Source organism: Lepisosteus oculatus, chromosome 2, assembly GCF_040954835.1.
Source record: "Lepisosteus oculatus isolate fLepOcu1 chromosome 2, fLepOcu1.hap2, whole genome shotgun sequence".
NCBI classification, from domain to species: domain Eukaryota; kingdom Metazoa; phylum Chordata; class Actinopteri; order Semionotiformes; family Lepisosteidae; genus Lepisosteus; species Lepisosteus oculatus.
In genome coordinates, this window is record NC_090697.1 from 71,334,172 (window position 1) to 71,457,160 (window position 122,989).

General features: G+C 38.3%; 4 protein-coding genes across 8 annotated transcripts; 1 reads left to right on the forward strand and 3 right to left on the reverse strand.

Moving 5' to 3' along the window:
• The first annotated feature begins 41,228 nt into the window (after positions 1 to 41,228).
• On the forward strand, positions 41,229 to 59,292 carry htra4 (HtrA serine peptidase 4). Of its 2 annotated transcripts, XM_006625319.3 has the most exons (9): positions 41,230 to 42,115; positions 47,087 to 47,186; positions 48,209 to 48,413; positions 49,837 to 50,031; positions 51,168 to 51,200; positions 55,443 to 55,557; positions 56,437 to 56,494; positions 56,662 to 56,757; positions 58,521 to 59,292. In XM_006625319.3, the coding sequence occupies exons 1-9, from the start codon at positions 41,695 to 41,697 to the stop codon at positions 58,684 to 58,686; spliced, it is 1,389 nt and encodes a 462-aa protein (XP_006625382.1). In that variant the 5' UTR covers positions 41,230 to 41,694; the 3' UTR covers positions 58,687 to 59,292. The 2 variants fall into 2 exon arrangements, with proteins under 2 accessions (XP_069038685.1, XP_006625382.1); XM_069182584.1 differs by lacking the exon at positions 56,662 to 56,757 and having other exon boundaries at positions 41,229 to 42,115.
• A 675-nt stretch (positions 59,293 to 59,967) lies between these two features.
• On the reverse strand, positions 59,968 to 66,553 carry tm2d2 (TM2 domain containing 2). The gene is made up of 4 exons (XM_006625318.3): positions 66,050 to 66,553; positions 65,728 to 65,815; positions 64,932 to 65,047; positions 59,968 to 62,940 (listed from the first exon to the last, which is right to left on the reverse strand). Exons 1-4 carry the CDS (start codon positions 66,259 to 66,261, stop codon positions 62,727 to 62,729), a joined length of 630 nt encoding a protein of 209 aa, XP_006625381.1. The 5' UTR covers positions 66,262 to 66,553; the 3' UTR covers positions 59,968 to 62,726.
• Positions 66,554 to 67,130: 577 nt separating this feature from the next.
• Positions 67,131 to 108,572, reverse strand: plekha2 (pleckstrin homology domain containing A2). 3 transcript variants are annotated; one of them, XM_015341296.2, is made up of 12 exons: positions 108,553 to 108,572; positions 94,681 to 94,844; positions 93,238 to 93,294; positions 92,622 to 92,670; positions 92,212 to 92,309; positions 79,049 to 79,180; positions 77,659 to 77,787; positions 76,937 to 77,005; positions 74,574 to 74,644; positions 73,941 to 74,004; positions 70,602 to 70,679; positions 67,131 to 69,890 (listed from the first exon to the last, which is right to left on the reverse strand). In XM_015341296.2, the coding sequence occupies exons 2-12, from the start codon at positions 94,819 to 94,821 to the stop codon at positions 69,537 to 69,539; spliced, it is 1,242 nt and encodes a 413-aa protein (XP_015196782.1). In that variant the 5' UTR covers positions 94,822 to 94,844; positions 108,553 to 108,572; the 3' UTR covers positions 67,131 to 69,536. The 3 variants fall into 3 exon arrangements, with proteins under 3 accessions (XP_015196782.1, XP_015196781.1, XP_006625563.1); XM_015341295.2 differs by lacking the exon at positions 108,553 to 108,572 and adding an exon at positions 107,547 to 107,623; XM_006625500.3 differs by lacking the exon at positions 108,553 to 108,572 and adding an exon at positions 106,072 to 106,430.
• Positions 108,573 to 112,968: 4,396 nt separating this feature from the next.
• On the reverse strand, positions 112,969 to 120,892 carry LOC102695119 (activin receptor type-1C). Of its 2 annotated transcripts, none has more exons than XM_015346763.2 (3): positions 120,735 to 120,892; positions 117,210 to 117,350; positions 112,969 to 113,732 (listed from the first exon to the last, which is right to left on the reverse strand). In XM_015346763.2, the coding sequence occupies exons 1-3, from the start codon at positions 120,781 to 120,783 to the stop codon at positions 113,512 to 113,514; spliced, it is 411 nt and encodes a 136-aa protein (XP_015202249.2). In that variant the 5' UTR covers positions 120,784 to 120,892; the 3' UTR covers positions 112,969 to 113,511. The 2 variants fall into 2 exon arrangements, with proteins under 2 accessions (XP_015202249.2, XP_006625562.2); XM_006625499.3 differs by having other exon boundaries at positions 117,210 to 117,323; positions 120,735 to 120,889.
• Between the last annotated feature and the right edge of the window lie 2,097 nt (positions 120,893 to 122,989).

Consider the following 122,989-nt stretch of genomic DNA (forward strand, 5'->3'; position numbering starts at 1 on the left):
CTACAACATTTAAAAAATGACTTGTATGTACTTGATATCTCTAATCAATCCACGGGTCCCAGCACAAAACGAAAGTAAAACGCATACCGTTTCGCGCTTCTTATTGCTCAAAAGTAATTTGACCGTATGAAATGCATAATATAAACCTAGAAACATATACGTGAGCAGTACTTAAGCACTGTAGTATCGGTGTTAAGACATACCTCTCAAATACTGTAAATCAAGTTAAAAATATCTCAAGACCGATTCTGGTCGTAATGAAACCATGCAAGGGAGTTTTTATGTCCGTTGCAGTTCTTTTGCAACATGAATATAATTATATCGTTATTAATTTCTTAATAGTTGAAATCTGAGCCTTAATAAAAAGAAAAAGCAAGTGATTAGGTTTATGAGCAATCTAATTACTTATTCGTTTAAAACGCTATATAAAATAAAGTTTATTATTAATTTGCTGGACAGAGCGGTGAACATTATTATGCATAAGACAAAGATAACGATCCTGATCAGTTTAGAAATCTGTGTACGCTGTAAGGTTTTTACTTCTTAAACTTTTAAAATACACGTTTTGAATAGAAAGAAATCCTCTTCCTAGTAGTGTGTATAGCACACCAGCACGTCTTTTTTCTCCAATCAGAGGGGTGTCAGATAGTGTCAGCCAATCACCATTCTGCGTTGGGTTGCAACGGGTGACTGTTCTCAGGCGGAAGATGTAAACAGCTTAATGTTCGTGTTAAATAATTTTTTTTTAATTCAATTAAACGGGCACAGTTAAGACATTAAATATACATATACATATTGTATACAGTACAGTTTGCATACGGTAATATGTTTATGTTACGCGATTAAAAAATAAATAAAAATGAAAAGTCCAGCACCAGCTGGATTCGAACACACAACCTGCCAGTTGGCAGTCACGCACCTAGACCAGTAGGCTACAAGACAGCTCGCATGATCAGGTAGGCGAAACAGCCCTACACAGTCCTGCCGCAGTACACGGATATAATCATACCGTTATTAAATTCTTTAGATACGCGATTCCATATTATATTCCCTTTTAATCAAATTCTAAAAGTATGCTTGTTGACTCCGGTATCACGTTAGTTAAAGACTTCGAAGCTTACAATGTTTAGGGAGAAATGGAATACTGGTGTGTATTTTTTTCTTTAAAGTACCAAGACCAGCCATATACTGTATGTTTACATTCCAAAATTAATATCATTTATGGCCTTCACACGCGTTACAGTATGCTCCTATTCTTTTTATGCTCAGCTACTAAGATTTCCCTTCAGTGGTAAAATTCAATATCTACAACGGGCACAGTAAAGACGTTTACAGTAAGTCTTTCTACGACAGACCAACGGACCACGAGTGCCCCTGTCGGTCAACCAATAACGCACCGCGGTATCGCGTGTCATCATACCTGCGGTATCTGTACTGCGGTGTCTGTACCGCACACTTTGAATGGCTGCATCTGTATCAAACAATGTATTGAGCATCAAAAGAAGCAGAACAGTTTTTACACTGTGGTTAGTTGAAACAGACAGCCATGGTTACCAACAGGCAGGAATGCATTTGCAGGGGCTATTCTGACAGGTCGCAGAGAAAGATGAAGGTACTCAGAACTCGTTGGAAACAGCCAAAGACGAGCAGGATCGTAGTTGAGTCATGGTGGACAGAGGGAAGGAATTAGAAGGACAGGGAAGGACAGAGGGAAGGAATCTGTAGACTGGCAGGTGGTTGCATGAAAGACGCCAGTCTTTTACAGACATACAGTAGTTGTCAGGAATTCAGGCGGGTTTCGGGTTTCAGGTACCAAGTCTCAGGTTTTAGGTCTCAGAATCTTTTGCGTTTTCTGGTGTTCAGACTGACGCATCTCACAGAGCAGAATGGAGTGCAGTACTTTCTGGGAAAGCTCAATGACAGAGCACAGATCTAGTGTGTTATCGATATTCATTTGGGAAAATTACATTGGATGAGAATTAAGTGGATAGATTGGATCCCTGTGAGATCAGGGAGTGAACTGGCAAAGGGCCCGAACATGTTCTGATGCGATTGCTCATGGGAATGTTACCATGTCCCAGGATAAACCTGGACTGCATGCTGCTGCTCACTGGGGCATGACAAATCTGTAATAGATGCACACATCCTGAATCAGGAAAATACGTGTTTTGTTCTAATCTATTGAAATGTTATTGAATGGACATGCCATACTGTAAGTAGTAATCATACTGATAAATAATTGTCAACAAGGGTGATTCATTTTATCCACTGACCCGAGCTCTTCCAGCTGTACTTCACATACTGTATGTTGCATACCAAACTATATTTTTTTATCTGTGAACTTTGGAATCATTTCTTATTTTGGGTGACATTTCAAAACTATATTACCATATTATCCCAGCACTAAAGGGAACAATCAGATATATACAGAGTTGACAGGGAGATCCTTCCAGTTAAATGTTAAAATATTATTCCTTTGTTCTGTCTATGCTTATGTCCAAAAATATCTTCACTAAAGTGATCAGTAGCTCTTACTGCATGTCACATCTATATTTTAAACTTTTTTTATTCTTTTCTTAGAATCATCATCCATTACTGAGGTAGCTGCAGGCACAATCAAATCTCAACAGCATCTTAAAGAGCAGCCCCATATTAGAACATCCCTGCAAATTCTTTTTTATCTTTTGACTTGTGCACCCTGTCATGGAATAAAGAGGTTTTTGGCTCCAGGTTATTTAAGAAGCCAAACCCCCACACATTCCCCAGACAAAAACAGCAGTGAGATGAACACAATTCACATGGCCGGTGCCTTCGAAGTCAACAGACAGCTCTTTTTTTCCCAGGAGGTGGAGAAAAGTTATTAATATTAACCACATATTTTAAGACATTCTAAAGTTATTCAGTACAGTCTCCTATAAAATCATCTCCATGCTGGTCAGTAGTGTGATGAACACTAGGAACACTAGGAACATTAATAGCCAGGCATGTTTTCAACAATGCGTACATCACTTTGAGTTTGCAATTCAACTTTACAAAGTTTAACTACCTCAGACTGCAGAATATTGCAAAACTGCACTGGAGGAACTAAAGCCATAACTTACTCACATCTATTACATGTTAATAAACACCAAAGTTGTGAGTAATGGACACAAAAGGTCTTTGGCACTGTTTTAATACTTTAGTACAATCTTCCTAAAAGCCTTGTTTATTGTATTTCTGCTCCCAGTTAAATAATCATGTTCTGTGGTAGGTAAGGAAAACAAGCTGACCCAATCCCAAAGCACATTATTATAGCCAGTGCTGTTCTTGCATGTTCAAAAAGTAATAGTTTTGATTCATTCTGTGCTGTTGTCTACAAGGCTCCAGAATTGAAATGGATCCAGAATAAAATTGATTTAAAAAACTAAAAAATAAATACACACCAAAGATTACAATTATATTCAAATCCAATATATTTGTTCTAATTTTCCACAATTAATTTACTGGCATTTCAACTCTTTACAATGTGGTTTTATTTACTGAACCCATTGTACCTGATTTATGTGTCACGATATTAGTTCCCCCTCCTTAAGGGTGCTCCAGCCCTTTCACGTAAGACTTTATTCTCTGCACCTGTTTCCCATTCCCAGCCCACCTTAAAAGCCAGGCGCTGACGCTCATCCGGGCTCTGCATCTGATTTCCGTATCGTGCGAGTCCGGGACCTGGAAGCGCCTGGTCCCGTTAAGGTTTTAATCTCGGTTCCCGTTCCCGTTCCTGTTCCCTGTCTGCCGGTTCCGACCCGGCCTTCGTGGTTTTAATTCCGTGTTTTGATGGATCTCCTGGTTTTGGACTTACCCTTGTGTTTTGGATACTCCCTAAGGACTACTCTCTCGGATTGTTCGCCTCGGCCACACCTCCCCCGTGCACCAGCGCACCGTGGACACGCCCCCCTGTCTTCTGCCCCGTATTCCTGCATGACGTTTCCCCAGTGTTTCCCCACTTCGTCGGATTGTGTCGCCCGCATAGGGTCCGGAAAGAACTGTTCGTTACATTATGTTGTTACAAAAACGAGTTATAACGAGTTACGTTATTAGAAAAAACGTATGGGACCTGTGCGCTAAAACAGCACATTTACAAAACATTTAAAAACATTTTTTATTTAGGCTAAAAAATTATTCATTCACTGGACTTTAAAAATTTTAAAAGCTAGTATGAGTAAAATGTATCAGAATGCAATGCCATAGATAGTTTCCTCACATCAATATTCCATTGATATTCCATTGATAAAGTGCTTCCTCATAATAACAAATATTTTTCTGAAATTAATATTAATAAGACTTATATAACATTTGTTAACAAAATTGCAGTGTCCATGAATTATGATTTAAGCAACTATCATCAGCTAGTCTGTACTGTATGTTGGTTTATTTGATATTTAGCTATATTCAACTGAATATTTATTTAAATGTAATGTACTGGACATTTTGTAGGTTTAATTAAACTTCACCCCTGACTTATTTTGAGCTAAGAACATCAGACATTCTGTACATTTCATGATTTTTGCAAAAAAAAATGGAAAACTGAAAAAGCAATTCAGTTATTCAAAACATCTTAGCTGAGAAGAGGAAACGTTTTATGTATACTTGAGTGCAGTGGTACTTGATTTGACCTTTTGATTTAATGAGAATTTTGTGGTCTGCTCTAAAGTTTTATAATCTTATACATCATAACCGACAAGCATAAAAATATCATATTTTATTCAGTAATGAATGGTGGAGGGTGTGAATGTTTGCATCTTTATCGCAAAATGACAGTCCCTAAGATCATAAGCTGCACAGTTTCATTTTCCTAAGCTGCTCTGATTCTCTGGTATGTACTGCATAGTATGTATTGCTATACTTTTATCTATTCACTTTCCTTATAATAACTTTTGAGAGCACAGGCTTCAGTGGAGGCAGAGCTTCATACATTTCAGTAATTCCCTTTGAATACCTAAAAGGTTCTTAAGAAGAATAGTCTCCCTTTAATAAAGACTAAATGACCTGGGTTAATGTTACCTTGTTGCTGAATAATAGAAAGATTGTGACATAGCAATAAGGTACCTCTTCTGCACTTCGATAAGCAAGCCCAAAGGTACAGTATGCACTATATCTTTAGTTGTGTTGTAAAGCAAAGGTTCTGCTTTTTTTCTCTGGAAGAACATTGTCATGACCATGCTTTCCATTTCCTTTCACAGAATTCATCCTACTGAATGTAGCTTGCTCTAGCAGTTCATACACACAACATAAAAACAGACCACAGAAGGATACCTTTGCTGGATGCTAAGTCAGCTCACATATAAGACGCTAACAATGCAACGTTGGCACTGTATTCACATGGGCCCATAAGTAGCCCATGGCAAAAATTAAATGTACTGTAGACAGTTTTAAGTGAATCTGTGGTGATGATAAGAGGACCTATAAATAAATAACAAATCACACTGCTAAAAAGGAAACATAAGCTATGAGCTTTTTAGTAAAATGGATATTTATTACTGTGTATGTGTACTGTATATGTATGGCCCATTTGCAAGTCTTAAGCAATAATCAGATGTTTTGTATTTTAAAATCAAAGGCACAAATGTTCTCCTGATTTCATCAAATTAATTTTAGAACAGATAAGAACAAAATAATATATAAAAAGATTACAAATGAGAGGAGGCCATTTAGTCCTTCTTGTCTTTTTGGTAGTTATTACCTTAATAATTCAAGGATCTCATGTGGCAACAGCACTTCTTAAAAGAAGCCAGAATATCAGCTTTAACACCATGGCTTATTAGTTTGTTTTAATACTCCTACAACCTTTTGGATAAAGAAGTGCCAGTTGTTCTCAGTTATAAATGCACTTCCCCTTATCAAAGAGAATTATCCCCTTATCTCATATCAAAGAGAATGGATTCCGAGCTCCAATACAGGTGAACCATTTTATTTTTACTTTAACTTTACAAATATCTCTTGTGTTTCTTCAAAGTGATCATATTCATGCACATTTTGGTGACCAAAGGCGCCAGGTAACAGACAGGACAGCTGAGAATTGACTAGTCTGTAATCCATGCAGCCCTCCCCATAGAGTCTGTGGGACAGTAACTGGAATTACAGCACAGCATTTATTCTATGTTGTGAAGTTCTGATTCTTTTAATATTTAGTTAAATTTGTTTCCCTGTATGTTTGTGACTCCATTGTGAGTGTGACTGATAGCCCCTCCCTCCCCCCCAAGTAGATCTGGACTCTGGAATTTGGGTAGGGCTGGCAAGCAAGTGGACATTTTAATGTAACAACTGCAAGGAGTCCTGTTTGCTCCTGGTAATGGTATTGCCATAATTTGCAATAAACAGGGTATTGCGCCCCCTTGTGGGAACTGCAACACACTGCAATAAAGCCATTTTCTGTCGTCCTGAAGAAACCACACTTGTAAGTACTACAGTATTTTAAGGCCTATTCATTAAAAATGACTATGAGCAAAACACAAAACACAACAATACAGTTATTCTTGCTACTTTAAACCAAATTAATTTGTGAAATTTCACTGAGTAAATCATGTAATCTCACAGTGTTATGCTAACACTTCACTCACTAGTAAAGACAAGTATTAGGCCAGAGCACTCCACAAAAGCACCTGACACAAAATAGAAACACACAACGAGTAAACATGAAACAAGTAGAACTGCTTACAAGCAGAGGTCATAATTGTTATTCACCATTTCTGAGACATGGAAAGAGATCTAAGAATTACTGTATACTCAGTTAAAATTCTTGTGAACACCACAATTGACCTCTCTGAGGCAGAACTGTACAGTAGCTTAAAAATACTTACTAAAGAAAAAAGAAGACACTTTGAAAAAAACGGAATGATTACTGATACAGAGTAAAAAATAAATAAAAGTAACAAGTAAATGTGGACGATACCATTTACTCCATCATTGGCAAGGATAAGAGGGCATTTGAGGACAAAATATATTAAAACAAAATCTATGAAGTGAATGAAAAAAAAAACTTCCATGTATTCATGTTTTACAATCAGAGCATGTTGTAACTGCCAAGTAAACTGTGTATACATTGAAATTAATTATGCAACAGAGAAATAATGGGATACCAATGGAAGGCAACTCCATGTGACAGATTGCAGCCTGTCTCCATGTTTTAGCAAGACTGGTACTGTAGGTTTTTGCTACTGATTTACAGAATGAGCACTACTATTACTTCCAAAACAGAAAGCTATGCATTAGAGATCTCAATGCATGTATGTGTACAGTACTGTTGGTCCCCAAACTGTTTTGCTGTAGAGAGATTAAAACAAATTAAATCAGCACCAAAATAAATTAAATGTATCAATTGAGAACACTTTGGATGGGGATTCTATCACATTTATCAGTGTATTTGTCTTCCAATTCTTCTGTTTCCATAGTTAATGTCAGTACTGTATACACATATTGTACATATACACAGTACATATTTCCAGTCTGATTGCTGTGTCAAATTTAAGCCTGAAATGAATTGCATCCTGGCAATCTGAGAACAGCCATTACTCTATCCAGCTATGCACCAGATATGCTATTAGTACAGCAAAGATATAGAAAGACTGACCTTCTCACCCTGGTCTACCTTGCATAACTTCAGAATACCAGCAATCAGCAAATGACATAAATTGAGCCTGGCTAAAAAGAAACATTCTCAACATTTAAGTCATCAGCATTCAGTCAGTCTTTAAATGGACGTTTTTTAAAAAAGCTCTTTTCGATTTGCTCATTACAGTGTTCTTCTTTTTGAAAATGACAGAATCGTTATTTTGTGAGAATGGAGACTGGAATTCATTAGGTTAGGAAGAGAGGATCTTGCTCATTTGTGATGGCGGTGTCTGATCCAGGCCTGTTGCTCAAGGGCACGCAGATCTGTGATTACAGCAAACAAATATGTATTAGGTCATGTTTTTTTTTTTCAGATTAATGAAACTAAAATACCTACATTTCTTCACTCTCGAAATGAAAGTAAAGTGCTAAATTAGTCCAGCATGCTTTTGACCATTTTGAAAAACAAGCACAGGAGTATGCTTCTTCTCTTATACAGTATGTTGCACACAATACATCGCTTAAAGTGTGTGAAAATGAATTGGATGGGGTTTAATTGTGTAAATCCATATTCCTAAATTATGTTAAAAGCAAAGAGTGATTTATTTGAAATTCAGGAGGTGATAGTCATCTGTCAAGGGAAAAAAAACCTCAGCTTTTCAAGGAATGGTTGGAAGAGGGAGTTCACTCCCTTGTCCTTGTCATGGAACTTGGGCAATGAATAATGTAAAAGTCAGTATCAACACGGTGACGTACAGAGCAAATCCTTCAGATCTGGAATAAGTTTGGGTACGGTAAGGACCAGATACTCAGCAGAACAAGCAAAAGAAGTACCAACTGGAATATTTCAATGGCTGTCCTGGTGGATCAACACTTTGGAAAAAGAGCCTTCACATAATCTTGGTATCTTTGGGTGAAACATTCTAAATGTTTTTGCTTTTAGACATATAGTAACATGGTTAATATATGCAAAATAGAATGTCACTAAAATATCTTCTGTGTAGTTGTTGTTGGATTAGAACCTACCTACAGTACCTGCAAGATATACTACTGCATTTTCATACAAGGAAATGCAGTAGTATATCTTGGGCTATCTAAAAGCCCAAATGGTAGTGTCTGAGAATCTTAGCCTAGGTAACAAGAGCAATTCTACTGTTGAAATATCTAACATGGCTTTCTAAACAAGAAATTAATCATCATGGTTTAATTGGTCAGTTTAAAACATCAACATCTCATCGTTTATCTTTAAACACTTTGAACACATTTTAAACAAACAACTTTGTCTCACATTAGACATTTTAACTCCAAGATTTTTTTAATATTAATGAATATGTATCACTTTAGACTGAAACTTAAGGCACATCAAAACTTCAAATGCTAAACCACAATGGCCAAACAGAATTTTGCACTGGGTTCAACACCCTGTTACGCTAGTGTTTATTCAGGTGTAACTTCAGGTGTGTAGCAAGAACAGAAAGGGGAATGCATTTCTGCAAAGAACCGAAAAACACAACACACACACCAGCTACAGTATGGCAGGTTTTTGTTTGTTGTAGAAAATCACAATCATTACCTCAAGGTGTTCAGCAAAGCTTTATTTCAGTTTGTAAAGTAGTAGTTGCTTGAGTGCGAGTTTTCAACAGAAGGAGTCTAATTTGTTTTTAACATAAAATATATCACAGAAGCCCTTAAGAGTTTGTGCCGCTTGTTCTCTTGTACACCAATGACTATATAACCTTTCATCGCTGAAGCAAATCAGGACAGAGCTGCATGACGATGATGGGGTGTTCCTTGCTTTGATATGGTGCTCACAAGAGCCGGCCAATTTGAACTTGGTGCACAGTCAATCAATAGAAAGAGGGATAGAGAGGGGTTCACTTATATTAAACATTTATTCAATCAACTTTTGTCAGGCTCCAGGGTCATATTACAGAAATCTATTTTTATTTTGCCACCCATGTCACAATAAGCCTACTAACTTGACAATTTATATCTGACTAAACAAAGAGGAAATGGGGAATATACAAGCAGGTGAGCTCCCCAAACTGGAAGCAATATAAAAACATAACCATTTGCTGACAGCTGCACGTTTGCAATCAGAGCCTATCAAGTGGAGAAAGCACCGTTGGAGGTGATGCATAGTCAAAGAATAAAATGATCTAATTCCCCCAACAGGATTTCAATCCAATCTGGCCTTTTAAAGGAAGATTTTTTTGTATTTTTCACTGTCAAATGCCAACATTTCCAAATCTAAATATTGATTAATGCCTCAGGTGAACAGGTTAATTAAATGTGAATTGTAAGCCAGGAACAAAATATTGAATAACAGGACAGGAGAGAAGAGTCAGTCTTTTAGATGTTTAAAACACCAATCAATATGGCATAACTGGGGAATATCTGTCAACATGGTTTGAACTGATGAGATTCTGAGTAATCTACAGAAGGATTAAGTATCTCGCCTCAGACACCCTTGGTCAATTGGAATTTGTTTGGCATTTGTAATGAGACAAAAAAATGCCATATGAACTTGAGAATTTTGTCTTTAAAAGACTTTGTATTCTGGATATATTGTGTCATCTACAACATATTACACTTCCAAGATATATCTAGCCAAAGGGGTTAATGGTTTATTTGATCTTTTCTGTTGTTTTTACCTATCTGACCTCTCTCTCGTGACTCCCAGTAGTTCCAAATGGAGGAAACTCTAGAATTTAATGAGATTCCTGCTAATTGCAACTACTAAAAATTCCATGAAACTGCAGGATGCTGACTTTTACTGGACCAATTTACATGGCAAGTCAAGAACGCACACTAGGCAGCTGATGCCCCAACCTTACAACAGTAAGGTTGAAAATAACAGAAGTACTGAAGTGTTTTTGCAGAGAAAAGTTCATACTTGCTTCTTATAAGGGGTTTATAAGAATACGGGAGTTTTTAAACTAAAAGTTTCACAGGCAAGCCCTCCCAAATAAGAAGTGCCAGAATAACATTAGATTTGACATTAAGTAGCCTGAAAAGCTAGAAAAAAACAGTATTTCACAATTTAAAAGGGATGCGTGGAAACGTCTCTTTGATACTGGAAGTGTCTGGTCTGTTGGCGAAACCTAACTACATAAAGATAAGTAAAACTGTTTTTAAAAAATGGGCAACAGCAGTCAGGAGCAATTACTGTAAATTTGCTGAAACTAAAACCCCTGACAGCTCATTCAGAACAAAACAGAGTAAGTACGCAATTAAAGCACAGAAAACAAACAGCAGGACATTTATTATTGTTCTAGGGAAGTACAAGTAACGAACCCATTGAACCAAATTATTATGGATTCCTATGGGGCTGCTTTTCATCACACACTATCGAATAAATAGATCTCTTTCTGTCACCTTGACTTAAAAATACATTCACATTCACGGGGATTGGCATGAAACATTTGCAAATCTCTTTAAAGCTGCTTGCTTTTCATCTCATTGGGTGTTTTTGCTTTTTTTGTATCCCTTCACAATGCAAAGAAATGCATGAACGAAACTGTTCTTCAGGGTTACTCAAATAGTAACAGAGATGTGAAGTACCAGCTCCTGACCTGTAGGCAGGGAGAAGGCTTCTGCATGCATGGCTGAGAACTGTGCCTCACATGACCATGTAATTCATCATCAGTAAATGCACCACATTGAGTGGTAATGCTTCCTGAAGTGATACTGATTCACCTTAAAAGATTCACTGGCAGTAGTATTGATCTATTGATGAGTCCTGTGCCTAAGAACATTACTTCTATTATATGCCACAAGAGAGGACTGGGGTTTTGTTATCAAATGGAGTACTTCCATTTGGAGCAACAGACATGCTGTGAAAACTGATGATGAAAAGGGGAAAAATTATTTTGCAAATGCAAAAGCTTCTTTTTCAGCTAACATTGCATAAAAATATAGCTTTATCAATTATAATTATAATATGTTGTTGTTGGACATACTGCTAAAAGAGGCTAGTTCTGAATCATTATTCCCATCTTCAGTTGTCAAATTAGAGAACAAAATGGCAATCAGGCATTTTGCTTTAAATTGGGAATTGAAGGCCTACAGTACAATAAGACAACAATGTTTGACCAAAACCAGGTTGATATTTAGAAAGTAACAAAAATAAGATGGGAAAAAGGGAAAAGCCTTTCAGTCATTAGAGCTTCCCTTATGAAAACTAGATCTCTTAACTTGCAGTGATACAGTATGTAATTTGTCCTCCTAAAGTGAAAGCACTGCTACTTAGAAAGGAGACTTCTTTTACCTATCATCGACGTACAGTGCACTATCACCATTAAATTCTCCCTGGTGCTCAGGTTTCTATTTGATAATTAACAGTTCCTGGAGAAAAGTCCTTCTGAAGAGATTGCCTGTACCTGAATAGGAGGAAGTCAGGATAAAATTCATAATGCATCACTTACTGTATGCTCAAATGGCAGTTTTTGCTCCCAATGCCTTTTTCATTTTACAACGGACTGCTGTGCATAGAAGGGCAAGCAATGGGATCTTAGGAGCAGAAAAATCAGAAGGAAGTCCCACTGATCACAAACAGCAGCATGTAACATAAGAAGTGAGATCAACAATAACATGAGCACACAGTTTGTCACGGCTGCCCTGTCCTACTAGTGGGAAAGGTCCAGTTTAATTTCAAAAGCTCTAAAAGGCAGAAGTATAACAACACAAGAATTCTATTTAAATAATACAACAGAAACTTTTTTGGGAATAAAACGGCACCTGTGGCACAGTGCTTTAATTATTGAGCGTAGCTACAAGACAGACCTTTGAATTCCAGGAGAGACGAAAGGATTAATTAGCTTTCTAATTATACCTGGAAAGATATTAATAATTTATGGGTATGCTTTTCAAAGGAGACACTATGATGAATTAAATATAGGACATAACCAACACTGGAAATTTTTCTCTGATGATGATGATCATCGTGACTTGTCCACAGATTATCAGAAAGCTGTTTATTCATGGTAATTAATCACAGCAACCCAGAGCCTATCACAACAATAGGGAGCAAGGCATTACTAGATCCGGACAGTTCATAGTAGTCCATTGCAGAGCTCTCATTCCCAGCAGGTCCTCTGAAGATGAAAGAAAACCAAAGCATCTCAAGAAAACCCACATGAACCAGGGAACAACATGCAATCATATAGAAGGTGTCCCAGTCTGGAATCAAACTTAGGACCAAAGAGCTGTGAGGAAGCAGTGCTACTACTACTAATAATAAAACCAATTCTACCAATCGTTCTGCAAACATAATGGCAGCTTTGTCACTGAGATAAGCAGGTTTTAAAGGTTGTTTTAAATGTTTTTCTACAAATGAGACAGGAGTTAAATTTACTCTGTTTATCAAATGTCTAATCAGGTTACAATATCTGATTAGAGCACAACAAAAAACAAAAGGGCCTATAGCTCCGGGAGAGCAGTCTGTACATTACATAAAGCAAAGAGAATCTTCAAACAGCGACATTTCAAGAGAACGCAAAAACAAACGTTTGACATATAGAGTGACTATGACTATGGAAGCCTATTAGTGCCATGTTTATTGAGTTTAAACAAGATAATATTGCATTTAAATTAGATAACACTGCATTTAAACAAGACAATATTGCGTTATGATGAATATACTGCTGCTAACACATCCCCAGCAAGAGGACTCTCTTCATACTATAAATGCTTGACTCTGTTGGCTATGGCAGCAGCTTGTGTCCCATCCTGGAATTGTTTTGGTTTCGTTTTGCATTCTTGTATTTCATTACATTCTTGTCTGTGGAAACCAACACAGAAATACTGTTTTTCCCCCTTCACATGACGTTTCCTGCCCTTTGCTGTTTAATTCCAAATTGAAACACATTTGATGTATACATAGGCAGAAAGCTTTTGGGGTTTTTTGATGCTTAAATATTCAACGATCAACCAACAGTAACACTAAACCATAAACAGTAGGTATAAGTTTTACTGTTAAGTCATTGTAAATGGATTCTGTTCAGTGTTCAAAGATAAGACAAAAAACTATCTAACGTGATTTTACAGTTTCACATGGAGAATAAAATACATTTCTAAAGGCGTGACATTTCTGCTTTTAACAGAAATTGTGAAAATGACATACATTTAACCCAAGAATGCTCATGAGCTTATTCTACTTCATGTGTGCAAAAGACATTACACATGCTGCTTAAGACCAATTCATTTGCAAAAAGAGTAGTGTGATTACATGCTATTGCTGTTAATGACAGTGGTACTTTGCATAGGACAATATTATTGCAATATATTAATATATTAGACAATATTGTTGACAAAGTAAATATCACATTTAAACACAATGTTTTCTCATTTAAAGGCAATATCATATACAGTAGTATAATGCAATCATTTTTTATACTGTGTTAGGTTTGCTCCAATCGTTGGCATTTAAACCAAAAGTTCCAGTTTGCTCTCATCTGACAACACCACCTTTTTACCCTATTTTTGCAGGATCTCTCAATTGCCAAAAGGAATATGAGACAGATTTCACATACATACCAAACTGTGTGTAGTGACAGGGATGTTGTGGACTGGTGCAAATTTTTTCCCATTTGAACTCTGTAGCTTTCTCAAAGTTTGGGTTGGCCACACCAGTTCTTTCCTCACCTGGCATCTCAGTTTGGAGGAATGGCCTGATTTATGGTGTTTGTGTGGTATGATGCACCTTCCATGCATTGAAGATTGAGTAGACTTTCCTAACAGGTGTTTTCAGAAACTTCAGTATATTTTTTGTACTCACCATCTAATCTATAATTTTCAATTACTTTATCCCTGATTTGCTTTTAAGGCTTTTTAGACTTCATGGTTGAGTTGTTGCTTGAAATTCACTACCTGACCTCATAGAGACAGGCATTTGTATGTTAAAATCATGAGAGCTACTGTACTATTATTGCATAGAGACAGAGGAATCTCAACTAACTGTGTGACTTGTTGGGTAATTTTATGCAATCTTGACTTTCCCATTTTTGTTTCATATTGATTATCAGTTATACAGTATTTACTTATTTATCTACAATGTTTTATTTACATTTCTACTATATTCATTTTTTGTTTTATGCGTTGAATGTGTTTAAACATTGTGCTTATAACTTATATAAAATATTGTTATTTCAAAGTGTCATGTCTACAAACTTTAAAGAAACAAAATGTGAAAACTGTCTGAATACATTAGCAAGGCACTGTAAAATAGACCTTCATTAATAAAAACATCCTTACTGAATCATTACTGTGACACTTTGTCATGTAGCAGAAGTATATTATTTGCAAAATACAAGATTTACAAGGAAGAAATAATGCTTATGGTCATGCTTAATAATGTTTGTGGATGCAAGGTGTGCTATTAACAATGGATTAAAGTATGAATGTAAACTTAAATATTATGCCCATTACAACAGTAAAAAATGCTGGGATTAATGAGTACTTATAAAACTTCCATTTTACACACAGACATATACAGTTCAATTTCACGTTCAAATTACTGTGCAATTAGCTTAAGAATTCCCATCACAATGACAGAACTAATGGGTAGAGATTTCCATATGAAGAAAGCAGATGGGAAATGAAGGTGTTTTTGTAGCCTGATTGCTGTGAGTGATCTGACATTAATTTCATACATCCTAAAAAACTAATAGATGACACCTTTTCAGTGAAGTATAAAGTGAGAGATGTTTGCATTTTTCGGAATATCCTGCAGCTTCCTTGGAAGTGTCCTTCTGTGTTGTTCTTACAATGACTTGGACACGCAGCTCTAGACCCTCAAGTTCAATGAGAATTAACATTACTCAAGAAGAAAATAATCATGTCAATCCAAGCCATAGCCTGCAGTCATAAAGAAAAACTTGCCCTCTGAGCAGCACAATAGGCAATAATGCCTAAATCACTAAAAGACTACAGACGATCTGAAAGCTGTGTTTTTGTTTTTGAATTGTTGCAGGTAATTTTTTTGCTTCTCTCTATACGGGAAACAAAAACTGCACATGGGTTTTTTGACAAATCAGTTCACGATACTACTGTACCTGAAGAGCTGACAGATTCACGGGATATCGAGATCTTTCCTCCACTTGCTCCTGTGGCACTGTGCTAGAAACTCAGCTGTTCAGATTTTAACATACAATTCAATACAGACCAAGACTGACCACCGAACCAATGATGATCTGCACTGAGAAGCAAAACATGGACTTACAGAGACAACTCAACAGACAGACCACGATTTCATTATCATTTTTTCTTTTTAGCATTAGCACGTAATACATCATAATAATATTACACCTTTAAAAATGCATTTTGCAGCACAAGCACCAATTTTATCATTTTTAGCAAAAGAGTTAGGAATCCCTGAGCAAATTATAACAAATGAAAAAGACAAAGCTACAGTACAGTAGATATGAGCACTTAGGGAATATTCATGTTACCTGTAAAATAAAACCAGCCACTTTCCGCTACTGAATAATGCAGTGTTTTAAACAAACATTTCATGTGTGATGTGCTATTATGCAGGGAAAAGAAGTGAATAAATATTATATTATGCAGAGATACTTGACACATATGGTGTTAAGGTATTAGCACAAGCCAATAGAAAACAATGAAAGATTTGGATTCCGCAGTTTCTCACGCAATAGAAAATCCATTAGGACTGTACAGTAAGATGAGCTCTACAGTCCAGGAACTGCCAATCCAAGTATGGGCTGCTGTGAATGTATGCCAAGCAGTGGCATACAATTGGTGAAGTGTGCAACAATAAAACCAGGGCCAGGAACTAGCTAAATGCCTATGAGCTTGCAGTGTCATCAGAGATAGATATATAACTGCTCCAATCAATACCAACTCACCTATTGGCACTATGGAACTCACAGCGTGCAAAATACTGAGAATGTCTCAATGGAATCTTGACAGAGGCATGTTTACAATTCTAGTTTTCCCAATGTTGTTTGCAGAGACTGCAGCAGCGAGTATAACTTATCACTAATTATTGACCCTAAAAGAAATAAATCAATGAAAGAGAAATTATTCAAAGGTATGGGTTACCAGAAAGGACTTCGTCTCTTCAGTGAACATAAACCAATGAGAAACTTTTGCCACAGAATAGCTTTATAGACCGCGGGCATTTTCAGCACAGTAATTTTGGTTGGATGCGTCCAAATTAATTTTTCTTCGAATCAGAAAAGAGGATTGTATGCAGCCAATCACAAAACAATTTTTAACATGGAAAGAGAACTGCACAAGAGATGTTCAGGACATCTGCTGGGGATTTTATTTCTGGTTCCAGTAAAATGAGGATCCTAAACATACAATAAATCAACATCTGAAATTTTGTTGGAAAATACTTAAAACTCCTAGCATGAAATCCTAAAATATCTAAGAATTAAATGTTTAAAAATGCCTTAATATATGCCACGCTTTAAATGAATAAGCAATATTTCAAGTATTTGTATTTGATTTTAAATATTACAGGAATATAAGAAAATAAAAACCCCTGACTAATTACACTTGGAAGTTAATACATTCTAATTGGTTGAGTCTGTCAAAAATTATGGCTTCATAGTTTCTGAAATTTAGATTTGATAAGGGATTATGCCAAATGTAACACATTTCACTCTGTTAATCCAATTAACCTATCTAGAAAGAGGACACGTTTCATAATACCTTCCATCTGTTAAGACTATCTCATTCCCATTACTTATACTCCCCCAATTTTGGCAGAGCCACTACCTTTTCCCATGAATCACGCAGTGGGTTGGTCTCTGTCCCTCTTCTAGGTGGAAAGGCTTGGGTTAAATGCTTACAATAAATGTTTGTGTTATTATCATTGCAAACAATTTTACAAAATAAATTAACACCAAACGTTTATTTGTCAGCCATCAAACTGTATAATAACTATATAATCTCAAAAGAGTTCCTTAAAATTGCAATTATCATGATTTGGGCTATCATCAACACTATTAACATTTTTGTCTTTATTCCTGCTTTCCTTCTTATTTCTTGAAGGAAAGTAGTAATGCTGGACATCCTTTGACACATGTTAAAAGAAACAGCATACTTTACATTTTGGGAGATAAAGATGGAGCACTCAGAGCTGGACTTCAATAATGAAAATAATGAAATTTAGTACTACAGTAATGAGGAAATGAGGAATGTAGATCAGGGCAGCTATTATAAGAAAAGAGAATTATTCATTGTTTTAGGAGCACAAGAAATGATTGAATGACCCTGCAACTGACATGCATACTGCACCGATAACTAATGAGCATGAGCCAATCACCTCTGGGACCACCCTGGGAAAGAGTACCGGGAAATGACAGTGTATTTCAGAGGTGCTAATTACTGTGGTAATTGGAGGGAGGTACAAGAACTGTAGTCCTAACCCTGAAGCAGGGGCTGTATTTTTAGCTCAGATGCAGAGAAAACATCACTTCAGAAATGGCGCAGAAAAGACCCAAACAGACAACAAGGCCTCTGCAATACTTTTTTAATGTGCATGATAATATGAATCCTTTGCATTTGCATAGCATTTTCTATCCCCAAAATTTCCAATGCAATTCACAAGCACGAGAGGGCTTACTGTACAGGTAGGTCTTCCACCCTGCACATTGTCTTTCACTATGAAATGAGAGGATGTCCCACCTGTAACTACAGAAAAGCAAGGAGCTGCATTCACATCTTCTAATGCATTCAGTACTGCTACAGGTATATGCAAGTGCTGTACATACCATCTGGCCTCTACCTTTGTAAAAAGAGGATGTGTATATACATAGAGTGCTGGAGTGGCTTTCACACATTAACAAGGGCTTCGAACATGTCAGCTTCAGTGCTGTCTTTCTGCAAGCACTCTTGGCTCAGAACACTCATGAAATGTGTAGCGATAACCAGAGAGAAACTACTTTTTTTTTTCCCCGAGACAAAAATGAACTGCAACACAAAACAAAACATTCACCCTCTCATGCCATTCAGGCATATTAAACAACACTTTGTTGAGCACAAAGAATCAGAAGGGCATTTTTCTTTAATGGTAGAATTTTAGCAACGAGCGTGCCTTGTGCCTTGTATAATCCACGCAGCAGGAGATGTTTTTTCTTACCCTTGATGTATTTTCCTACCTGACAGGTTGCGCTTTTTTTTGCAGTCTGAAGCCCAGGGTGGCCCTCTTACTTCTTATGGTTTTTGTTTTTAGCTCAAGGAAAACAACACAGAGGAGCCAGGGACAAAGTTCAGATACCTGCCACAGCACTGTCAGCTTTTGCAAAATATGCAATATTCATTAATCGCATACATAATTCTGTGTGGATTTTCTGCCACTTTTCCAAAACTCCCTCTTGCTTTTTAGGGCTCTGCTACACTCTAGAGCAAGTACTGCATCACAAGAAGCCCCAGAGAGATCTCCTAAAACAAACACAAAAGCCTAGTAATCTGTCATTTATCCATCGCAAACTGTGCAGAGCTTCATTTAGTGGTTAACAGCCAGTTTTTTGTTTTTTTTTTCTTTTGTTTTGGAATTCATCCACTACTTCTCCCCGTATTTAATAATATGTGACATTAAATATGGCCAGTTGTAATTGCACCAGAGTGTAGCTAATAACCAGATTGCAGCATTTGTGTTCTAGCTTTGTGAGTCACAGTGAAATAGCAACAATATCTCCCAGATAAATACTAAATCTAAGTAGTGATGTATTTTATCTCACCAGTCTGTCTGTTATGTAGATTACATATGCTGAAAATGTGTTATTTTGGTAAGTAGTACATGGAAGCTTACTAATGATGCCTGTGTTATGACTATCGGTGGAAATCTGTCATGGGCATGATGGGAGAATACTGTGTGTGCCGTGTTAATGTAAAATGAATGTTATAATTGCAATTGTCTCTGTAAAGTAAAAATACAACTAATGACCTGTATACCATTAGGGGCAAGCTTATTCAATTATGTTAGAAGCCTTTATACCTAATTAAAACTTATTTAGGGTGACAAGACTGCAAAGCTATACAGTATTGAAGACAACCTATGAATAACCAAACACCAGGTCATGGAAAGCAGCTCACTGCTGTAAATGCTGCAGTGGCACAATGATGATTCACTGACTCTGCCAGTGAACAAGAAGATGCAGTTGTCCTACTCTACCTTTGAATTTATTCACTTATCTAACAATTATCATATCTAGCTGCTTTATGTTGCTTATCCCATTAATGGGCGCAAGGCAGGATACACCCTGGACTGGAAGCCAGTCCACCATAGGGCACACGCAGATATTGACACTACACTTACAGCAGGGCCAATTTCCCCCGAAGCCAATTAATCTATCAATATGTCCAGGAACAACCGGAGGAGGCGCTCCAGGAAATGGAAACCCTCACCCCCGAGGCCCAGGAAACGGAACCCCCCTCCCCCGAGTCCCACGGACAAAAGGAGGAGGCAGCCCAGGAAGAGGTAACCCCCTCCCCCGAGGCCCAGGGACAAAAGGAGGAGGCAGCCCAGGAAGAGGTAACCCCCTCCCCCGAGGCCCAGGGACAAAAGGAAGAGGCAGCCCAGGAATTGGAGCCCCCTTCCCCCGAGGCCCAGGAGAAACTGGAAGCCCCCGAAACCCCCCGAGAGAGGGAAGAAAGGAGCCTCCCCGAAGCGGTGGCTGAGAGTATCCTCGAGGACGACGAGGATTATTTTGAAGCCGCCCTGGAGCCCGGACTGATGGTAGGGCTGGACCTGTCCAGCATGTTTTCCTTTCAGTCCCCAGCGAAACCTGGAGGGAGCCCAGTATATTCCCCCCAGGACCCGAACGAGAGGAGTTACATCTAGGCTAAACAGTGCCCAGATGTAGACTCCCAAGTTTCTACTGTAAGTACAGAGAGGAGGTTTACCTTTCACTAGTTTAACCATGACTGTGAAACTAACCTTCTTAACAACTAACGTGAGAGGGCTGAGAGACCCAGTGAAAAGACGGGGAGTCTTTCATGATCTGGCCTCAAAGTCTTTCTCAGTTTGTTTCTTACAGGAGGTCCACCTGAAGGATGAAAGCGACAAGCTGACATTCACCAGGGAATGGACGAAGGGAGAATCATGCTGGAGCGTGGGAGGGGTCCACTCTTCCGGAGTGGGAATCCTCCTCGGAAACCCAGAGATGACGCTGGTTTCCTCCTTCTCGGTGGTGCAGGGCCGGATCCTGGTCGCAGACATCGACTGGAGGGGGCAGAAGTTGAGAGCGATTAACGTCTATGCTCCGACGGAACCCTCTATCCGGAAGGAAGTGTTTGCTGACCTGGCCAGCTGCTGCACCACTAACAGACAGGTGGTGCTCGGCGGGGACTTCAACGTCGACCGGGAGAAGGGGAGCGACGCTAGCTCGGCAGAGCTGGAGTTGCTACTCAAGCAGTTCTCCCTAGTAGACGGCTTCAGACGGTGCCGCCCGAACGACGCCGGACCGACCTGGAAGAACTCCCGGGGAGTGTGCAGCCGCCTGGACTACATCTTCGTGCACACGACCTGCTCCCTGGAGTCGGCGACGGTGTCCCCGGCGTGGTATTCCGACCACGAGCGCTTGACGGTGGTGGCTAACACCAGCCTGCCGGCATTCGGTCGTGGGTACTGGAAGCTGAACCGGGAGATACTGGAGGAAGACGACTTCAGGGCACTGTTCCGGAAAGACTACGCGAGCTGGGGAGACCTGAGAGACGGCTACAGCTCCGTGGTGGAATGGTGGGAGTCGGTGAAGGACAGGACCCGAACCCTGGCGCAGACGTACTGCAGACGGAAGGCGGCCAGGGAGAGGAAGGAAGCTGCACGACTCCAGAGGCAACTCGAGGAGGAGTACAGCTCGGCTAACGGGGGAGGAGCCTTCAATTCAGCCCGGGCACAGGACCTGAAGGAGAGGCTCCGCAGACTGCACACGGAGAAAGCCAAGGCTTTCCTCGTCAAAGCACAGAGGGAGCATTATGAAAATAATGAAACCTGTTCCTCCTATTTCTTCAACCAGGTCCGGGGAGCCCAGAAAAAGAGGGTGATCCACAGCCTGAGACGGGGAGATGGAGAGGAAGTGCTGGACGAGAGCGACAAAGTAGAGGCGGCCACCGCTTTCTACACGGAGCTCTTTTCAGAAAAGCAGACGGAGGTGGAGGCAGGCGATGCTTTTCTGGAGGGGCTGACGGCACGAGTACCGGAGGAGGTGAGGGAGGACTTGGAGGGTCCGATCACGGCCGAGGAGCTGAAGGCGGCGCTCTTGTCCATGGAGAATGGCAAGGTGCCGGGGCCGGACGGACTCCCCAAGGAATTCTACACCTGCTTCTGGGACACCCTGGCGGCAGATCTGGTGGAAGTGGCGCAGGAGATCTTCCGCCGGGGGAAACTCGGAGACACCATGAGGGAGGGCGTCATCTCCCTGCTCTTCAAGGGAGGAGACGCCGCCGACCTCAAAAACTGGAGGCCGTTCACGATGCTCTGCGTGGACGTAAAGATCCTGTCCAAGCTCCTGACCGGCAGACTGAGAACCGCCCTCCCCCACATCATCCACAGCGACCAGACGTGTGGGGTGGAGGGGCGATCCGTCAGCTGGAACCTCCAGCTGACCAGAGACGCCATCGCCTGGGCCGAGGACCGGAAACCCTGAAGATCTCCCAGTACGCCGACGACACGACGCTGTTCCTGAGGTCGGACAGGGGGTTGAGGAGGGCCCTGCAGGTCATGGAGCAATACTCCAGAGCCTCGGGGTCGAAGCTCAACCGCCGAAAGAGCAAACTGAAGTTCTTCGGGCCCTGGAAGCACAGGACGACGGCGCCGGAGGGTCTCGAGCTCTGCACGGAGCCCCTCAGAATACTGGGGGTTTCCTTCCAGAGCCAGGACAACGAGACCAACAACTGGACCGAGAGGATCGCCAGGGTGAACGCGAAGCTGGGTCTGTGGAAAACGCGGTCACTGTCCTACACAGGGAAAGTGATGGTGTTGAAAGCAGACGTCCTGCCGGCTTTGGTTTACCTGGCGGTGGTGTACCCGCTGCCGGCCAGACTCAGACGAGCGCTGCAAGGGATGATCTTCGGCTTCGTCTGGGGCGGCAGGTACGAGTACATCACGAGAAACCGGATGTGTCAGCCGGTCGAGGAAGGGGGTCGAGATGTCCCATATTTCCCCCTGAAACTCGACTGCATCTTTTACTGCAACCTCTGTCGGGCGCTGCGGGAGCCCATCGGCCACAAGTACCAGTACTTTGTCAGGCTGTGTCTCTCCATCCCGATGAGGCACTTGGTCCAGTGGTCAAACACTGGGTCCAAGGCAGAGAGGCGACCAAAGTTCTACACCCACGCTGTCAAGTGGAGCAGGAGGTACGAGGCCACGAGACAGCCAGAGCTCTGCACCAACCACAGAGCTCTGTACAAAGAGGTGAGGGGGCATCTGGTCGCCGACGAAAGGCTGCGAGTTCCCAGACAAGTCTGGGAAAGGACGCAGCCTAAAGAACTGGACAACGAACTGAAGGACCTCAACTGGATGGCCGTACACAAGAGACTGGCTACCAGAGAGGTCCTCTACAGACACTCGCTTACCAGGAATCCGCATTGCCCCCGGGACACGTGTTTCGTCGAGGAGACTCAGGAGCACGTGTTCTGGAGCTGCCCCTTCGCCAAGGCGGTGTGGGGCAGAATGGACAACACCATGCAACTCCTGTGGACGGGTGCGGTGCTCAGTTACCAGTACGTTCTGCTGGGGCTGGCACCTACCGGACTGGACAGGGGGACGCAGTTCCTGTTGTGGCTGCTGCTGTCCCTCACAAAGAAAGGCCTGTGGGACGCGAGGAACAATCTCATCCGGCACAACATCGAGTGGGGAGCGAGGGAGCTGGAGGAGAGGATCCTGGCGGACCTCAGGAGGAGGATGAAGCGCGACGTTGCTAAATGGGGTTTCCCCACGGCAAAGGAGCGCTGGAAAGGCCTATGGACCCTGTACAGGGATTAATGGGTTTCAGCAAGTGGTAGGGTCTGGAGGGACACTCATAATAGCGCAAATCCGCCCACCCTTGCATGGATTGATAACGGACAATCACCGCCGTTCCGCCGTTGTTTTAACTTGTGGAGTGTTATTGTATGAGATGTTTTCCTTTTGAGATGTGTTTTTTTTTCCGAATATGTCTTTGGGCTGTGGGAGAAAACCGGAGAACCCAGTTCCTACCCACGCCAACACGGGGAGAACATACAAACTCGACACAGACAGCAGCTTGGGAACTGAACCCACGGCCCCAGTACAGCAAGACAGCCATGCTAATGACAGCACCACCGTGCCACCCCCTTTTACAAATTCAGCTCACTAGCAATTTGACATCAAGGGCTGTCAAGATCCAAGAAGGGAAGGTTTCCTGTGGATGCTCTTAAATTTAAAACCAGAAGTGGGAACTCAAAATCCAATAATCCACCAATAAAGCACCCCCACCCCCCCCCACACACAAACATACACACACACATATTTTAAGGAAATGTTTCATTGATTCTGACAGACTCTGCAGGAGATCAGGTCAGCCCCTGGCTCAGGCTGGTTGAGTAGAGTGTGCATCTCCTGTGCCCCTGCATTGCCCCAGGAGATGCAGTAATAAGCAACAGCTCCCAGACTCAATAACCCCCCACGTCCTTCACCAGGCTCTAGGCCAGTTCATTTTACTCAGCAGATGTGATCATAAAAGAGTAACGTCCACACCTTGCATATTGTTACAGAGCTTCATTCAGAAACTGAAATGCCTGTCCATCTGTCTCAGCTGAAGGTGCTATAATAATAATAATTGCTTACACTTATATAGCGCTTTCATGAACACTCCACTCAAAGCACATTACAGGTAATGGGGACTCTCCTCCACCACCACCAACTAGACGATGTGACAGCAGACATAGTGCACCAGTACACTCACCACACACGAGTTATCAGTGGGGAGGAGAGCAGAGTAATGAAGCCAATTCAGAGATGGGGATTATTTGGAGGCCATGAATGGTAAAGGCCAATGGGAAATCTGTCCAGGACCCCAGGGTGACACCCCTACTCTTTTCTAAAAACACCCTGGGATTTTTAATGACCACAGAGAGTCAGGACCTCTGTTTTACGTCTCATCCGAAGGACAGAACCCTTTTACAGTGTAGTGTCCCCACCACTATACTGGGACATAAGGACCCACACAGACCGCAGGGTGAGCGCCCCCTGCTGGTCCCACTTACACCTCTTCCAGCACCAACCTTAGCTTTCCCAGGAGTCTCCCATTCAGGTACTGACCAGGCTCACACCTGCTTAGTTTGAGTGGGCCGACAGTTGTGAATTGCAGGGTGATATGGATGCTGTATGTATGTTTTACTTTCTTTTAGAAGTGGTTACCATGTCTTCCAAAAAGAAAATCAGCTATTGAAGAAAACCACAAGTCTTCCTTGTCTGCTTTTTTTTTCGTTATTTTCATACCCGAAATTGTAACATCATTCGTTGAACATGAGATGCTGACATAACCAATAGTTTGGCACAGCTACTCAAAACATACATTTTTTCAGTGGTGGCGTTAAAAAAAATAAATAATCTCACATAACAGAACTGTTGGATGAAAACTGTACAACCAATAAACACAACTGAGTATTGCCATCTAATATAAAGGTTCTTTTTAACAAGATTTATTTCAATATGAGAAGCACAAATGGATTAGTTCACAAGCCTATGCTATTGCCTTTGTAAAAAGGCATACCCACAGATGGCTTGCCATAAAATACAGGACTGTGCCTCAACACCTGTGAGACACAGGAGCAATGGCACAGCATTATCAAAACTGGGCAGACATCTCCCTCTACTGCCACCACATTGCAATGACCAAAGAGGGAAAGACGGGGTTTTAAAAAATAACCAGAAAGAAACGAAAGTCTAAAAAAGCAAACCTGTGGACTGTTGTAAAACAGAACTGGCATTCCAAATATTAGTTACATTTAAAGGGGGTTGAATAGAAATAATCTGTCCATTGGAGGCTACAGTAGTGTTGTAAGAGGACAGTTTATGAGCAAAAAAGTCTACAGTGCACACTGTCTTATGCAGAAGCTTATATATTAGAGTGACACTACACATTGGGGTTACAGAAGGCAATTTACAAAGGAAAAATGTCTATAGCATTAATAGAGCAAACAAAATCTGATGATAATAACCAACCTCCCACTAAGTTAAATGGCTACTAAATCTTAACTCTGACCATAAACTGAACCATACTTCTAGCCTAACTCTAATCTAGATTAGAAATCTAGATTAGGTGCACTGTACCCACAAATCTTCTGAAACCCTTTCTAAACCCATTAATAACATGCTAGTAGATTGTAGACAATTATAATAGAGAACTAAATTAAGGTATGACTGAAAGGCAACAGAACTGATTTAAACTACAGTTTAAACATAAAATTAAAAGAGCAACTATTCTTTTTTTTAATTCATAATGTGAAAAAACACACTCCCACAAGAAGATTAAGGATGAACAAGAGCAGATCATGGCTGCACTAATTCTCAACCTTTGTAATGCGCTTATAAATTGCAATTATTTCAAAGGAAATAAAATAGATTTGCGAGGTGAATGAGATGACAGTGACTATTAAAAAGTGAGTTATGCCGTTATATTTTCTAATTATACTCATGTCATGTCGCATAATCTTTCTTCAGAGAACTACGGCAAAACAAATTCACAGTACATCTGGACAAGCAATGGAATTACGATATCTCAGTTGTCACGGATCAAGAATGCAAATTAACTTTATAGCTATAGACATTGTAGTACGGTTCTGTGTCCTTGTCATGCCTCTCTGACCTGAGATAAAACACCTAGAAGATTATGAAAGCATTTCCTGCTCAAATGCAATGTAATTAAGCATTAGCTGAATTTGAATCACAAGGTGATTTAAAAACAAAACTTCTCCAGATTTCTAAAGTAGATTGCTTTGAGGTCCCCACTTCAATTCATGACTCAAAAAAGAAGTTAATGTATAAATGTCACCTTCTTTTAAGACAGCAAAAGCTTAGATCTTTTGTTCTTATTGCTTTGCTTTCCCTTCTTTCAGAAGTCTTTTAGATGGAAGAGTAAAAGACAACAAACTGTCAAAGAAACAGGCTTTGTCAAGTTCTTTGATATTACTCCAGTGTTCTCTACTTTTGACACTTCAAGCAACTTTACTGCACACAACATCATCCGCATTTGGCACCTCAAAGCACCTTTTTTGTATTGTTTCAAACAATTCAAACAACAAAACAGTAAAAGAAAAATACTGATAATAATTCCTTGTGTTTTCTGTCCATGTGGATCCCAAAGTTGCACAGCAGATATACAATACACTGCAGTGGAAAAAGTAGTCAGGAATTCTAATCAATGTTTCATTCAAAGGATGGACTATTCTACACCAATCGGTCCCGTCACCACACTGTAGCTCTGGTATAGAATTTTTGTGTCACCTCTGTGTGCTCAAGCACCACTTCCAGCAGCAACCTGATTTTTTTTAGACATCTAAGCGTCCAAGTATCGAACAACCCTGTCATGCTTAGTTTCTGACAAGGCTTCAGTGTGGTATAGCTCCTGACAAAGCTCCTGGGTGCCCTTTGACTTTAAAGCTACGAAATTCTACACACATAACAACCTGTCACTGCTGTGCCTCAGTGACATCTGAAATGAAAATTAAATTTGAACCAAAAACCATGAAAAAGCAAGTTTGTGAATATACTGTTTGTTACAGCGTACCTTGGGGAGAGGAGAGGCTGGCACAGCACAGCACCAGCCTAAAGCAAAAAGTCTGCCGACCGAAGGCTAAGAGCAAGGGCCATCAGCATGCCACTCCCTTCAGTCTTGGAATGGATTCCTGGGGCCAGGCTCCTGCTCCTGGGTCGAGATGGTGGCACAGTAGAGGATGATAGCCCACTAGAATCACCCGAGGTGCAGTCAGGCGGACTGACAGGCTGAAACACAGGGAGGGGTAGTGCAGGGAAAGCTGAGGATGGGGATTAGCTACCAAAGTCCAGGGCTGTGCTTTGTCCAGAACTCATCACAGAGTGGAGGGGTCCGACCTTCCGGGCTGGGCAGGAAACTCAGAACAGAGCCAGTCTGACCGGAGGGGGCTGATTCAAGATTCAAGACACATGTCCTTGGGGGGGGGGGGGTCTCCTCAAAACACCAGCCCAGGCGTGCACTGTCAACACGGTCTCCCGGAAGGCAGTCCTTTGGTGTGGTGCCTGAAAGACGATGGAACCGGACTCCCAGGTGCCGTCAGAAACGGACAGATAGAAACATCTGCTGAGGTCAGGTATCCACTTCCGAACTGACCTCTAGCCCCCTCTTGACCACTGGAACCCTTAAGACAGCACAGCCCCAGGCAGAGGGGACTAGAACCAGGGTTAGAACAAGAAGGGCTCTGCTGGGACACTGGATGGTGGCTCAGAACTAAAGAGATGTTACCAATGTCGGATTTCCAAGGAGGGACTGAACAGGGTATATATACCCTCAGGGCACCTGCTAACGTAAGAGCTCACACTAACCCCAGGTGCTCTGCATCAGCCGTTTCCACGGCGATCAGGGCAGAGTTCAGGCATGGCCACCAGCCACTGAAAATAAGACATGCCCTGCTGGAGAATAGCGAGGGCAAGCATAACAAAATGCAGTTCTGAGCAGTCTATACACACCCCTGAACAGTCTATAACATTACAACTAGTTCCCTTGTGCAGATGGTTTTTCTTTAATTTCAAGCAGGGATAATGCATGTGCATGAGCACCACACAAACCCGTCTTGCATACCAAAGCTTAGTAATTCAAAGATGCTGATGCGCAAAGGCAGTGTATTTCTCTTCTCTGCTACACTGTAATATGCTATTCAAAATGCACAGAGCAATATGTCCTATTTTGCTGTGTACAACAACCAGACAGATGTAGAGATCTTAGAAAGGATGTGACTAATATGGAATTGATTCATTGAAAACCACATAAGCAAACAACAAGGCATTACACTTAATAAATGACTGCTCTCAACTACTGAAGATGTGGGGCTTTAATATTAGGCTTTCTTCTGGTTGTCCCCCAAAGCACAATATAATAGTCTTAGTGTATGATAGTTCTGACTGCATTTTAGCTAAGTGCTTCTGAATGCATTTTAGCTAAATCAAAAGCTCTCATTGTTTTTTACACTGACTATAGATTGAACATTCGTGAAAACATCAAAGATGAACTGGAAAAAATAATTTAAGAGAAAAGAATGATCACTAGTTTCAATAGTTTGCCGATGTGCCTAAATCATAAAAACCGATGCTTTTTGGGGGAAAGGCATAACTTGAAAAAAGGACACTCTAAAAATGGCTTAGGCACAGATCAAATGAACACACTGGCACTCAGTAAGATGGGTGATGTTTTGGTTTTCAATTCCACAGCAATGTTTACAGTACTTCTGTAGCTTGCATCTGAAAAACAATTGCTGACAGCATCTAATGATGCTTTATTTGCATTTAGCTCCTTTTAAGAAAATGCCAAAGAAAACATAACAAGGTTTTCTGGTGTTCTTTTTAGGAGAGAGTGGTAGATGATCAAGCAAATCCCATGGCACCAGGGTTTAGAGTTCTACAGTATATGAAAAAGTCACAGTCCTCTTTTTATCTTCAATGCTATGATTTACAGTATATTGAGTCAAAAACAGAAAAGGTATTTGATGTTATGAGGTTACTATTCAATACAAGACATGAAAAAACTGATAAGAGTAGATTTTTTAATCGGAGTTTCTTGAAAATACAAAACCTGTATGTTTTGCCATAGGCAACAGTCCTTATTTTACTATATTTATAACATAAATACTGTACATACATAATGTACCTGAAAGAAAGGCTTCAAACTGTTTGAGCCAAGCCTACTTAATATTAATTTCTTCAAAAATGCATGATTTAATTAATGCATTGAGGTAGCACATTAAAAGATCAACAATGACTAAACTAATAAATTAGGGCTTTCATGTTAATCAGACTGAGTTAAAAGTCACCTTGATTTCATTAGGGCTGTAATTTATTTATCAGAGACTCCAAAATCTTATTAGCTTTATCTAGTTTGTCCTTGTCTTGTTGTGCAAAGAGTTCAAAGCCAAAGCTTCAAATTATATTAGAGAGTGAAATATTAAACCAGCACTGACATCTAAGCAGGCCACATCTTACTGGATTTGCACAGCCATTCAATCTACACTGCCCAATGTTTTGGAACATCTCAATGTGGAAATATGAAGAAAACATTAAGGCAGTAAGAAACCATTACTCTATGAATCAAATTTACTTAGATCATAAGTAATGCAAATGCAAATGTTTGCAAATGCAAAAATTATTTTGTCATACAGTATGTTTTCCTGTTTTCACATTCTGAATTCCCAACCTTTTAAGAACATAAGAATAGTTAGAAACAAGAAATAGCCCTTCAGCCCATCTAGCCTGATTGGTAGTTACAGTAGTAGCTAATTGATCTGAGGATCTCATTCAGCTGTTTTTGAAAGAAGCAAGGGTATCAGCTTCAAAAACTTGGCTGGGAAGCTACGACCTATGGCTCATGCTTCACTGTTCTTGCTGAAGAAGTCCATTTTGCTGACTTTTTCAAAGCCCTTGAGAATCAGTTCCCCTCACAATCTCCTCTGTTTCAAATGAAAAAGGTTCATTTCCTGCAGCCTGTCAGGACATTCCCTTAAGCCCCAGAATGCATCTGGGACTCAATCCAGAGCAGCAATGTCTTTTCTATCACATGATGACCAAAATTTCACACACTATTCTTCATGCAGAGAAAAATCTCTTTCACAAAATTCATTATTTCTAATTAAACAGGATTTAAAAAAAAGCATAAATTCAATGTATGTCATACAATCACCCTGCAGTTATTTTAAATATGTTTTCAGTTAAACTATATGAAGCAAAATGAAGTAAGCAGTATATAGAGCACACAGTATACATCACAATAATAAAACGTACAGTACGTGAAAGTCATAAGCTTTCCTGGTTTGTCGCTGTGCTTAAAGGCTTAAAATTATAGTGAAAAAAACATAGCTGCAAACTGAATTTGAAGGACATTATGACAGTTTCCTATTGAAGTTGCTTGATCTGTTCTTTAGCAACAATGAAGCCTTTTCAAGATTCAGGCTTTTCATGTCTCCCTTTTCAACAACCAACAGAGTTTCATCAAAAATCTTCAGATCACATTGGGTTCCTTTAGTATTGTTTCATATAAGCATAAGAATTTGTCATTTTGCATTAGGTATTTTGGATCTTTAATAAACACATCAAATGCACAGCATACGTGATCTTATTTTTGTCCAACTTGACTATGTTGCAGACAGAACTGAGCATTCCACTTAAAGCTACAGTATGGCTGTCTAAAGGTCGAATCCATGGGGCACACACAATATCACACTTAAAACTGAGACAGCTGAAGAACAGGATCAAAAGGGGACCTGTTACTGTGGTATTTTAAGCAAAGTAAAACACATTGATCCCACAGTGCTGTTTCAAAAGGTAATGGTATAGATCGTAAGGAATCCATGGAATTCTTTAAGCTCCATTTAAAAACAAACTCCCCGAAACACTTTAAACCGCATAAAAATTCACCTTCAGAGAAAAACACAGAATTGAATTCCTTAATAAGCTGCCTTGAGATTGAAACCTAAAGTCGTGAGATTGTTGGCTGTTCAGTGCAAACTGCTTTAATTTATATACTGTAGATCCTGTTAAGAATTAATAAATGCATTATATAAGCATAGATACAACAAGGCAGAGTTTTACTTGAAGTGAGTCATTGTAATAAGCTTAATAAACCCAATCTAATATGGGTTTTGAAAAGTAGCAATAGAAATCATAAAGCAATCTAAAATGTAATGACCGTTATCTATGTTGAGACCTCTATGTTTCCTTTATCTTTGTTGAGACGTCTGTTTCCACCTTCGTTTCCCTTGGTACTTTTTACCCTAGAAAGGGTATTAGGGAGAAAAGGAGTTCTTTCTTCGTAATGAGGATGTGTTCTGATATTAAGCTGAAGCTTAGACAAATAAAAATATTGTACTTGTTAAAGCATGTTAAATGAGATAGATAAGACCATTGTATTGGATACAGTACATGCTTTAAGTGAATAAATGTAGGAAGAACAACATACAGTACTGTTAGATATTTTCAATAGAAATGTGAGTCATACAGTATATATGTAGTGTGTTTTATATCCATGATGTAGGCTGAGAAATGAAGACTCCAGTTTCAATGCTCAAGGTTATCTGTTCCAGGAGGAGGTCATGGGTGGTTTGAATCTTCAAGAATAGAAACAATGTTTGATCGTAAACAATATTTAGTCTTTTTCTTAAGGTTATGTCTTAAGACAGGCATCCACCAAGGTCCTGTTCATTGCTTAGTCTTTATATTAGCATCCTGCTGAATGCACTGTATGTCAAGTGGCTAGCCTCCAAATGCATACGGAGTCAATAAAGCTAAAGATCAGTTCATGAAACTGGATAAAATTTTCTTAATTACTAATCCATTTGGTGGTTGTTTTATCCAAAGTCTCTTTCATGTGCACACATTTATACAGCTCATTATTTCATTGGAACAATTTGGATGAAGAGCATTGCACAAAGGTACAACAGAAGTATCTGACATGGGTTTCTATCCCACAAATTACCAGCTACATGTCCAGACCCCTAAACATTACTTCACTCTACTGATCCTCTAACAAACTACTGCTCTTCTTACATTGATCTCCACATATCTCCTTTCCAGATAACCTCCCAGCCACTGCTGGAAATCTCAGCGTCAACCTTTGCCACTCTTTCTCCAACTCTCCACACATCTCTTCTCTGGCATGCTGTTGCTGCTTTTTGTTGCTTTGCAGCAAAACAGCTGAACATCTACAGTATTTTTCAAAGTTGCTTTTTGAGTCCTAAGCCTAACCCTTGTTTCCTAGACTAGTACACCTCTTTTTTAGCCAGCCTCCCTACTTCTGCTTTTCAACTACTCCAGCTCACCCAAAACTCTGGAGGTTGCCTTTGTCTTCTTGTTTCCCCATTTCTCTCATGTGAGCACACTACACTGCTATCTTCGCTGGCTACCTATTGCAACGTGAATGCAATTCAAAACTCTTTTCCTTGCCGTTCACTCTCTCTATGGCTCTGTTCTTTCCTACCTCCAATCCCTCCTTTTTTTCCCTTTGCACCCACCTGCTTCCTATGTTCCTCCCATGCTGGATGAACACACAACGTTTTTTTCCTCCTCTTCTAAAGTCCCTGCCTTTCCTTACTCTGCTCCACTCTGGGGGAATGACTTGCCTACAGAGCTCAGAACTGTGGAGACCCTGACCGCCTCCAGGTCCTTCTCAAAACTCACTTGTTCTGACAAGCTCCTGACATCGCTTCGTGATTATTCGTATTCTGGAAAAGAGTAACTTCCCAAGTTTAGAAAATTGTGTTTTCTCATACAGTATTTGGAAGATTTTTAAGTGTCCGTGTGGTTTTGTAAATGCACAGCTAATTGAACATGTTCAAAGATTTTTAGATGTAACTTCATCTTCAAAAGAACAGGTAGTGTGGAGCTCCTAATGACAATTGTAATTGTAACAGTTTTCAAACTATTTTACAATTAAGGATGCACCATCAAGGTACTCATTAGCAAGTCATGAAATGATTCTGATGATTTTTCTAGTAAAACACTGCTTAAAACAACATAAAAATGCATAAGAATTACTTTTAAGAAATGTAACTTAATTATTTACTTATAAGTATAAATACTTTTTACAACATTTAATAATATTTTTATTTCTTATTTTATAATACTGTTGGCTATTAGACTCTGACTAAAAATGTGGCTACATTATCTTACATGTGATGCTTAGTTTTTCACACTGTATATTAAGTCAAATTAATAAGAAAACCTGTTTTGCTTTTTATCACAAGATGTAAGAGAAACAAATTCACCATAATAAACAAAGGACTGACAAACATGACTGAACACACAAATCATATCCATTTTATATCAGGTATAACAAGGAAGTGTAACAATTTTTATACAAGTGGCCTGGTTATTATCAATCTTTCTATATGCATGTGAACATTTTTTGTGCATAAGAAGATTATTCGATAAATGTTTCTTTCCAGTATGACTGTATTTGCCTTCCAGGCCTGTATGTCGTTTGCACATACTGTAGTTTGCAGTGAAGTGGAGGTCTTGAAAGTTCTGATGGCAATCAAACATGGAAGATACAGTATGAAATAAAAGGTTCACATTCTTATTTGGTCAGAGCAAGCAGTGAATAGTTTTAGAAAAGTGCTTCGCTTCATGGCCATCCCATTAATATAAGACATTAAGCTACCTTTACTCATTAATCCACTCAGTATGTACGTTCTCCAAATACAACAAAGTTTTTTTCATGGTTACAATACTAGTAAAATTACAATGTAGTATATTATAGAGGCAGATTTCAAGTTGTCCTAACAGCCCAACAAAATTGACCTTTATAATTGATTGGATATTATTCATCTTAAACACACAAGGCATGTTTAATATTTAATATTCTTTTAGTGTTTTTTTCAGATGACTGTAGTTGCTTCACTTTAAATAACACCAAATTTAATTAATTGAATCACACGAACAAATTTCAGAAGATGCTTCTTTTTGCTCATTAAAGAAAATCAGGCAGACGGCGTTGATCTCTGCACACATTAACATCGGTATGACCTGCATATTTTTCCTCAGAGCATGATCAATTCATGATAAAAAACAAGTGATGACACCTGGCCGAAAAGATAACTCCAGTCATGCTGACTGTAACTTTTTTTTTTATTTCCTCCACTGGCAAAGACGTTAATATAATTTCAAACACAATATTGCAGTTTGTAGAAAACAAAATGGAAGGAGTATATTACAGAAAAGAAACCAAGTACTGCACCAGATCTCACAGGAAAGGAGGCTTGAATCAAGGATAAAAAACTGTATTGGCAAAGTCAATCCCATAAACATCTTCAGGATCAAGAGTGAAATACAACTAAGAGGTCACAACTGGAAACAAAAGTACACTTAAGACCAAGATCATTAAAGGACGTTGGAGTCTGGAACAAGCTATATAGCCATGTTCTTGAAACAAATACAGTATCTTGAATTCATTAAAGAAATACAGTACCTGGAAGAAGGCTGCAGAAATCACCTACTAGCAACCATTCTATATATATAGAGAAATTTGTTTGTCTCATTGGTGATCTTTCTTAAGGTAACTTAAATATTTTATTCATTAAATTCACTTGATAGAATGTTCTTAAATTGCTGTGTCCTTTATTTTTTGTTTTCTATAGTTTTATACAGTGTTTATAATGCTCTACCAGACCACAGATGCAAAAAGAAGCCTACTGAGCAAATATGTTTGCTGGCTCAATGTTCAGTATCTTTATATTTCATGTCTCTAACACTGCACTAATGTATAACTTTCATTTGTATCTACTAGCTTGGGATCAATCGAAATGCACACAATCATAATACCAGCACACAATTAGCAGATCTATACATCCAAAAAAACCATATCTATTATCCTGTTCTCTGGCAAATATTGTTGCTTTAAACTGTCATTTTATTTAGTGACAAATATACAGGCCAATTTGTCTACATTATTTTAGGTGTTAGATTTTTTGTTTGCTTTTATACTGCATCTTTGATCCATGATAAAATAAATATTATATATTAAGATTGATTCGCACATGAGACAACATACTAGGTCTCTTCTAATATTAATAAAAAAAAAACCTGTAACAATTCCATACAGAGTGGTTCCTGAGCTTGAGAACAGAAAGAAATAATAACATAAGGACAGTTACAAACAAGAGCAGTCCATTCAGTCCAACTAGCCTATTTGGCAGTTCATAGCTACAGTAATTGATTCAAACATGTCATTAAAAATGTTGCATGAAAAAAAAAATGTATCAGCTTTAACAACAGACCTGGACAGTTTGTTCCATACTCCCACAACCCTGTGGGTAAAGAATACCTCCTCTTCCACATAGTTTCCACTTTTATCCTGTGGTTTGTGTTTCACTGGACATTCCGAAAAATAAATGTAGCAGCTTTTTGTCATGAATTATTACACACAGCTAACAGGATACTGCTTATGTGCATCACATGTAGGTGTGTTTAGAGATTTGTAAATGCTGCCCATGTAAGAATAAGCAACAAAGCAGGAAACACCAGACAATAACTGTATCTATGTAATTATGCCTGTGCCTCGTCAGCAGTTGTGAAGAGTAATAATAATAATAATAATAATAAACTTTATTTTATATAGCGCCTTTAAAGGTGGCTTCTCAAAGCGCTTTACAGGATGACAATAACAATAAATAAGAAGACTACAACAATAAATAAGAAAATTTCACAAGACAGGACACAATTATAATTACAACAATACAACAATAACAATAGAGGAGACCGTGGAAGATGGTATTAAGAAGAGCAGAGGGGTGAAGAATGGAAGCAGTTAAGTAAAGGCTTTTCTGAAAAGGAGGGTTTTGAGTCTGGATTTGAAGGAGTTTAGAGAAGGTGACTCTCTAATATCCTTGGGCAAGGAGTTCCAGAGCTTGGGGGCATAGCAGGAGAAGGCCCTGTCGCCCATACAATGTAGACGGGCTTGGGGGACAGTAAGGAGGGCAGAATTTGAAGAGCGGAGGTTGCGAGGTGGGGAGTAGGGCGATAAAAGTTCAGACAGGTATTGAGGTGCCAAGCCATGTAAAGCCTTGTAGGTGAGCATGAGGATTTTAAAGTCTACGCGGAATTTGACCGGAAGCCAGTGCAAGGACTCCAGGATAGGAGTAATGTGAACACTTGCACTAGATCTGGTCAGGATTCTGGCTGCTGAATTTTGGACATACTGCAGCTTGTTCAGAGTAGATTTAGATACCCCAGGGAGCAGAGCATTGCAGTAGTCAATTCGAGAGAATACAAATATGTTGATCAGCTTTTCAGCCACAGTTAATGATAGCATAGGGCGTAGTCTTGCGATATTTCTAAGGTGAAAAAAAGATGTTTTGACAGTATGCTGTACATGTGGGTCGAATGTTAAGCCAGAATCGAATATAACCCCAAGGTTTTTCAATTTTGATTGGAGCTCAAGTACAGAGCCATCTACAGACAGGGTTACAGGACTGGCTTTACGAAGTTGATGGGGGGTACCAATAAGCATGACTTCAGTCTTGTCACAGTCAAGATGAAGGAAGTTTTGAGTCATCCAAATTTTTATGTCAGAGATGCAATTAGATAGAATAGAGACAGCCACATCAGTGTCGGGTTTGGTATGGATGTATATTTGAGTATCGTCAGCGTAAAAATGAAAGCTGAGGCCATGTGATCTTAAAAGCTGACCAAGTGGGAACATGTAAATGCTGAAGAGCAAGGGGCCCAGTATTGAGCCCTGAGGGACACCAGACTTGACAAGACCAATTTCAGACCTGTACCCATTGAGAGAGACAAAGTGACAGCGATCAGTGAGGTAAGACTTAAACCATTTGAGGGCAGTGTCAGAGACTCCAAACACAGTCTCGAGACGAGAAAGCAAGATGTTATGGTCAACAGTGTCAAAGGCAGCACTGAGATCAAGAAGGATGAGTATGGAAAGAGAACCAGAATCAGAAGCTATTAGGAGATCGTTGGTGACTTTGACTAGGGCGGTTTCTGTGCTGTGAAGTTGACGGAAGCCAGATTGGAGGGGTTCGAAAAGGTTGTTTGTCATGAGGTGGTTATGTAACTGAAGTGTGACAGCACGTTCTAGAATTTTAGAGAGAAAGGGTAAGTTGGAGATGGGGCGAAAGTTGTTAAGATTGTCGAGAGCCATGTTAGGCTTCTTTGGCACTGGGGTAATAGCAGCAGTTTTGAGGACCGTTGGTACAATGCCGGTGCTCAAGGATTCATGTATTATATTGAGGACAATGGGACAGAGAGAAGAGAAACAGGACTGGAATAAAGTGGTGGGAATGGGATCTAAAATAGATGTGGTGGGTTTCATGCGCGTAACTAGTTTGTTTACAAACATCTCAAGAGTACACAAGAAAAATCAGTAATCCTTACATAATGGCTCCATAACCCCAATATAACTGCTACACAAGATGTTATAATCACACACATAATGCTTTACAGGGATATGTGATGTGCAAATGACATAACATGTGTGTAAGAGGTATTGGAATTTGTTATAGCACTGCATTCTACCAAACTCTATAAATAATGTATTGTAAAACTAACTCAGAGTTTGTATCCTTTCTTTTAGCACCAATGCCTTGACACAATACAACTAGATTTTTTAGACTGTCTAAATAATTTGAAGGTCTTGATTGCTTTTGAATTTTTAAAGTGCTACAGTATTTGAAAATAGAGGCCTAGTTCATAGGTACAAAGAAACAGGTAAAGGTTTATTCCATGCATAAAAGAAAAGAGACATAACGTTTTGGCTGCGGAGCCTTCTTCTGCTGTCATTCAAAAATGTTTCGGTCTCTTTTTCTTTTCAGCATGGAATAAAACTTAACCCATTCCTTTGCAGCCTTTGCATCCTGACACAGCTACCTACTTGAACCAGTTCATAGGTACTGTACAAGACTTGATAAAAACCCTCCTGTCCAGAGTTTTAGGAATGATCAATGTACAAAATGACCAGGCACAGCTGCTGTAGAGGAATTACTATACCTAATGTCCTTATTAATATCAGAGGGTTAAAGAAAACATACTGTATTCATGGTTTTATTATATTCAATAGCCCTTCACAATTTGTCTCAATTACATCACATTTGTCTTCATATCATCTCATGCCAATACCACTAACAATATACACTGGTGAAACACCTGCATATTTCACAAATAAATCAAATCCTCTTCATAAAAATACAATTTATATTAAACATGTTACACCAAATGAAAACAGTGTCCTGTATATGAATGACTGTGTTAGCTTTCCAATAAAGACGAGATTGGAGAGACCTGGCTGTGAAAAGATCTTCTTGACTTGGGAACATCTCAATATGTAACAGCTCAAAGGAATCACGTTTTCAATGTCTGTGACACGTTCGCTGTATCCAATAATCTAGGAACTCCAGTACAAAGAGTACTGCACCAGAGTGATATACACAACAAACGTGTCAAATGAGATTTTCAGCAGCACATTGCAGAGACCGGGTGTAAAGAAGACAGCTTCTTTGTAAAAAGTTCTATACGGTGCTCCCGGATCCACAAAAAAAGTTGGCCAAACTGTACACTACTAAAATGTAAAGCGATGTCACACATGAGAGTTAACATGCCCATCACACAAGGAGTTTGCTTGAAACTGAAACTTTAATTTATCTTATATTTATCGAATTTATTTTGCAGCTCTTATGCAATATTCATAGTCTCAGCTACAAAAGAACAATCAAACTACGTTGAAATCGTTGGTTCAATATCACACAGTGAGGCAGTACAGCAGTGTGGAAGTCTGTTCCACTGCCTCAAAGCTCTACGGTCATGATTGATTCTGGCCTTGAGCTTCAGTGTATATTTCTGTATTGGAAGGCAAAACCACGATCCATTCTTGTAAGTCTTCTTAAAAGATAAAACGAGGCAATTAGGTTTGACAGTAGTACTGTGAGTAAACAAGGTACTGTACGTGCGATACATGCAGAGGAATAAAAGGGTCATCATGGGTTGTGAAATATTCATGGAATGAAAAATATGAAGATATTGCAATATCTATATACTGTAGCACTTCTCCCCAATAAAAGAAAAGATTAAGATTTTTGGCAGTTGGTTGGATAAGGTCAGATATACTGTAAAAGCTATTAGACAAATTAAGTTATTTATATATGAACATTGCACTAGTTCTTTGTTAAAAAATAGACAATGAAATCCCAGCTTCAGCAACAAATGCGTTAAGTGACCAGATACCTAGAGATTTAGTACATAAGAAGACATTTTCACAATGGCCTAGTATTTTGTCTACAGATATAGCCCAACAAGGAGTCCGCTTTTATTTCCCCTTTTTCGTCTTCATTCAGGACAAAAATCCAGCAGTTTTTCTGTCTCTGTATATAAACAGATAGACATTAGAAGAAAATGGTTATATTAATCTAATTAAGCAACTCAGTTACGCCTTAATCCCTCACATTCAGGACCCTGTCTCAGTGGGTTAATCATGTTGAAATTCTTGAATTTGACAGATTTGCAGAGTATTTTACCTTCAGCAATGTATTTGGCAATATACTGTATAACTGCCTCACTGCTTCAGAGAAAAAGGTAGTTTTGACCTGGCATGTGTGCACATGTTTAAAAAAAAGATCATTTTTTTTTTCTTCATCTAAATGTTGACTTTTTCCACAATCAACAGTAAAAACTTTCTCATTCATTGGATTCTTCAGCTCTTTATTTGGCAAATTCTATTGGCAGCTCTTTATGTCTTATTATTTTTACACTGGGCTGAATCAGAAGTGACTCAGAGATATACAGATTCACAACCACTTTGTCAATGTTAAAAAACACAGCACAGCAAAACTACGGCATGTTACCAGGCAAGGATGATGAGAACTCATTGTTTAAGGAGATCAAGGCTTGAAGGGAGCTGCTTCAACAAGGAGGAGAAAACAGAGGTGTCAGATAAAAGCATATAAAAATTAAGAATAGTTTTTAAATACAAAAAGTACCTAAAAAGTGTACACTGTTTAAGAAGACTGCTAAAGTTACAACTTAAAACAATAGAACATATTTAATAAACCCTCAATTTAAACTTGTGTTAGACATTTAAAACACAGACCGAAAGGTATTTGTATTGAGCTTGCATTATCCCAGTGGTTCTATTACATTTATTACAGTACAGTATATCCTTGTTATCTAAAATGATTTAGTCAATATCTTCTCTAGTTGGTACGTTTAACAACCTTAGTTAAGAATCAACCATTAACCACAACAGTTTTAGCTTCAGCAACCCTCATTACAATGTCTGAACCTGAATCTATCAATATCAATATCTGGATATCTGATATCAGAATATCATTATTACTGTACATACTTTCCTGATCACATCATAAAGTAATATAGTTGTGCCTATTTGTACATTAGGCAATCAATATTACATTGTCAGGGCCTTAGCATTACTTTTCAGGTTTAACCCATAGACATACTGAACTGCCTGTACCCTCCTATTTCAATTCTGCACTCTGTAAGTTAGCTATCCTGCCTGTCTTTGCAAAAAGGTGTACCCATTAATTTTATATTTGACCCTGTCATCTCCCCAACCATGAATTATTCCTATAATTTCATTGTTTTCTGATAACACAGTAGCCTAGATTTCCATTTTTTCTCCTTTTGCTTCTAGCATTTAAATACTGTACATGCATCTAAAAATGGATGTGTTATGTGTTGCTCTTATATGGTATGTCTTCCCACTGTCGTTAATGTACAGTACATTCTTTTGGGAAAAAAACGTCTGTAGTACTATTTTAGTTTTTTTTAAAATGACCACGAGTCAGTAAATTTCTCAGAAATTACGTACTTTAATTTTAATGCGTTCTGTTATTAACGATATGTAAATGTACCATCTCCAAACTGAGGGTACAGTTAACAATGAAGCGTTATCTCCCCTATTCGTGGACAGGTCGTAATACGGTTTCTAGACATCCTCCCACCGGTACTACACATACAGTACGTAAAGAACTTGGAAAGCAAGTTTAATTCCTGCATTCCGAGAGACCTTGCCGAGGTCGTTTTAAGGGCTTTGAAGAGAGTCTCAAAGTCAAAGCAGACGAAAACAGAATTCAGAAAGACTTGTTAGAAAAACTGTGATTATGGTACTCCACATCGCAAACTAATCATTAGGTTTGTCGGCTTGAAGTGAAACTTTTTTTATTGTTTCATCCAAATAAAACTTTTTCCACTTTATTTTAGACTTGTAACCTTTTAACTGGAAAGGTCTGTGCCGCTGTGAAATATATTCTGTTTAACTTGCTGCTCAGAATGGATTACATAAATTTAAATCTAAGAACTGAGGACTCGTTCCACCCAAAACAATAAGTCAGTCGATATTTTATTTTGATGACATATATTCAAACGACGTTTCTTTTTGCGATTCAGACAAAAACTGTTCTCAGACACCTCTCAACATGACGATCAAGCTGTTGGCCCTTATCCTTTTAACATCTGTGGTTCATGCACGTTTATTAAAGAAAAGGCAAACGCTTTGCCCGGAGATATGTGATATTTCCCGCTGCCCCCCAGTCCCGGATTCGTGCTTCTACGGGGAGGTGAAAGACGACTGCGGGTGCTGCGACATCTGCGCAGCGGGAGAAGGAGACCTCTGTGGCGGACGCGGTTTGGGGACCTGTGGCGAGGGGATGGTGTGCGTCTACCCACCAGGGAAGCGCAGGCACCGAGGTACATGCGTCTGCGCTGCCACCGAACCGGTCTGCGGCAGCGATGGAAGGACATATCCCAGCATCTGCCGACTGAGAGCCGAGAACAGAAGAGCTGAGCTAAACCAAACCCCTCCGGTAATCCTCATTCAGAAGAGTCCCTGCGATTCTGGTAAGTGAACCAGGACGTTTCAACAAGGTCTTGAATATAGAACATAGAATATAATTTCATTGGCGATAAATAGGAAAATAGAAATATAAGTTTCACGTCAGTTTTATGCATTAATTAATTATAATGTGTAGCATTTTTTTTATAAAGAAGCTTCACATTTCTATCTATTTTTAAATTAAAAAAATAGAATGCTAGGTCTGTTTACCGAAGTTTCTGGCACTGCTATTTCGACAACGTGTTGTTACAGTAGTTACTTATTTAAAATGGAACTTCAAATATACAGTACATACAGAATACAAACAAATCCTGTATTATACAGTAATTGTACTTGTTCAGCATTCTTATCATCAAACTTTCAGCCACAGGAAAATTCAAAATTTCAAAAAATGCACTTAACATTTGAAGGACTGAATTTTATTTGTAATCAGAATACTTCTGAACATTCAGGATCCCTTACAATGTGATTGTAGAAAATCAGGCAAAGATAATCTAGTCACACATTATGCCAAAAAGCAATAATTTATCCGATTTTTACTGTGTGAAAAATTCTAGCAGAGGCTGATACCTGCCTCAGATACTCAGAAGTATCCAAACTAGGATTTATCTAAACTATGAAAGAAGTACATCTATGCACTGCAACCTGGAACAACAGCTAGATAAAGATTTAAACACTTAATTTGTCATTCTCTTTGGCTGTGGCTTTGCAAAATGTTGATTTATTTATTGCACTGTACTGTGTTTAAACCTAACCCCGTTTTCTTTTTTAAGCGAACAAAATGCACACATGAAACATTAGTATTGTAACGCAACGGGGGTTCAGGCGGGCGCCCTTGCCGCATTAGGTCGGCCCCGCACCGCCGGGGGCTCAAACCCGGGACTCCCGCGTCACTCAGCAGGGACCCAGCCCGGTGAGCCAGTAGCTATCCCACCCCGCTTCTGACACCAATGTAACGCAACGGGGGCTCAGGTGGGCGCCCTTGCTGCATTAGGTCAGCCCCCCACCGTCGGGGGCTCGATCCCGGGACTCCCGCGTCACTCAGCAGGGACCCAGCCCGGTGAGCCAAAGAGAGATCTCTCTACAGCCCAGTAGCTGTGGTCCTGCTATCACAAGGAAAGGCAGTGACGTCACCTCTCTGGTAAGCTGGCTCTTACACACAGTGCCTGTCGGCCGTAAGCGTTACACTCTCCCCCGCTTAAATCGCCGTCCCTGGCGAAGGGCTATCCCACCCCGCTTCTGACACCAATGTAACGCAACATGGGCTCAGGCGGGCGCTCTTGCCACATTAGGTCGGCCCCACACCTTTGGGGGCTCGAACCCGGGACTCCTGCGTCACTCAGCAGGGACCCAGCCGGGTGAGCCAAAGAGAGATCCCCCTACAGCCCAGTAGCTGTAGTCCTGCTATCACAGGGAAGGGCGGCGACGTCACCGCTCTGGTAAGCCAGCTCTTACACAATGCCTGTCGGCCGTATGCGTTACAGTATCATCTTTCCTTGTTTGGGGGTGTGAATAAATTCAACTCACTTCGAAACTAGACCAGGTGACAGAGAAGATGTCATAGGTGAAAATGCCCAAACTCCTAATGCATAACAGTTAGTTTCTTTCAGATTTTACAAATTGCTACAGAAGACAGCAACAGGTGTTACCGAGGTCTTGTTCTGTCATTACATTTAAATTCATTTTAAAAGACAAACGTGAGGTTTAAATATTAGATACAGGTATAGTCCTTTATGTTTCATTTTCATTAATATAATCTCTACAAATGCCTGAGACTGAAAAAGCTGAAATGGACCAGATTGCTGTGGACATCAATAACATCAATTTTTTTATTCCTCTCATCATGTAATATTACGTCTCTTAATAAAACCTGTGCTGCTGCCAGCTCCATCCAGGAGCCGAGTTTCTCCTTGATGTTGACTAGCAACAAAGCAGTTTGGTAACTTTGTGTTCTGGAAGCCGATCATGAGTGTAAGCGAGCCTCTGTACCCTGAAGAGACAATGAGGGAGTTTACCAATTCTTTGCCTTTTACTCTTTAACCAACACACCTAGGGGTCTCAAACTGTGCTTACATTACTTGCTTCTCATTACTTAGATTTCAAAAGATGAAAAAGTATTTGGCATGCTGGAAGACAAATCGTGAGATATGGCGTGATGGCCATTTCCATTTCCATGTGAGCCCATTGGACATGTTGACATCACAGTCAATGGGGCATGAAGTGCAGAGATGGGTGATGCTGGTGGTACTGTAGACCATTAATATGTCTCTCTATTTAAAAGTAGTTAAAAGTTACTAGAAGGAAAACGCAAAAAATGTTATTTATGTCAATAAATGTCAGCTGATGTGAATTGAATCTTTCCTTAAGGACTGGCATGTCAAATATTCTCAATTTCCATGTAGATTCTTATTAAATCTGCGAAACACTTTACTTCATTAAGCAGTCTCTTTGAAAATAGTGCTTAATTATAATAGGCCATTTTTATCTAGAGTCTTATTTTGTATTCCTTTCCCTTCTTCCCTTATTATTAAGAACCCTTTGAAGTTCACGTGTAAAACAGCTTTCTGGTATAGTATAGACAATATTATTGGGTTTCGCAACCTGGTTATAATAAAATAAACATTTTAGTAAAAATAACATGAACAGCAATGCTGTTGATTCTGATAGTCCTGATGCCCGCTTTGCACGTACTGCAATACTTAAAGTAAAATCTGTATGCTGAAATCTTTAACTCTACTTATCAGAACCCCAGGTACTCAGGCAGTCTTGCCAAAGGTTCTGCAGCAGTCTGACTCAAGAGCCTGGAGGGACAGAATGCATGGAGCAAGGAGATAGAGTTTGCATATCTCCCTCCCTAACATCAAACTCAGCTGCCGAAACAAGACTTGGCTTGATTTTACACACTGGAATGCAGTGTGCATATCTATCAAGAACAGAATTGGTTTCTACTAAAACTGAATGTGTATACATATATATGTATACTGATTATGTATTTATTTTTGCAGATAAGTCAATAGAAAACAAATTTTTACAGTGGTCTGGAAAGGCATTTTCACAGCAGGGCAAAACAGCTGTATTTTGCCAAGCACCCAAGTGTCAATATACAGTATAAACAGATTGAAGACATAAACTTCATTCCATACAAAAGAAATGATGGATTTTGAAATATGTTTACCAAAAGTAAATTTAACCTTACAGAGTTCATTAATTCTTCACCCATAAATTATGTTTCTTGTTGTCTTACATATGCTAGAGGTCAAAATAAGAAGAAAGAAGCAAAGATTTTTGTCTCCATAAACTACAGAACTCATGTTTTGGAACAGCATGTAATATCATATTTTTGTTTATCGGAAACACACTTACAATGAGAAAGACCTTCCTAATTAATGTAAAAACACATCTAAACCAGCCAGTTTAGACAATTTAAGTCAGTTCCCCTTCTGCAAAAGTTTTATTCATCATAACTGTTTCTCATGCTTTCTGAGTCGAATTTGTGTTAGAAAGAGTCACCCCTAACTTTAATCTGTTACAGTACATTTACTGTACTGTACAGTATGTCAATTAAACTGGTGTTTTTATCAATTTCCTGGGACAGTACCATCACATTTTGCCAACCTATAACAGTCTATCGCTTATAATTGGGTTTTCATTACCTAACTATGATGCCTATTTCCAAAATATTACTCAAACTGATCAGCATTACAGAATACTGGAGAATCACACTAAATTGTGCTTGTATTGGCAGCTGTTTGTGTCTGCTGATGTTTAAGTCATACTGTAAATATCCAAATAGGAAATAGTGTAGATCAACTTTGAATTCCCTTTTCTACTAAGCAATCCTTATTAAATGACTTAAAATCCATTGCATATACAGTAAATATCAAAAAGCAGTTAACATAAAAGATAACAATTCTGAAATCTAACACTTAAAGGCTGTGTTAAAAACAAAAAATGTACGTTTGGACAATTATTGCACTCTGTGTCTAAACACACCTTATTTCTTCAGTGTGTGAATTTCCAGTGAAACCCCACAGGGCCAGAATGAAAGATCTATTGAGTTTATTAATTGAAGCACAAAATTAAAAGACACTGCGTCACTCTGAATGCTTTCAATTTTCCATTGACAGCTCAATGAAAGAGTTCTACCTCAGCTTTGGATCTCTTGCAATGAATTTGGTTTTACAAGATATGTTTGATCACATTGAAAAAAGCCAAAATTCTCTTTGTTAAAAGAATAAGTTATCATGAGATTCACTCCCTTTAATAGGCACCTCTGTAAAAAAGCCTCTGTTTTTGCTTTTTTTTCCCTTGCAATCATGTTGGGATTTCTTGGCCAAGCTGATTTGCATATTGAAAGCAACATGTCATGCCAAAACCAACAGTCTGCTCTGCTGCAACACTTCAAACTGTACAGTATGTTTTGAATTCTATTTAGTCTGGCAAAACTTTACGCACTTGTGATTTGGAAACTGCAGACCTCTCTCAAACAAGCTTCTGGAGCATCTTAAATAATTACCATACTGTACATTTCTAACAAATATCTTAATAATAAAAGACTCTTCACTGGTACAAACAGAGCATTATTTTCTTTTTCTAAGATGAAAACATGGATGAACTGTACAACACATACTGTAAATTACCAAACTAGAAATATGAGAATCTCTGTTACTCATCTCAAGTGTAATGTTTCTTACAGTGTTCTGGTCTTCTAATACAAAGTGAAACATATTTTCTAAATGATCTGTCTAATATGAAGTTCCCCCGCAGGGCATGTTAAGGTGTCCAATGAGACAATGGGCTTAAAAAATAAAACAAACATTTCTAGAAACTACAAGAAAGAATAAATTACCCTGTCTCCCAGGATTCTAAATGGACATAGGAAATGTTCCTATTTTTAATCCATTCTTGTAGTGGTCCCACACCTTTTCATTCAACATGTACTGTAATTAAAATCTGCACATGATTCTCATGCCCAGGTCCCCAGAATCCTGATAGTCTCCGGTACAAGTTCAACTTCATCGCTGATGTGGTGGATAAGATTGCCCCAGCTGTGGTACATCTGGAACTGTTCCGTCGGTAAGCTGTGGCTCTGGGGTAAAGAACTGATATAATGAATAAATATCCTAATAATTTAATGCCAGTCAATTTAAAATAGACCTGGACAAGCCATTTTGAAGTTTACAGTGCAATCCCCGTGTGTAGCTCAAGAGACTGCCATGGCTCATATCATTAACTCTTTGGTTATTCCAGCTGCCTATTCAATAAAATGGATCCCATAAATTAGCTGACTGACCACAGTGCACAGGGTTGAGTGCATCACATTAAGTATCATCAAACTTTAACATTAACTCAAACTTTCTTCAAGGATCTGAAACAATACGGTTCATGTACAGTAAATGGAATGAAATCAAGTTCTTAATATTTTAGCTCATTCAATCCCCCAAAAATCAAAACCAAACCAAAAACCAAAACCAAACCTTAAAGTAATTTTATAGGCAATACTGCTATGCCGCTTCCTAACTTTCACAAAAACTGTGGACAAAAAAGGACTTTTAAAAATGAAGATACAATAACTGCTGAAATATAGCATTTTAAATAATATCTGAGACTGGTCTGCATAGGCTTTGGTATCCCTGGCTGTTTCCAAGCTTCAATGACTGGGACAGATTTTATGGCATAACAAATCAAAGAAATTCAAACCTAAAACAAAACTAATTTCCATGCTTAAATACAGTCTTCCATTTCTATGATTATTATGTCTCCCTCTATAAACTAAAATTTCTAGAATGACTAGTCATATGCATACATACTGGCCCCTGTTTAAACCTTCAGGGTCAGTGTTTCAGTCTGCTTGTCTTGCTAAGGCTCATGGCTAACTTTAAACAATGTTATTCAATAATTCAAAAACTGAAATGAATACAGTATACAGTATAGGATACTTAGTACATGTAGTTTATAACATGGTATTTGTTAACCTACCGTATACTGTATCTCTGTGTGTGTTTGCACACAAGCATAATTGTGCCTGCAGTAAAGTACATAAAGAAGTACAAAACTTTAGCATTGGTATCGATCTTTTAAAATACATTTCTTTTTAGACTGCCCTTCACCAACCAGGAGATTCCTGTGTCAAGTGGCTCAGGGTTCATTGTGTCCGAGGATGGATGGATTGTCACCAATGCTCACGTTCTGACCAATAAACAGCGCATCAAAGTAGAGTTGAAGAGTGGCGCCCAGTATGATGCCAAGGTCAAGGATGTGGACCAAAAACTGGACATCGCACTCATTAAAATTGAACCAGACGTAAGTCACATAGTCATGTCAGTCAGTCAAGGGTCAGTCAGACTGAAAGCAGTCTATTAAATCAGTTCTTTGAAGAAGAAATCAGTCCTTCGAAGATTTTGCATATTGTTTTTGTTCAGTATGTTACTGTTCTTTGTTTTGTTCCATTCTGAAGTCCTGAAAGTACTTTTTCTAGTGGTTTGAAACACTGCTATTTCAAAGTTGTTGATAGTTTGACCATCTCTGCAATTTAGCAAATTATTTTTTGTTACATTATTGAATAAATTGGTCTTTCTTTTAATTTCACCCAAAATATTGTTAACTCTTTTAAAATAGTAAGAATGTAATAATTTAATGTAATATAAATAAGGATGCCACCTTATAGATCTTCTATATTTCTATGCACAATAAAACCCCATCAATACTCTAATATTACAATGACTTTGGGGAAGAGGAGAAAAACTCCCTGTGACTTTAATGATGAGGAAATCTTTCAATCTGTGACAATTAAACTGTCACGAGTTCCTAGCAGGGGATCGAACTGTTAGCAGTGATTGAGTGGGATTTCAGGCCCTCGGGCCTGATAAACCACAAGCATGAGACTCAGGGAGTAAAATCACATTTTCCTCTAATAAGAGCAGACAGGCATTGACAAGCCAAGCAGGTGAAGGTGTTTCTTTAGAGACTTGAGAGACATTTGGTTAAAATTAAAACAAGCTTTTGAGCCTTCTTATTTTACATATAGCTTTTATACAGTTATGCTACGGATAAGATGCATTCTCCAGCTGGCAGTCGTTTGCTGTGATTTACCAGAAATCAGACAGTGTCAGTGTCAGTGCAGTAGCTGGTGAGGTAGCATGGCAGCTCACTGCACATCTTCGTGTATGTGATCCCCAGAATGCTTTAAAAAAAACTGTAAAAATCCCACCCTTCCACCAAAAATCAACACCAGACCCTTCTTATTGTTTTTCCAACACTGCTGAAAATTGACTAATCTAATGGACAACACACAATCTCACAGCCTGCCCACCTGAGACCAATATCAATGTCAAAATACGTCTTTGCCAATATTTTCAAATAGTATTACATGATGAGTCACAGGTCTTTTCATATCAATAATGGGTAGTTGACTAGGACATGTTCTATAAATAAGCAGTTTGAGTATCACCTGCCTTTTGAATTAAAGGTTATATGAAATGTAGGTTTCTGACTTAATTCTTCATATATCTGTTTAAACCAGCTAGAAAATAACATAAAGTGTTGCCTTGTAACAAATCCTTTATTAATAAAGATACTGTACTGTACCTCCCTGTTTTTATTTGCAATATACAAGGAAACCCTAACAATATTAATAAAACACAGTTCCCCCTAATTTTGCTATGCCAAGATTGTCCATTTACAACAGTGGAAAACCAGAATTTATACAGAGCCTTGTGTGATTTAGAGCCACCTGCCAGTGCTCCTACTGGGACGTTCTGCTGACCTGCGGCCAGGGGAGTTTGTGGTGGCAGTGGGAAGCCCCTTCTCTCTCCAGAATACAGTGACCACTGGCATTGTCAGCACCACCCAGAGAGGGGGGCGAGAGCTGGGGCTGAAGGACTCTGACATGGAGTACATCCAGACTGATGCCATCATCAATGTGAGTTTTCAAGGGGGTGGTGCAAACTGCCACGGCTTGGGGAATTTCAGCTTGAACCTGCAAGACCAACCAGTTCACAAACTCCTCAATGCTTTCTTTTTGGACGATTTCCCCCAAATATTTTTTTTTTATATATTGCATATTGCATTACCCATCTGGTACTGGAGATCCTGGATCAAGCAGGTCTTAAAGTAGGGCTCTTCAACTTGTGGCCTTTACATTCATCTCCATATCGGCCATATTGATCCTGCTGATTATCAATTCAAATAATTGAATTGGTTATAGCTGGTTATCGCAAAATGGTGAAATAAAGCACAGTGGCCGCAGGTTGAATAGCAGTGTTTTAGAGATTTCTTTAATCTATATCCTTCTAAGGACTTTAGAAAAATGACAATAGCAAAGGTGCAGTTAAAGGGGAACACGTTTTACACATTAGGTGTATATATTTTGTATATAATTTTTATATTTTGGGGTTTGAAAGAATCAGCATTGATGAGTGTAATTCAAACCACAATGAAAGTAAAATGTACACAGTAACATGCAAAACCTCCAATTTATGTAATGAAATAGACTATATTCTATTGCCAGATTCTGCAATTCAGAACTAGGCAGCCAAGCATCCAGTGAGGAGAAGCGGCCCTTTCACATTGTAAACAAGCAGGCTTGTGAATACATCTCTTTTAATCCAGTAGAAATATTGCTCTCGCCTTTGACACAGTGTTGCCAAAAAAATACAACATGTTAACTCTACATGCAGATTGCGTTTAATTTCTGCTGCACAACCCGTCCTTATCCTCTCGTACAGTACGTTATAGTGAGTAGTGAGCAGGGTGAGCCATTTCACGCCGCAATCTTTGCAAACTCCGGACAGAATAGCGACTATACAGTATAGTACTTTCACAAGTAAGTTCACTATTTAGTGCTTAATTTAGAATTTGTGAAATTTTGCAATGCTGGCATTTCATTTATTTTGTTACCAAGATTTAATAACCTGTCTGAGAAATTGAGACTGCAGTTCCCCTTGAAGGAGATTAGAGTGAAACAAAAACCAGAAATGTTGCTTTGAGATACAATTTTTCTATGTGAGTATATCAAATATCATGCCTCTGTTACATTGTTTTTATATTCTCTTCCAGTATGGGAACTCAGGAGGACCGCTGGTTAACTTGGTAAGAAATGGAAAAAAAAATGTCATATCTGAATTCTAAACATACACCATACTGTATATTCTGAAACACTCAGTTAAACTTTGCATACCTTCGACAACTTTTCAAACTTTGTGGAATTATTATGTGGAATTATTGCAAGAAAAATTTCATTACAACATACCAGTAAACCACGACTTATTGAAACTGACTGTAAATCACACTTAATTGTGGAATTTAGTTTTACCAGCTGCTGTAACATTGGCAACTGCTTCTAGACAACAGGAAAGATTTGTGAATATGCAGGTTAAGCACTCTTACAAAGGTCATGCTAAAGTGATATTGATGTAGTCTTGGCAAGCGGTCACCTTTCCTGATTAATCAGAAAAAAATGTCATTAGACGTTTCTTCACATTCAGCAAAATAAAAAAAATGTATAAAGCAACTGAACATAAATAGCTTCTGAGTTATCTAGACAAATTTAACAGGGAATTATTTTTCTGACATACTTTCTCCTAACTGATTTTTGTGACAGAAGGGAATATGTTGGTTTAGCAGACCAGAGTTAATCGAAAACTGAATAAATAGGGAAGGTACAGTAGGTAATGGAGGTTATCAACTTAGAAATTACCCAGGGACTCTTTCAGGATTCAAGGATTTAAATCATTAGGAGAGGACAAGACACTGATGCCCTTTTTTCAAGTTTCTGAACATCACGCCAACAGTTCAGGAGTTCAGAAGCAGTGACAGATGGCGCAGTCAAATCCGACATCACAGCAGCACAATCCTTTCTGCTAAATCGTGCTGGCAACCCACATTTCACTGTAAATTAAGGTGGAAAGAAACACACTGTGCTGGGAATGTTTCTCCTAGCTGTTGTTTTAAGACTGTCTTGGATTAAAAACACCTTGCTTTTTGGGCACAAGCTGCCTTTATGGGCAGTCCAGCTGCAAACATGTGGAGTGTGAGAAGGCCTGCAACTGTCTTTTCTGTGAGCTGGGGTTTTAATTTTCTGCCATTACATAAACCTGGGAGCTATTTGGATCATCTTCTTTCAGGACAGAATGGTTTTTAGCATGTCTAGTTCTATGATAACTGGACAAAAGATTAGAATACTAAATTGTTTAACATTCCAAATTGGAGCACAAGACACATACGTTTCTTGTATGATTGTGCTTTTAAGTGTGTGAGAAGTACAGTATTGTGTCCCCATGCTTTTACTTTCATCTTTCGTTTTGGAATATTCAGAACTAAAAGAGAAGCATAAACACCTAACGTGTAAAACATAGAAATGATTACTTTTATGTTTATGAACATCTCAATATTATTTAACCATTTTCGTCCACAACGAGAAGTCTTCAACTGAGATGTGATTAAAGTAATCCTTCAATATGACTGGAGATTAAAATAGAATGTTGTGTTTATTTTTTAACCTTATATATTACTTGATATACAATACGAAAAACTTCAATTTCATATTACTCTTTCAGAAAGAACATAACACTAAATTAGCTTTAAAACCCTAAAACCGTATATCTTCATTGTAATCTTAAACATTGTTATCTTAAACAGTTTGTGTGACTTTCAGATTTTGTTTGTAAAAGATATTTGTTGTATTTAGAGTTTTTCTCACAAATAAGGACAAAAGCAAATTTACAAAGAGTCTTCTGCTAATATATGATCCTTTCTTTTGAATACAGCTCAAAGGATTAGAGCCTAATTCTACTTCTTACTGAGTCTGTGTCAATGTGAACATTATTAGAAGCTAAGTACTCTCCTAGTTATATATGAAGAAATTAACTGACAGGGGGTTCTTAAAAAACACTACACATGCTTTTTAACAGATGGCAACTATATTAACAAAGATGGCAAAGAAGGGATCAAATCTGACTCGTTTTATTATTGAAAAATAAGTAAGATTTTGGAAGTCCCATTACATTTAAAATATCTGCAGTGAGTCATTTCTTTGTAGTGTCTGACAGTAAATCCTTCAAGGACAGTATTTTTTTCTACCTTGCAGGCATTGACAGTAAAGAACATTTACAAAAAAAACAGTACAACATCTGTGATTTCTGTGAGTTGGACATGAATCATTCTGTGCATTTTTCTGTTTCAAAAGTTAAACTGTTCTAAATCTTAAAAAATGCAGATAACATCACCTGCATGATAAGAGTATGCCCAACCCTGTACTTAGCACTTTGTGCTTTTGGCAGATTTCAAAGCATGAAATTGATTTATGGTGCCACAGCTCATGTTTAGTACTTAATAACAACAAGGGAATCTATGTGTTGACTAAAAGTTAAATTCAATTTTTATTTTTGTAGAAAAAACTTTTTTTCACTCCACATCAATTATTAATTACTAGACTTCTTTAGCATGATTTTGATAACCAGTGCATTTGTTCAATGTATATATAAGGCTCTTGCAATAACAGCAGATTGAAACCAGAAAACATCTGTTATTCTGCTTAAAAGGTCTTAAGACACAAGATACCCAAAGTGATTACATAGCAGGACAGAGTTTTGTGTAGATTTGTAGCAAGGTTTCTGGTTCTCAAATCAAAAATGAATTTCTTTTGGAAGACTAATCTACCATTTTGTATCATCTCCTGGAATAAGTTATCGTTCCTCTTGTTTTGGTTGGGAATATCTCTTGGGTGACGCTGCATAATACCAAACAGGTGTTAGAATTGCTTGTTATACAGACCCAGTGGGCTCTTTAAAGGCTTCTAATTAAAAATATTATAGTGTGAAAATCAGTCAAAATGGTGTTTAACATATTAAATGTCTTGTAATGGGAAGGCCTCAAAACTTTACTGAAGCTACATGCTAATAAATCTTCTTACATTTGTTATAAATATACTCCTTATATACTGTATAACACCTACGTACAATACAATAACAAACCTGACAATGGAATACAGGTTGTTATAAAGTACTGTTGTAGTGCAAAAATATACTATATACAGTACTAAAAGATATAAGGAACAAGTTATAGGTTTATTCCATGCTGAAAAGAGAAGAAAGAAAACAATGTTTCGGCTGTGAAGCTCCCCGCCTGAACTACTAAAAATATAATATTTACTTAGTAAAAGTGTATTTTAACAGGAGAGTGTAAGAATTAAATTTAATAATATATACTTCCCATGAGCAGCTGTGGAACCGATCAGCTGGAGTAAGGCATTTATTTTCATTGCCTCAGAGTACACATTTTCACTTTTCACTGATTTTCCTATTAAGATTTCTAAGTGCTAATCGGGTGCAGAATGATAGCTACAGTACTGTATATTCCAAATGGCAGCAATTCAGTAGACACCCAGTTGTGTTTTTTATATAATTCACTTCAGTTAAAAGCGAGATGTAAGTGCTAAAGAACTGATTTTTTTAAGTATTCAGAATCCATCACATCAACAGCAGGAGTCAGTCATGTTTTCTGTTAACTACTCTTTTGCGCTCAAGGCTATGGCAGATGTACAATACAGGTAATAGTTCTTAGAGAGTATCCTAATAAACTCGTAGTGAGATATACAACTTGAAGCATACCTTTCCATTAAACTGCTTCACATCTCTCACTATTTTAACATTTGTTTTGAAATCAGCAATGTACAAGCTGGAGGAACAAAAGAGCCAACACTCATTCTACATTGTACATTCTCTAAAACACAAAATGCCAAATTCCTATTAGATGGCAACTTCAGAAGAGAGTCTATCTTGAAGTCTAGGACACCAGCAAGTGGCACACCCAGCCACAGTTCCCAGCTGGCACAGTGTAGATTGAACCAGTCAGATCTAGGTAATAGGCAGCAGGACTGATCCAAGCAGAGGCTTTGGTCCTTATTTTCCCTGTGGTTAAATGATGATCAGATTAGATTATACTAGATTTAAGATTTCTGTTTTCTTAGACCAGGCTTTTTAAAAGATATCTGGATGAAGTTAAAACATTGGTTCATTCAGAACAATGATAAATAAAAACCTAAGGAACCAATTTTCAGAAAATGTACAGCTGATGATGTGCTAGAATAGCAACATTTGTCTCCCTATTAAGGAACAAATTGGTCCCCTCAATTAACATTAGAACACTGTGTGTTTTACAGATAAAATATTCTAGAATTAACATTTTTCTGAAGCTTTTTTTTAGCTTTTCTTCTGTTTTGTGAGTTTATCCTAATCAACCTATGTTTTCCTCATATTTTAGTGCACTATGTTTTATCAGCTAACAAGGACGGCATCAGTTTTGGTAAAAGTATGTTTTGTTGTTTATTTGAAGGATGGTGAAGTCATCGGAATAAATACTTTGAAGGTAACAGCTGGCATATCCTTTGCAATCCCTTCAGATAGAATACGCCAGTTCCTCGCAGAATCCTATGATCGACAGATAAAGGGTAAGAGGGACTGTAGCAACTCTCAAAGCTGAAGCATTTTTAACTTTTAAAACAAAAAAAAAACAGTCCACAGATAAAACCACAACTAACCCTGTAAACTCCAAGTAAATGCTAAAATTAGTTAAATGGTTTACAAAATAAGTCCTCTAATAAAGCAACTAAATGTGTGATACATATTTGTAGTGTATGATTAACAAAGCGCTTTCTCTGGTATTTTCAAAATTAGAGGTTTTGAACTTTAAGGCCATGATAAGAATCTCTCCACCTAACCTAATAAATAAATTACACCCCTAGCCTCATCTTAGGTTATGACTTTGTCCCCTCAACAAGATTGACTGTAGGTGAAAGTCTTCTGCTGCTGTTCACCTACTGTAGGTTGCAGAATACAGTTCTTTGAGATCAGGAATTCAGAGCTCCTGTTTCCAACCTTTACCTTAAAGCATGTTTAAAGTGAAATTTCTATAGATTTTAAGATTAATTATTTTCGAATGAAGTAAAGTCTAATTCTTTGATTTCTGTTTTCCTCATTTTCATTGTACTGTACATGACGAGATTTGTTATGAGAAACAATCTGTAATGTAAAGTTCATTACTATTACATTAGTGAGCTAGACCACCAGTAGTCAGACAGGTACTGTATAACAATGTAACAGAATGTAGAAATACAGTACGAGATCCACAAAAAGAGATTTAAGTTTATACTGAGAGGCATTAAAAATAAAACGAATGCCATTGATTCCAATGTTAATTGGATTTTGTGAAGCATCTCAGAATAGTTAAGAATAACCAAAAAAATACAGTACATACATTTATAATGCCAACAGAAAAAACATCCTCTTTCCCCTGCTTTTGGTGCAGTTGATTTTTGTTTAAATTCCAGGGAAGACGCTACCCAAAAAGAAGTACATGGGAGTCAGAATGCTGCAGCTTTCTCCAAAGTAAGGCAGAAGACTAGAAGCGCATTTTGACTTGTTCTTGCATATAATGTGATAGCTTCCATTATGACAGCAGTGGTACTGTATTATGTGCATATGGCCGGTACAGATTCTACAACTCATAACAAAAACACAGAGATTGAGTGATTTGCATTTTCTGCATTCCTCAGTTTAATTAGAGAGCTGAAGGACCGGGACAAGGATTTTCCAGATGTAAGCATGGGAGTCTATGTGTTTGAGGTAATTCCAGGGACAGCCGCAGCGAGGTAAGGAATAGTGAGAGTCCCAGACCTCAAATATCGTTTTTATTCAACATACTGTAGAAAATCAAGAAAATGCTTCTCAACTCGCCTAGTTATTGACTAGAATATGATCTGTTCTCTCTGGGTGCAGAGATAAGCTAAGGTTTTAGGTTTTCAATTTTTTACTCAGCTGTAGACTTTAAAAAAAATTAGTGCGTACAACTGTAACAATAGCCAATACATGCTTTAAATCTCACACACTGACAAATGTTGTTGTGAAATAACAGACACAGAGCAGAACGCTGAGGAGAATGTATGAATGATAAACGAATGTACTCAACCTATTCACTAGTTTTTTGAGGCAACTGGATAAAACCAAAAACCAAAAGAGATTTGCAACATTCTGCTAGGTTGAGCAGCTGTCTTGGACCCCCACTGAAGAGATTAGGCCAAGGACACCAATCCAGCTGCCTTTTTTATGATTCGTACTTCAAATCAGCAGTTGGCAGCTTTGCTGGATATTGTCTAGTGGCCCTAAACAGCATGCAGAGTAATCCCAAGCCTACAAAAAGTTTGGAAGCACATCTATATGACTCAGAGATGTTTTTCCAATATTTCACCAACAGATCTTACCAGATGGAGATTGATTTAAGGTGCTTCTTTGTTCATTCACAAAAGGCCCAACATTATCTCTAACTGAAGTTTGTGGTGGTGGGCTAGTTACGTTTTAATTGTATTTGTGTGTTGGATCACAACAGTCCTTCTCTGCTTTATAAATATAGATCATTATGACCACTGGACTTTCTGCCAGGAGTGTCGAAAAAACAGCGTGCTATTATATTTGTTAAAGCTGAAAGGAAAATAACATACAAGTCATAGTCTAAATAAAAAGCTATAGAAAATAATTATGATAATATCACTTGACCAAGCAAAGTAGCGCAGGGGAACTGGTTTAAACTTTTAGTGAGCTTTCTCGTTTTGTTTCTTCCATTCAATTACAAAGTGCTACATTTGGGGAAAGAAAATACTTTTATAAGCAGTTGGCTTTGGCAGCCCATTTCAGTTTTAGAAAACATGAGAAAATATCTACCAAAAGACACATTTCAGTACTCCAATTTAAAAAGTTTCGGCTTTTATTCCTCTGACTCCCGGAAATAAGGCAGATGCTGCTACTGCTCCAGCAGCTGCTGCTGTGACAACATACTGTAACCTTTCATTAAACTTGCTGGCAATTGGGTAAAAGTATGTAAACAAACGCTGATAGGCAGAATTGAGAAATGAGTCAGTCCAAGCACAGTAGGCAGAATTGAGAAATGAGTCAGTCCAAGCACAGTGGTATCAAGGAAAATGCAAGGAGAAGGATGGCAGGCAGATATAAAGAATGTGAATGAGCATGCCATGTTCCTGAATCCAGATTTCCTAGGCTGTCTGAAACTGAACTCGGGCCACGTACACTTGGCCCAAACACAGTCTTTACAGCAGTTGATCAGCTGTAACCAAGAAGCAGAAAGCTCAGTTTTAAGTGTCTTCCAAACATTTTCATTCAGCTGCTGAAACAAAAAACAAAAGGCAGGAAGGATATGGTAATTCACGGCTGTTGGAGCTCAGGGGAAGCTCAGGGCAGCTTTGAGCCCACTCAGTGACAGTGCCTCCACAGTGTCATGTTGAGATCAGGGTTTGTGTGCTCAGTGCAGCCAGCACAGCCCTCGGGCCTCCACAAAGACTGGTCTATCAACTAGGACCCCTAGTAAACATAGTCGTCTTTCTGTTGTCGTTTCTTCCCCTAGCTCTGGCATGAAGGACCACGATGTGATTATCAGCATCAACAACCAATCTGTGAAAACCACAGAGGATGTGAGCGAAGCGGTCAAGTCCAGTAGCACGCTCTCTGTGGTGGTGCGCCGAGGAAATGAGGACATTATGCTCACTGTCGTTCCAGAAGAAATAGACTGATTGAAATGGACAAAAACTGGGTCTCAACAAAGACCTGCTGCATTTTTCTAATGTATCCACAGAAAAAAATGTTCTTTAGCAGGTTTTCTGACTCCTCTGCCATACTGATTTTTTAACCTTACTTGCTGTTTGTTGCAAACAGACGTTTCTCAACTACTTTTCTGAAATAATCCATGCATTTAGTTATGTTTCCCTATAGATGTGCTTTCAGATATTTTATTTAGACATCAATGGTTTGATTGGGGAAACCGGGTAAGGATATTAAGGGTTAGTTTTTAGATTATCTCGTGATAAAGATAGATAGCACATCTTAAAAATGACAAAAACATAATATAAAAGAGGATAAACACTGGAAAAAAAACATTGCTGATACAATTAATTTTTAAGGTAGCTAAGCCTTTTTTCTGATTTTTTCCTACAGGTTTTCAAGAATGATAATTGCAGTATTAAATAAGTTCAGCAAAGAGCAAAGATGTTTTCAGTTGGACAAAATTAGCACAATATCAAGATTCACACACAGCATATACTGTGTATAACAGACAAGAATAACTGAATACTGTTAAACTATGCAAAATATCATGCAATAAAGTTTAACATTAAAATGTAGGATTTAATAAGTTTTATATATGTCATTATTAGACTGTTCTAAAACAGAAGTTTGATTCTGACCTCTATTTCTTACTCTCCAATTTTGCAATAGGAAGCTAACTTTTGTCTTTGACAACGGACTGATTTCCAGTTACCCAATTCAGGACAAAGCATAAAAATGAATTAAACAAAAAGCACTTAATCTGCCAAATTCTCAACAGCAGTGATATGTAAGGACCTACATTCTATGAGTAAAATGTTTCTTGCGATTGTGTGTAATGTTAAGGGTAATATACAAAGCACAGAGGCCTAAATGGAAATTTCAACACAATTTAAAAATCAATCGCAACATATTTTCCATATGTATTATACAGTCATTTTCATTTTACGATGACTTTACCTTAATAATTCTATGTAATTAATGAAGAATATAACCAACTGTGATGATACTACCTTTGAACTGAAAATCACAATAAAACCTTTAAGAAAAAAGAAACTACTGCCCTTTTTTACTACATAAAATTGCAAGTAGCGAGAGAGCCATTCCATCAATTATACACAAGTATGTAAATGGTGTATATGAGGACACAGCACAATCTGATCCACTCCAGTGGCTTGTAAACCTTTTGTAAGTTATTTTTTTCTTAGTGTATCTGAAGTCAATAATTGATTTAAAAAAACATAAGACAACTATTTTTTAAAATAGGTTTTGGTTGTATTTAATAACAAAATTAAGCATAGCAGTGCTGCACAGCACATTACTGTCTAGGGGAAGACTTGAGGCATAAACATTACTTACAAACCACAAAAAAAAAGTTTAATGATGACAGCAAAGGGTTTCAAGGCCCCGAGCCCCTTTAAGAGTTGCAGTAACAGGAAAAAAAAAATTCAAGCTTTCGTGCCAAGGATTTGCATGAATCTGTTAGCTCATGCTATCCGGCTTTTGAGTTTCTATACAGCGAAGAGAAATGCTGGAATTATCCTGTAATCAGTGCTATACTTTATCACAGCACCCTAGAGATAGTGTTCACTGTACACAGAAACACAACAGTTATGCCTAGCCAAATAAAAACCCCAAGCATTGAGCAGACCCATATAAAAGCATCTCCACATTTATAGCTTAGTGTTACAAGACTAGACAATCCCCCTGCCACCAGCCTCTTGAAGAATCATGGCATTTTAGGCTGACTTCTTCTTTCTTTTAAACAACTCCCAAAAAAGTGGAATTTGATTAGTTCTGTTATAAAATCAAGCAGCCCTGTGGTTTCACAACAAAAAGGAAAATATGAAACATTTTCAACACAAAAGCACAACCTTCAAATTGGACAGCTAATACATTAGAATATAAAACTTTACAAATAATACACATACAGAAAACACCTGCAGTGTTTGCACACACACCTCTGCATTCAAACTACCCTTTTTAATATTAAATATTATTAGTAGTATTTTAGAATTTAATTCAGCATGTACACTTAAATTGCTTTTATGTTTTAGTAATTTAGTATGTATTTGGCAGGGCATACAGTAACAGAGGCAGAAATCAGACATCCACAAATGTTGTTTATATACCCTCATGTGATAACTTACCTGTACACTATATTGATGCTAATATTGTTAATAAGCAGTAAGAATTTACCTGGATTTCTGTTGCTTACTATCTCTTTGAGAAGCCACAATGTTACACAACTTTGTACTGCAGTTATGCCTGAAAGACCAATAGATGAAGACTAAACACTGTCAGAGGTCCAGTGAGGAAGAATAGCATGCTTGAGGCAATATTCTATAGGTCATTATTAATTATTGTTTTGCCACCCACATCTGTTGTGAAAACCATGTTTCTGCAGATTTCTAAAAGGATGAGTGTCCATGCAATACTTCTTAACCAAACAGCAAAACTCTACATCAGTTTCCTTAATGTCAACTAGCTCCCATAATAATAATAATAATAATAATAATAATGTTTCTTTATTATCCCTATACAATTTCTTGCATAGGAATTTGTCTTTTCGCATACCCCAACTTTTCTCCATGGAGACACAGACACACAGACAGGGACAGAAGCCTTGGGTCAGAGCGCAGGGTCTGCCATTGTACAGCGCCCCTGGAGCAGTTAGGGTTAAGGGCCTTGCTCAGGGGCCCAACGGAGTAGGATTCCTCTGCTGGCTGTGGGATTTGAACCGGCAACCTTCCAGCCACAGGCGCAGATCCTTAGCCACAGAGCAGGACACTGTTCTTCATCAATTTCCCTACGGGATTAATAAAGTATTATCTTTCTATCTAAACAAATGACATGTGGTCAATCTACCACAATACAAATGTATTATATCCATAAAAGAAAATCAAATCCTCTCCTAGAAATGCTCAAATGTTGTTATTAGTTGAAAAGCGATAACCTTCGGGATGCAAAACCTATTAAAAAAAATACTACTACTGAAACACATTATTACCTGGAATCTGGTTCCCAGATACAGCACTTCAGAAAAGGGGCTCCAATGGCGATACAAATAAGCAGAAGAATATATTTAAAAAAAACTATTTTATTAGCATGTCTACCTTCAAATGAAATACCTCGGGATTTATCTTATTTTTCTTACGGAATTTCATTCTTGTTCAGTTGGGCTCCAGTTATAAAAACAAATCATTGGAACAGCTATTAAAGGACATTTTGGAACTTATACTCTTACCATCACAAAATATAAGACTTATGGAAGAAAGTAATAAAACCTGGGTTTTGGATCATTTACAAGTAGTGGCTTGACTTTTAAACCTGCAGCAAACAAAAAACATTCAATTCAAAGGGAAAGAAATGGACCTTGTTGGAATTAAGATCCTCCATTACTAAAACTGTCAAAGTAAAGGAGTAAGTGTAAATAAACCTATATTACACAGACCAAAGCTTTTCACAAAATTACCAGTTTAGACACTCCAGAACCCTATTAGTTTGTCAGTTTATTTGAGTGCCTCCAGTTAAAGCACCTAGACATGCAGTTTTAAAATTAAGACTCAATTGCAACCAGCTTTTGTTTCTTTAAATCTATCGAACTGATCGCACTTCGGTCTGTACTGGGAAGGACACCAAATCTTTCTTTCTGCGAGATAATCAGCTAATCAATCTTGCTTTTCTAAGAGGGATCCTTGGAACAAGTCAGTGGTCCTAAACTTCAGTGTGTTCCAGAGGCTGTCCTTGATCCAGAAGAAAAACAGTACATGAGAATGTTTGTGTGGGTGGTTTAAAGCATATTACAGGAGATTTCACACATCTTCAGCGTGTCAAACAGAAGAAGTCGCAAGATATCACAGTGTTACTTTTCCTTTTGCACACTCATTCCATATCTGAGAACTATCATTGCAACACACACCGGTATTTAAGAGACCACTGAAGTTAGTCGCAAAAGCCTCTGCTTCGAAGTTCAGAATATCAAAGCGACTCCTGTCCTCTCCTGCTGTCTTTAATAAAAAGTACACCAGTTGCTGCCATCGCTCGGCATCAGTCCTCCAGTGATAAGAAGGATGAGGTCCACAAACCACCAGATGCCCAGTCCTCCCAAGGTCAGCAGCTTGCCCACAGCTGTGCCCGTGTGGCCCAGACAGAACCGATCCACCCCAAAACAGCCCAGGAAAAAGGAATACAGCAGTGTGGTAATGAAGTAGTGTCCCGTGTACCTGAAACATTAAACAAGTCAGCTCAGTTATGAACACACTCCAAGGTGAAGGATGTGCAGCTGAGCTACTGCACAAGGCTTTCTGTAAAGGAGAGACTTAATGTGATTTAACTATGTGATGCTCATTCTGTCTGAAAACAATACTGATAGCAGAAGGGTTCAAGGGGCATAGGAAAGGGAGGAGATATGTAGTTCAGTTTGGAAACTCTTCTCTTTAACTGGAGAAGGCAGTAAGTAGTATTACGGATGCATGACTGTTAAATTTTCTAAATGCATACGATGGAACAGTAATTATGTTTTGATTAAAGCCCAAACCTTGGTAAAAAGGTTTACTTTATACAGGAGGACCATTCCTAAGAAGCAAATGTAAAGAAAGTGACTACTGACTATATTATGACACATGATCTGTGAATATAAACCACAGTTTTAGATTTGTAACTGTTACAACAAGATGCATATTATAAACATACTGAACTACAAAAAGAGGAGACTCTGAAATTACCTGGATATGAATTACTATAAAGGGGAAACACTTTTGTTAGATTCAGTTCTGGTTCAAAATAATTTGATAGTTTTAGAACTATACTATTTTTCTAACATACTATTTTAACCTTAAAGCTGCTTCTGAACTAACATTATTGCAAAGCATATTTAATAAGAAATGTCTCCTCCAAGTGGTCAGAGTAAGAGTTTTTCTTTTTAACCTAGCTGTTACTCTTTTAATTACCATGGTTACAATCCTGGACTCCAATAATCATTGTTTATGTCTTCATCTATAACTTATCCTCTTAAAAACTAAGAAAAAAATATCAGCTCAGTTACTGGTTATAGTTTTCTTCAAAACTTCTTGTCTACTCATTGAATATTTCACTTGGAGATCTGAAAGTTGAATGTAGGGTTCTCTAATTCTTCAAGTACATTTCGCAAGTCTCTGGAAGTCTTTCTGATAGATGTTTTTAAAAGAGCCTTAAAAACTAGCAAAAAGCTCTTAAACTGGTCCATATCTCATTAATATTTACAGGACATGAGCCATTAAGAGCCATATGGGACATGCACTCACAACAACATTTAGAAAAGTGGTAAGTAATGATAACTTGATTTGCTTACTTGTTTTGACTTTTGATTAATTTTGTTCTTCGATAACTCGAGTATAAAAATGATCCTACTTTGTGAGTACTTATTTCCAACAACTTCAGCACACAGAACTTTAGCCTCTCCTCAACTTATTTGCCTTAATGGCTTAAACAGCTCTTAGTAGTTGATCAACTGATGAACTGACACAGGGTAGTTGAAACAACCCTGTAGCAGACACGCCCACAGAGGGCATGACATTGTATTGGACACGCCCACACTGGGAATGGCATTGTATTGGGCACGCCCACATTGGGAATGACATTGTATTGGACATAGTAGTTCAGGTGGGTAGCTGCGTCAGCATGCGTAGGCTGCAAAGGAACAAGTAATAGGTTTATTCCATGCTGAAAAAAAGAAGAAAGAGAACACAACGTTTCGGCCGTGGAGCCTTCTTCAGGTGCTTACTTGTTTTGTTCACACCTGAAGAAGGCTCCACGGCCGAAACGTTGTGTTCTCTTTCTTCTTTTTTTCAGCATGGAATAAACCTATTACTTGTTCCTTGTACTGGACATGCCCACATTGGGACTGACATTGTATTGGACATGCCCACATTGGGAATGACATTGTATTGGGCACGCCCACATTGGGAATGGCATTGTATTGGACACGCCCACAGAGAGTGTTTCTGCCTCCTGCTGAGGTTACATTTCAGGCACCACACCTGAATAACAGCAGCTCTAAAATCAGTAGGGGGTTGATCCCAATTACAAATTCCATCTGACCTTTTAAAAGCTGAAATAAAATTTACAGATAGACCCCAAATAGAAAATTAAAATCAAATAGCCTTATTAAGAATGTTAAAATGAAGTGTTCCAGTCTGTGGACAGTTAAATGTAGAGTATTCTATAAAATACTTACTTAATGCAGGGCTCATTCCCCCTCAAAAACTCACGGGGTCCAGCACACTCAATTTTCTCCAGTGCTGTGCACAAAACCTTTGTGTGGTCTACATCTTTGTAAGCTTGCCCACCAAACTGAAAAGAGAAAACAAAATTGAAATGAGTTTCTCGTTTGTATTTGAATCACAGAAATCAGATGTCACCTCGAAGTGAAATTTACAAAGGGATCAAAAATAAACCTGTGCCAAATCCAAAATGTGACTAAGTGGAAAAAAAAAATATTTTTTTAAATTTCTGTAATGAATGCAATGTATATATTGGCAAATGCATAAATAGCTTACAATAATCTAAGTTAACCTTCACTACAGTATTTAAATACAGTTTACAATGTAAGATTTGAAACTGGGTGATTAGACAAAATAATGATTCTCCTATGTCTTAGTTGCCATTTTGCTTAATATCAATTTATATTATAAAGTATACAGTACATACTGTGTGTATGCATAATGCAAATCACACTGCATTTGTTTAGCATGCTTTAACTTATCTCTTCAGAAGTCAAGAAATTAAGAGTTGTCCTTAAAGGATATAACATTCTAAAAGGCAGGCACACGTAACTAAGTGAGACACGTAGTAAAACCTTAATTCATTAAGAGTCCAAAGACAATTTCAAGACATTATTTAATATATTATTCTTTTTAACAGCAACACTTATCGAATCCTCTTCAACTGTCATGTAGAATTTGAGATGTACCAAAAAGGGTCTCTGAGTATTTGGTTCATCTCCAGTATATATATATATTAAAAATAAAAACCTTCACACATCCATGACCCATCTCCACAAAAGCTGTATGATTTCCAGCATGATCCACTGGCTCCTGACAGTATATGAACTCTTCTGGCCTTTATGGTGAAAGAGAAAAAAACGTGTTTTGTTTTTATTGATTCACAGAACTTTGTAAATGTAACAGATTTAAGTTTTTTTCATGCGAAAACATTTGCCACACGTCATTCAAATTCAAAGTGCAGCACGGACAAATATTATATTATTTCTTTCACTTATAAGATGCGACTGTGGTACAAATAGAGCTTAGTTGTCTGTTTTTTAAATTGAAGCGTATCAATGCATCAACTTACAGATATTCACAGAGAACTACCGGTGAAGTTGGGTCTTTGTATTCCAAGTCGTTGAAAGGTTCATCCGTTGTGATACGAGATGTAACGTTATTTCCATATGTGCTACTCTCTATTTGAGAATTTATTTGACCAAAGCACTGTATTAACAACACTGTCAAAAGCAACAAAATCTGCCCGCACAACAAAATATAATTAACCGAAACCTGAGGCATGTTTTTTTCCCTCTAGTTCACAACCATCATTGAAAGAACAAACAAACCTATCACTAAAAAAACAGCTGATCTTTAAGTCTTTTGAGACTAAGCGGAAGTAACGACCGCTCTACAAACTACATTGCGCACGTATTAACATTTACCGTGTATTTTAATTTGTCATGATTGTTTAGAAAATGATTACGGTCATAAATAAATTACAACATAAAGCTCACATAAGAAATAATGTTTTTTTAAACCAATATCACGCTTTCAGTCATGTTCATCCTCCATCTTGCGAATGGAGGATATGTCGTCATTACATTAGGGCGGAAACAGGAAGACGATGCCTGAGAAGAAGAAAAAATACTGTATATATTTTAGAATTTATGCCACTAGGTTGGATTCTGCTTTGTACTCGTTGCTTATCGGGTTAGTCTCCAGCTCCCTCCCCTGACAGTGAATTGGAAGAAGCTGTTAGAAAATGGATGTGTATTTATATACATACCTTTTACAGTACAGTATCCTAATCCTAAATATACAAAACCTTAAAGATGAGCATAATGTTTCACGTGTTTTATAAACTAATAAATGTACTACATTTATTCACAAACGTAAATATTTTCTGATTAATCTTTCAAATAAAACGATTCTTAAGTTAAAAAAAATGTAGGCTTGCATTCTAAAAAAAAGATTAGCATGTCAATGCTCAAAATTTGTTAGAATTCTAAATTACAGGTTTATCTTACTATGAATCAAAAGTACAGCATGCGTGTAAATATATGTGTGTGTGTGTATGTTTATTACGTCTTCATGTTCCACTTTTGTGCTACTTTTATTGTGGCTTAACTTTCCTGCTAAACAGCTCATGCAAACGACACATACAAAAGTTAAAGAACACAGGAAGCTTTAATGTTTTCACATTGTTCAATTTCTGTACATTGTACTGTAGCGAAAGAGTTAAATTCATTAAGATGTATTAGAAAAACACAGCAAAGCACAAAACCATATAACATCACACTTCAAGGTTACTGGGGAGTTCACTAGATGCTGTACATTCAGGAAGGCAAGAATATTGAACTTTTTCATCATCATACTTGCTTTACAAAAATGCACAAAATGAAGAGCAAATTGAAAATAAGAAATGTAACAATTTACAACATTTAAATGTGTGTGAGCAATGTTTCCTGATAGCTCAAGTTGACAATATTACCTAAATTTTAAAAAGTACAAAGATGTTTGCTGCACACAAGGCTAGTACAGTTTATGTGGAAGGAGAATGCTGTATAGCTCCATACTATAAACAGAAAAGGAGTGATCAAATTTAGCAAAAGTGCTCAAATAAAAAGACCCATTTTATTTAACTGTTTTTTATGTACAGTAAGCTTGTAAACGATTTCACTTTTGTATACATTGATATTTTGAGTCTACTAATCTATAAATAAAAACTTCCTTCATTTCATTATCTTATTTCTAATTCTAAAAAGACAATGACATGATGATTATGGAGTAGGTAGACAGGCCCACTTTTTGCTTTCTTGAACACAAAAGAGATTATGGTCCAATGTTATGGTACAATACGCTTCAGACTGATAATAGGAACACTAAGACGGGTTAAAGAAGAGGAATTAAGTTTTCGAGATGCATTAATGTGTATTGAATGAATGAAAAGAGAAAAGGGAGTAGACCATCTTTAGTCACACTAAAAAAAATCCAACACTGAACTTACAGAACCGGAATATAATATGGAAACCAAAAGGCTGTTTATTCATAGTTGTCAGTTTTCTAAAGTCAAAACCAGAGCTTTAGATGTAAGGTAATACTATGAATGCATGGTAATAGCTAGTGTCATTTACAGAACAGAAAACTCAGGTGTGTACTACTGTATGTGCAAAAGCAGGCATCAATACTGTACTCCTTTTGAAAGTTTTTTAAGTACCATTTGGCTCGTTGTTTAATTCAGCATGAGAGGATCTTGTAAAATACCAACCATGTTCAAGCACGATAGCGGTCTTTATTGTACCATGGAAATACTAAACATGTCCAGCATATACTAAACATAATTAACATTGCTAATGTGCAGTGGCTACAGGAAACAAGACGCCACATACTAGAAATTGGACTAAAGAAAAAACATGATATGTTTTGTTGACTGAGGTACGCTGAACCTCAGCCTCATGACTGAGATAATTGGCCCAGTTAAATATCCTAAAAATAGGTGTGTGTCAGAAGTAGTATTTTCCCTGCCTTTGTATTTTATGTACCAATCCATTCTTATAGGATGATTCCAAGGTTTTTAAAAAATGAAATAGTAAAACAAAAATCAAGGAAATTAAGTTTGGCTGATTCTATCTTGATTTTGACATAAAATAGAATTCTGGCATGCCCACATTGGGATTTAAATGAAATCGCAATTGTTATGCGTCATGGAATTAAATTAAAAACATAGCCATACTTTTTAATTAAAGTTTTTCCTGTTTATTTTCACACGTACCTTAAAGAGAAAAGTTACAGGTATACGGATAACAGTTATTTCTTCAACATGTTTACATGAAAAAGAAGTATATAAAAATAGCTTAGCAGCTCTTAAACTTTCAGTTCTCCCAGGTTCATTAACTTAACCAATGAACGCCTTCTGTACATTAGGGCACCCTAGCTGGCTGCTGGATATGCCTTTTTCACTTGAAGTATCAAGTTCATAAAAGAGAATCTTAAATTTAGTGCTCAAAATGGGAAAAAAGGACAAACCAGTTATGATTAGGTACCATGAAGCCTCGCTTTTCTGCTGTACCTTAATAAATAAATGAACTGCTCTAGCTCAGCCTTTACGTCAAGCTCGATGCTGCCACACATGAGTTTGCTGGAGCTATGTACTGTATGTCAAATTCTTTAATGCCGTGTTTGTGTCTTTGTCGGGCTGATGTCGCAATCGTCTGTTGAAAGCAAAGCCAGAAATCGCATTTACATTAAAAAAAAAAAACTTAAGCTCTGTAAAGGAAAACAAACTTAAGATTTTTAAAAGTACGCTTTCTCAGGTTGCATGATGGGAAAGGAAAATTTGCTGTTTTAGCGGCCAAACCAGGTTTTTGTTTTACATTGTATCAGTATAGAGGCGATTAAAAAAGAAATAAAAAAGCTCAGTTCCTGCGTCAGGATTTGCCACTTGTGAATCAGTCTATTTTGCCACCCTCTTAGCCAAGCGAACTTCTGAGATTTCCTGATGGAGGGTAGGCTCTACCTTCTTTCTGATTCCTCCCTCACAACATTATAGGGGTCAACCCCCTGCGAGCCTCGGGCTACACGTCGGTGGTACGAATGCCATCGTCGTCGACGTTGAAGGGGAAGATCTTTTCACTGGGTGGCTGTGGCTGGGAGCGATGCCGCCGGCGTTTGCCCAGCGAGTCCTGGTCCTCGCTCTCTCCCTTGTGCACAGTGGGCAGAGAGCTGAACTGGCCTGTTACTTCCTCCACAGACGTCATCTCTGGGCTGGCTTTGCTGACTGCAGAAGGCACCGGTGTCCAGGGCTGCCAAGATGGCGCCACCGAGCTGGACTTGACAAGAGGTGCCTTCTTGTCTTCCCGGCCTTGCCAGCCGCGGGCACCGCCACTCTGGTACCTATACAGCGAGGAGGAACGAGTGAAACCTGAATCCTGAGGATAGAAGAACAGGAAGGAAAATAATTAATGGAGCACACAACGGACAAAAACAAGGGCATCAGAGTAAATTCCTTAGCTTAGTAAACCCCAGATCACACCTTCTCCCTCAACTCATGAGGGACAAATATCAAATGTGATAGCTGATGTCTGTTTTCCGAATCCTCTCCTACCCAAATGGAAAGTCACTATTTAGTCATTGTTATAATTTTGCTATTGACGAGGGATTTCAAGGTTTGATTGTATACACGCTTAAAATCAGCACTAGTTTCTGCTTGTTAAAATCTTAGAGAGCCATACTGAAATATTTATTAAAGACTGAATTGTATATTCCACAACGCCATAGGTTAATTTCCAAGTCAGACATATTTAGACCATATTTTTGCAACTTCAAATTTAGTGAAGCACATTTTTACATTTAATGTCCATTATAAAAGCATCCCCTTAAAATTAAAACATAAAAAAGTTCTTTAATTTACAGAATTCTTCAAAGAGGGGTCTGCAGCAGTTCTCATTTTTCCAGTAACAGGTTACCTTTGAGAAACTGAAAAGGATACAGATGGGTATTTTACAGATATATTGCATTGATTTACTGTACAAGCAGGCTCATAAAACAACAGATCAAGTTCATAATCTTGAAAAGGTTATCAGATGGGTACTGTACTTTACGTATAAATTGTGTGGATTTACTATATAATCAACCAGTACCTTTACAGGTCCTCTTAGGGCTTGGATTGCCCCAGAGATAGCCTTAATCCAGCCATGCATGTCCTCTGGAGTGTAGGTCTATAATATAAAAACACAACATGTACAAATTGTCACAATCACAAATCACAAAATACGATTGTTAAGTTTCCCATATTCTAATAATAAGAACAAATTAAGAAAAATACTGATATCAGAATAGGAAGAGTCCCAGCTGAAGTTTCAAACACCCTATTTCATTTGAGCTTCCAAAGAAGAGTTCATTTGTTCTTATCGAGAAGCTGTTTATCCCCCGGTACAAAAGAAAGGAAGTTACATTTAAAAAGACAACAAACACTGGTTTATTTTATATTGTTAAATGCACACTAAATATTTGAAAAACACTTTAATGTTAACATTTTGCCAAAACAAACCTTTTCAATTAAATAATGTAATGATGACCAACAGATCAAGTTCAAGAATTAATCTTAGACTGGTAACTAAACCATTACTTTGTCTCAAAGGTTTTGTATGTATCAGCAAGGCTCTCAATAAATAGTTCCGTATACAGTAGATATGGTTCCATTGTTGTTGTTTTTTAATATTGTGTTTCTTAGGCTGCAGTACTAAGACCTCAACACTAGATGGTAGTATTTGATTAGTCAACATATTCTCTTGTCACCTACACTCAAATAATATGAAATTGAAAGGCAGAAACGTTCAACACATCTTCAAATTTTTTAAGAAATATTGCTAGATTGTAAATAATTAAGCGCCCATAACATTCTTTCTATATCAGCTGCACTGTGCTATGTCTAAAACAGAAGATATGTTTAACTTGATTAGTTGCATAGAATATTATAAGATAAGATCAGATAAGATCACTTTATTAGCCATATACAATTTCTTGCATTAGGAATTCATCTTTTCGCATACCCTAGCTTGCTCTACATGAGACACAGACAGACAGGGAGAGAAGCTTGGTGCAGAGTGCAGGGTCAGCCATTGTACAGCACCCCTGGAGCAGTTGGGGTTAAGGGCCTTGCTCAGGGGCCCAACGGAGTAGGATTCCTCTGCCGGCCACAGGATTTGAACCGGCGACCTTCCAGCCACATGCACAGATCATTAGCCACAGAGCCACCTTATTATATTATGTTATTACATATTATGTTCTGACATCAAATTAGAGTTGAACACAAATAGCAATATTTTTGGTAATCTACAGTATGTCACAATGCACCTGTTATGCACGTTTAATAGATAAATGCTGAGATAACTGATATGCAAACATACAAGATAAAATTTAACTTCCACCCTCACATTACCATTAAAAATTCCAGGTAAAAATGAAGGCACTGGCCTGGAAAATCTTGCGGTTATAAGATATTGGAGATCTAAAGAAATAGTTTGTATGAAGGGAATGACAAACTCTTCATAGTGCGTCAAGTCCACCATATACTTCTATGCTGACCTTGACTTTGGCTTGGAAGCAACTCATTGCTTTGGACCAAAAACCAAATGTCTTGCAGTATAAACATATTGTCACAGCACCAGCTCTGAAAATGACATAATATTTATCAAAGTCGTTTTTTTTCTTCTTTCTTACAACATCTTGCACTGCAAAGCTGACAAAACAATTTCCGTAGCACATCTCCCGTACAGAGTTACAGAAAAAAAGAAATGAAACTTCCTCGTTTAGGTACAGTGTGCTGAGCATGGTTAAATTTAGCCTACAAAGCCTACAGTTACACCAGTATCTGAGTCAGTCAAGCTATCTGAATTAGCCTTCATCCTCAAGGGACTGTCAGGATGCTGTTTTGTTTCTCTAATGAATAAAAACGACCGTTGCTTGAGACATGGTGTTGTTAACTCCACACATGGGCAATGGAGCATTTTAAAAAAATAATCTGTTTTTCTGTAAACACAGATGGAAGGAAACATGCACCAAGTAAACAGGCCTTGAGCTGTCACCCAGTTTCGGACTGACTGTTGCTGAGGCCTTGAAGATAAACACAGGTGCATGTCTGCAATACAGCCAGACACAGCATCAGAAAAAGTACAGTCAAACCACGTTCAGAAAGAAAGCAGAACTTGGTTATGGGTCTGCCTTAGGATTTCATTTACATGTTTAAGAAAAGGTATTTTTTGCACACCATTTTGTTATTTGTACTGTAAATTACTTTTCTGTGCTTCATTTTCAATCTTGACTGCTAAATATTTATGATGTGCTTTCCACAAACCAAACCGTTCAGCTTTTTGTTCCGTTTTTTCTTCTGCTTAAGCAGAGTTTAAGAGAAACCAGCTTCATCAGAAATACAGCTTCATTAAAATATGGGTGTTTTCCAGAACTAATGTTACGAGAATCCAAAACCAGCTGGGAAATTCACCTGGAGAATGTGGAAATTGTTTATTTGGGGAATGGCAATGTTCAGATAAGTGGGTTCACACCCTTTTTTAGTTTTCACACAGAGCTTCGTGATCTTCATCAGACCAGCACTGCTACAGTAGCTAGCCAGACTACCAGACGGAGAGCTTTTCTCAGCTCCATTTGGCGTTTGGCATTTTGTCACTCTTGTATCACAGGGCTAACCCGGGATAATACAGTAGAGGGCTATACTTCAATCAGTCTCTTAATCTGCAAGTGTCACATTTTCCAAAATTACGTCAACAAAACATTTTCTACTGATGTGAAGCCACCATACCACAGTATTAGTTCACTTTGCAAATAAAACTCCCTCCCCAGTGCCCACGTTATGATTGAAAAGACAGAAAAAACCTCAGTCTTAAATTATTCTGTTCTAGTCATTTGCTCCAGTGGAAGAACCTGAACATTAAGCTACTGCCCACACCCTGCTGAAGACCCCATTCACCAGCATTCTTCTGACCAAATTCTCTTCAATAATAAAAAATAAATAAATCTGGTGATCATTATTGCAATAGTGTGCATCTTCTACCACGTTTTGCAAAAGAAAGGAATACAGTAAAACAATCCCAATAGTTTAAACACTTCTATTTGCCTGAATAAAAAAAAATCCTTCACACACAATACAGCAAAAAGCCATACAGAAGTGTATTTTTTAGATTTTACAGCACACCCTCTTCGACTTTTTTAAAAGAGTTTAAGCTTGATTCATGGATAATTTTTGGTGTGATTCACTTGCATTATTCTCAAGTTTGTTTTCCTGTAGTTGCCAATATTTTTTAAGATTTTCATATTCCATGGTGTGTTTATTATTCACAGAGGGTGTTTTATACAAGAAGGGGACTTTTTGAAAGTTTTAGGATGTGCCTAAGCATGTGTGTACTAACCATAGACATGAAATTGACATGTTGTGAAAAATGCATCACATTCAGTCCTCTTACCTGGATGTAGAACACTCTAGAGCTAGTTATGATTTCAAATAGGTTGTCCCTCATTAGCAGCTCTCTAAAAACATGACAAGAAAAATTCTAGATCAATACACAGTGTTTAAAATACAACAACACATATACATGCATCTGTAATTATATGGATAGAACAGACAACCTGTCTTCAATAGGTAATGTACTGTACCTAAAATCTAATAATTTCTAATGACAATATGTGTTTTACATTCTCAGATGAAAAAAGACAAATGTGTAAACATGAACTTGACTGTCACAAATAAAAAGTTTTGGTATTGTCCTAATGCCTGGAATCACAGGGGAAAGTTTATTGTGAAGGATTAACCAAAATGTTGTACATCAAGAATGAGGCTAAAATCAAAGCAAATTAATGTGCCTGAAATGAAGCCCTCGGAGTACCCATCCTGCTTGATTTATCATGAGATTTACAGACATCGGTGAGTAAAGCCCTGTAAAATATCTTTTAACTTACTGATTAAACAAAGCATTTGGCAAATTTGATCACTAAGATTAAATTGGATGCAAAAGGCAATTTGGCTCTTAGAGATGACTAACGCAGGTCAGTAATTCAAGAATTTAATAGCTTAACCTCAAACGTGGAAGTGTTCTTACCCTGATTTGACAAGGCATTCATGCACTTTCTGAATATCCTTCAAGAGGATTGAGCGAAGGGGATCCTTGTCCTGTAAATAGGTCAGCAATATTAGCACAACCTGGCTACACAGCTATAAATCTACCAACTGCATCTGTTTAAAGTTTTTTTTCATATAAGGTATATGAAAATATTATTTTCATATAAACACTTGCACTCTTAAATTTCTGAATTTAAAAGAAAGAGGAGAGGTTCTGAATTTCTTCCAGCGAGCATTTTGTATGGTGCACTTTTGCCCTTATCAGACATGATTATTTAAGGTCCTTAATTTTAGAATTCCAAAGATAAGGTCAATAGAATGTCTCTTTCTTTAAAAATTGGACTCAAATTCAATATATATTTTATCTAGATATCGTAGTGTATAGATAATCAGATTCTACCCTGATCTTCAGTTGCAAATGGATATCCAATTGCAATATGCAGCAATACTTGAGGTCCTGCTGTTGTTAAAAATGGCTTGGTTCTAAAAACATTTAAAATCCTTCATCTCCTCCTAAGCTTCTTGCAGTTATTTTCCCAAATCTAAACCATAAATTTAATAAAACTGTTATAAATCAGTGTACAGTAGATATGTGTGACAGCATGTTAAAATATCACTGCAGTGCAGTGGCCATGATCCTTATGAATGTCTTCCATAAATCTTACTAAATTTCGGTATTTGGGATATAGGGATGTCCCACCTGGGATTTGAACCCACAAACGTCTAGTTATGAGGCCAGAACCCTGACCACTGGCTCACAAAATCAAATTTGTGATGAAGAACAAAGCAGTGTTCTCATATGTATGTTAATCACAATTAAGCAAATTTAGGACAACTGAAGTTACAGTCCTTTGTGGAGCAAATCCTTGGAATGAAAAGGTGGGAAACTTCTCCCAGAATTAGAGCTACTGTATACCGCAAGTTTATTTTTCCACCCTTCCTGTATGTAATATTATTATTACATGCGATCTGTTCTTTACACAATTCCTCAATGCTGCTTATGTAATGACCTTCAAAGCAGCATTGCCAGTGATGCTTCTGGTTAAAAAGCCTCTCACAACAGTCCAATTTTCTATACCAAAGCAGCACATTGCATTCCAATTAAGAGAAAAGCAAAGCATATGTGATCTTTAAATGCATGAATATTGAGCTAAATTCACATGCTTTGTACCCCAATCTCAGCACTTTGTTTTTTTTTTATTAAATACAGACTGCAACATGCTTTGGGCCTGTGGTTCTGTGGCACATCTCTGATACAGTACACGTGTAGGCAGTCAAGCTCACTTCCAGGATGGATGCTCATTCTGCTGAAATTGAGTTCTAATGCAAGATCTAGTTATTGTCTCAATGGACATTTTAACAAGCTTTCTTAAGTTTATTTTTTTATGTTGATAGTAGAAAGATCCCCTTGAATTGTGCTACAGTATAAAACAATTAAGTAACTGAAGTCTTTTATGCAGTCCTCCAGATACTAACTCTGACATCCCTGTTAGAGGTGAATTTAAACATAGTGCAGAAAACAGTAAAAAGTTCTTGAATGATATCGCCTACTGTGATTCATGCATCAGATAATACAGAACATTTCTGATAATTCATTTGCGTATGCTTCATAGATGGAAAGAGTTAAATTGCTGATGTGGCTGCCCGATCATAGCTAAACGTGGGCTTGTATTTCTCTCTCCTTTGTTCAATGTAGTTACATCCTATACACTGCACATGGTCAAGTACTTTCAGGAGAAGCCTGACATGTTTGTGCATTGTATATACAGCAGTGACAGCATACTATCTGAATAAAACATTTGTCATAAAAAGTACAAAAAACACACAATGACTTTGACAAAAAACTTATCTGGTAGATATTTAACCATTCATTCCATAAACACATGTTCAATCTCCATAACCAACAGCACTGGTCTTATGCTATAAAGCTGTCTGAGAAATGTCTTGTTGCAATAAATTTGATGCACCATAACAAACCAAAAGCTTAGCTAGGGATCTAATGCTTAACTGGAGCCTAATGCATCATAGTTATGACATTAGGAGAAATGAGCATATAGAGCTGTTACTGAAATGCTGAAGCAGCAGGAAATAATTCTGTCAATAAGAAAGGTTTCAATGATCTTGTATAAAAAATGTCAAAAACAAAATTTGTATAACTCAGTAGATTTACCTTATGTAATTATATGTAAAACACAATTACAGTGTACTGGAGTAGAGATGACAGCACAGGAAGGATTTTCTGAAATATTATAAATAGCTACATATCTAAGACATGCTTTTTTTCAACTTCTGTGGTTAATACCCAATGTAAGTTATGCAGACTGGTGGTATCTGATTACTCACCGTTTCACATTTAAAATAACTGACAGAACTGTTATCCAGAGTAAAGAACCTCCTTTTCCAGCTTTTCCTCTGCAAAAGAAACAGATCATTTTAATGGCTCCATACATCTTTTAAAATGCCAATGCATTATCTCAATTGCTTAACGGAGCAGAATGATTGTGTGGAAGCATCAGTTGGCTGACTGGCAGTTAGATCAAGAGATGAATATATAAACAAAGGCACGAGCAGAGACTGGCATTAACTCATTGGGGTAGATTTAAAAACAACTGTTCTTTATAACAAATTTACTCACTATATACTGTATTGTCACTTTATTGAGGTTTCTCTAAAAATTCCTAAGGGACTAGGGATAAAACAACTAGATTGTTGTCCTCCGGGATCAGAAATGCACTAATAACAGGAAACAACAACAACACCACCACCATTGTTGATAACATCACCATTCAATGTATACTGTACCTACAGAGTCCTGCTATAATTTTTAGACAGCAATGCTCAAAATGCACATTATGCCAGTCAGCCTGAATGAGCGGATACAAAGCTGCACAATTCGTGCTCAGGTTTTTTTTACCTGATCAACCCTCACAGACAAGAGAGTCGCTAATCATAATGAGGCCTTTATCATGAGAATGCGAGACGTTGGCTATCACCTGAATAATCCGACTGGCCCCGATGTGAACCTAGGAGATTTGCATTATGCTGTGGTATAGATAGGGACTCACCACATTTCCTTGTTTGACGCAGTAACCAGACTTGACAACTCCTGGTCTGACTCCAGCAGAGGAGGGAGCTGGTCTCCTCGTGCTGCCATGGGGAAGACCCTCCCCCAAATCCATCTCCTCTCCTTCATTCTACAGGCCAGCAAACACAGCACATGTCAGAGGTAAAAGCACACTTACAGTACAGAGCAGCTGGGGTACTTTTAGTGGTTGGGCGATAGTTGGTCCAGATAGTGACAAAATCCTGGTCTAGGAGTTACCTTTAGCAGGTTACTAGATATCTGCATGCTGGACCCTTTGGATAGCATGCAGATATCTAGATAGTAGGTGACAAAAGTGTCTCCATAGTGACTAACTCCTATGGTTTAAATTACAATGGGTTATCTCTAAAAATACAAAAGCAAAATCGGTAGATCCTGAAGGTCAAGGAAAAAATGGGAGTTTCTTAATACCCAACACAAACCTAGAAGGAAAGAGACAACTGTATTGCAGCAAGAGGTAATCACTAAGAGACAACCTGTCGTTTTGAAGTCATCTGCAGCAAACAGAAAGACGATGATGCTTTTTTTAACCCATTGCCCGTTATTCTCTGTTCACCTTTTAAATCTAATTGTTAGAAAAAGTGAAAATAATTTTATGCACAATATCCTGGAATGAAAAGACAAAATAAGTGCTCTCACAAAATCAATGTATAAATTTAGCCTTGCTAGGTGTTGCAGTACTAACCACTGCTCTCAGGCAGTCAGGAAGTGGTACAGGAGCTTATGAATGCAGAACAGAGAAGCTGAGAAAACAAGCACTGTCAGGCCCTAGCCGGCAAAGATTCTGTGGGCTAACTGCACAGACGAGCAAAGCCAGATAAGCATCTAAAAACCTCAGCACATTCGAATGGTTTTGTCCTTGACGCCACTGAGCCAGGCCCATCCCTCACCCCTCAGTGTCTTTCTCTCTTTCTCATCTACGTTGGTGGCTCAAAAGTCCTGTAGACTCATTTTTTGGACACCTTCCCAACACAGATAACCAGAGACCCACAAAGAAGTTTCACACCGTACACCCAAGTGTAAAAAGATCTGTGGGCAACTCTTCAATTGACCATTGCGTGTTTCAGACTGAAAAGCCTACAGTTTTTCTACAGCTCTCTCCAGACAACAGATGAACTCTGTATACAGTCTGCAGAAGCTGATTATATACTCTGCAAAAAATTTAAAACAACCTACATGCAAGTTAGATTTTAAGGCTAGAAATATGTTTCCTTTAAACAAAGGACCCAACCATTAAAGCAAATGGCCAGGGAGGACAAAATGCTGTATGGCTCTGATGCCGAGAGGAAAATAAAAAGCCCGAAATCAGAAAGAGAAAAACATTGTTCACTGAGAACACGCAGGAAATGTACCTGGATGATAGGGGTGTGTACCACCACTCCTCCAATTATCTCTGTCTTGTAGGCCTGCTGTTTCTTTGGCTGGAGATCTGTTGCCACTCTAGTAATTTCTGCAGTTTGTGGAATGCTCCCAGGTTTTGGTACCTGGAAAACAAAATCACCAAATCCCCGTATATTTAACAATCTTAAGTGGGGGTGCTTAACATGATCCTGCAGGACCACACACCTGCCCTGCTGGTTTGTGTTTCAGCCAAAGTCTCAGCTACACACTGACTGAGCTCTTTGACCAATTTCAGCTTTAAAACCTGTTGGAGAGCCTACTCCAGTAACATGAAACTTTTGAGCAGTACTTGCAAATGTCCCAGTCAAGCAACTCGTATGTTCAATTAAGAATTTAATGAAGTAATTAAGCTTAGCTGGAATGAAAACGACCAGGTTTGTGGGCCTCCGGGTCTAAAGCACTTAACAGCCAAGGCAGGCCTGGCGAGTCCCAGTCCAGCAAATATAATGCATCACATTACACTTATGAGATTGCAGAAACATGTTAGTTCTTGTATCATTAGCAACACAATGTGGTAATCAATTCTCTACATTGAGAGAGCCCAGCTCTGGTTCTGAGGATTTACTGTATTTGGTGTGCTGGATTTCCTTCCAAATTACCTCAAATGGCTGAAATCACAGACATAACTGCCCAAAATTAAATTTACTAAACTTATAAACCAATTCTTTTCTCAGTATAATATAATATATAATATGAATTTTATAACACAGTACTTTGTTATTGTTTAAACTACCAATTAAATTCTTAAATTCTAAATTTGTCCAATTTTGCATTGAAGGATAAAAAACCTGTACTGCATTGGGGGAGCTGTGCAGTGCAGTACAGTTCTGGAATGTTTAGTGTGATTTTTGTATCTTTTGTTACTTCACTGCAGACAAACAAGCATGACTGATAAAGACAGGCTTCCCAGATACAAGTTAAGGCCGGCTTAAAGTCTTTTCTGTGCACTGCTGACAACTGAGGAAGCGCAAGAGAGAGCGAAGATCATCACTTCCTGTCGCTCAAACAGCCGTGCAGCTGGCGAAGGCAGCTGATGCGAGGAGCCCGTCAGCGGAGGTGACAGGATTAGCCCTCAGAGCCAGCAAAGGTGCCGAAACAAACAAATCTCAGACATCTGATGCGTCTGTCTGTCTTCCCACACCCTACCCTGACCACCTTTTCAAATACACCGAATCTCAGAAGAATTGCGTCTGCGGCCTTAAATTGCTAAGAAAACCTTCAGAACAACACAATACGGTACCGGCCTCTCCAGTCTCATCAGTCCACGACACCTCTAAGTGTTTCTCAATAAGAACATAATTGCATCCTTTATTAGAAGAGCATTGGGATTTAAAGGCTTCTAAAAGCTGCAAAGCCTCCAGCCTGATCTTTAAAAAAAAAGCTTAGCATTAGCTTTCCAACACACAGAAGGCATCATGTTTCCATCCAACAGGTTCAGCACGACTGAAAGACAGCATTAGGGCAGTCTGACAAATATTCCTACTGTACATTTACAAAGGCATGGGCAAGCCCAACATGGACAACTAAACTTTCAATAAACAAAGCAAAATCCTATAGTATTTAGTGAAGCTTAAATGGAATATGGCTGGATTATCAGTAAAATCCCAGTTTATCGAGCTCCACCCAAGTGCTTGTGAATAGTCAATTCATATTTTAAACATGCGTACAGAAAAGCTTTGTTTCAAAACTATACATTTACAGGCATGCACTTAACCAGTTATTAGATCCTTGTGATCACTGCAAGTAAATAAGAAACTTCCTTTCATGTTGTTAGATAGGAAAACCTTTTTTCCTTAGGATGCTTTCTTGTCTGCTGTATAGTGAGAAATAAGACCAATTTATTTTGCCTTAAATCCCTTGCTCTGATAACCCTCTGTCACAGAAGCCTGGAAATCACAGTTTCTTGCCTAAAAAGTCTTCTTGCTAGACATACTATCCCTAAACAAGGCATTTCAAGGTCAATTCTTAAGTTTAGATTTTTGTGTCAGACAGGTTATTTATAAGGAATAACTTGAATTTGTAGGGATATATCTGCAAAGGTAATATATAGAAGAAAGAATGCTACCCATCTCTCCTTTGAAGTTGTCAGTAACAACTTACAGTAATAGAATAAACCAGGCTTGGGCTTTTTGAGAGCAGGTCACGTATATACTGTAATATACTCTTACTGTACATTACATATTAAGTTAATCATTATGATTACTTTGCCAAGCACATTAGTAAGTCTTTGATGTCCCACAGACACATTCCTGCTCATTTTGCTCTTGTGGGTGGCAGCGCTGACCGTGTGAATCACCGCTGGTTTCAAAACACAAACCATCAATCTTGCCAGTTACCATTTTCAACAAACGTCAAGACATTCAAGTGACGCCCTTTCGCTCATTTCCACTGACGACACCAGTGCTGAGGCAGCTCATTCAGAGCCCAGGGCAGATGCCTATGGCTGGTCTGTGTGTCTGGCAGGGTGATCAGTCTGCACGTCATCCTCGATCTATAGTAGACCGCAGTGTGCAGGGGTTCTCAGAGGGTTTTCGTTATTTGAGGTTAACACCTCAGAATAGTAGCCATGAGAAACCTTCTATTCAACAATCCATTCACTCTTAAGACACATTCTCTTAGATTAATGAATGACAAGCTGTCCTCATTAGCAACAGCAAAGAGCATTAAAATTACAAAAGAAATAAATTAAAATTAATTCAATTTCTACATGTAAGTGGAAGATAGCCATGTGATTCTATCTTCAAGGAACACCTTGAAAGCCCCCAAAAAATGGATTGGCAGTGCTATGCAAAATGCTCAGACATGTCACATTCTTCTATGTTCTCAGTGTTTACCCTTCTTTATGCAGAAGCAATTCTTTGGCAACCTACTGAAATTTTAGACAGTTAATCCTGATCTGCATTTTGTAGCACAGATACAGACATAAAATGTATATTTTCCTGAATGTTACAGTATATGAATGAAAGCCCAGACAAAGAGTCAATTAGATTTGATTCATAAATACACTTGCAGCTATAGTATAGTTTGCCTTGGGTTACTGTGATCATGTTTTTGAAAAATCCAAATTATCATTTATTTTAGATCAGTGTGAATCACTGTAATAATATAAAACTTAATAATTTTCCGTGTCCATAATATAAGCATGTTTTAAAAATTTGTCCATTAAGATCTGGTGGGTAGCTGAAAGTTTTGAGTTAATTGTTGCCCGTGTGTTTTTTTTCCTTGCAGACTATAAAATCAGTCTTTAAAATGGCCCACCCAAAGCAATCAGATTTTAGCTCGCATACTTATAAGGTTAAAGCAATGCACCAACACTCAACTGTTGAAAACAAAAAAGTACAGTATAAACATTCATCACCAAAAATGGTTTACAAGGCACTAACTCTTTAGTTGTATAGCAGTGAAAATGATTTACATTGGGGAAAAAATGTAGACATGCAGGTCTCGCTGTTAATAAGAAACTTTCTGATTTTATACAGTGCATTTAAAAGCAATCATTTCAAATGGCTTTATGATGCATAAAAACTAAATTTCACAAAATAAAAGCAAAGAACATTACAAAAGTAACAAAACAAAGCCAATACATACATAAATATAAAATAATCATGAAAAAGCTTTTTCTAGTAATCTTTTAAACTAGGTTTCAAAGCACCTGATGTGGCTGAATTTCTAATTTCTTTAGGGATGGGACATAAAAAGATACTTTCACACAGACTACCAGACTAACAGATATAATACATAGCAAGTGCTTTGAATACCATCAGGACTTTAAAATCAACTCAAAATCTGACAGGAAGCCGGTGCAGGGACTCTAAGCCGTGAGTGATATCACCCATGCCTGGCCTGGACCGGATTCTTGTAGGACTCCAGCAATCTGGGCATTACTGCAAACAATCTTTAAAAAAGCAAACTCCTGAATCGATTTTAAAACTACTGACAAAAACAGGAACCCTAAAAGAATTAACAGGTATAGTGGCCCTGAATCAGCAAATGATCAAACACAAAGGTGAAGCATCATAGAAATGTAAGACGTTGGAATATGAAGTTTCCCTAAACTAAAATCAACATTCATCACCTTAGCTGCACAGCTCTGTGAATTCAGACCTTGCCTTCTGCCTGCAGGAGAAGAAATACAGTATGCAGACAGAAAGGTTAACAAAGCTTGTACAGCTGGCTGGGGCAAATCTAAATCACCCCAACAGGCAGACTGCTCTTTCAAAGCTAAACAATTTGCCTTATGCCTCACATTTTTCTTCTACTTAGCTCTCTGTGTCAGGATTCCCTCTTCTCACACCTCATCCAATAGCCATTTAATTTGATTAGATTTTTCCCCCCTATTTTCTCATAGGGTATCACCCGTTATTTTCGTTGCAGCTCCCCGATTTGGAAAAGCCGATTGTGTGTTAAATATATCCCAGTTTACAGCTGCAAACCCCATGACAATGTCAAATGGGTAATGAGGAAGTACAGGCAGACTGCTCAGACTTTCAACGACTCGCCTTTCAACACGTCACAGGCAGCACAGCCTCTTGAAGGAGGTCCAGTGCCAATAGGAAGCGAGGTGTGTCCTTCCCTGACAGCATCACAAGGCTGCAAGTACGCAGCAGGCTGCTGGGATAGCTGTGTCACTGAGTGCCAGGGGGAATGACACTCAGCACTCAGTCAATTGTGTGCCACTGCTTGGGGAATCCAGGTTACTGCAAAATGGCCACAGGCTTGAACCTGTGATCATGGAGCTCAGCCTGTGCTTGGGGAAAAAGCCTTTAATGGTGGAACCACTTGGGTGAAACCACTGATTGAGCCATTTTCTAATGGCATACCAATACCATTACCTTTTCCTCCTGAGCTTGTGCAAACCCTCTTCTTTAACCACAGCAGCTTTTTATTAAAGGCCTTACATTAGGTTCAGTAAAACATGAAAAATCCATCAGGACTTGCAATTAAACTCCTTAGATTCCTGCAGGAATCCTCTATTCTTTCCTGTGAGATAATGCCTCCATATGACTGGACATATTTGCAGGTTGCAAGCAACAATACGCTTAGCATTTTAAGGAAACCACGACAAAACATTAAAGACAAACACAATACAAAGTGCGGTAAACCCCAGGTTTTGGATTTAAAGGACAAAATCTGCTAAAGAGGAATTTTGTCTTGTTAAATCAGAAATATTGCGGGGGAAATTCCATAATGACAAAATGCACAATTAATAACACAAAATATAAAAATAAATACTACAAATTCGGGAATGCCGATGGTGGCCTGAAGTGGCAACGCAATTGCTGACAACGAATGTCAGCGGACATCAACGGATGCTTTTTGTATGAATTTTATACAATATATTAACGATTTAATGAAGAAAGAACTTGTATATTTAGTATGAGAAAAGGGACAGGAACATTTGTCATTGATTGCAATTGTTTAAAAATATGTCATAAGATGCAGTAAACATGTATACTATATATATATATTTCTATTAGTAATTTTTTTCCCCAAACAGTAAGGTGTTTCTGTGCTGAAAAAACAAATCATGATTTGACAGAAACCTGGCAATAATGGACATTCCTTTTTCCCCATTAAACTGAGGGCTTACTGTAGCTCCAAGCATAAATATTGTGTTTTGATATTGGTTCCAGGTCGTTGCTCTCCCTGCCCATGACAAAATGAAGGTTTTTAACAATGTCTTGTGGGTGTTCCCAAGAAAGCCTGGGCTAGCACGGCACATTGCTCATGTGACTCCCTGCTTGTCTGTCTTCATACAGGCTGCATGGATTCGTACTTTGCTGCGATACAAAGACTGCTGTGTGCAGGGAGCCGTCCTCAGTCACAGGGCATTTTGTTATGCTTTGAAAGGAAAAAACAGAAGTAAAGGAAGAAGTGAAACCCGAAAGCAGGCCGCACTGTGGACACTTACACGGTACTAGTATTCCCAGAAAGCTGGAATACTGTTCAGGAGAAAGGAGAACCAGGCAAAAAAACTCAATTGAAATGTTATAAATTTTTCGGTTTCTTTTCATGTATTGAAAATTCCCATCACTACCCCTGGAGTTCCTAAAAATATTCTACAGAATGTAACCATGAGTCAAAGGTATGGAAAACTCCACAGTCAAGAGGTCCTTACATGTGGATCTGCAATTCTAGGAAACTGCCCTGAAACAAACCTCCATGTCTGCTTCTCCTTTTAATCATTCTCGTGTCATCTGAGCTGTAGTGGAGGCTGAGAAAGGTGCGGTGAAGACTGCCCCCAGATTATGTGGTAGGACTGGCAGCTAACACATCTGTTTATTTATAAGTGCTCATTATGTTTGCGATACCCTCTAGATTTGTAATAGCCAATTGCGTGTTTTTTACATCTCTGTTTGCAGCTACACACGTCATCACCTCACAAAGGAGAGAATGAGGAAGTGGAGGTAAAACCCTCAGACGCGGACACCTCAGAGAAACCCCGTCTTTTAGCACATAGCAGGTTACCTCGCCCCATTCCAAAGGTTCAGCACCGAACGGAGGAGAGGTGTCTTTTACTGACAGAACCACATGCCTGCAACCACCCAGGTGGCCACAGGGGTCACTGTTTCACTTTTAGCCGAATAAGCCAAATCCCCCTACTCCCACATGCTCGGCTTAGCCCAGTTGTGCTTCCACATGAGCTCAGACCCATGATCACAGGGTCTTAACCTGTGCGCCTTTTGAGCTTTGTGAGTGGTCATACAGCTGTTTTAAATTAACTTTGTTTTGCTTCCTTTTGACAAACATAAGTACATCTAAGTAACAATAAACAGACAAAACATACAGTAGATCCCCAACCTAGCAGCAGGAAAAGAATTACATTAGTCCAATTAAAGATTAACTTAACCAATCATTTGCACAGGTTAAAGTCAGTTAATGATTTAAAGAACCTTAGAAAACCTGAAATACAGGAACCTTCAAGCACTACAATTGAGGATGCAAATATAAAGTGACACTTCATTAAACACATGGGAAGTGTTCCATACAAATTTAGAAATTCAGCAAGTTAAAGTACTACCCACTGTGTTGCAGAACTCATCTAGTTATATTGTGCTCTCCATTAATAAAAAGTGGTTTCTGTGATAGGGGTGGTACAGTGACACAGTACAGTAGGTAGCATGGCTACCTCAGTGCTGGGGCACCAGGTTCAATTTCTGGTCTGCTGTTTGTTTAGAGTCTGCATGTTCTCCTTGTGTTTTCATGGGTTTTCTCACACAGATCAAGGACATGCAGGTATGTTAATTGACTTCTGTAAAATTTTAGCCGTGGTATGAGTGTGTGCGTCCTTGTGTCTATGTGTGCCCTGCGATGGAGTGGTGTCCTGTCCAGGGTGCGTCCTGCCTTGCACCCAATGCTTTCTGGGATAGGCTGTAGGGCGTCTGTGGCTGTGAATTGGATAAGCAGTTATTGAAAGTGATGTGATGCGATTAGATGGTTCTATGAGTCCAATAGGACTCAGAGGACAAGTCAGCTGGGCCTTGTACTTGTTAAAGTAGAATGGCAAGCCTGAAAAAAGTGGGTTAACCAATAAATCAGATTAGGTTCAAAGGGAATATGGCTGGAGAACATGAGGAGTTGCTAATCCTCTGAACTCAATGGGTTGAAATAACGGTCTTAAGAAGGAATTCTAAATGGGGTGATGAGTCAAAACTGAGCTAGGAGGCAAAAGCTATTTTCACAATGTTTTACTCTAAAAACATTACTGTCTCATAATTTTCTAGAAAATAAAAGCTAACAAAAAACTATCAAAGGTCCAGCAAATTCATTAAAAAAATAACCTAAAAACTGCAGCACAGAACAAATGAATTAATTATACTGTTATTTTCCTTCATGGTCAATCCCCTTAATTTACTACTGTACAGCATTCAGATGAAGGGCACAACTGGTGTGTCTTTTACAAGTGGCGGCCAGCATTCACTGACATCAACACTCCCCGACACCAACTTGTAGCTCAGCTTCACAAAGCGCCACTCAGATCAAACTGTGCACTCAGAGCTGCCTTTATCAGCAACCGCAGCATTCCTGAACAAGAAGAGATCAGGTTTCCTGTGATGTCATCTGCCTGGCCCCCCCTGGTGAGTGGGTAATGCCATGTGCAGCTTGTGACCTGTGGCCGAAAAAGAGGCTTGCAAAAATGTGTTAATGTATGGTGCACTGCAGTATTCAAGTGGTCTACTGCTCATAAACATAACGCGCCGAAAGAATTAAGAGAGAAGGGAATGCAAAGCACTACTATGAGAGGAGTAGCAGCTTGACTGAATTTCAGTACTGTGGTTGACAAATTCTGGTCCCAACTGTTCGCAATGCGGAACTTGTGAAACACCATACTCTGGTTTAGGCTACTTAGTCCTTAAAATGTGTGGTGCCTAGTACAATTTTGTAGAGTTCCTGATGAAAAGAGAACACGGGAGTTTTCAGCATTCAGTTTCCAGGTTCATAGCAATGTTCATCAAGGTCCACGCCATTTTAAAAGTTCCGTGTACTATTAGCACTTTGTGTTACAGATGCATGCCATTTCAAAACCGTTCAAAGCTATTTCTCCCCAAACGGTTCTGATTTGCATGAGGTTAAGGGCTAACGAAGGATTTCCTAATGATAAGGCAAGGCTGCCCATGAGTAGAGTTTAAAGGGGGAGAAGAAATTTGAGTACAGCCTTTAATTTGCAATGATGAAAATCCCATTGGCTGCATCTGCCAAGCTCTTTTCTTCAACAGTTAAGTAATCTTTCCCAATTTCAGGCTATACCTTTCAGGATGGTTGTATAGTTGAACTGCCATCTCGGGTATATCTTCATGTGCACAAGCCACAAAGGTTCAGTGAGCATTACTAAAGGAGCTACCTATGCCTAGAGAAAAGTTTCTGGAGTGGGACATTTGAACATTCAGACAAACACACAAAACCTAGGGTCAATATAAAAGGCTTGTTGTTCCTATTCTTACAAACACTCATTACCCACCCTGCTGTGTTTCCATACTTTTTAGAGGTGTTGATGGATTGAGTTTATTATTGTTGGAGTTTAAATATACTCTTACAAAGGTTATTGATGCAGTTGTTGCACTAGGCTTGCAGCTGCTCCATCAAAAACAGAAAATATTCAGTTGGACATTTCCATCAGGCAATGGGAATGCTTTACACACCAAGATATGACCAAAGACAAATAACGGCTCTTTGGAAACCATTATTCTTACCACTATCCTATCAAACTCAAATTTGCAGAATTAATGATAATGTCCAAAGGATAAAGCATAATGATTGTTTTTTTGTACTATTTTTAAAACTTTTCTTCAAAGTGTCTCAGCTAAACGAATGCAACAGATTAATCCCAAGCAAGAACTTAGTAGCTGGTTTAAATACTCAGATCGATTACCTACTGTACTAAAATCAAACAAGCCTGTTGGGCCAAATGGTCATTTCATTTGAGGCACTATGTTATTATGAATTCTGCTTTTAATCAAATAGTTAACCAACCATAAATGAAAAGCGATTCAAAAAAATCATAATGATCTGTGGTGTTGGAGCAACAGAATGGGTCATTTTAAAGAAACTCTTTAGCTGGAACAGAATAGTCTGAATGAAGAAGCCAGAGTAAAACAATAACACTATTAAAAACTTTGATGCTTACTTAGAGCATGTTATTTAAATGTTTCCTATTTTCTCTATATTTTATCAATTCATAAACACCTATTTTAAACCCACTTAAAATAAATTCAATCTTAAAACAGCCTATGCGAAAATAGTTTTATGGGGTCAAAACCACATTCCCGTCCTAAATGTGTCATGTTGGTTATTACTCAGAGCAGTGAAAATAACCTAATTGCATAGCAAAGTTTCTAATGAACGAGAAGGACAGAATGTTAAAAAAAAGCTTGAGCTTTCGAGCAGAGGAAAAGTTGTTTAAGGTGAAATAAAGAAATATGGCGGTAATGTGGGTGACCCCGGTGGTAAGCTCCTGAACTGCACGGATTGTTCATTCACGTTATTCAACGCTGCACCTACTTAATCGTGCAGGCAATTTCACCAAGTTTCCCAGGCTCCTCCAACCTCACCTGCCTCCAGAATCAAGCCTTTCATTTATACCTACAATTAACACAACCAGCCTGGCCCAAGTTGGAGGAGATGGTTTTCGTGCTTTTGTTCTGTTAACCAGACGTTTCGTGCTCCAGCACTTCAGTGCTTTCACTGGTTGTTTGCCAGAATAAACAGATGGGTTTGGTTACTTTCGCCTTTGTTTTTCACGCACCACTGAATGAGACTATTTTCCGCGCCGAGTCATCATTGTAAAGTCCCAGCCGCAAACTCAACAGCGACAAGGTTTGCAAAAAAAAAATGTTGTTAGACGTAAAAACTGACATAGATCACTATTTCATTTATTCTCGGTCACAATTGCAGCTGTGCGTTTGCTTCTAGCATTTTAGGACTGTTTCGGATTACTTTCATAGACACAAGAGGCGTGTACTGTATGTGGAGGAATAGAAACTGAACTTTTGATGATGATTTTATGCATCACTTTTTCTTTCACCTGGGTAACAAGGTACTGTATCAGGGGGATGAAATAAGTTCTGGTAAAATAGCTAGACACAAGGGATATCTACAGCACAGGCAAATAATTCAACAAATCATCAAATTAAAATGGCATATTTTGAGTCAAAATACTTTTACATTATAATATTACAATGTAAATACAGATTTTACACTTATTTAACTGCACTTGAAACAAATATTCAACATTAATGTTGATTGTAAAATTTCTATAGCAATAACTCTCACTATCAAAGAGGAGGAGGCCTGTCTTTCTGCTTTCAATCCAATCAAATGCCTGTGTTCCACTTACACCCTGCCACTCTTACTGTAACTGTCCAATAGCATCTGGGCACAATTAATCCTTCAATACTGTGGTAAGTTATAAAGTTTAAAAGATACAGATCTTCAGAGAAAAAGCAGAAAGCCATCATAATCATAGACAAATGGAATACCAAGATCTGGATATATTTAATGCTAATTGTCTTAATTTCTCTTTGTTGGCCATATCCAAATGATAGAACAGAGGCTGATGTTATTAAATATAGCAGTCATCAATAACGGCAGAGAGCCAAATCAAGCAGTATAGAGAAGACAGAATGACAGAGAGAGACCATCATGTACTAAAGGAAAAGAACATGTTGTTCAATATCAACCAGGCAGATTCTGCATAGCTTTGACATCATCACCCACCATACTGTCCTCTACATCATTGTATAAAGCAACACATCATTTTGCTTTACATGTGACAATAACATGCGTTTTTTAAGCTTGTCAAAGGTCCTATTTTTTTAGCAAAAGCCCGTCATGTCACAGCCTTTCCCCCCCATCTCTCTAACCCCTTTTCCCAACCATGTGATGCTCGTCTTCCCTCTGCCTTGGAAATCACCAGCTACCACTGAGAGATACTCTTTTGAATGAAACAAGACTAAATGAAACAAACAGTGATATAAGTAGTTTATCTCATCCAAGTCTTCCTGTTATTTAACTTCCTGCTTGATTTGTGTTGCTCATTGTGGCCTGCATTATGTTCTGCTGTGCATGTTTAGTTGATTGCCTGCCTTGAAAATAAACCTGTCCAGTAAAGGCAGCTGTTGGAAAAGGGTGCAGGGAAAGACCATCAATGACACAGCAAGGGCTGATGCGCTCATTGTTTCAGAATTATGGTGCAACACTATAATACTTCTAAATCTTAATGTCTCATTCAGTTGCAAGAATGAAATAAATTCCTGCTGGAAACAGTATGGCAGTGTAACAAGAAACTTTAAATAACAAAAACAAAACCTTACCAAACTCAAATCAACACCCACCTTTAAGACAAAAAATGGAACATTCTGTTTTTCCAATTATAAATATCAGCCTTATGCAAGACTGTCTCCATCAGTCCAACCCAGGAAAATCTGGTATGTTTTCCTATTCTCCATTCTGCACTAGTGGCTCTGTGGCTAAGGATCTGTGGGAACCGGCTTGAAGGTTGCTGGTTCCCGGCAAGCAGAGGAATCCTACTCCGTCGGGCCCCTAAGCAAGGCCCTTAACACCAAATGCTCCAGGGGTGCCATATAAATGGCTGACCCTGCGTTCTGACCCCAAGTTCCTCTCCCTGTCTGTGTGTCTCATGGAGAGCAAGTTGGGGTATGCAAAAATAAATTGTATATGGCCAATAAAGTGATCTTTTCTTACACCTCCACTTTCTGTCATAGCTGTTTATTTTAATAAGACAGGGCTCTTTAGAGCAGGATACACAGCATGTGTATTACCTTTACCTATGCACTGGACATATCCACAATATCAACTAATCTTTTAAAGAACTGCATACTACTGACCGACTTTAAACACTAAACCAGTAGTGGTGATACAGAAGGGGTATCACCACAGCCTGCCTGCTCCATCCCAGTTTCTATATCTGCAGTTATTAGCAAGGCCACTCTGGCTATCGCAGACCAAGACCAAAGCACCTGCATTTATCTTGGTTGTTCCCAGATTCAGCACCAGGACCAGGCTCACCGTTTCCTCTCTCCCTGCAGAGCCTCCCGTCAGCACATTTAAATGTCACAAATGAAGCACAGACAAATGCATCGAGCCATCATTTGCGCTGTCTGTAGGGGGAAAAAACTTGGATTTGACTAACTGCTCTGCATTCTTGCCCTCAGATGTATAGAACCTATGGTTCTCTCCTTAGGTGTGACTTCTGGTTTCTGTCCATTCATAAATTCCTTATCCAAGCACATTCATTACTCAAATTCCTACAGCCTGTAATTTGTCAATTGTTTCTCACCTCTCAAGATGGTCTGTTTGTATCCACTACCGCTATTGTTTTTTAAAGAATTTAAGTACAACTCTCCTCTTCTTAATGCATGCTGACCATCCCTTACATTATTGCCATACAGTTTAGTTCTAATTAACTACTCTATACTCAATCTGAGCACCTTCTTGTTCCCACCTTAAAAATCAAGAAGAACTGTGTAAGGTTAATAAAAATCACAAAAGATCCAATAGTTTATTTTCAAAGTTAAACAAAAAAGAAAACTGATGTATGTCATTAGTTGAAGAGGCAGTATGTCAGAAAAGCCAGTGAAATATGTGGCAAACTTACTGTAATCTTTGTAGCTTTATTCAAAGCCTCCACCCAATTCCTCAAATCGTCAGGATCATTGGCTTGAAGGAAATAGCGTCTAGATAAGGCATTGATCACTGCAAAACAAGACGACTGTGTTGGTCACAATCATGAGTCATGATGCAGTAAAGAAAATTTCTTACATCCTAGTTCATTTTACACATGATGCTGTATTAATACTGCAACTACTGTATACTACCTTCAGCATTGCTACAACATTAACCCACAGTCTCTGTTCACACTCTCAATCAGAGTATTCCAGCAGATGTTACCATACATAGACAAAGCAGGGTAGTTTTGGAGATGTTGTCTGGGTGTCATGGCTGCCATCCTCAAAAAACTCAAGGTAAAGTAACACTGCTCCTCTCCAGTTGAGCTTCTGTACTCACCAAAGCAGAATTCAGCCTTCGGTTTCTGTTTTACTGTGGCTTCGCTGACCTTTATCACATAAGGAAGAAGAGGTAAAGATAAAGAGTTCACATGTATACAGCACAGTACTGTCAGTACTGCTGAGGCAATTACTGCTACAACTATAATTCATACACCACTACTACTGTATGTGTAATGATAGTGATATACATCTGATTGTTTTACAAGATACAATAAATCAAATGTATTTATTGTATTAATAATCAAATAACTAACTCTTTTGTTCATTCCTCTCAATAAGGTATAATTATAATCAGCACTACTGTAAGGCCATCATATTTAATGTAAATGAAGACTCACTCTTTTTTTCTTCAGGACATTACAACGCCATATTGTATCAATATCAGTCTTTTGTAAATTAGGAGGAGCAACATTGGCCCTGCACACTACATGGAATAAACAATGGATACTGCTGTGTTTGAGACTGCTCTGTTCTGTGCTTGGTGGTGTTCCGCATATGCATTATCTATGATTTAAGGATATTTATTGCAACAAGAAAAGCTTCCTACATTCTCAAAGGTTTCAATGAGTTTTTGGTTTAACCAAATTGAAAGGAAACAGGTTTTACTTCTATACCTTGGAGATGTATTGCAACTGAAGATTCCCCACGGGCTCTGTTCCACAGGGCAAATTCTGCAATTAGATTTTTAAAACAGATTGTGACAATGATATTTCTTTTGACTTAAAGCCACATCTTAAATCTGCAAGTAGATCAAATGTTTAAAAGTAAAACTTTAATTTTCTGGGTACCATTTCAGAAATTCTTGCTTTTCTGGGAAATAAAAACCTGGCAGTGAACTGCATTTTTAGACCTGTTACCCTATGATAGCCTCATCTGAATACCTGAGAACTTTAAGTGGAACCTCAAGGGATAAACAGCTGTGTTTTTTTTTTAATTTTCACCAAATAATTAACCAAATTCACCAAAAAATTAACACCATATAATCAGTTTCCTAAAAGGGCAAAGCTCAGTGTTTGCCCTATCACTTTGACAGACCACATGGGACACTGTGGAAAGACTGGATAGTACTGTGCCCTTCATGGCACAATTACGCAATAAGCTCCATTGACAGTTTGTGGTCCAGACAAAAAAAAAGGCAATACTGTCTGAACTTTTATTAGGCTATTTTTGTCACACTTCCTTTTCTGAAGTATTTTGGTACCTCAGTCTCTTATAAATGCGTTTACTACTTCTCCCATCTTGTGTAATTCAGAATGGACCTCATACTTATTACTTATACAAATGACAATCTTTTGAAGTTATTTCCTCAAGCAGGTCAGGCCAAACTGAAATCTAAGCGTACCATGTAAAGTGAACTTTGCACCAGGAAAAAAGAAACACACATTGACCTTTTATCATTTCCTTCAGAGCAACAAGAATAAAGAACATGAATTTATCTCTAGATTTTTGTTGCTGTTGTGTGATTAAAATATTTTGAGAATTTGTGTCATTTAAGCTAAAAGAGTATCAAAACCCATTTGGTGGCAAGCCTATCAGATGATTGACTTGTACAATGCAAATGTGTTGTACTGTATAATAAGTTCTTCCACACAACCGAAACATGAAAACAAATGGAAGCTGGCCAAGCAGGGTGCAGTGTGTTGACTGCCGTTTATTTCCACCACAGTGCAAAGTTTTAAAGATGTTTTTGCCTCACACAGTAGAGGTGCCTTATGCCTTATGCTGAAAGGGAAAGACTTCATCACGCCAATTTGCCATTTCAGCCCACTGTCACGCCTCTGTTTTGAGTGGGTGCTATAAGCTTTACAGTATATACTGCCAGCTTAGTCAAGATGAGACTGAAGCGGGGTTCTGAGAAGCAATCCTTTTAGATCATTTCTAAATGACATGTACTGAAAACATTACAATGGGCAGAGCCTCAGAAGAGGCCTTTTTGATGTGGTGAAATCAAATAACCAGAAGGAGCAAGAATAAAGTAAATAAAAAAAGAACACACAGACACTCGGAAAGAAAGAAACCAAAATCAAGTAGTCTTCTCAGAGACTGAGGCACAGTACCTGTGGGTTGTCCATGTACCAAAGCAGAGAGTTGACCTGTGTGTCCAGTATGAAGTACCTCCTCTGGAACTTGTTGCTGTTCTCATTTTCTTCAATATCCAAAAAGCCGCAGACACGCTTCTGTCGATCCACATAAGGCATTCCTGGCTCTCTCTCTCATTACCCTTTGTGTGGAGGAAAAGAGAGCATTGAATCAGGTCTTCACTTTAAAAGGTGCATTAATAAACTATGTGATAAATACCAGCCAGACACATTGGACATTGGAGGTTGGAGATCACTTATATAACAATGGATGTACAGCTACAGCCCACCTTCCTTCTGTATTTAATGTGCTACCAGAAAAGAACAAGAGAGAACAAGAAGAGAGATTTAACGCTATCAAGGCCTAGGCGCCTCATCTGCCACTGTATGCATGCCGTGAAACCTGCACCTAAACCGTGGCAAAAAAAGAAAGCAGAAAACTAAAAAATTAAATTATTAATTAAAATTAAAAACTCGTTTTCCCAGGGATCCCAACATTTACAAGCCATCAGTTCTCCCACCAAGCTGCTATTCCCTCTGATTTGCAGTAATGGATCAGAAGAACTACTGTAGGTAGGACAGTACAAGCTAGAGCCACATAGCTGCAATTATTGCATCATGTATTAAAAACCAAATTATAGCATGTGCAATTTTCCCACCATGCAGCACTGCGGTTTCAAAACTGACCCTGACATTATTTCTGTATATTGACACAATGGAAAAAGAACATTCCTTCTAAGTCTGCTTTCAACCTGATGCATTTAACCACCACACATGACCAAACAGCACCTCAGGTTGATAAACCGCAAAACAGCATGCCAGTTTTGCTCTCGGAAGCCAGGTATCATTTAAATATGCTGCTTACGCAAATGAATCCATTAACACCTTGTGGCAGAGGAGCATGCCAGTCTCGACAGTGTTGATAGTCAGGTCATGTACTGCAGACTTGACTAACCGATTGCTTTAGTGCAAAAATAAAACGCTTATCTTCCTTCTAATATTCAGTATAGATATATTGTTCAAAAGAAAAGCACTCAGCTTAACACTACATTAATGCATCTGTACCATTTTCATAAAGTGTAATAAACAGACCAATTTCAATTTGCAATCTTTTCTTCTTCATGAAATCTAACACCTCATTGGTAAGTGTGACTATACTTAAGATCTGCAACGGTCACTGGTCATTTTGCAGGAGTAACACTTATTATTTCAACGCAAAATACAACAAGCAATATTAATTCACTGCACTGTTTTCAGCATTTTTCAGTCAGCACATCGACTGTATACTAAGCATCTATTTAGGATGAGGTCATGTTACTTTAATAATGAGTACGAGAGGAACTGATAGTTAACTGACATAACACCGGCCCATTGCTTTAATTTGTTTGAGTGGCTCACCCTAATTTGAATCATCCCTTACAACTTAACTGTAAGAGAGAAAAGGCTGTCTTGCGTTTCCATTTTTCTGTAATACTTCAAGCAGCTGACAAAACATTCCAGTCCAAACTACAGTACGCTGCCGCCATGTTCAATGATTTTTAAGGCACCACAGCTGTCAACTCCATCGGCCTTGTTTAACAAAGAACGAGTCCACCATTTTATATTTTTTTGCATGTATTGTAGTCTCAGTTTGTAGCATAATTCACTTGTGGTACATATTCATTGAAAAGTGAACAAATTTAGCCTTTTACTCACCCAACGGACTGTTCACATTACCACTTTGTAATTGCACTCCCTGCCCATGCTGAAAATTATTAGCACACTCACACTTCATTCAATTGTTTCTGCACAGCACTCACATCGCACTCTCTCCCTTGGAATTATTGTACTTGCCTTTGCTGTAATTGTCAAGTACATGCGGTGACTTGAAATCATATTTGTTGTTTCCTTTTATATTTGCATTAACACCACTTTATACACACGGTACTCTACCCTGGATAATATTGTCGGATGAGCCACTGCTAGTCATAATAACTGCTAATGATGATAACATTAGGTTACCAGGTCTTGCAACAGGTATACTCTGCTCCACTACCAAGCCCATTACAGAATATGAACTGTTACATTGCTGCTTTCTCCAATTTCACAACTTACCTCATCAACATATCAAAATAACTTCAGGATATCCATTTCAGGTTGTCAGCAAACCACATATGAAAGCCTCATCTTAAGAAATATTTTCCATTTTCAAAAGATAGATCTAGAAAAACCTAACTTGACATAAACTTTTTTTTCTGAGGATAAGGAGCAGGCAGGATCTACATTACCAGGTAATTAAATTGTCTCTGCATTCATCAGAAACTATGCGTAAAAGATCAAACTTGTAATTCAGCCCACGTTTCTGAGGCATATATGCAAGACCGACAGCTTTCGTAAGGTATAGTCACATCGACAGCTGTGGGCTGCAGTCATTTTCTACCATGCTTGTTTTCTCCGAGTGACCCCAATGCACTGGAGAAAGTTACCATCTCTGCAGAAATCTGAAATACCAAAGATGGAGACAAGACCCAAACCGAAATGGGTAGTTGTGAAATGAACTGATGACAACAGCGATAGCAATATGATACTGTGTGAGAAAACACAATGTCATAGTCTGTCTTTATTTCATAGTGGAACAGGAAGCCTGATACACTCAACTATCAAAATAACTTACGTAGATCAATGTATTAATAGATACTTACTCCCTGCTGAAAACCTTCCTGCAGGGACTGACTGAAAGTCACTCAAACTCATTATAAATTCTTTAATAGTTAACCATGTTGGAGGGGGAAGTGCTGATTCCCTATCTGAGCTTCTGGATAGAAACCAGCTTGCTCCAACACGTACTGTGCTTTTCAAACCTTGAACATGTTTTGTAAAATACAGAATCTATTGTTTAGGTGATCCGTTTTTACTTTTGCTAATAATCCCACTTTGCATTGTCTTCATTAATGAAACTACTGCTGGGTTGTCTCAGACTCCTTTGATGCATGTAATTGTGCTCAGAATTCCGGGGAGCTTGCAGCAGGCTAGCAGACTTGCACTCAATTCAAGTGTAGGCAGCTAACCACAATTTCTGTTTGAATGACATGAACAGAATATCAGTAAAGACTGTAATTTGGTTTAATACAGCAGACAGCACTCCTGACCTATATCCATGCTAGTTTTACATTTAAGTAGAATGCCATATTTCCTCATAATAATTTAAGATTTAGTTTAGGGGTAAGGGGTAAGTTTCAAATTAAAATAAGATTTAAATAAATTAAATAAGATTTAGTTCAGTTTAACAATCATGATGTTTGCCTTCTACCAAACAATATCACCATCTCAAAGCATGTTAAAACCAGGAGTATGAAATGTATCATCAAGGATGACGTTTGGAACAGATGATTATATGATCAATTACTTTGTAAATAAAATACTGAAAGCTTATGAACCTACTGGATGTCTGATCCAAGAAAAACCTCCATTAAAGGCTTCTTCTAAATCAAGATGATACAGTACATTTTCCAGAAAGTTTTTAGCCAAAGAGATGCTAAAAAAATCTTCGTATGGGTTCCCTAGCAGTGAAATCGGTACTTACCCGACCGAGACAGTGACGGCAATTTAAAGGTTTTAATGCATTGGGATCTAGTGAATATGCAATGCGTTCCATCTGCATATAAAATGCAGGGCATTGTAAAATAAAGACCCAAAGCAATGAACGCTAGCAATGTTGGCTGGGTAATATTTTTAAACATCTTAAACCACATATTAAAGCTTGTTAACATTCCCAAAAGAGGTTTCCCTTTCAAAGAAGCTTGTCATGACCTTAATATGCCTGATAAGTGCACAACACGTCTTCTTGTTAATCTCAGCACTCAAGTCTTGGTAAATCTTTTCCAACTTCATGATCTACAGTATCCAGATGTACAGTAAGTGCAAGTGAGGGAAGGATGAGGCACATACAGGTAGGAGATGCTCGAAAACATCATCTCAGTGCAGTTTCCCTGGAAAGCTTTAATAAAAATAGTAAACTATTTTATATTGCACCTTTAAAAGAGGCTTCTCCAAGTGCTTTACAGTAAGAAAACAAAATGAGAGGAGACAGAAGAATTATACAATTACAGTGAGAGTCTGGAATACTGTAGGAAAGCAAAGGAGCAGACAGGACCAATTAAATAAATGCCCTTCTAAAGAAGAAGGTTTTGAGTCCCGAGCTGAAATTGCTCAGGAAAGGTGACTCTCCAATATCTTTAGGGATAGAATTCCAGAGTTTTGGGGCATAGCAGGAAAAGGCCCTGTCACCTACAGTATAGAGCGCACACAGACTTGGAGACAGACAGGAGACGAGAATTAGACAAGTGAAGGTTGCTACAGTAGGTGGGGAGTAGAATAATGGTACACCAGACAGGTACTGAGGTGCCAAACCACGTGGAGCTTTATAGATGAGCATGGAGATTTTGAGGTTGACACAAAACCTGATAGGAAGCCAGTGCAAGATTTCCAGGATAGGAGTTGTGATCACTTGCACGTGACCTAGTCAGGCTGGCTGCCAATTCTGAAAGCTTGTTCGGTGTGGATTAAGATACCCAAACTAGAAAGAGTATTACAGTAATCAATTCGAGAAAAGAAGGTTCTAACTTTTTAACTTGCTTTTCAGCTGCTATAAGAGACAACATAGAATGTAGTCTAGCAGTATCTCTGAGCTGGAATATTGTGGGTCAAATTTCAAGCCTGGATCAAATGGATCAGGGCTATCCACCAACAGGTTTACTGCATTGGTTTTACATACTGTAGTTGACAGGAGGTGCTGAGAAGCATGACTTCAGTCTTCCTGAGTCATCCTGTTTTTTTCCCTCAAAGATGCAATTAGTACAGAGACAGACACACCAGTGTCAGGTTTAGTATGGACATAGATGTGAGCATCATCAAGCATAGAAATGATCATTTACTTAATAGCTTAATAGCTGACCAAGTGGGAACATGTGCTGAAGAGTAGGGAGCCTAGTATCGAGCCCTGAGGAACACCAAACTTCAGAACTGAAACCCAGTGTCAGCAACCAGTAAGGTAAGACTTGAACCATTTAAGAGCAATGTCAGAAACTCCAAACACAATCTCAAGATGAGAAAGTAAGATATTGTGGTTAATAGTGTCAAAACTGGCAGTCAAGTCGATCAGAATAAGTATAGAAGGAGAACCAGAAGCAGAAGACATAAGAAGATCGTTAGTGACTTTAACCAGGAACGTTTCTGTGCTGTGTAATTATCTGATACCAGACTGAAAGGGTTCAGTTAAATAACCATCGCATTTATAATTTTAGAACTGCACATTCTAAAATTTTTGCAAGAAAGGGTCGGGTGGATATGTAGGGAGAAAATTGTTTAGGTTGTCCAGAGCCATACATTATCTGGTTTTCTTGGCACAGGGGTAACTGCAGCTGTTTCAAAGGCTATTGGTACCACACCAGTGCTCAAGGTCTCATTCATTATCATCTGTTTATTTTGTACTTTTTGTAATGTACCGTCTACAATTTGTGGTGTTGTCTGATATACTGTGTATGTCCTGAGAGATTGGAGCAAATAAGAATTTCAATGTACATGTACATATGGGAATAAACCCCTCTACTCTGCTCTGCTCTCTACTTGCTGCCCTGATCTGCTAACATGAGAGTTGCTGCAAGTATCAGCCACACACTATAGCAGTGTTACACTTGACACCTGGACAGCTGGGAGCAAAGCTGGGAAAGATCCTTCTCTGTCAAGGTAAAGGCACCCTGCAGGCCTTCAACATTTCCATGCCAGGCAGGCAGCCATTGCTATAATCTACTTCAAGGTACAGTAGCTGACAGGGTAAAAACAAAACCACTGTAGAAGCCTATATATACGAATGATCCAGTGGGTGAAAGTCAAGTGCTGATAGGAATCCCAGAACACAGGCCTAATTTATAAAGTTCCCCCCTCCACAGACAAAGTGCTTTCCCCCCACCCATAATGTAACAGAAAACAGGAACACATAATTCATTGGCCTTATCAGGCCAGCTAAGCCAGGCAGCTCCAAGTTGTGTAAACAGGGCTCTCCAATACAGCGCTCTGTGTGGACAGGCAATGTGAACTGAGCAACAATATTGCTTCCTGGAAAGAAAAATACACATAAAACTTGGGATTATCCAAACGAACAGCCCTCTACAAGATTATGCTTAACTCTTAACTGCAGACTGGCATAGTAAATACCATGCCAGAGATACATCGCTTGCCGTCGCAGGCTTTCTGGAGGGCCATGGTTTCAAGCTGATTTGTTCAACAAACAAATGGCTTAGAGGTCATTTAGAACGAAAATATGTGCACCCAAAAGGGCAGCAGCACAGCAAAAATACCGTAGGTCACTCATGATTTCTCTGATATAACTTCACAAAATTGAGTTTTTGCAAAAGGTTAAGTACATTTCGTACTTATCTTCATAAATTGATTTGATGATGGACAATAACGTCTGCTGGACTGGGGCTCTTCAGAAGGTAGGTTAGGCCCGCTATGCTCAAGTTAATTCAAGCAGTAAATATTTCCATTAAAAAAAAATCATCGTAACTCACATGCACACAAAACTGCACATTCATGATTTAAGCAAGTTTTCCAGGTGTTCTGGAGAAGGTTTTGCAAACCAAACCAGAGATGGCTTCACCTGAAGTTATGAATGGTGCTACTCACGGGCAAAAAACTCCAGGGTAAGACAGTGAAATCGTGTGCCAACATATTTCTATAATGCCACACCACCAATTAAAAAGCACGAGTCTCTTAATGTAGCCTCCTGGGACACAACGTGTGCCCTCTAGTACAAGTGGGAGAGTTATTAGTACTAAAATGAGATACCCATGGCCAATGGACACTAAACGTTACCACAAAACCCCATCATTGGGCAGGAAAAGCCACCAGCAGGTGGCAGAACTCCACATTAATAGCTTGAATCTCTATAACCATGATAAAATATTATATAAGCTATGGAAATACCTTGATTGTGGTCAGAAATCCCTAAAGGCTTTACATAAACTAATGGTTTCTTATACCATTACATTTAACTATAAAGATTAATCCAATTTCCACCGGTAGAAAGGAATCGTATCAATGATCTTATCAGTCTATTGTGAAACAAGAACTTAAAAAAGCACACTGTCACGAGGTAGCATTTCTGTGCATCTACTGTAAAAGCAGCATAGATCTGAATATTCAGAGGTAAACTTCACACACATCCATTCTTCACAGGCAGAATGCAACAAAGCAGCATTATTTTATTATCTGCCATCAATCTTTCCTCGGATGCAAAAATATTTGGATTATTGCACATGGAAAGTTTGACATCTCAGATGCAAAATGAAAAAGCTAAGATGCTGCAACTGGTGAATCAAGTCTCTCAAACTCAAAATTCAAAACTGTTTCCTGTGTTTCACTGGAAAAAAAAAATGAATTTCTAGGATATGTAAACAAGAGGAGAGAGAAATGGGACACACCTTTCTCACTGCAGTGGTATAAAACTAAAATTACTTTCAACCCTGGTCTCAGGCAGGTTAATACTTCTATAATACATGCATTCTTACATGAAAATCACTCAGGCTAATATATAAACCATTTATGGTCTGTCTTTGTGTGCTATATGCACATTACATGGAATGTGATGGAAACACATTTTAAGGAAACACATCTAAGGAAAATGACTGCAGAACGTAACAGTAAGAAAGAAAAGTGGGGAAAAAAGTACACAATAGATATAACCAGCTTATCACCAATCACCAAATCTGGATTTTTGTTAAGATTTTAAAGTCTCAATTCTGTTCAAAAAGCAGGGGATGTCCAATGGAATCCTTCAAAATATTTCAACCACCCAACACATTTTCCTTAGAAACTACCCTACTGGACTCCAAAATCCCCAAATACAAACTGATGAACTGTTCTGTTGTTTAGCTCAGACTGTAAGTTGGCACCAGTTTTTAATCAGAATCCTGCTAAAAAACATTGATCGCCTTTGTGAACAAATAGCATAAAAAATGAATTTGAGTTCACAACAGCCATGGGATTTACCCATCAGATACAGTATACACACCAAAAAGCACTAGGATCCGCCATCTCACATTAGTTACACTGGTCATTGTCTAGATGTTATGATGTTTGTAAAATATTATTCTTCCCTTTGCCAGAATTTCTGCATGCTGGAGCTGCAGACCCTTCTCAGCAAGTGATATTTCATTTCTTGCCATACTTTAAGAGCATACTGTATTCCAGTTACACCACCATGGGACTGGAACACCCCACATTAGAGACGCCTAGATTATATCATAGTTTGAGCACATCTTGTCAATGTCAAATTCCAAACCTGAAAGTTAATTCTCTCTAGGCAAACAAAAAAATAGGCCAAAGTCTGATGGGGACAGACTGAAAAATACAATTCCCATTAATTTGAATGTGGAAATCCCAGCTATAAACGCATATAATCTGAAGCCTAAAACTATATAACACTGGAGTGCACTTAGTTTTAGGAAACTGGGCCACAAAACAATGTGGGTGTAGAAATGTACAAATGTCAATAAAACTTGCAAAATGGTCAACATCATTCATGAATAATCTATATTTCTAATCATCTCATTTTTACCTGCAGCACATGCCTTTATATGCAACTTCTATCACCCTTCTTTTCTGCAAAGGTGGCTAAACCAAGTCAAATTTAACCTCATCGAAATATCTGCTGCACCAGCTAAACGCCATAAGGCTTCACATAATGACCCGTCAGAATGCATTTCCTTTTGCAAAACCATTAAACTGCTGAAACACATACATGACACAGAGCATGACTAAAAGTACATGCTAGCCCATGACTACATATACTATCGATCAAAATGTTATTGTGTTTACTGCTTGTCTGTATATACAAAAATACATACATTGCATACTATAAACATGAATAGCATCTCTGTGTATTAATAACATGTTGAAAATCAGAAAAGAAAGTAAAAATAAAACTATGGGAGATTCTTTAGGTGTGAGCAAAGAAAGCTCTACCACCAAAATCTCATGTTTTGTCCTTCCTTTACTCTTTCCTACTTGGAATTAACCTCTGCTTGGTCCTGCACAGCTCGCATGCTGACACAGCTCCCCACTCGAACCTCAATAACATACCTGGGCTGATCTTCAAGGGTCATTTTATTCATATACAGGGTAAACTGTTCATTCTAATCAATCTTTTTAGAAAGGACCACGCAGCATGCAGGTATCTACTGTATCAGACAGACACATAACTCATCTTCTTTTCAGACTCAACATTTTTGAAGTGGCTTGACTTCATTTCATGAATAACTACAGCACTGCTTTATCAGAAAGCCCTTTGTCAGGCCATGTAAAATTTGAAATGAACTCACACTTAGGGTGAGCATGTCTGTTGCAAACAACGGCACTTGTCACCATCAGCCACAGAACGGGTCAGGTCAAAACCATTCACAAGTAGCAGAGGACGCCTAATTATGAAAAAGGTCTCGGAGTATTTTCAGATCATTCATGGGCATTGCAGTGTCCTCCCTCACAATGCAGGGGCATTGGCTTTAATCAACTAAATGTTATGTGTTTCCGCATCACAAAACTGCCCTGTTTAAGGAATTAAAACAGTGCTGTCACCAGGCCTATAATTACATGTAAGCATAACTGGTTACTCAACTTCCAAAAATAGTTTCCAGGCTTTACAAGGCCTCAGAGCTGGAGATCGCTTTTACAGCTTTCTTATCAATATCTATGCAAATAAAATATTTTTAAAAAGTAAATCCTCTTGGCTGTTGCTGCACAACACCAGGAAATTGTACTATTACTAAGACATGCATTGGTAAAAATTACAACTAACTAGAATGGAGGTATAATTAAACAACCCTTTTTTAACAAGAAATATTTCTCTTTTTCTGTTTTGCGAGCTAAAGACATTTCAAGACCTTGACATATCAAGCCGGCTAGAACTCACAACGTACAGACAGATGCTGTACTTCTGATCCAGTCCATGGGTGTATTTTAAAAATATACTGATATCCAGGATATGCAGAAACCTTTAAAACAGGGCCATGGGTATAAAAAGGTCCAAACTAAAAGGCTCTTGGTACAAGAGTGCCACTTACTGAAAACTGCTTAGAACTCACAAAGCCTGATGTCATTTACCCACAGTAAGTACGCAGGACTTCTAAGCATAATTACAGCATATAAAACCACTGACAAAGGTAAAAGATTATATGACGGAAATTTTCCACATATACTGTATACTGCATCAGTATTTTCTCTGGGTTCAGCACGTCGCCTGGATTTGATCGCAGTCTGCAAATACAGTACAGTGTTCGCACCCCTAATAACTTCCAACCACTGAAATGTAACAAGTATGCTTTTTAAAATACATCCTCTGCATTACTGATGCTGCAAGGAAAGCATTTACGTTCGCAAAATCATTAAAATTCAAGGACACATCGTGGCCTTGCTGCAATAATAATTTTAAGCCTCTTGTTAAAGGGGGGGAGTCTGCAAAGTTTCCGATAATTCACGCCGATTTTCATCATTCGTAATTGTCCCTGCACAGGAAGCTGTGTGTACATCATACGCTTAAATCAAATATTGTTTAATATGTTAAAACAAAACGTTATTTAAACATCTGTTCGCAGTGAAAATTTGAACACTTCAAAGTGTTCAAACTTCAAACTACAGTATATATACTGTGTATATGCACTTACTTGTGATTTAATTAATGGCATAATTAACATAAACTCGGCTCAGTTTTACGGGAGAAACTAATCCCTGCCAATTGAAATCAAAACGCATGGAAAATCATTTTTATTTTGGAACATAATTTCATAACATTTCATTTAGATAGGCAAAAAATCGTATTATCTTTCGGATAACACTACTAATTGATTCATTTCAGAATGAATGAACGTTCAACAATACAATACGTTCACTTCCAGTTTTGTGTTCGAATATGCATGAAGAAAAACACACGTTTTGTTTTGTTAACGCTGCAATACTAATCACATACAGTACGTTTGGAAATGCGAGTAATTATTCGTAGTAAAATACTAATCGTTGGAAATAAAATGACGTGTTCTTCCCGGAAATGTATGTAGTATTTGAAAGGTACTTTGAACGATGTCTCCTTAGCTATACAGAACAGTGCAATTTTATTTGCAGACTTTAGTTGTGCACATTACAACAGCTGACATCGTGAACGCAAACTTTATAATTCGATATCCTAAAAACTTATGGAGAGCTTCAATTTTAGCGGCGAAATTACCATGCCTGCAAATGAACGGACAGGTTGCAAGCAGTCACCTAACTGTACATAAGCACTTTGACCTGCCACACCTTTGTCATCAGAAGAGCTGTGTTAAAAGAAACCATACCACTTACCCAACTGCGATATGGGGAAAAGTTTCTGAAGTGCAAAATTCACTTACTTCCACTGATTATAAAGAAAAACTAAACAAGTTACCATTCCGTATTTGTTGACCAAACAAAGCCTTGATGTTTTTATTTCACATTTTGTGAACGTGTATGAGAGGCAAAACGCGCAAGGTCTCGTTTTTTCCGGGTAATAGCGATACAGATTAGAATAAACCAACCCCGGATATGATCTAGTCTTTTTTTTAAAAGGGGAACTTTAAAGATTGATCTGCATTCTGTTGTCCGTCTCTGAAAACAACAACAAAAAAATCTCCAAAGAGTGTGCAGACGGACCTAAAACTGAGACCGACCAAAGGCAAGAAGTTAAATGCCTTTGTAAAACTGAGAGAACAGGTTGACAGCAAGTGGTTGGTTGCCTGTCTGTTACACTCAGCGGTCCCAGCTGTGCCCAGTTTGGCTAAATAAGAATTCGCTTTTGAAAATACATAGTCCGGTTTCAAACGGTTTCATGATAGCCGTGGATTTGATACGGTATTGTAAATGACATTCAGCGATCACAGTGTTATTTTTCTTTTGCAGTCCTTCATGTGCATCTTCCATTTTGTTGTATTTCTTTATAAAATGCAAAAAACGTATAATTATGTCCTCTTTCTTCTCCGATTACTGAATATGCATACATGTACGTAGAAATGTATATTACTTTAACTTACATCCTCCAAAAAACAGTTTATTACAGAAAAAGTGATAAAACAGCAACGTGCTTTCCAAGTTGTTGTTTTTTTTCTTAAAGGCAGATGTTTTGACAAAACCTTGCAGTTTTGGGGTATGTTAAACATATAACTGCCTTGTAGCCCGCAGCACACCGTAATGTTTCGACATTTTGTATTTATTTTGGATGTCAAGAATTAATTTATTTTCCCCTTAATGTCTTTTCACTCTGTTCAAGAAGAAAGAGAAAAGCTAGGAAAAAATGGTGGCACTTTCATTTTACAGGCGATTACAATATGTAGTATTCATACTGTAGTGTAAATCATAACAACCAAAACGGATTTTCTGAGAAGTTAATCACCATGTTCTCAGTAAAACGTTACTTCAATTCAATAACAAGACCAACATGGAAAATTAAAAAAACGATGGTTTTCTCTTTAAATTTTCTTATATCTTATTTCTAAATTCAATTACAAATAAGCTATTTATCACAGCGGTTGCTTTAACTTGCTAGTTAACTCTTTCTAAATCGTAATATACTTTACTTCACACAGATCTACACACTAGCATAAAGTAACACGTGTAAATTCAATTACTGAGAAGGTTGCAAAACAGAACAATCAGAAACAGAAGTAAAGAGAGACCTAAAACGTAACATGTTTGGTAGTATCTTTGTAATAAATTCAGAACAGAAATTGTGTATGTACAGTAGGTTTTCTCTGCTTATTCGTAATAGAAGACGGAAAAAGGTATACGGTGTAATACCTTCCTACCTGTAGCGTATCTTTTAAAACATATTTTTCTAGTACAATCGATACTGTTCCTCTGTTCTGCCACAAAACGCTAGATTACGTATTGTACACCTACTATTTTGAAAGTGGTAACAAGCTGTTTGCAAAGCGTGCCCTTTTCTAGCACTGTTCAATTCATGTCGTGCACAGTACCGTATGCACAGTTAAAATCTCTCTTAGGACTGTGGATGCACCTACTGTACAATGTAGTGAGTGTCTACAGCCGTGCAGGGCAAAGAGTGACTTGTAACAAAGCCCATTAGCGAAATTCCTCTTTTTTCTTTCCCGACGGAGCCAACATGACTGCTAAACGAAGCAGAAACAACAGAGAATGTCGCAGAGCACCTTAAACAGGACAGGCAACTAAAACACAGGGAGGTACATGTGTCATAACTTACTCCTTGAAGGCTTTTGCAGACTTTGGTAGCTGAGGTATTCTCAGTCTAGCACATACCGTATTAGTTTGTACTTTGGTGACCCTTTTCTGATGGGTGGGATTGAAATACCTGGTAACTAGGGCTGCATTGTTCAGGGTTTTACAGAATCGTAGCACATAGAAATTTCAAAATGCTGAAGGGAGTTGTTACCTTTAATACTTGGTTTAGGTGGAACACAGGTTTGCACTATACCTTAAAATTGGTTAGAAGCAAATTTAGGGAACAGCACATCTACTGTATATACAAAGAGGAGTGAGTGGGATTAAATGTACAGTAAGACAAGGCTGCAGATGTTGAATGTCTAATATGCTAAATATAATAATGAGTACTACATTTAAAAAAAACTAGCTGGCGTGAGTGAACGCAGTCTGTGCAGGCATGTACTGTATTTCAGGGTTTCTGGGTAGTCCAGGGGCAGGGCAGTTAGTACAGCTGCTTCACACCTCCAGGGTCAGGTTCAGTTCCTGTTGTGGGTGTCAGTCTGTGTAGAGTTTGCAAAAGTCTTCCTGCACTCACTTGACATTTCTCCAGGTGCTCTGGTTTCCTCTTACCTCCCAAAGAAATGGTGACTAGGTCTGATTGAATCTTCCAAATTGTGCCTTTTCTGTGGCCCTGCAATGGACTGGCATCCCATCCAGGGAAAGAATAGTTGTCTGTACTCAGTCTCCTAGGAGTGCTCCAACCTTCATCAGTACAAGCAACTTTCTGACATGAGATAGAGCGATGTTAGGTTTTCATCTAGAGGAATGGATAGAATGGGAGGTTTAGAGTTGGGTTTTTTAGAGAAATGTGCAAGTATAGTACTCCTGGGTCTGCAGATTCATCAGGAGGTGTTCTGACAAATCAAGAATGTGCTCAAAGCCTCCTCTTTTCATAATGTAAAAGAAAATGTTATTATCATATAGAGCATTTCACAGTGTCTACAAACCCAGTGATTATCCCCAAATAAGAAACAGAAGTATTGCAGAATTTCACTCCAAAGACATTGCGACTTCAGAGTTTCACTGATAGCTATCAGTTTCTTTTTCTAACCAGGGTCCATATGCATGTTTGGCAAAGAAAATGTACAAATAAATAGGGCACTGGGGATGGTAGCCCATCTAGCATAGGTTTCATTTGTAAAGAAGGATCATGAACAATCATCCTTTACAAACCACTTCTGACAACACAATGTGCGTATTCATTAGGAACCACACCCTGACAGCTTGCTGATTTATTGACCAGCCACTTAAAATAATGCAATAGCAGAGTAGGAAAGGCATGACTGCTTTCTTCCACCCCTTTCCGAAAGTTTTATGACTGGCAATGCTGCTGTGAGAACTGGGCTAAGGATAAATCACATGACTCTTTCAATGTTGAAAGATGTTTCTTAAAAAGGGCTCCTGTTTACAATTTTATTCATTTATTTCCTTTAAAAGAACTTCTTTTTGCAAGAGCCGCTCAGCTGAAGCATCAGCTTTTTCGATGATGCTCAGAAGGAACTGTTCATCATAAGAGCTGGAGGTCTCACATGTTAATCAGATGTTTGCTCCCCATGCCAACAGAAGGAAATGCCATGGTCACTAAGTCATTCTCTGCATCTTAAAGGTACCACATTATATATCCAGAATATGTTAACCACATATGTGTTACATATATTTAGGGTTATATCCCATTATGTGTATCGTGTTTTATTTTCTGCACTTTGCATCTGTTGGAGATTTTAAAACTCAGATACATTGCAGAATCTGTGAATAATGCCAAATGTGATGACACTATTTCTGGACACACTCCACACAAACCTCTAAGGCACTTCAAATATTTCGAATATTACGTGTCCTATATTGGCTATCATGTTTCACATATATGCTCGATCGTTATTACTATCTCCCATCTTATGTCTCTTTTGTATCATTTTAATTCTTCTGGTTCTAGCTGTGTCTTTGATAATCACTGAATTGGAATGTTCCTGAGAACCAAAAAGCCACTTTATAAAGAAAACATAACTGAGAAATGTGACGAAACAAGATGAGAGTACTTCCGATCTTTCCATGGCGACCCTTAAAGAATAAAAACTATGCCACTAATCCCAGTACCTTTTCATACTGTATGTGATTGGGTAGATTTAAGCGACCTTTAAATTAAAACGTAGTAGTGTACTCTGTCCTCCGCATAACTCATCGCTTGTATTATAAAAGGTCTGTAACCCTTACAACCTGGTTAAAATTATTATAGTTGTATTGTGATAATATATATATAAATATTTTTTTATCTCGAAAATGTTTCACCTGTTGCAGATTACACTTCCTGTGGGTTTTTTCAGAGATAGTAAAGAAAAAAAAATTGCGCAGTTTCCACTCCTCGTGCGCTGTCCGCTAATTCCGCCACCCACTCACTTCTCCACAATACCATCACATCAGAAAGAAAGAAGACATCTCCGTTCCACGGTGCCTCAGAATTAAAAGTGCAGAACTGGATGCATTGCCCTATTCTTTGAAGAAATGCGAAAACTAGAGAGAACAATATTTCCGAAAGGAAAAAATGAAAGAAAATTGCTTTTTTTTTGCTCAGGAAAAACCATTATTAAATAAGATTATCTTGTCAAGTAGAGAAACACCGCACTTCCTTGTATCAAACCTAAAACTAAAACATTTAAGAACTGGATACTACTTTATTGACCAAGGTTACAAGAGAACTGTTAAGATGACAGGAGTTCTCGACATTTTGCACCTATTCTGACTGCCTTATACGCTACATTTGCAATGCACACAATTTGCTGAGGATTCGTGAATATTACCTGGGGAAGGTTATTGGAGTTGCACGGCCCTGGTTGCAATTGGTCTGCAACAGTGTTTGTGCAACAATTAAACCTTACTCCCTTAGCACTTCCTGATGATGCGTCTGCGTCGAATCATCTTATACTGTAACTCATCTGGCTGCAGAGAGGGTAGAGATGAAACACGCGAACAGGACCTACAGTATATGAAACCACGGAGAATCTGAAGCAATAAGAAAGACATTTAGCATCAGGAAAGCACAGAAGACATATGACCTCGCCTGTATGATGTCATTTTATCGTTGTTTCCCCCCCCCCAAAATAGTCTGAAATTGTTTAAATTTGCCATTTTTGATATTAATACAAAATTTTGACATCTTTACAAAAAACATTCGGGTTTAAATATGATGGGACATCTCAAATGAGGACATTAGATTTATTCAAAACTTTAAGAGGTCATCATGCAGTTATTTTAATTTCTCTATATATATTTTTCTAGAAAGTGAGAAGAATTATCTAATCTTTTTTAAAAGACAGACTGTTTACAAAGCAGCGCTATTTAAAACGAGTTTAGTATATATGAAATTGAAAGACCCGAAAGTGACTACGTGTATCTAGCAAAATGTAACATCTGGAAAACGAATAATACGTAAAATAAAGCGCCTGTTCATTGCGGCTTCCCAGAAGGAGATAACGTGGACAGTCTCGAGTGTATGCTCATTTTGTATGCATCAGTTTGACCTCAAAAGGAAGTCATGTTTTACGGTGTGTATAGTTAAACTGGAATTACAGCGACTTCGTTCAGAACGCTGCAAGCACAATCTAACCACTGCACATATTATGAAATGTGTTAAACTGCTTTGCTTCGAAAGAGAGAGCACGGGCTTCTGAATACAGAATTATTCGTATTTCTTTGTAAATCAATGCTACAGTACTTGCCCACAGAAAGTTATAAATGGAATTATGTAGAAAAGCGAGCTTGTTATATATATTAACTTTTTCTTGTAGTCGTTTTTAGGTGAGAATCTGATTGTATCTTCTGTTTAATTTATATTCCATTGCTTGGAAAGATAAAGGATTTTAATGACTTTCCAACAACCTCCTACAGTAATGTGAGAGGCAGCAGAGCATTAAAGGACTCGGTGGACACACATATGCTTCAGATTTATGGTGGAGCAAAAAAAACTTAACAACTGCTTAAGCAAAATGTGGAAAATGTCCCCTTCTGTCTTCAGTGTAAAGTTCTTAGAAGTGAATTCAGGATATTCTCAACACTTCCTTGCTTTTGAGGTTTAATCATTTCTCTTTTCTTTTTTCTGTCAGTATTTTTTCATCCCCTTGCTCCCAGATTTTCTCTTCACTGAATGCGCCATAAAATGAAGGTGAAGTTGTGCTCTTAATTTTGTATACAGAATGTCAAAGTCATTTGACAAATGAGGCGAGTCCATCTCTTATTAACCATACGGCACAGTTTATTAGATTCTAAAAAGCGTCCATCGCAGGAAACATTTCAGACAAAAGCTGTCTTCCCAAAATACGAAGGTTAAGAAAAAAATAAGCTGAAACTTTATTTTTTGTGTTTGGGAAGAATCGCTGACCTTTAATTGCATTTTATTTGCATCCACATATTTCAAATTTCTTTCCTTTCTCCCTCTTTTCTCTTTACAGTCCTACATGTTGGTTTGTGAGGTCACTTTAAATTCACTTTATCTTTTACAAGATGCAAAGAGTACTGACAGCCTTCATCCACTACACCGAATAGACTGCTGAACTGCAATTCGGTAGTTAAAATTCCACAAATGGGAATGTTAAATGGGGAAATTGGCAGTATTTTCCATGTTTTACATGAGTGCAGCAAAAAGCCAGGAAGACACCTGCCAATTATTATAGCACTAGCAATAGGGCAGCAATGAGGCTGAAACTTCACAGGTCTTCTTTTTCTGTACATCTGGTCAACATCTGACACACAGTGCTTTAGATCAGGTTGTAACTCATGGTTTAAGACAGCAGAGAAAGGGTGGTATTGTTGAAGCAAGGACATTGAACACAGGGAAACAGGGGACAGTACAGGGCAAGGCTTCTAACCAGTACTGTGTAAATGTCTGCAGAACAATTACCCATTATAGCAGCCCTTCCTGTTCCTCTTTCTCCATGTGCCTCTTTTTTGCAGTCTCGTGCTTTTTTTTTCCTCATTCTACAGCATTTTAACTCAATCCTTAAACATCACACTTTTACTTGGCGGTCTGCAAACCTGCAGGGTGTATTTCACTCAGATAAACTGTACTTGGTGCAATGAAGCATGTGAAGCGAGACTGGTCTTGAAACCGGACAATGGAAAAAGCAAAAAAAAAAACAGATCCCAGTCTTGTTTTCAAAAGCTTCTTCTCAGTAATAAAGCAAACCATAAAACAGGGAGCCTTATGGCAAGCTCTGCTGTGCACCTCTAGTTAAGAGAGTGATTCTATGACTTACAGTACATCCCAGCCTCTATCAATTGCTCCTATAATATAAAGGACAGTATCAGTGTGCAATTACAGCATAAAGTAAACATTTTTACTGTTTTTACTGATTAGGAATGGTTACCAGCCACAGCATGTGACAATCAGAAGACAGGACACACCCATCAGATCCAATATAATTGCTCTAAACCATACAGAAGACAAGGAGCTCATTGTATCTGGCTCCTTACCTGATAGAGGGTGGAAAGGAAAGGAGAACAAGGTGGGGGGTATTATGTGTTGGGCTATGTCCTTTCTTAGAGTTTGCTGAAGAGCAGCTTGACCAACAGCACCCCAAGCATGAGGGTGGGGCTGCAGTGCAGGTCAGAGCCCGCATTGCGACCCCCTTGGCTGGCACTGCGGCCCTTGGGCGGCCCGTTGCAGTCATCAGAGAAGCAGCAGTCCATCTTAACGCCCGAGTTGCTCTGGTGCGCTTTGTCGCAGAAGGACTTGTAGGAGCAGGACTTCATGACGGTGTCTAAAAACAAGCCACGACAAAAGCATTCCATGTTAATAAAAGACGGCGTGGAAGGAAATGAGGCAGAAGACACCAGGAATCCACTTTCTGGCCATTTCCTGGAGTGTCACATGTTAAACACCTGAAAGCAAAGTCTTGCTTCAGAAGGAAGGACACTCTTCAAAGGCTAATGGGCACAATCTAGTGCTCATCACTGCGTAGTGCAGGGATAGTCACATATTGTTCCTTCCAATGCATTTTACAACCCGTTATAGCCAGATCCTTAAGCATGTAACATCTGACTTTCAAACAAGTCAAATAATGAAAGAGTCGGGTAGACCGCAGTGCTGTAGTGGATTGGATTAGAAGGTCCAGTATTTGAATGCCTTGCATTGTTCCAGGTAAAGTGCCTCTATATTTTAATCATTTCTCTCATGTTCCTTTAACATGTTAACCGTGTAATTCCCATAGTTTGAATGTTATTGTTACCCGCAAATTGTCATCTAACCCACAAATTGTTCCTAATGCTTTGTATAAGTGCTACTTTCAGAATGTCAGCCATTGTTTTAAAGAAATTGTAGTCAGCCTTAAGAGACATCTTGATTTAGCCTTTTCAAGTTTTAACCCTTTGTTTGTCAGACCAGCTCCATGATCTTGACACTTGTCTGTATTTTGTCATTGTATTTTGGTTTTGTATTATATTGTGTGCTGTACAATAGCTTCTACAATATTGTGATGGCTTGTGAACAGAGACCAGTCCTTATTAATCTAATCCTACTATAAATCTAGAGGCTAATCTAAAGAGATTTAGAACATTTCTCCTTTTAAACAGACTTTAAATCACTAGATATGTGAATGCAAGGAGAAGCCTTCTTAAAAGGTGTTACTTGCAAAATGAGAAAATTTGTTGTGTTAAATCTTTGTTTTCAGTCTAAAATATTGATTCTGAAAACTGTCCAGTAATCTGAACCATAGATGTTACAAGTGAATATTATAGACTAATACTAACCTGATTGCTATCTTATCTAAGAAAATCAGCTATCATTTGGTACATTTTGTATTCGTATTAATTAGTATTTGTAATTAAAAAAGACCAGAGGTTTTTTCATTGTGAAGTACTGTAACATCCAAAAAATTGTGTGCAATTTCCTGTTAGTCTTACCTTCGAGAAACAAAGACCTGCTAAAGATTTTGATCATTTAAAAAAATGAATAAGATTTAAACCTCCCTTAATATAATCAAAGTGATCCATATCACATTTAAGAAGCTAATGATCTGTAGCTCTGAAGAGAAATGTTTGTGCGAAAGTGTTATATTTCTGATTTGTCTTTTTATTTATACTTTTTGAGTGATAACTGAAAAATAAGTAGCAATCTTTTTTAATCATTAGTGTTAAGTGATATGTTATCAATTAAATCATTTTACATGTTTAAAGAAAGAAGTATTAGAAAGCTTCTTTAAAAAAGTCCTAGCCTTCTCTAACATCACTGCCACATAAAAAGGCATTCATTTTAATAAAACCATAATTAATTTTAGGGCTCTGAATAGATAAAAAATGGGTTAGACAGAGGGTTAGGTTTGGTGCTGTTTCTGGAGTATTTATTTTAAATATACTACAGCTTTGGAAATGTACCCAGGTGCATAGTGGTTGTTCCTCTACTGACAATATGTCTGTCTTTTCTGTGGGGAATTACTCAAGGTTATGTTAAAGCCTTTGACTTAGTGCCATTGGTCTATCAGCAACCACAGTCTGAAGCTTTTGCTTGTCACTGATGACCACATCCAGCTAGCTAGGGCTAGCTAAAGGGTTAACCCCATTGGAAAAGTGTCCTTTTAACCTCTGCCATTTCCCCTTGGCTCCGGTGAGATGGTGATTTCTCCTTGCTCTTAGGAGTTAGATGTGTCAAAGTGATGTGGCTTTTCTGAAAAGCCATTTCAGCAGATTCTCAGGGTTCACATGTGGAGGGAGTTAGTGTGGGCTTAGTAATGAAATATCAATGGCACAGTCATGCTGAATCATTCTTTCCCAGTAAGTCCTCCCTCAGTGAGAAGCAGATCTGGTCGAAGCTATTAAAAGCATTGTGGTGACATTGAAACTTGGACTAATCAAAAGCCTTAGCCTGCAGGCCCAAGAGTTGAACAGGTTCCAGATGAAAATACAGAGTGAGGCATAATCTTCTGTAACCTCCACCATCTCCTACATACATTAAGAAGGCATGCCTGGATTTCTCTTCATAAATCTTGTGAGTGGGGGGGCATTTAAAAACAAGCAACAATCATAAGAAGCTTTCAACCAAGTTACCCCCTAAGCCCAAATAGAACAGTACAGTTCACGTACTGTATGCTGATTATCGAGCATAAAAAGAAACGCAAATCTAGATTAACCAGATCGCATGCATAATAAATGAAATGCATCTGATCTGATATACAAACCTACATTTGACACTTAAAAAATTTCAGATGTTCTCCGTTTTCTTTTCTTTAAAAAAAATAAGTCTTCGGGACAGATGCAAATAAAACCCTCTCTGACTTTTACAGTGATCAATCAACTGAAATATGTATACAAAAAGGGGAGTACATTTTATAACAGGAAACAGTAAATCTCTGAGCATGAGACACATGGGACAAAAAAAAATCCAAACTTACAAAATAATAAACCTTGGATTTTGGACAAATACCATTGTGTTTTATACAGTAATTTGAGTACTAGAATGATACTAGCATAGCTCTGTTTGGCAGAAAACGCCCCCATTATTAAAGTATGTACAGCCATGCTACATTTTTTAAATCTTATTCTCAAGATCATAGTAATTATGCAGAATAATAACAGTAATTTAACAGTACTTCCCTGGGGTATTGTTTTGCATCTGTTGCATGTCTAATAAAGGAAGGACTCCACACCCTAAGGATTCATATTTTAGACCGAACCTGCAGGTTATATGACGGATATTACCACTATCTGTAGAACTATACAGGAAGAATGTAAAATAGTCTGCATACTACTGTCACCTTCTGGGCTCAGGCTACAATTGCAACAGGGAGATGCTTTTCCAGTTACATTAAAGTCTTCATAGTTGAGTTTCTATTATGGCATTACTGTGCAAATAGTCTCCAGCTGGATGAATACAGTATGCTCCTTCAACAGGTAATATAGTTATTGTATGACACAGCTAATTTCCTGTCTATTTACTCCTGTAAATAGGCCCTATACTCTTTTCTGTTTACGATACATCAGACAAAGGCCAATGTTTTTCCACTTGTTGTTCTAACATTATCGACATATGGAGTTACTAAGAATCAAAACACTCCTAATATTGCTCAATTATAACACAACAGAAGACTTAATGTTATATTTACAAACATTTGTGCAACATTTGGCAATTAGCATTAGCTTTGCTGACACAACAGTTTTACGAGGAACATAGAGCACTGCTCCATATTCCTCTCTGAGACACAGTGGCTGGGCAGGGGACTCCAGCCTGTTCTCCTTATACTTACTGGGCCCCGTGATGGTGGAGCAGGCATCTGCATACTGCGGGCAGTTCTGTGAGCCTTGCCGGTTACATTCCTCTTCGTTCGCCGCCACACAGGTGTGGCATTTCAGCCCCTCGCCTTTACAAACCGAACAAGAAGAGACAACTGATTTGACACTAAGCAGAACAAGTCATGTAATGATTCCGCATGGTTGAACAAAGGGGATCCCACCACTCGCTGCCATAAAGGGAAAAAAAATCCATATCCTGGGGAGAGAACAGGACGTCATCGGCAAACCACAACAGACTGCAGAATGCTTCAAGGTTTAGCAAGCACTCCAACCCCACAGCATACTGCAAAAAATATTCAATATATTGAATCGATAGTTTATCAGGCACATACTGTACATTATTTACATGTTAAAGACTGAGCAGAAAGGTTTATTGATTATTTTGAGAAGGACATTTTTGTGTTCTCCTCAGAATTCCGAAGCTTGTTTGGATGACCACAAAGGATGTGGTCAGTACTGGGATGGGAGACGCCTGTGATCAGATTTCCGCTGTAAGTGTTGTTGGTGGACCAGTAGGTGGCGCGCTTCCCTAAGAACCAAAGATTCTGGACCAAAGCCCCAGTATGGCAACATGTGACACTGTACTGCGGTAAAATGCAATCTTTCAGATGAGATGATAAACCAAGGTGCTGATGACTTGGTGATGCACAGTTTGGAAGAGAAGGGGTGTTTAAACTGACAAAGGTCTAGACTGCACAAAGTCACTACACAGACCCAGAACCATCACATCACATCTTATCCATCTATTAAATTACAGTACTACAGCATGAAAAACCCCAGGAAAAAATATCCCATGCATGACCAGAAAAACTAGTTCGACTTCTGAATGAAAATGCTCAGAGGTCATTGAACGGTACAGACAACATGTTCTTTGGGCCGAGGAATTTCTGAAGAGTGGCAGCACAGTGAATGCTGGGGTCTTTTATTCACTGTTGAATGTCATTCAGTTGCCCTTGACAGACCTAATGGAAAACAATGTGTGTGGAGACATCATGGTGAGCAATATACTGTATTACGTTGTTCAGGCTAACCAGTGGAGTGATGAAAGTGGAAAGAAATATCCTTAAACACAGGAACATCTCTTGTGCAGACTCAGGGCAACCTTACTACTCAGTGATATGTTTAGGAACTTTTACAACATCTTCACCCATCATTCCTACATTTGTCATTCCTGCTTTTCACAAGGTAATGTCCGTTTTGCACCAAGACAATGGGAGTTCTCACAGTGCTAGGAATACAATGGCATGGGTTCAAAAAATGTTGTTGAGAGCTTGTCAGGGCCAGCTTTTGTCTTGACCACAGAGGAATATTTCTGATACTATCAATTAGATGGAAGTGCACACGAAGAGTAGGAGGATATCCCACAGGAGCTTGTCCAGGCTGTTCAGTTCTATGTGTTCACACTGCTAGGGCTGTGTTAATGTTCAGGAAGGTTGTACCCAATACAATACTAACTTTTTGATGTTTTCATTTAATAGTGCTTTGAATTTTTTTCAATCTTTGATTGAATTTTTTTGCTCTCTTGTCATATTATGATATCTTTTTTTAAACGTTTGCCTAAATCCTTTAGACTTCAGTGTTGCGTTACTGAAATGCATGTTAAATGCAATGATAATAAATTTAAGAAATAAATAATTATTTTTGAGAGAGATTTTTATAGGCTACATGATTAAATAATTTTAAAAAGTATTTAAAAAGGTTATCATTCCATTTAGTAATGTTATACATTTAGTAAATGCAGCCTTTAAACATTAAAATATGACTGTAATAAATCTGTAACAACGTTATAAAAATAATGTGCTTATTGTTTAAAGTCGCCCCCTGCTGGATATCATTGTATATCAAGCGAGACTGTCAGAACTAGGTCAATTCTCTGCCTCAGGTTTTGATTTAAATATTTTTAAGAAAGCCAATTACAAGATCTAAACATTTTCTTTAAAAGACCCAGCTCTGAAATTCTTTCCTTCTTACTCATATGTGTATACTGCAGTGCTAATCAAAGACTTTCTTGTCTTAGACATCTTATTATCAATGTTACAATACATGTCATAAGCGTTAACAATTTATTATAACTGAAAATTCAGGTAAAATAAATTAAACTAGATGTTTAGCAATCTTTAATTCACACTGATCAGAATCTCCTAAAACATGAGGTATTATAGTTGCTTTTATTGTACATAACAATTACCTATCAAATCTAACTTAATTATTGTCAGGTAATTATTGTTATTAACAGTTGTTTATCTATCAATTTTTGTTTCTCTATTTTAAAACAAAGTGTGTAATAGTTCAGTATACAGTACGACTGTCAAACCATATTGCTCCTGCATTAAGTAGTGAAAACACTGAAAAGAGCAAAGCACTGCAAAATGTCTAAGCCTTTTACACAGTGGTCTATATGTACATATATAATCAATACAAACACATGAGTAAACTAGAATGAATCTACTGACTGTAGAAATTAAAGAACTTAATCAGGATTGCTGATTAAACAAATTTCATGTTTCAGGTGATTCAATATAAAACAGAAACAGTACAATAATGGATAAAGTACAACAATATACTTTGCACAATTTCAAACTATTGTGCCTTTAGGCAAAAATAGTTATCTTAACCACAATTAACAGGATGAAACAAAAATATAGCACCCAATACATACAGTATCTAATGGAAAAAAAGTAATTTAGATTCAACATTTCGATTAATACAGAATACAGAAAATGAGAATACACTTGTAATTGGATTATTTTTTGTCATTGTTGTATTCTAAGATGACATATATAGTAGTGAGATACCAGGTTCAGTCTGTTGAGTTTTGAAATCAGTTTTAAAAAGCATTTAAGTAAGAGGAGCTGTTGAAGACAGCACCATATACTGTATCTACACACCTACTGTATACTGCACTAGTTGTCTCCTTCATGAAATGTATCTGATACAGAATTAATAACATATTGTGGGTTTACAGTTAGTGATACTTTGAAATGTACATGGAAATTTAATCTTTTTTTCCTTTTCCTCTGGACATTTCCCCTTTTCTGTAACAGGCTGATTTTTGCTTTACTGACAGTTTTAAAAGATTCAGTATTTCTAAGTTGACAGCTTGAATATTTACTGTACTCATGTGATTACTAGCCAGAGAGTAAGAAGGCCTTAGAAATAATGGGGCTTTTAGTTTTTGTATACAGGAAGTAACAATGTTTTGTCATTTCTAGAAAAAAAAAACATACTTTTTGTTGGGCTTTTATACCCTCTTTTCATGAGCTGCAAATGATATTTAAATAGTTGATGGAGCACTTTAGAGAGAGACAGGCTGTGCATTTAAGGAGTGATTGCACTGGCCTGCCCACTGTAATCGATTATCATTGGAGCAGCAGGATTCTGAGTCTGCCGCTTGAAAATAAATGACTAGCTCACTCCTTAAGAGAACACACTCCTCACTTAACAGCTTTCCATTCTGTAACAAATAATCAAATACTCACTCTGGACTGCGATGGAGGCCAAGACTAGCAAAACCAAGACCGTCCTCATAGTGCCGATAGTCCTCTAGCCGAATGCAGCTCAAAATGAGAAAAGAAAATACTGTCTGGTATTAAGGTCTAATTACTAAGCTGCTTCCCGTCTGAGGAGATCAACACTTGTGGATAATGCACTTATGAGGCAGTGTTTAATACTAGATCTTCCCTATAGATAGGCCTCACAGGTGTGACATGAGGGAAACGCCGGGCTTTCATGAGAGCAGCCTGAAGGTCTTTGTGAAAAAATAAATGGCACTGTAAATATTTTGATCGTTGTTTTCTTAAGTGAAAGCCAGACCGTAGTTTTGCAGTGTACAAACCCATATCATCTATACCTGTATATCTCCTGCATCACATCTTGTATCTTGGCTTTATTAATAATTCAAGACATTTAGCATTTCAATAGCATTCTGTAGCATATTATCTCATCTGATCCCAAAGTGCTTTACGTACTGTATAAGAGGAGACCCACTTAGACCACCACTATTGTGTTGGGTTCATATTATGCACCAACAGCCCCACTATGCAGCAGACTAGGTGGAGAAGTGAGAGATTAATTCACCATCTTAATTAAGCGCAAGCCTAAAGTGGAATTTAGCCAGGACACTGGCATAACACCCCTATTACAAACAGTGCCAATGGATCTGTAATGGCCCAGTGGTCAGGACTTCATTTTGACATGAGTAACATACCAATCCCTCCCTAGAGTGGGGGTAACCCCAGTGTTTTTTTCCACACAGGACGTTTTTGTTTTCCTCTCCTCTGTGGCCACATGGTTGACTACTGGTGTGAAATGTTGTCAAGTGCTGTATAATGCTGTAAACTGCCCTGTCACAAACTGTTACAGAGGGCACTGTAGCAAATGAAGATTGATTGATTGATTGATCGTCTTTTCCAAAGGACCTTGTCCCTGTACTGCACCCTTACTGGCGTGTTGGATTAGATTTCATTGTGGTCTAGAATGAAGAGTGCCACTTCTGGTATACTGACACTACCAGCAACCTGGTTTTCCCTGGATCATATTTACTGTAGCACCAACCACGCCCAGCCTTGCTAAGCTTATTACTGATGGGATCAGGCTAGAATATGGCAGCAGTGCGGTCAAAAATGATTAGCCCTCCTTTTGCCAAGCTGTTGGAATATAATAACCAGTGCTCTGATTCTATTAAGTAAACCAAAAAGTAGAAGACATTGAAGAGTAAACAATAGCTTAGAATTTTGTGAGGCTTGTGTTTGGTTTTGGTTTGCAACTCAAACTAAAAAATGAAGCAACACTAAATTCTTATTTTTTATAATTTTTTTATAAATCTTGGACTTCAGAATGTTTTCCTTAAAGTATCCCTATGTTAGGTGAAATACTTGCTTTTTCAAATTATATAGCGGGTTGGTGGGATCATAGAACCAAGGAACCAATGTCAAACCTCGCTAATTTATTAATATATTCCTTAAACATGACCTTGGAACCATGAGAAAAATTACAAACAAGAGAATGCATATGGGACCACCAAGCCCATTTAGTAGTTAACCAATCTAAGGATCTCAACCACAATCTCCAACTAAAGGAAGCCAGGACTAAAGGAACTAAAGGAAGCTAAGACTGCTTAGCAACATCCAACAATTTATTTTGTAAAGAAGTGCCTCTTGGTCTTTGTTTTAAATATATGTCCACATAGTTTCCTGCTGTATTCTCTACTCTGAAGTACACTGCTTTAAATTTGTTAAGGCCTCAGAGGAGCTGTGGACATACAATGACTTTGAGAATTGATTTGTTTGTTATGCTTACCAACCTCTTTTTTGGAATCGATAATAAGCAAGTAACATATTTTGCTGACCACTGTGCAGTATTTCTTTAACACAGGACTAAGTTTAGTTTCCTTGTATTTGATCTTTCTTATGAAGTGATCCGGACTAACACGTTAATAAGTGCATTAGCTCATTTCCAATCTCTGCATAAAATCGATTGTTTCCACAGTAGAGAGTACTTAAGATTATTCTTTTCAAAGCTATATTTATGGACCCGTCTGGTTTTCAGTCCCCTGGTGAATGTTTCCTTGACAAACCAGATTACACTGCCCTTTCTCACAAGGGTAATCTCACTCATTGCTCATTACAAATTGTCACTAGCTTGACATCCACTTGGTGATTGTCATATGTAATTATTCTTGAGTGTAAGAGGATTCTATGACAGCCCTGACCCCAGACATGGTACGATAAAACTA

Coding starts and splice junctions, on each gene's coding strand:
- htra4 (XM_006625319.3), top strand. CDS start 41,695: ATGACGATCAAGCTGTTGGCCCTTATCCTTTTAACATCTGTGGTTCAT. Junction 47,187..48,208: donor CATCTGGAACTGTTCCGTCG/GTAAGCTGTGGC, acceptor ATTTCTTTTTAG/ACTGCCCTTCACCAACCAGG. Junction 55,558..56,436: donor CTATGATCGACAGATAAAGG/GTAAGAGGGACT, acceptor TTTAAATTCCAG/GGAAGACGCTACCCAAAAAG.
- plekha2 (XM_015341296.2), bottom strand. CDS start 94,821: ATGCCTTATGTGGATCGACAGAAGCGTGTCTGCGGCTTTTTGGATATT. Junction 74,005..74,573: donor GAATGCCTTGTCAAATCAGG/GTAAGAACACTT, acceptor TCATGTTTTTAG/AGAGCTGCTAATGAGGGACA. Junction 70,680..73,940: donor CTAGAGTGTTCTACATCCAG/GTAAGAGGACTG, acceptor TTTATATTATAG/ACCTACACTCCAGAGGACAT.
- LOC102695119 (XM_015346763.2), bottom strand. CDS start 120,783: ATGAGGACGGTCTTGGTTTTGCTAGTCTTGGCCTCCATCGCAGTCCAG. Junction 117,351..120,734: donor GGCCTCCATCGCAGTCCAGA/GTGAGTATTTGA, acceptor GTGTCAAATCAG/TTGTCTCTTCTTGTTCGGTT. Junction 113,733..117,209: donor CTCCACCATCACGGGGCCCA/GTAAGTATAAGG, acceptor GCTTGTTTTTAG/ACACCGTCATGAAGTCCTGC.
- tm2d2 (XM_006625318.3), bottom strand. CDS start 66,261: ATGCCTCAGGTTTCGGTTAATTATATTTTGTTGTGCGGGCAGATTTTG. Junction 65,816..66,049: donor GTAGTTCTCTGTGAATATCT/GTAAGTTGATGC, acceptor TTCACCATAAAG/GCCAGAAGAGTTCATATACT. Junction 62,941..64,931: donor GGGAATGAGCCCTGCATTAA/GTAAGTATTTTA, acceptor TTAATGTTTCAG/GTACACGGGACACTACTTCA.